The sequence below is a fragment of the Mytilus trossulus genome, chromosome 13, assembly GCF_036588685.1.
Source record: "Mytilus trossulus isolate FHL-02 chromosome 13, PNRI_Mtr1.1.1.hap1, whole genome shotgun sequence".
Lineage (NCBI taxonomy): Eukaryota > Metazoa > Mollusca > Bivalvia > Mytilida > Mytilidae > Mytilus > Mytilus trossulus.
Window position 1 is genome coordinate 36,282,639 of NC_086385.1, and position 103,120 is coordinate 36,385,758.

At 31.9% G+C, this 103,120-nt stretch overlaps 4 protein-coding genes and 1 long non-coding RNA gene across 6 annotated transcripts; 1 reads left to right on the forward strand and 4 right to left on the reverse strand.

Moving 5' to 3' along the window:
• Positions 1-9,278: 9,278 nt before the first annotated feature.
• LOC134694329 (uncharacterized) lies at positions 9,279-10,640 on the reverse strand. The gene has a single exon (XM_063555334.1). It carries the CDS (start codon positions 10,638-10,640, stop codon positions 9,279-9,281), a length of 1,362 nt encoding a protein of 453 aa, XP_063411404.1.
• Positions 10,641-34,635: 23,995 nt separating this feature from the next.
• On the reverse strand, positions 34,636-84,608 carry LOC134695451 (vacuolar protein-sorting-associated protein 25-like). Its single transcript, XM_063556704.1, has 6 exons — positions 84,495-84,608; positions 66,375-66,520; positions 65,751-65,804; positions 64,300-64,391; positions 36,804-36,879; positions 34,636-34,771 (listed from the first exon to the last, which is right to left on the reverse strand). Exons 1-6 carry the CDS (start codon positions 84,557-84,559, stop codon positions 34,659-34,661), a joined length of 546 nt encoding a protein of 181 aa, XP_063412774.1. The 5' UTR covers positions 84,560-84,608; the 3' UTR covers positions 34,636-34,658.
• On the reverse strand, positions 38,727-44,376 carry LOC134695452 (uncharacterized). Its single transcript, XR_010102768.1, has 4 exons — positions 44,210-44,376; positions 42,195-42,263; positions 39,773-39,842; positions 38,727-39,208 (listed from the first exon to the last, which is right to left on the reverse strand). It is a non-coding gene; the product is annotated as an uncharacterized LOC134695452 (long non-coding RNA).
• A 116-nt stretch (positions 84,609-84,724) lies between the features above and the next one.
• Positions 84,725-95,989, forward strand: LOC134694006 (NEDD8-conjugating enzyme UBE2F-like). Of its 2 annotated transcripts, none has more exons than XM_063554996.1 (7): positions 84,725-84,892; positions 87,888-88,002; positions 88,999-89,162; positions 90,295-90,397; positions 91,072-91,130; positions 94,087-94,149; positions 95,431-95,988. In XM_063554996.1, exons 2-7 carry the CDS (start codon positions 87,900-87,902, stop codon positions 95,482-95,484), a joined length of 546 nt encoding a protein of 181 aa, XP_063411066.1. In that variant the 5' UTR covers positions 84,725-84,892; positions 87,888-87,899; the 3' UTR covers positions 95,485-95,988. The 2 variants fall into 2 exon arrangements, with proteins under 2 accessions (XP_063411066.1, XP_063411067.1); XM_063554997.1 differs by having other exon boundaries at positions 84,732-84,811; positions 87,886-88,002; positions 95,431-95,989.
• A 4,714-nt stretch (positions 95,990-100,703) lies between these two features.
• Positions 100,704-102,422, reverse strand: LOC134694330 (uncharacterized). The gene has a single exon (XM_063555335.1). The coding sequence runs from the start codon at positions 102,420-102,422 to the stop codon at positions 100,704-100,706; it is 1,719 nt and encodes a 572-aa protein (XP_063411405.1).
• Positions 102,423-103,120: the final 698 nt, after the last annotated feature.

Below are 103,120 nucleotides of genomic sequence, written 5' to 3' on the forward strand. Positions count from 1 at the left end.
AGAAAAAGAATTGTGGGACTCGTATTATCTCTGTCATGTGTGTCTTCAGGTCATGTTGCAGCCTCCTTTGATGTGCAAAGCACATATGATACAGTAACTATAGTGTATAAAGGCCCCGTAGATAGCAAAAAGGAAACAATTTAAAATTAACATTTGAATTAAATATTTCATGTATCTGATCGTCCTTGTAACAACTACATTGTAACAGTCTCATTTTAGTATAAACATTGTAACAGTTAAGACAGTTTGCAACCAAAAACAATCAACATATACTAAGCTTTTGACTTCAAACAGACACAGTAATTATATATAAGAAGGTAGATATTTTAATAGATATAGGAAGATGTGGTTTAAACATGTTTGCAAGCACTCAACTCCTCTTACTTGGGACAGTGGTGGAACTGTACAACAACAAAAAGTACTTTAAAATTGTAGTAACAAGGGCTTGTATTATCAGAACTGCAAAAAAAAAAATCAACAAAGGACATAGACAAGTATCAACCAGAGTACTAATACATATGAAAACTAGAGGCTCTAAAGAGCCTGTGTCGCTCACCTTGGTCTATGTGAATATTAAACAAAGGAAGCAAATGGATTCATGACAAAATTGTGTTTTGGTGATGGTGATATGTTTGTTCATCTTACTTTACTGAACATTCTTGCTGCTTACAATTATCTCTATCTATAATGAACTTGGCCCAGTAGTTTCTTTGGAAAATGTTACCGGTAGTAAAAAGGAGTAGGTCCGGTAAGGACTCATTTTGGCCTCAAATTTCAGTTTCATCTGACGAAACATTTTGACCACTTTTTAAAATATTAGTGTCTATTTCACTTGATTCAATTAGTTTATGTGAAAGATTTTTACTGATTTAGTCCTTAAAATCTCTCAAATATGCCAAAAAACGTCACTTTTCAGATGTTTTTTGTCAAAAACGAAAGTGTCCACATCCGTATTCATCCACAACCTTTATATATGTTATGTATGATCATAAAATACAACTTACATTTCAATATTATGGATGAACACGAATGCGGCCACTTTCGTTTTACACGGAAACCGTCTAAAATTTAACTAAAATGATAGAATTTTGAAGATTTCAGTAATTTAGCATGACTTAATGGTGCTACAACCCGATATATGTGCATTATATTGTCAAAAACAGCCCATATTTATGTAGCAGAAGTATTCAACTGTCCAATAAATAACTAAAAGTTTACATTTTAACAATTTTGTAAAACTGTTATATTTTGGGGCCAAAAAGAGGTCTTACCGGCATGACCGGACCTACTCCTTTACAAATTTTATGAAAATTGTTTAATATTGACTATAAAGGACAATAACTGCTTAGGGGGTAAACTGACCATTTTGGTCATGTTGACTTATTTGTAAATCTTACTTTGCTGAACATTATTGCTGTTTACAGTATATCTCTATCTATAATAATATTCAAGATAATAACCAAAAACAGCAAAATTTCACTAAAATTACGAATTCAGCAACAGCAACCCAACAACTGGTTCTCTGATTCATCTGAAAATTTCAGGGCAGATAGATCTTGACCTGATAAACAATTTTACCCATGTCAGATTTGCTCTAAATGCTTTGGTTTTTGAGTTATAAGCCAAAAGATGCATTCTCCCCTATGTTCTATTTTTAGCCATGGCGGCCATCTTGGTTTGGTTTGGCGGGTCACCCCACACATTTTTAGCTCACCGGACCCGAAGGGCCAAGTGAGCTTTTTCACTTGGCGTCCATCGTCCAGCGTTAACTTTTACAAAAATCTTCTCTTCTGAAACTACTGGGCCAAATTTAACCAAACTTGGCCACAATCATCATTTGGGTATGTAGTTTAAAAAATGTGTGGCTTGACCCGCCAAACTAACCAAGATGGCCACCATGGCTAAAAATAGAACATAGGGGTAAAATGCAGTTTTTGGCTTATAACTCAAAAACCAAAGCATTTAGAGCAAATCTGACATGGGGTAAAATTGTTAATCAGGTCAAGATCTATCTGCCCTGAAATTTTCAGATGAATCGGACAACCCATTGTTGGGTTGCTGCCCCTAAATTGGTAATTTTAAGGAAATTTTACTGTTTTGGGTTATTATCTTGAATATTATTATAGATAGAGATAAACTGTAAACAGCAATAATGTTCAGCAAAGTAAGATTTACAAATAAGTCAAACATGACCAAAATGGTCAGTTGACCCCTTTAGGAGTTATTGCCCTTTATAGTCAATTTCTAACCATTTTTCGTAAATCTTAGTTATCTTTTACAAAAATCTTCTCCTCTGAAACTACTGGGCCAAATTAAACCAAACTCGGCTACAATCATCATTGGGGTATCTTGTTTAAAAAATGTGTGGCGTGAATTGGCCAACCAATCAAGATGGCCGCCATGGCTAAAAATAAAAATAGGGGTAAAACGCAGTTTTTGGCTTATAACTCAAAAATCAAAGCATTTAGAGCAAATCTGACCAGGGGTTAAATTGTTTATCAGAACTAGATCTATCTTCCCTGTTTCAGATCAAACCGACAACCCATTGGGTTGCTGCCTCTGAATTTGTAATTTTAGCAAAAAATTTGCTGTTTTTGGTTATTATCTTGAATATTATTATAGATAGAGATAAACTGTAATCAGCAATAATGTTTGGCAAAGTAAGATTTACAAATAAGTCAACATGACCAAAATGGTCAGTTGACCCCTTTAGGAGTTATTGCCCTTTTTAGTCAATTTTTAACCATTTTTCGTAAATTTTAAATATCTTTTACAAAAATCTTCTCCTCTGAAACTACTGGGCCAAATTAAACCAAACTTGGCCACAATCATCATTGGGGTATGTAGTTTAAAAAATGTGTGGCTTGACCCGCCAAACCAACCAAGATGGCCACCATGGCTAAAAATAGAACATAGGGGTAAAATGCATCTTTTGGCTTATAACTCAAAAACCAAAGCATTTAGAGCAAATCTGACAACGGGTAAAATTGTTTATCAGGTCAAGATCTATCTGCCCTGACATTTTCAGATAAATCGGACAAATCGTTGTTGGGTTGCTGTTCCTGAATTGGTAATTTTAAGGAAATTTTGCTGTTTTTGGTTATTATCTTGAATATTATTATAGATAGAGATAAACTGTAAACAGCATTAATGTTCAGCAAAGTAAGATTTACAAATAAGTAAAAAGGATATGTGATATAATTGCCAATGAGACAACTATCTATCAAATTTCAAATGAAGTGGATGTGAAATATTATAGACAACATGTATCGCCTTCCACTTTTTATCTCACCTGGCCTAAAAGTCGCCGTCTTCGTCCGTTGTCGTTAACTTTTACAAAAATCTTCTCCTGAAACTACTGGGCCAAATTACACCAAACTTGGCTACAATCATTATTTGGGTATCTAGTTTAAAACAAGTTTGGCGTGACCGGGCCAACCAACCAAGATGGCCGCCATGGCTAAAAATAGAACATAGGGGTAAAATGCATTTTTTGGCTTATAACTCAAAAATTAAAGCATTTAGAGCAAATCTGACATGAAGTAGAATTGTTTATCAGATCAAGATCTATCTGCCCTGAAATTTTTAGATGAATAGGACAACCCGTTGATGGGTTGCTGCCCCTGAATTGGTAATTTTAGCAAAAAATTTGCTGTTTTTGGTTATTATCTTGAATATTATTATAGATAGGGATAAACTGTAAACAGCAAAAATGTTCAGCAAAGTAAGATTTACAAATAAGTCAAAATGACCAAAATGGGCAGTTGATCCCTTTAGGAGTTATTACCCTTTATAGTCAATTTCTAACCATTTCTAACCATTTTTCGTAAATCTTAGTTATCTTTTACAAAAATCTTCTCCTCTGAAACTACTGGGCCAAATTAAACCAAACTTGGCTACAATCATCATTGGGGTATCTTGTTTAAAAAATGTGTGGCGTGAATTGGCCAACCAATCAAGATGGCCGCCATGGCTAAAAATAAAAATAGGGGTAAAACGCAGTTTTTGGCTTATAACTCAAAAATCAAAGTATTTAGAGCAAATCTGACCAGGGATTAAATTGTTTATCAGAACTAGATCTATCTGCCCTGAAATTTTCAGATCAAATTGACAACCCGTTGGGTTGCTGCCTCTGAATTGGTAATTTTAGCAAAAATTTTGCTGTTTATGGTTATAATCTTGAATATTATTATAGATAGAGATACTGTAATCAGCAATAATGTTTGGCAAAGTAAGATTTACAAATAAGTCAACATGACCAAAATGGTCAGTTGACCCCTAAGGAGTTATTGCCCTTTATAATCAATTTTCAACTATTTTTCTCTATTCTTAGTAATCTTTTACAAAAATCTTCTCCTCTGAAACAACAGGGCCAAATTAATCCAATCTTGACCACAATCATCTCTGGGGTATCTAGTTTAAAAAATGTGTGGCGTGACCCGCCCAACCAATCAAGATGGCCGCCATGGCTTAGAATAGAACATAGGGGTAAAAGGCAGTTTTTGGCTTATAACTAAAAAAACAGCATTTAGAGCAAATCTGACACGAACTTAAATTGTTAATCAGGTCAAAATCTATCTGCCCTGAATCCAGGTGAATCCAACAATCCATTGTTGGGTTGCTGCCCCTAGATTGGTCATTTTAGGGAAATTTTGCTGTTTTTGGTTATTATCTTAAATATTATTATAGATAGAGGTAATCTGTAAACAGCAATAATGTTCAGTAAAAAATAAGACCTAAAAAAGTCAACATGACCAAAATGGTCAACTGACCCCCAAAGGAGTTATTGTCCTTAATAGTCAATTTTTAACAATTTTTATTCAAATTTGTAAATTTTTACTAACATTTTCTACTGAAACTACTGGACCAAGTTCATTATAGATAGACATAGTTGTAAGCAGCAACAATGTTCAGTAAAGTAAGCTGTACAAACACATCACCATCACCAAAACACAATTTTGTCATGAATCCATGTGCGTCCTTTGTTTGATATTCACATAGACCAATGTGAGCGACACAGGCTCTAGTTTAGATTATTTATCAGCTCATTGGTTTTGCCACTAAGTCACAATTGAACAACTTTCTATATAGATGTAGGACTCTTAAAGTGCAATGGTACGCTTAATTGAGATGATGTCAGACGCTAAAGTGCGATGGTATATGACACGCTAAAGTACGATGATGTAACGGGAATGAGGTTCAGGAAAGGATTTTCGTTTTTTGCTGTGTTCATATTAGTTTTTCGTCTTTTGTGTTGTTTATAAATTCTCTTATAAATTGTTTTACAATAGTAATTTTGTGGTCTTACATGTATATAGCTTGCTATGTAATGTAAGCCAAGGCTCCGAGTTGAAGGTCACAATGTTATTAGGTACATACATGAACAACATTTGGTCTTTGGTGGATATTTGTTTCGTTGACAATTACACCACATATTCTGTTTTTTGTTTCTTTATTGTTTTGTAAATAAATCAATCTGTTATTTGTCTCGTTTGAATTGTTTTATACTGGTCGGTTTGATACCCTTTGGTCGTTATAGAATATTCTCAATCATAGTATGTTATATTACACATCTGGTCGTTATGTTACTGTCTCGTTGACGAGTATCCAACTGTTTCACAGAAATGATGGAACCATATTTAAAAAAAATGTTTTACAAAATAATTCAATTAGAAAGTTAAAAAGTAGCTCTTATTTGAAAATGAAAATGAGACAAGATTAAAAACATATTCTAAATTAAATTTGGACAAATTACGTACTTTGACACTTGGTGTATTTTGACGTTTTTGCTCTTTTTTTTTTTTTTTTTTTTTTTTTACAGTTTACACATTTCCATTACTTTATATATCGTCAGTTTCTCAGTATATGAGATTTTTTTTTTTACAGTTTAAACATTTCCATTACTTTATATATCGTCAGTTTCTCTGTTTATGAGATTTTTTTTGTCCAGTATACTAATAAAATCACTTGTCCCCGCCTACACAGCGAGATCAAAGGTTTGCATTCCTGTATCTGTTGAGGATATTTTGGGGAAATAACTCCTCTGCATACACACTCTTCTAGCACCGACCAAACATTTTCGGGATTTTAATCATTTGTTTCTATTTTCTATTAAAAAAAATCCTTCATCTGCACAAAAATTCTCGTTAACCGGCATATCTATTTTTATTTGTAGTGAAACGTCTTGTAACGTCATATCATTATGATATCTAACATTAAACGTCCATATTTTCGCGAACAAATGCACTTTAGCGTATCAAACCATCGTACTTTAGCGTAGGCCATCGCACTTTATAGTGTCCATCGCGTTTTAGCATCCCCATCGCACTTTAGAGTCCTACTTTTATATTGATTGGTTGCTTATATTTTTAGATCAATACAGGCATCATAAACATGTAGATCACAGCTTATATAGATTTTGTCATTTCTGTCTGTTCATGGGAGTTGGCAAAACTTGTTGTATACATATGCCTTATGCTACAAAATATCTGTGTGTCAAATGTCCATTGTCCAGACCTCATTTTCATGGTTAAAAAGTAAAATCACAAAAATACTGAACTCCGAGGAAAGTTTAAAACGGAAAGTCCCTTATCAAATGGCAAAATCAAATCATAAAACACATCAAACGAATGGACAACAACTGTCATATTCCTAACTTAGTACAGGCATATGCAAATGTAGAAAATGGTGGATTGAACCTGGTTTTATAGCGCTAAACCTCTCACTTGTACGACAGTCGCATCAAATTCCATTATATTTACAATGATGCGTGAAGAAAATAGACATACTAGGTAAAATTGTCAAAATAGGCAGATCCTAAGCCAACGTGTTTGGAATGATTGTACATAGTAGATAGATGTCACTCTGATAGGTTACTGTGACCTTAACCTCATTTCATGTTTCATTGGTCAATTGTTAAGTTTATGAAGTGGTAAAGGTTATAAGGCTTCTTCGATTGGTCCATCTCTATCATAAGCTGTATGTTGGGCTGTATTTCAACTGAACTTGGTGTATGATTGTAAGGTTAACATGTTAATGAAAATCTTGGAGTTTTCATCTGAACTTGACACTATTTGATTGATCAGTGTTTAAATTTCGTTGGTCAATTTTGAGTATTTGTGTTTTGGACTGGTTTTCAAATAGTACACAACAGGTCAACTATATTTGGTGTGTGAAATGTTGGTAAGGTGTACATGTCTGTGACAGGAATCATTTATTCTTGACTTAATTTCATGGATCAGTCTTCAAAGTTGTGTGATAAGGTTTGTTTCTCAGATACTATAAGCAGTAGCTATGTCTACTAAATTTGGTGTATCATTAAAGAAAGTTGATAAGGTGTACATATTGTGAATATCCGTTTCACCAATGATAACGTATTTGTTCCAATTGTCGTAGCTACAAACCAGTTCCATTTTACCTGAATGTGACCCACTGAACTAGAATTATTACCGGCTTTGTACTACATGAGCAACTTGACGGGTGCCACACGTGGAATAGGATCTGCCTTTTTTTAGCTTTTGTTTGGCTACGTGTTGCTCAGTCTTAGGTATTTTATGTTGTGTTTTGTCTGTTTGTGTCGATTTCTGTTTTAGCCATACCTTTGACATTTTATTTTCGTATTCTAAATGTCCCTTTGGTATCCTTCGCCTCTCTTATGGTGTCTGAGATAACTAAGATATGTATAGGTGTATGGGAATATATAGAAAACCTTTAAATTTGGGTTTTATTCAGTGTTGAAATTTAATGGTGTATAAATGCATTGCAAATAAAGCAAACTGAGATGCTTAAATACAAATTGGGTCCTCACTTACACATTTTATAAAATCCTGGTAATGTCAAGGCAGACTTTTACGCAAATTTCAAGAGACAATTGATATTCAGTGAATTAGTGTTTTTCCGAACTTGTCCCTCCCATCAATATGTCAAGATAGTTTTGTTTATATAAAACTAAATTTTGCCCCTTTGATTGGATGAAGCCAAGAACTAGTATTCTGTTTGGTCCAATATGTGAAGTAAATCCCGAACCTGTGTATGTACTACTCACCAATGAAGTACAACAGCCCAAAATTCACATTAATTTGTTTTTTTCCAGTCCATATGATGCAATTAGATATTCCATTACCTAACTACTACAAATGTTCTGCTTAGGACACATTTTATGGTATACCAAAAACTGGTACCTGCGAACAAAGCATATAACCGGCCAATTTTGAATTAATTTAATTCATGAAAAGGTAGTATGGTCAGTGTCCGTGTACCTTTGACATGCATCATCACCCATGAATTTATATAACAAATGATATACGACTTTCGAACAGCGGTATACTACTGTTGCCTTTATTTATTTATAACCGTGTCTTGTACATTAACCTATTTAATGTGCTCACAGCTGTGCTTTTCATGCAGTGAATGAGATGTTATCTATATATTTAGCTTGTATTTAAACTTGCAATTCACTGAGATAAGATCGATCTTGTGCGATTTTGGATGATCGTCAATTTCCTTTAGATTTTATATCTCAAACTTTTCATAGTTTTTGACTTGATTAAACTTTTTGTGTAGAGCTATATAAACAAAGTCACAACAGTAGTTGATGTCGTACACATATACATAGCCATCATATTCGTTATGGTATCTAGTTTATTAAGTATGCCATTGTTCTACTGAATTGTAAAAGGTTGCAACTCTCCTGGCAAAATGTATAATAGAATCAGGATGCAACCTCTTCGGGAAAAGTCGACCTAATAGTATTTTTGACTGTTCTATTTACTCCCTCAAATTTCTCCCAGAAATTCACTTTATCACCCTTCTTCAATTTGAACATGTTGAATAAGTAAGTATATACAATATACTATTCCACTTGCCAGAAAGAAATTCACTTATAGCTTTTGAAATATATGTACACATACAAAGTCATGTAGTTCTATAGAACAAATTTAACCAATCTTTTACTTAGCTGTCATAATAACTAATTACAAAAAATAATACATTGATTAGTCATTGAGTGTTTAAAAAACACAAATGAAAAATAAAATGCATGAAAGCGTAACCCCATAAACAACAGCAAAGTTAGCATACGGATATCTCGTATTCTGATGTTATCGTCGCTGACAATATACATCTGAAATGATTAAATATACATTCGTGACTTGTATTTTCCCCCCATTGACATGATTAACAATACAAAAGCAATGAAAATTGTGCTTTAACAATAATGACATTTAAATAACAAAAGAATGATTTCTGAAATTGTTAAATTTTAAAATTGTTAAAAATGATTACGAAACCCCGTAAACATAGGCAGATTCTTGATAATTTGCCACTAACAAAACGTTATCTTTTTTATCAAAGTAAATTGCACGGGGATCTAATATTCCATGGCTAGAATCTAAAAGCTGCTTAGCATTCATCCCATCTGGCGATATCAGCACTATATTGTTTGATGCAGAACCGGCAACATAGATATTGGAATCAGAATCGAAGGTGATACCGCATGGTTTTCTTAGGGTAGAGGCTTTGTATGTCCAGAGTAATTCACCCTTGAAGTTAAAACATGTAATGGCATCAGAATTGAAACCTGAATGAACGATAAGATTTTGACAGGATGCAATATAAGAATTACTTCCGTCAACCCCAGAAAGACTAATAACGTTGGTTACGCTTCCTTGTGACGTACTAAGGATTTTAACTCCGTTAAAATGCGTACAAACTATGTATGATCCATTTTGGAAACTAACACCATAAAAAAACCAATTACGCTGATTGACAGTCTTGACTATGCTACCACTGTTGATATCGAGAAGAAATAGGCCTTTCACCCATCCACCACTTGATAAAAGAACTGTATGTTCATCCACAACCGCCAGACTAAATGCACGAGACGATTTGATAGATATCCTAGACTCAAAGCCTCCATTGTTATCATATTTTAATATGCCGTTGTTATAATCGGATAATAATATTTTACCAGTCGGTAAAATTACACAACCAGTGATTTGACAACGTGTACTTATACTGTGCACTTGTTTAACCTGAATATCTTTTATTGGTTTTATTATTTGACGTGGAGAAATCAGTTGTGCTGATTTATCACCAACCCAGGAAAAGGATATTTCAGTTTCGGCGTTTTTCACCTCTACCTTTCCAAGATTCTTAGTATTCTCGATAAGGGCTTTGAGTTGATTATCAAATATACATTCTATAGTGATGTTGTTTAAACTGCCACTACAATGTAATGATTTGATGTGCTTCTCTTCAGACGAGGTAGATTCTTTTAGTTCTCTTATTCCCATGAAAATCTGTAGGCTGGATGCGCTTTCTTTGATAAGTGCAACATCGCTTTGAAGTTGAATGATTTTGCTTCTTCGTTCTTCCAGGTCTTTAATAACAACCTCCATTTGTTTATGACTTTCCTGTTCTACTTCCGACAATTGTTGAAGTAATGTTTTTTCCAAATGGTCCAGCAAGTCGTTCATTTCTTGTCTTTTCTTGTTTACCTCTTTTAATAAAATTTCTTTCTGTTGTCGTATTTCGGTAAGATTTCTTTTTCTGTCTTTTATAGCGGTGTGAATGTTTTCACCAATATATTGAAGTATTTGATCAATATCATCTAACGGTGATGATTTGTGGAATGTAGACATTGATAGAAGATCGTCAATAAGTGTTATCTCTTTGCAGTCCCTGTGACTTGATATCAAGCATTGTTTGCAACAGAGATTGTCGTGGGTTTTGCAATAAAATTCAAGAATGTTTTCATGATCCTCACATTTAATGCTGATATTCTTTATAAATGAAGGCATTTTTTTGTATTCAATAATTGATGTCGTCTCATGTGTGTTTGATAATTTTGCTACCTTATGATGATTCTGACAACCCACACAAAGAAAATCCTCACATTTGGGACAAAATGCATCTGCTGGCTTTGAAATGTCCAAGCGTTGACAAATGTCACAAAATTCAGCCGATTTGTTTGCCATGTTAAAATTATAAGACTTGTTATTCCGAAATCATAACTTATGTCTGATTGTTGTTAAATATTCCATATTGACGATCTAATCTTCAATGCTGTAAAGAAAACTTAGCAGTTATATTAAACATTTATATACACCTCAATTAAAGTCAATTAATGGTTAAGAATAAATAAAAAAATTAAAAGAGAAACGACAGAAATTCTCCAAACCATACTCACAATACAAAGGGCAACACTTCATCACCCATACTACACTCACTTGACCAAAAAAACAAAAACAAATAACGAGCAATGCATGGGGGAATACATTTTTTAACTGGGTTCAGGAACACAAAATATTGGAATAAACTAGTTTTATGTTGACAAGAAACTCCCTCTTAGCGTATCTGGAACAGGTTTAAAACTAAAACACTAAAATGACAAAACCTTTACAGTGCAACAACCAATGTCATCACCATTTATTTGAAAAAGGAGTAAATAAATCAAAAGCACGGAAGAGTTGGTTTTCTATCTTTATCCGTATCCTTTATCCTTAATTTAAACGGTACATTTATTTTTAACTGTACCTAATGCATGTTCAGTGATCGATGCTGGAGGCGATAACATTTTAAAGTGCAAAACATAATGAAAAGTTTGAAGAGCTGACAAAACACAAAAGGAAAAACGTATAGCCAAACCCCAAAGGGGAATCATATTTATGCATACAAAAGTAAAATAACAAAAGAGATTTTACGTCAAAATGCGTTCAACATTTTATAATAGGAAATTAAAGTAAAACATTATACGTATATTCATATAAGTATGAGATCTAATTACTGTCTGTCTGAACAGTAATAAACTGAAAAAGAAATACAAATTTATTGTTCAGTGTTTTAAGAGCTGTCCAGATCAAAAATACCGTTTGATATCAAAATTGATTAATTCGTACAAGAACAGTGTATCAACAGCCAGGTCCAGCGATTTAAAAAATAATATGTAAAGGTTTAAGATAACGTTGTCACCGTTTCTGAGGTATGCAATCAGAATATTTTTAAATATATGAGATGATTCAATTTGTTAGAAAAATTACTCTATTTTGAAGCAGCCATTTTGTTTTGATCTTTAGTTACAATCTAATCATCATCAACTGTAAATCATAAAATAACTCAAACAAATAAGTCAACTAATATGCACGTGTACAGCATGTGACCAGCTGCTTATATGAGCAGTCTGATAAAATGCACATGTGAAACAATACAATCTCATATGAGCCAGTGAGGGTTTTAACATGCACATTAGTTTCTTATGTGCATTTTTCTCTCTCATAAAATGCTTACCTAATTTGCATGTAAAACAACTCGTGTTCTATCATGTTAGGTTTTTGCAAGCACGTTAAATGTGCAACATGCTAGCACCCGGTATGGGTTTATAAACATTGTTTTGTTCCACTTACCTTATCTAGATATTAAGTTAAGTTTTAAAATATGTTTCCTACAATTATCAATATACCATTTGCCTTCTATTGATAATTTGCAGCCAATGACCAAAATAGAAAATTTAGTTGAATTTTTATATTTATTGCTTCAGTCTGTCATTTGACTTTATTCACCTCACAATATATCATGAAATGTATTGTCTAACTGTTGTATACGCGAACTCGATAGAACATGCTTGACGAAAATAATCTTACCTTCATCTTTTTCCTGTTTCGTTCAAATGACCATATAAATCATAAATATTCAATATAAATGTATTTTCCAACCATACCTTATATATACTAGTATACACCTGTTTTATACATATTACATGTATTATGTGCAAAGTAAATTTTGTGGTGTAAACAAGGCCATTTTAAAAAATCTTTATTCTTTTTTTTTTTTTTTTTAATAAAATAATGTCTTTATTGCACTTTTCTTTGCTGTTGTAACAAATTACTCGACCTACAGCAGTTGGCCGAGTATCCCTGTGAATTAGTCACTGGATAACCAGGGAATTTATTCAGTGAATTCATATATAAGATCATAGCTTGTTAGTTCATGGTTATTACATACATTTTACAAACTATATTGTTTCATGATTACGGAAAGTGTACAGTTTTGTCCGGTTTTGTTTCAAAAGATTAAAACTTTATGATCGTTGACCTTAACCTTATTGATGAAAACCGTTGAAGCTGGTTGATCAATTGTCCGGATTAATTTATATGTTTTATTGATACACACGAACAACTTCAACTTTAGTTAAAAATTACATGTGGTAAGTGTCGACATTGTAGTTGGAAATTCATTTGATTAAGTGATAAAGTGTGTGTAAAAGTATTTTGAGACAAAATTCTGTACATTTTCACAAAGCATGCTGTTTTGGTTTATCACCACGTGCTCAGATCATATATTGTCAACTTTTGCTACACAAATTCTATACATGAAAAAAAATATTATATCTAGCTATTCATGATCATATGTATCTTTTTACATCATTTAAAAATTTGCTGTTTTTAGCATTAATATATATGTTAATTTCGTATGTTTTTAAAAATTCATTTCTGAAAACTGCATAAGCGTCTATGTCTTTTTGTTTATAATTTGACATATGAGTGCTTTTATGAATTGAATATAATAAGACAGTTAGGAAGAGATTTATATCATTATACATAGGATCATGTATTTTATAGCCAAGTACTAAAGTTTTAAAATTAAAAATATGTGACCCAATTTTGATTTTGCTTACAAGTACATATATTTTCTTCCAAAATTCATGAAAGAATTGACATTTGAGAAAAAAGTGTTCGTAATCTTCAGTCACGTTACACAAGTCACACATACTTGTTTCTTGTATGTGCCATTGTAGTAATAATTGTTTACATGGTAGGATGAAATGGAGTAATTTCCATCTTAACATTTTATATTTGTTATTAATTAAATAGGTAAAAGTAAATTGAAGCACATTATTTATTGGAGTGATTGATTCTAGATGAAAGATATTTTTCCATTTGGAGAACCCTAGTGGTCTCTCCTCATTTTTGTTATTTAAATAGTTATATATATCTTTGGATGACATATTTTCAATTAGTTCTGGTTTTTTTTTAACAGTCAAGGACAAGTTTAATTTTGTTTTTACAGAAGTTTTCAAAGATTTGTCAGATTTTAATGTACTAACCCATTCTTTTGGAATGCAATTTTTCAATTTTAAAAGTTCTGAAATCCAATTGGTTTTTGAGGTTAGTTTCTCCAATATAAGTTTTTGTGATATGTGCCCTTTTTGGTCAATTATATCATTAATGAAAATAATACCATCTTTTATCCAATTTGCATAAACTAAACATTTTCCTTTAAGTTTTATATTTTTATCTTATATTAATCTTTATTCAAGGTTAATTTGTGGCTATTTTTAGCAAAAGGTTCACAAAATATTGATTGTTTAGATATTTTGACGAGTTATGTGTTTGATAGGTTTACTATTATACATAACATTTAAACGAAAATAGTCTAGCTACTGTACGTTTATAATAGAAAATTGTTATATACTTTCTTAAAAAAAAGGTCAACTTACCAGATATTAATAATTACTATTACCGACAGTGTAAATATTACAAACGATGGCGATATTGATAAGTCATATGATCACTTTAAAATTAATAATCGTAATCCATCAGGAAAAGGAAGTGTCAAACTTCGGAAAAATATATCATTACATATACAGTACACGACATGACTTAATATATGACACGATATAAACAAAAAATCACAAAATAAAAATAACCTTAATAAGTCCTCATCTGAGATTTTTTAAGATTCTGAAATCTTATCAATGCCCTACAAAAGATTGATGGTAAGTGTGTGGCAGGATGTACGTGTAGCGTTAGAAATACTGTTATGATAAAATGAAAGGGAAATGGCTCCTTGTGATGTATCTGTTATTAAAATTCTGAAGAAAAGCATGCATTTTCAGACAATGACCTCACATTTCCGTTCACAGGCTTTATCAGACGAGAGGCCTAGAAATATTGCAATTTTGTCTTGAGAATGGATTGACCTTCCTGTAGATTCAAGACATGGAGAATTACGTGACTTTAAATACTGATCCGAGTAGGAGAGGGACATATGGAAAAGCGATTTTAACGCAGCCTTTATCTGTCATAAGTAAATTTGATGCTTTTACATTTCGGTGAAGGATGAAATATTCATGCAAATACCTCAGTGCGTTTAATAACTGAATTATAATACATTTGACCTGAACCTCTGTGAACGGGACAGACATAATGTCCATTCAAGAAGCAAGATCTTGTTCACAGTATTCCATTACTACAAAAATACTTTCAAGACTCCTTCCTACGACAACTTCAGACATTTCAACAATATTTGTATGTCGAAGATTAAGCAAAATGTTAATTTCTCTAAGACCGCTGATTGGAATCCCATTATTCTCTTTCTCCATTCTTATCATTTTTAATTCAACGATATAATTTGTTCGTCTATCTCTGGCTCTATAAACTATATATATCGTTGAATTAAAAATTCGTGCGAACCAGAGTTTATGCCATCGTTTCCTCATCATAGGTTGAAACGTAAAGAACAGACAAGAGGAAAATAATTTTGTAAGGAAGATTAGGTCATGGATCGAAATGTTGTAAAGTAAAAGCTAAAATTGCAATCAATTTAGAATGTTGAAATAGATTGTGAATGAGACAAAAGTCAATTGCAACAAAGAATGAAAGAAGTGTGTTCAACAGTTGGAGTAGAGTTTTAATATGATGTTAAAAGAGGGTAACATTTTAAAAAAGGCAAATAAAATGTACTTTTATTGTAATAAAATACTTTTTTTGCATTCATAGGAAACACAAAATTTCTGAACTAAAAATGAGAAATTTATGATCATTGTTATATATCATGTTGTACAAAATGTATATAAAATTTAAAAAAAAATGAACAATGATTACAGGATGCATATTTCTTTATCATGTTTGTCGTCATGCCATATTGCAGCCTTATTTCACCTGTTTGACCTATAGGATATTGTTACGTAACTATAAAAGCCTCTGCATAACAAGAACATGTAGAAGGGACATAAATAAGAATTAACAAATAAAATAAACACTTTCAAAATTTCGGGCATCTGATCTTCCTTGTAACAGTTTATTTAAGTACAAAACATTATTTGTAATTACACATGTAACAGTTATGATAAAAAGCAACCAGTGTAAATCAACATAATGATATTCAGATTTTTGTTTTGAACAGACACATTGAAAATTTTGCTGGTTATTAATTATTTTCAAACACTTTAGTATCCCCTTAATTTGAATAGGGTAAAAAAGTACAAACTAACACTATCAAAATACAGTAACAAGGGCATGTATCATCAATATTCAGAAAAACAACTGACAAAATGACAAAGGACACAAAGTTTCAACCAGAGTACTAATTAATAAAAAAAAAAATAACATAAGAGGTATAATTGCCACTGGGAAATATATCACATGAAGTGGATGTGAACATTTATAGGCAACTGTATGGCCTTCAACATTTTTTTATCATTTATTAGTACATTGTTTTTGTCACTAACTTAGTCAATTGAACAACTTTCTTTATTTATAAATTGATTTGCCGCTTTTGGTTTTTTAGATCAATACATTGTCGGGTTGTTGTCCCATTGACACATTCCCCACTCCCTTTCTCAATTTTATCATACCCATATAGATCACCACTCATATGGGTTTTTTCCGTTTCTACCTGTCAATACATATGGTAGTTGGCAACACTTGTTAATGTCCCCTGTGTCTACACTTTCAAGTATACATACCATCTCGTTTACGTCATTGCATGAGGTATTTATGTCGCAGAAGTGTGATATAGGGATTCTGCCTTTTGCCATCAGCATCTATATTGTGGGCATCATCATATTTCAGGTTCAGTTTGAAGTTTTTAGTGAAATCTTTTACATTTTCAGACATTTACCTTAAAAAATTAAATAAAACTTTTTTTTATGACAGTACAGAATTCAGAGCAAAATTTGGGAAATATTTTTTAATAAGCCATCGTTAACTTCTTGTTGAAAAACATATTTTGTCTCCACTGCAACGAAATTAAATTTGAAGAAAAATAGATAAAGGAATACTTCATGTACTCAGTGTATTCATATCCCTTATGTTACAAAATTTCTGTGTGTCAAATGTTCATTTAGGTTCTGATAAACGTTTCATGGTTAAGCCGAATTCTTAAGAATGATTGTACATTGTAACTGTCAGCTTGACATGTTTCCTCTGACCTCAACCTCATTTAATGTTTCATGTTTAATTGGTCAATTGTTAAGTTTATAAAAAAAATGGTGAAAGGTCAAGGCTTCATCGTTAGGTCCGTTTCATAAAAAAGCTTTAGGTCAACCAAATTTGGTGTATGATTGTAAGGTTAACGTCAATCTGGCAGATTTCATCTGACCTTGACACTTTTTCATGGATCAGTGTTAAAGTTTCGTTGGTAAATTGTAAGTGCTAGTGGTTTGGACTGTTTTTCAAATAATACACAACAGGTGGTATCTGAAATTTTGGTAAAGTGTACATGTCTGTCTGACAGGAATCATTTGATTTGTTCTTAACCCAAATCATGGATAAGTGTTTAAAGTTGTGTGATGGGGCTTGTTTCTCAGATACTATAGATAAAGGTAACAGTAGTATACCGCTGTTTAAAACTCATAAATCCATCACACCAGTTGTAATTTGGACCCCTAAATCCCACATAGTTACGCAAGAAGCTGCAAATATCAATTTTAAATTAAAAAAAAAATGGTTTGATCCAGTCGTTGAGCGAACACTGAACCTCGTACACTCGGTGCGTGCATGTACCATTTTACCACCGACGACATAGAAAAACATACTACAAACAAGAATGTGTCCCCAGTACACAGATGCCCCACTCGAACTGTCATTTTCTATGTTCAGTGGACCGTGAAATTGGGGTCAGAACTCTAATTTGGCATTAAAATTAGAAAGATCATATCATAAGGAGCATGTATACTAAGTTTCAGGTTGATGGGCTTCAACTTTATAAAAAACTACCTCAACCAAAAAATTTAACCTGAAGCAGGGCAAACATACGGACGAACGGACAAACAGACGCACGGACGCACCTACTAGAAAACATAATGCCCCTCTTCTATCGTAGGTGGAGCATAAAAACACAACCAACGAACAACATGAAGAAATTTTCTACATTTTAATGAAAGAAAATATACTTTCGTCAAATTGAAAAACTGAACCCACTAAATGTATTTTCAATTCAAATGAGTTTATTTTCAATGCAAATTATTTTATTTTCAATTCAAAAAGTTCATTTTCAATTTTCAAACTTCTTGGTGATAATTCTTTCTCATTTGTCTCCCTCAATCATCGCCTGGTTCTGCTGTCATCACCTACAATTATAATAGTGTATAGACGTAATCTACATTCATACTCGGTACTCGAATCAGAATTTCACTGTATGCCTTTTAAGACTATATATCGGGTTTGTAATAACATGAGCAACACGAGTAATACCACGTGTGGAGCACCTGAGATCAACCCATTTTTTTTATGGAGTTCGTGTTGCTTAGTCTTTTGTTTTCTATGTTGCGTTTTGTTTACTGTTGCTTGTCTGCTTGTCTTTTTTTCTTTTTTGACCATGGTGTTTATTTTTAATCTATGAGTTTGACTTTCCCTCTGTTATTTTTCTCTCCTATTTAAGCATTAGTTATTTGAACACTTCACGTTTCATATCTATTTTCTAATGTCATCAATGATATTTGACTTTAGATACTTTCAGATGAAGATGATCATTCTTTTTAATGGTTTTTGTTGTTGTTGGTCTTGTACTTAATTGATACTAATTGTTGGTCAACAAGGGTCTATAAACTCCAAGACAATATAAAGAAAAACATGCACATTTTCAGTTTTGACAAAGAGCTGATAGAGGTGTACACATGTATAGTCCAATACGTAATGAATTCTTATAATATAGTTATATCTGACAAATGAATTCAAACGTTGCAAAGAAAGATTTCTACAATCGACTGTTTTAGAATCATATTCGAAACAGTGTGGTCCTGGCCATTGATTGACAACCTAAATTATCCCATTGACTGGGACAGATTAGATGAACGTTTGTCGGTAACGACTATTGCTCACTTCTTACTTATTATAGAATTTAAACTGTGGGGTCACCAAAGGTTCTTAACGCTTTTAATGATAAAATAATTCGAAAAATTATTCAGGAATAACCTTTATGTTTTGATTTATATTATTGATATAAATCAACACATCGAATTATTCCGAATTAGTTTTTCAAATTGCTTTATTTAGGTGTTGAGAACCTTTGGTGACCCCACAGATTCAGTGTCTTTAACAAGTACACAGTGAGCAGTGAGTGTTACCGACAAACGTTCATCTAATCTGTCCCAGTCAATGGGATAATCTAGGTTGTCAATCAATGGCCAGGACCACACTGTTTCGAATATGATTATATATGGCTGATTGAACACAAGAAACACGTTCAGTTTTTATTTGTCAAGTTCATTCAGCTATAAAAGTTTTATTTTAACATAAACTCATCGTAGATACCAGGACTAAATTTTGTACATACGCCAGACGCGCGTTTCGTGCACAGAAGACAAGACTCATCAGTGACGCTCGAATTCAAAAAGTTACTAGAGGCTCTAAAGAGCCTGTGTCGCTCACCTTGGTTTTTGTGAATATTAAACAAAGGACGCAGATGGATTCATGACAAAATTGTGTTTTGGTGATGGTGATGTGTTTGTTCATCTTACTTTACTGAACATTCTAGCTGCTTACAATTATCTCTATCTATAATTAACTTGGCCCAGTAGTTTCAGAGAAGATTTTTGTAAAAGATAACTAAGATTTACAAAAAAATGGTAAAAATTGACTATAAAGGGAAATAACTCCTAAAGGAGTCAACTGACCATTTCGGTCATGTTCACTTATTTGTAGATCTTACTTTGATGAATATTATTGCTGTTTACAGTTTATCTCTATCTATAATAATATTCAAGATAATAACCAAAAACAGCAAAATTTCCTTGAAATTTTGCCAATTCAGGGGCAGCAACCCAACAACGGATTGTCCGATTCATCTGAAAAATTCAGGGCAGATAGATGTTGACCTGATGAATAATTTTACTCTGTCAGATTTGCTCTAAATGCTTTGGTTTTTGAGTTATAAGCCAAAAACTGCATTATACCCTTATGTTCTATTTTTAGTTGTGGCGGCCATCTTGGTTGGTTGGCCGGGTCACGCCACACATTTTTTTAAACTAGAAACCCTAATGATAGTTATGACCAAGTTTGGTTTAATTTGGCCCAGTTGTTTCAGAGGAGAAGATTTTTGTAAAAGATTACTAAGATTTACGAAAAATGGTTAAAAATTGACTATAAAGGGAAATAACTCATAAAGGGGTCATTTGATCATTCCGCTCATGTTAACTTATTTGTAAATCTTACTTTGCTGAACATTATTGCTGTTTACAGTTTATCTCTATCTATAACAAGAGGCTCTCAAGAGCCTGAATCGCTCACCTTTTTATTTTTGGTTAAATCTCTCATCAATGATTATTTTGGCTTTTCAATTTATTTAAATGTTCTTTGAATCGTCCTATTTTCTTCAAAAGCAAAAAAAAAAAATCGTTTTCTCCTATGTTCTATTTAAGCCATAGGAGCTATGTTTCTTGACATACAAAGAAATAAAATATAAAATTTATACTAGATACTCTGAAACTCATTTAGCCTAAGTTTGGCTGAATTTGATACAGCAGTTTCAAAGGAAAAGATTTTTTAAAGTAAGTCAACATGATGAACAAATAGTGAAAAAAGTCTTTAAAGGGCAATAACTCCTTAAGGGGTCAGTTGACAATTTTGGTCATATTGACTTATTTGTAGATCTTACTTTGCTTAACATTTTTGCTATAAACAGTTTATCTGTATCTATAATTATATTCAAGATAATAACCAAAAGCTGCAAAATTTCTTTAAAATCATCAATTCAGGGGCATTATACCTGAAAAACCAGTAACCCAATTCGGCTGAAAATTTCAGGACAGGTAGACCTTGACCTAATAAATACTTTAACTTCTTGTCTTATTTGCTCTAAATGCTGGAGTTTTTGAGATATAAGCGAAAAACTGCATTTTCCCCTGTGTTCTATTTTTAGCCATGACAGCCATGTTTTTTGACGAAATAAAAACATGAAAAAATAAAGCACAAACTTTATTTTATACACCCTACTGATCATTCAGTTGAAGTTTGGTTGAATTTGGTTGAGTAGTTTTAGAGGAGAAGATTTTTTAAAGTTAGCAAATATGATGAACAAATTGTGAAAAATTGTCATTAAAGGACAATAACCCCTTAAGGGGTGAATTGACAATTTTGGTCATATTAACATTTTTGTAGATCTTACTTTGCTGATCATTTTTGCTGATTACAGTTTATCTTTATCTATAATAAAATTCAAGATAATGACCAAAAACTGCAAAATTTCCTTAAAATTACCAATTAAGTGGCAGCAACCCAACAATGGTTTGTTTGATTCATCTGAAAATTTCAGGGCTGATAGATCTTAACTTAATGAACATTTTTACCACATGTCAGATTTGCTCTAAATGCTTTCGTTTTTGAGATATAAGCCAAAAACTGCATTTGACCCCTATGTTCTATTTTAAGTAACGGCGGCCATGTTTTTTGACCGGTCAAAAATCGAAGCGCACACTTTGTGCAGGATAATCTAAGGAACAATCATGCTAAGTTTCATTCAAATCCATTCAGTAGTTTCAGAGGAGAAGATGTTTGAAAAATTGTTAACGACGACAGACGACGACGACGACGACGGACGCCAAGTGATGAGAAAAGCTCACATGACCTTTTAGGCTAGGCGAGCTAATAATATTCAAGATAATAACCAAAATACCCCCATGTCAGATTTGCTCTAAATGCTTTGGTTTTTGAGTTATAAGCCAAAAACTGCATTTTACCCCTATGTTCTATTTTTAGCCGTGGCAGCCATCTTGGTTGGGTGGCGGGGTCACACCACACAATGTTTAAACAAGATACCCCAATGATGATTATGGCCAAGTTTGGCTTAATTTGACCCCACAGTTTCAGAGGAGAAGATTTTTGTAAAAGTTAACGACGACGGACGACGCCGGACACCGGACGCCAAGTGATGAGAAAGCTCACTTGGCCCTTCGGGCCAGGTGAGCTAAAAAGGGCCAAAGAAAGTACGAAGTTTGAAGAGAAGTACGGACCAAAATTCCTAAAAGTTAAGCCAAATCAGCTAAGGTATTTTATGCCTGATTTAGAAAAGCCTTAGAATTTCAAAAAGTCAAAATTTTGTAAACATATGCATATGACAAAATCCAAACCAATGAATATATATGATGTTACACCTAATTTGATCTCTGGTCGAAACTTGTCTGATGGCATGGCAAATACCACAGCTTTTCTTTTTTATATTATGTTATTAAGAATGTATTAACATACCCACACTCAGCGGTCCTGTTAACGTTGCCGACAAAAAAATCAGCTCTACACGTTCCACACACATAGTTACTGTATAAAAATATAGAAAAATTAGAACGACAGCTGTTACCAATATTCAAATTTATTAAAAAGATTATTCAACTACAGTCTAATCAATGTAAAAAGAATCTAAGAGATGAACATGAACACCAAAAGAAGCAAGGCCGGTTGTTGCTTTTCTTACAAATTCCAACATTGATTCAGTAAATGAAACATTTGTAAAAAAATAATATTTACAACTATTTAAACTGAATAAAATGTTTGAAAAGAGAGAAAGCTGGACTTTATATATCAACATCAGTGCCTGTTTTCAATAATTTTTCAATATTTATATAGATGTAGTAGAAGGATACATTTAAATTTTGTTTTCTATCTGAGATCGTGAGTAAGTTAACACAGATCTCAATTTATCTGAAATTGTACATTTTCCCTTTAATGTAACTGCCTTATATTTTTAAGATCATGAACAGGACTTGACATGCGAAAATGTTAACCAAAGGTGTGTTGTATCAGTGCTTCAAAGTCAGACTAATTAGCAGTTTCAGAATCTTATGCATTCTGGGTACTATTTTCAAAAGCGTACACCAAAACGGTGTGATTGGTTAAAAACGATCTAAACAATTGAAATTCAACCAATGACGGGACGTTACTTTCATTTTGATGTACGAACAATAAGATTACCCTTAGACCTTTAGATTCAGAAAAGGCGAATTGGAATAGATACAATCCATGTCAATACATTTGCAAAATATAAAACAATACTAGTTAATGTGTGCAATTATTATTTTAAATCCCCATCCCCACAATCATATATTTGAAAACAACTTACTAGCACTTTGCTGCAGGGTACTTTACACACTTCTTTTCTTGGCATGGCAGAGGATACTCGCATGGGTATATTGGATTTTCAGCAGTGCAAACGTGTTCTATGTCGCCTAGAATATAAAAGCGTTTGAAAAGATCTACCTTAACCACAAAAAGAAAATAAATGCATATCCACAAGTCTTTATCATTATAAACATAAAATAATGATTTGTATTGAAATGATCGATCATATGACGACGAAGTGTCGATAAACAAAATCAGTAAGTAGCATAGGCGGATTCAGGGGGTGGCCCCCTTTCGTGGGAAAAAAATTGGTTGATTATATAGGGAATCATTGACGAATGACTGGAGTCCCCCCCTCCTTAGGAAAAGTTTTGGATCCGCCACTGAGTAATCAAAAGCAACTTGAGAGGATTTTGTCAGGAGCTTCTGTCATTTGATAGTCTTTTTTGTTTTTAATCTTAGTTCATGTATATGATTTTAGTGTAACGTCCATTTTCATTGGACTAGTACATAGTTTTATTTAGGGGCCAGCTAATTTCCTCTCGGTGTGGGATTTTCTCTCTGCGTAAAGACCCATTAATGGCAATCGGCTGTTGTGTGCTCTTATGTCGGATTGTTGTCTCTTTAGCATATTCCCTATTTCATTTCTCAATTGTATGTATGATCTATACCCCCTAAACATAGACAATTATTGTACATTTTACTCCAACCGCTTGTTTCGCCATTGCATGTGACAATGTTCCTTCTACTATTGAAGTTTTGAATGTCTGGTTTGTAACTTACGCTCTACGTATAAAATAAAATTTGGCTTTTAGTCAAAGGGGTGATTAATGGTTTGATGTGTTAGACTTCTCGATCATACTCTTGATCTACAGAGGACGTCTATATAGAAGCTATTTAAATACATGGTGTGCTTAATAAAATAGAATAATAGATACTGAACTGTCGTAAACTTACATAAAAACGTTTCTATTTTCTTTCCGTCTACTTCAAAATAGCACGTACAGTTTTCATTTACAGCATGGGCTCTGAAAACAAAATACGTTTATTGATTACTAATAAATAAAACAAATATACATAGTTGAAATTGAAAGGGCCTCGATGGGAACGTGGTCAAACGATTTTATTTTCAGAAATCATTAGCCTACCAATACTAAGGCCGTGCGGTAAACCAATGTCGAAGTGTCAACGGAAATTTGATTAACGTTAAAAAACAAAAAATAATAATAAGGGTATGTGGTATGGTTGTCAATGACACAATGTTCACCAAATTTCAAATGAAGAAGATGCAAGCAACAGTATACGCCATCCAACAACGAGAAAGAGAAGGAGCCAGACCGTATTGTAAGAAATGCAACTGAAATCCTTGATATGAGCAATTCTGTTAATAAGATTCTTCTTGGAAAATATTGGCAAGCACCCCTTATTCCGTAAACAAAGCAATCTAGCGATAATTCTTCAACAGAAAATAACATTCCGGAATGCTTTTTCGATTCGGAACTAATATGATATAAAACAGTTCTTCCATTCGGAACTAATCTGATATAAAAACAGTTCTTCCATTCGCAACAAGCTTACGTATGATATAAAACATCAGCAGGTTTACCTATATTTTACCGTTTCATTGTCGAAGGTCAGTGCATTGTTCTATCTGGACTCTCCAGATGCCCCACCATTATAGAAGGGTGGATTACAAACCAGGAATTTATCTATCGTTAAATATACATACAAATTGTTTATTTCTCTTGTATTTGTTGTGCTCAACGACTTCACGTGTCAAACTCAAAAAAAAAATATCAAACATGAATAAAATTTGAATATTGATGAATATGAAAAAGAGAGACGAACGATCCAAAAACGCATTTACAATTATAAGTCGAAAATTAATTGACATGACTAAAAATCAAACAACTGTATACAAAAAACCAAATAGATAACTAAATATTGAGCAATAAAAATTCTACCTAGAATCGGGTGTTATCTCATGTGATTTTGAATGGCAAGCAAAATTATATTTGATCAATATGTTTTAAGAACAGTACTTGTTTAAACTACAACACGACGTTTGCTTTGCTAATTCCATATACGTTAAACTAAACTACCTAGAATTGTATAGAAAATTCCAAGAACCTCAGTGGAAAAGAATCCCCGAAAACTATCATACCGTATTTCATATATGTTTGAAGTCTTTCGAAAAAAAAAAGACTTATCAATTTTCCACAATTCTTTCTCCAGTATGTTATTGCAAATACAATCTGAGTTATAAAAGGTGAACATGGTGAATAGTCAATACCCAATCAATAATACACTTCTTGTTGGAGTTAAAGCTAAGCCATGGTTATACTTTAACATACAAATATAAGACTTAACGAAGACTTGCAAATATAAATCATGATATAGATAAAAGAATGACTATTCTTAGAACAATGAATCCAAAATTTAGAATACTAAAAAAATTATTCAACGAATGATAGCAATTCATAGTATGTCATACTTACTTGGGTACAGCCTTCGGAAAATTTTTACAATTTTCTGTTACACATATTTCTGAAGAAAAAAAGGATAATCAATACACTTATGGCCAAACAATATGCATGGACGTACTTCGATATAGTAATTGGGAGACATTTGAAATGATTGCACAAATACGTACAAACTAAATGTTATAATCGGCTATTTTCTTTAGATCATCTCTAAAAAATTTCAACAATGATACACACAAAATTATTAACGTTGTTGCACTGCTGGTTTTACTCAAAATTGATAAAGATTTTAGTCCTTGTTTTGAAAATTGTGAACTAATAACTTGACATTATAAAAATGGATATTAAATGCTAGACAAATTATTTATTGAAATGAAATTGTGGATACATGTTCTCAACTTTACAAAATACATATTAAAAACTAAAACATATTGGAAGATTTCTTTAATCACTATTCTAGTGTATATATACAAAACACTAAATTCATCTAAAGATACCAGGCTGATACTTTTGAACACCAGTTGTACGATTCTTTTACGAAAGAACTCAACATTGATGATCGAATCAATAAGGTTAAAAAGCCAAAATGCCGTACCAAGTCTAAAGAGCGTTGGGAACAATACATTCTGAAAGGCATGCTAAATTGAGCTGATGTAATATATTTATGAGGTATGATATCAAAGTATTTCAAAATTAAAGTCTAAACCACTTACCGTCTGGGCAATCTGAAAGAAAGCAATATAAGACTATTCTATAGTAGTCATTAATATATTAAGTTTCAAAGATATTTACAAATACAATGAACAGAAATGATAGATACTAGTAGACATAAAAGATAAAATCTAAAGAAACAATTTTTTTATTGTCGTCATAGAGATATTTTAAAAGATATAACATTATTTCCAAAAGTCAAATGCTTGTATTCTTATGCTGGTAAAGGTAAAGTGTAAAATGTAGGATAATTTGCTTAATACATTTCAAAACATGTCAACATACTTTCCAACTCACAGAGTGTAAGAATCATCTACATACAATAAGCTAACCCCTCAGGGGTCGTTCTACAGGTTACGTGTTCTCTTCGCGGCGACACGTCATAGATTCAACGAAGACATCACGCTGCATAAGAGATTAAGAGCAAACACGTGTGTAAATCCTAGTAGGTTGTCATGTTTACTTGCTGATATTTCACTTGTGTACGAGCAAGTCTAACTCTCGGCTCAGCATGTCGGTCAAGTACAAATCGTGATTAACATTCATATCGCATCAATATGCGTTTTGATTTGTTGATTGAAATTTTGATGTTATAAGTAGAAACTATGTTTAAAGCAAAATTATAATACAATATACTTACCAATTGCATGGACCACGCTAAAAAAGCAAACCAAACCGATAACTATTCTCAACATTTCGTCAGTTAAGTGAAATGTCGTGTGTTTGCATGAAATATCTATAAATTGGTTTGCTTATGTTTATGTAACAGCTTTGTCTTTTTGATAGCCCACGTATTGATAGATATCAAAAGTTAATTTTGGTTTTATTTTAACCATTATCATTAAAACATGAAGAAAATCACATTTTAAACGCCTATTAGAATAGTTTTAACATTATATTTTCTATCAAAGAAAACGGATGAAAGTAATTTTGATTTGATTTGAAATCAGATATTAGCACATGATATATATTTTTACCGTTTACGTTTGATATGTTTTTTCTTTAAAAATATGTTTAGGAATTACTCATTTCATAATGATTCATATTTAACTTTTTTGATTCTACATATTGTATTTGGTTGCTCAATCATAAATTCCGGTTTACGTGATTTTAACAACGGCCAACTACTGTCAACTTAATTTGGATATACTTTCTGTTTACTCTTAACCAGTGTTTATATAATTATAAGTTATACTATGTTACAAGGTCCCATGTAATCCCGCAATTAGATTGGATATGCTAGCCATTTTATTTCAGTAAATATACCTTATGACAAAATGGAAGACCAGAATGCAAATTTATGTTAAATTTCAAGACAATGAAGTGTATGCGTTATTTGAGCTTCAATGTGATTTGGGTTCAAAATCCATGTGAAAGTTCTTATTAATCAAAATCATAATGTCCCATACAACAAATCTCAACTGTCAACGGTTGTTGAATATCTGTGTGACTGATAGTAGTGATAATATCCTCAAGTCTTAATAACACCGCTACCCTGAAGGATGTGATCCCTGATGAACTCGCTAACAGCAGTAACGACCAAGTGGTAGTTAAATACTCATTACCTGGTATATGTGAACAACCGTTATTTTTAAAATAGCTATGATCAGGTACATTTTTCACAAGTTTCAGTTGAGACTGAAAATTTGGGAAATTTAAAATATTGCAGCAAAACATGAAACAGCCCTGAAAAAAACTATACTGGTATTTCGCCCCATTTCTGTTTTGTTCTAACACTCAAGTATCAGCTAGGGTGTTGCAAGAGAAAAAATGAGATAAGACCTCAACAGCCATCAACGTCGTATATTAACTTTCCAAAGTGTTGCAAAAATTTTATAAAAAAAAATAAAAAAAATACAGGAAGTGGCAACACGGGCGATGTTAAAATTGCTTACACACTAAAAAAATCATCATTATCAAAAAATTGAAAACAACACGTTTAATAATTTCCTGCGTCAAAAGCGCTTTTCTGGATCTACCTTCTTCAGGAACGCTCAAAGCCAAACATTTGAAATCCGAAGATGTATATGTAACGAAAATCGTTGAAGATTTATATGTAAAAAATACCTAAAATAAATAGCCATTTCATCTATAGCCAACTTTGCCTGAGGGAGTTGAAACCTTAGTTTCATAACGATTTTAGTAAAGTTTGTTAAATCATGTCTTATCACGCTGCAGACCAAATATAAGATCAATTCTTCTGATACAATCAAAGGAAACTTCGACGAAAAGTTTCATTTAACTATGAAGGTTGAAAAGAAATCAAACATAGCTAACAGAACGCACATGATCATTATAAAGCAGTAGACTTAATTCATCCCCTTACATACAAGCCAAGACAAATTTGAAAATAATGTCCTTGTGGTGAAACTTCAAAATTTCAGCAAACAGAAATTGCTGCATGGCAGATGCATAATTTTTACACACTATACAAAGCTGCAACGCATAATTATCAAGCTGCAGACTATATTTATAAATACAAAATCAGTCCCTCCAATAGAAGCATATAATACGTTGACAACTTTTTGTTTCGGACGGATGGACGGTCGGACTGACGAAGTTTAGAGTTACTAAACCTGTTCTTGCCTTCAGCGACGAAGTTAAATAATATGCTTTGATTTCTACAAGCACAGAACTTGCTTCAGGCTACTCTTGTTTTATAGGTCCTTTTTAATGTTTTCTTTTAAGAATCATATCTCCTCGAAGAGTCAATCCACTGGTTTCACAAAGTGGCCTTTGACAATTGGCAGTTTCTATCTATTTTTGTTTTGGAGAAAGAAGAAAAACAAACATTTAAGAAGAATGCATTTACAGGCAGTAATTTTTTTAAAATGGAATACATTCTTTCGTAAGACAAAACTGTTGTCTGGGTCTAGATAAAGAATCAGCTTATAATTTTAAGGAAAATAGGAGGAAGTTAGCTAAGGACATTCGTATCATTTGTATTCTTTCGGCTTTCCCTTTGTATTTTTTGTTTTCGAGATGAAAGACAATTACGTTCTAGTAATGCATTTTACCACTTTGTTCTTGTTTTACCATAGGAAACATGTTTTTGACTGACCGGAACGCCGTTTCAGAATCTAATGCATATTTGGTAATATTTTCAAAAGTGTACACCAAAACGACCTGATTATTTAAAAATGTAATAAACAATGGAAATTTAACCAATGACGTGGCGTTATTTTCATCTTGGGATACGAACAATAGAATTACCCATGATTCTTTAGATTCTGAAAGGGCCAATTACAAAACAATCTATATGCATACTTAATTCCCTGAGTATCATTCAGACACGTTTGTATTTTTAGTACTTTTAGAGGAAAAGACTTTTAAAACAAATAAGACAGCCGACTGAAAGACACTACGCGAATAGAAAAAAAATGCGCCAGAAGAGCTTTTATAAATTCAGGGGGGACAAAAAAAAAAAGAGAGACAATGATTTTACTTCAGGTCAGTTTTAGATTTATCAGCTCTTCGTCAATGTTTGTAGGCTATATATAGACTTTCAATTATGTTGACCTCGAGTATTAGGTATGTATGTGCGCAATGTATAAGTATGGTAGAAAACAAATGCCAAAAGAAAACCATCATGTGTACTTGAATGTACAATGTAACAGATAGATCCTACAATCAAACAGAATATTTAAAGAAATTTTGCCTTGCACACATTTAAAAACCTTTCTTGTGATCTGATGTTTCCATTATAACTTCCTAACATTATTCCAGTCGAAGAATGCAGGGTATTTGATTATCTCTTATACTATGTAGTGCTTTAAAAAATTAACAATATAATAAAAAAAAAAACAAAGGATGTGATTATGTTTCTTTGTAATATATTGGTTATGTTGAAGTTTTCTGAGCTTTATAAACGTTTAATCTCTGCTTTGTCTTTATTGTCATCATATTTGACTTTTAGTTATTTTTCCATAAAAAAGTACCAATTCTCATTTTTTGAATTAAAATGATATTTTTTATATTAATACATACATACATGATTAATCCAAATAATGCTGTAATTTCTAGTTTTTGGTTAATTTACACTGTATTTATATTATTCACAATGTTACATCTGCATTACAAGTTATTTACAAACCTAATTATAACTAGTCAAGTTAGATATCTTATTCTCTTGTGTCCTTATAGCAGATTTGTAGGAACTATCTTAAGGGTTCAGTTACGTGCTATTTCGTACTATTTTAAATGTACACGATTTTGTTGAAATATTTTTCTCACTAAATTAATGAATATTCAACCTCGTAAAGTTTCCCTCTTGAAATATTTTAGAAAAGGAAGAGGAAAAAACTCCGTACATCCTATAAATAATTTGCCTGATGTCGACATAGCAAGAGAAAATGGATTATGAATTCCAATGTCTTTCAAACTGTAGTATAAAATGTAATCTCCATCGTGATTCAAAATATGGATAAGATGGTTAGCCCAATCTGTAACCAGAATGTTATCTGCTGGAGTAGCAAGTATTCCCATGGGCGTAAAAGGTTTGTATTTGGTATTGACATATTGATGACCTGTATAAATGCTTTTGGATTCTCCTTCCTGATCAATTACAACCACTCTCCCTTTACCATCACTATTCATCTGATCCACTACAAAGATATTTCCGTTTCTAGTACTTATAACCTGATAAGGAAGTGTGAATAAAGGTTTATTGTTTCTGTTTTTCTCATGTTTATTGATAAGTTTTCCAGCTTGGTCCAATACAATGAGACTACTAGAACTTCTTCTTGTGGCCGAAAATCTTGATATGGCTGATATTATAACTTCCCGATCCCTTGTGATATGAACATTCCTTGATATCATTGGAGCAACATTAAACGCAGAGTCTGTTATTTGGTTTGTTCTTTCATTGGTTGATTTTAATATATTTGCCCATGTTGACACAAGAACGTTGTTAGATGTCTACTAATCCAAAAATCTCCATACTAAAATCTGATTATACCTTGACATTGTCATTTTCAAGTTTAATGTGTTGCAACACTTCATTCACGCTGTCCGCTATCCACATGCTGCCATCAAGACTTCTAATAATATATTGTATATTTCTTAAGTCTGTGGTCCATTGATTTGTAACTTTAAATCTAATTTGGGAATGGTTTTCTCTAAATCTTCTCTTTCCTTCCAGGGATCCAAAATTAAGCACTGTAAATTCAGCAGGAACAAAGTTTGGAAAAGATTGAACAGTCATGGTGTCTTGCAATTAATCTTCATTTAAAGAGGAATGCAGATTATCAAAATCTCCGAGGAACTTCTTAAAATCTCTAGATGTGATAATTGTTTCCAACATTTCGTTCTTCTCATGCAACATGTCAATGTTTTTATCGGTTCTTGTTTCTTCTTCCTGTTTCCAGATTTCATAGTGCTGAGAAGCATCTTGAACAAGATTATCAGCATAATATTCCACTTCCTTGAGTAATTGTTTCTTATGATTTAAAATGTTCTGCTTTATCTCAACAAGTTGTGGATTTTCGGTTTCTTCGGGAGTTATCATCTTCCATTTGCTAGAGTTTAATTTGCTTAAATTCTTTTGAATTGTTTTCTGTCCTTCTTTTATAAACCAAGTTCATCTTCATCCACAAAAGTGTGTCAAAAGAAGCACAAAAAGCATCTATCAAAAACTACATTCATTGCTTACTTGTATATGTATTTTAAATCAACCCATAAAAAATTGAAATATTTGAAGCCCGGTGACCGAATGGCAAGGTTCTCATCAACTGTAGTGTAGAGTCGCGTGTTTGACGTCAGAGTGTAAACGTCACACAGGAAGAAATATAAAATAGTTTTGTCATTCAAAGAGCACACTCACAATTTTGATCAACCAGAATTACTTTACTAATGTCGCTGTGTGGTAGTAAAAGACATGCAGTTACACACTTGAAACTTTTTGACATAATATATCTTGTAAAGAAAGTGTTGATCTCTATTTGACAGGGATAAACCGGATTCAGCCATTTTAAAAGGGGGTTCAAAACCCAAAACCAAGCATAAAGGAGGAGCCACCTGTACGCGGGTTGATAAAAAAAATCAATTCCATTATAAACTCTTGATACCGAGATATTAGTGGCATTTTTTTTTATTTTGATAGTAAAATGCGAATGTTGAAATTTAATGGCAATTTTAATATGCAAACTATGAAAAGCAATCGAAGTCCATGAACCATAAGTGAATCTGTATGGCGAAAGATGCTAAGTAAATGAGAAAAAAACCAATGCATATAAAACTGCATACCAAATATCATTGACTTATAAGTGGTTACCTGAAAACTAACCTCTACACCAACTGAAACTAGTAAATCATGCAAAAGTTTTTTTTTAAATCAATGAACCATGGTGGTAGGACCGAGCTCTATTATCTCAATGGAAATGAGACTTGCAAATGAATATACAACTGCATACCAAATACCATTGACTTAACATTTGTGGTTTATCTTTAACTAATATAACCACAAACTTTGTAACATGTGAACAATGCAAACAATTCAAAGTCAATAGACTATGACTGAGGGAGAGGAGCGAAATAATTTCCATGGAAATAAGATGTGCCAATGGTAATACAACTGCATATCAAATACTATTGTAACGTAACTAGTAACCAATAATAAATTGGTAATGCCACCTCCACTAGAAACAGAATAAATGTAGGTCCTGCTTTTTTTTTTTACTTCGCTGAAGAGCAACAAAAACAAGCATAGTATTCAATTTTTACAAATTTTCCTGATGGGTACAGCCGGTTTTGTGTGAAAGAACAATTTTTCAAAGTATATTTGCTGGTTTTTTTTTGGTGTAGAATTTATGAAATAAATAATTGCTTTCTATTTCTTGTGACATTTACTTCTGATGAACTTATTAGCCTTTCTTTCTTCATTTCTATAAAATGTATGCTTGTATTTTTCAAGCTACTATAGAGTGGTGAAAAAATAGATTACCAGCAAGATACCTTGTTATGTAGGGACAGAGACATATAACACATTATTACACATTTGATTATTTTATATATTATATCAACTAAAATTGGCCAAATTAATGCTTTTTGACAGAGGTAATATAATTTTGGCATAATGATAATACAACTATACAATGATTTTTTCGCCCTTACACTCCAAAACTTAGAACTGGTGCATATAAAACAATATCAATTTTAAAAATCTTTCGATACAACTATTACACGATGTTTCTTCTCGCACAAAAAATACCACTGGTCCATGAATTTGTTGAAATAAATTCATTGAGGAAATTGTGTTGATGGCAGATCCTTGATATTTTCCATTAAACGTCAAAGATTAGTTTCATGTAAATATAGGATTAAAAATGGTGATAAGTTAAAATGAGATGTTTATGACTAAAAAGTACTGGTTTTTGAAAGATGTTTTCCTGGTAAGCCTTTGATGGAGTTTTAATGCAAATTGGCTAGAAGATGCATTGAAACAGCAAAATTTACTTTAAGTAGAACATGTAGTCAATATATAGATTGGCTTTTGCTTGCCAATCATCTATGTTCATGACACGAAAGTATAAGGTTGAATAGTGGGAGCAATGGTATGTTGAAAATAACCAGAGAGTTTGCCTAACCATGCTTACAAAAGGAAACTTGAAGATCCCTTAGTTGTTGCAAGGTTTCTTTAATATGTTTAGAGTTTAGTCCCAAAGGGAATCATCAACTCAAAAGTCAGTACTTACTGACTGACATGATTTATAACAAACTGTCTAAAATTTCATGTTAATAAATTTTGAAATTGTAAAGAAAATAAGGTTATAAATCCTTCTTGCAAAGTTGACCTTAGATGGATTCTTCAATTTTTTTTCAGTACTTTTTGTTTTAGAACTCTTCAACGTTTTTCTATCCTAATACATTCTTGGATTTCCAAAATTCTGCTTTGAGACTTCCTGATAAAGACAAATCCAGATAAGCGCTTCAGACCCAGTAAATTTAAAAAATGTTGTTTGTATTATTTTTTTGGCACTCTCTCATAAACATACAGAAAATATTTATATATGATATTTTAATAGTACGACAATATATGATATTTTAATAGTACTACAATATATGATATTTTAATAGTACGACAATTACTATACAAATAATATAAAAATGACTACATGTATATCACAGATTGCACTAGTTAAAAGAACTTGACACCTTCACTATCGTCAAACATCATTATTTCGGCTTTTCTTTGCGCCTCTAAAGTCTTTATAGCTCGTAATAATAACCACTTTTCAAGACCATGAAATTCTGAAACAAAAATATATAATTGAAAAATCATGTTAGTTCTTTAACAAATAATGAACTGAATGGTTTTTTTTTCTGACAATGAAATAAAGTTATAATACATTTTGTAGTTTAACAACATGAAGGAAGACACTTTGAAATTTAATTTACAGAAGCACAATAAGCTTAGTGGCAATATTTGTGGATTGAATTGTTGTTGAAAATAAATGGACAATGAGTGCATGGTACATATATGATGGCCTCACTTGCATATACAGTAATACTTTCCTTATCCGACACACTTGGGGGACCAGAAAAAAATGTTCCAATTAAGCAGGGTGTTGGAATACTCAGGTTTTCTGCAAGGATAGACCTATTTTAGAAGCATGAAAATGTGCCCGTTAAAACAGGATGTTGGTGTCAGATTAGGTAGGTTACATTGTAACTTTATAAAGAGCCCATAAAATGACCAGTGTACAACCATTAAAACAGGAAAATCAACGGTCTAATCTACATAAAAAAACAAGAAACACTTATGAACCACATCAACAAATGACAACCACTGAACATCAGGTTCCTGACTTAGGACAGGTGCAAACAAATGCTGCCTGTTTAAACGTTTTAAGAAGAACCAACCTTCACCGTAACCAGAAACAATAGTGTAACATCACAACATAACAGACAAGCTATAAAATATCAATTAAAATGGATTAATTCAATCAAAAAATACAAACAAGTGAACATACAGTAAATGAATAAATTTGATCTATGACACAATGTAAATAGAAAATCACTAAAATAAGGGGTGAGATGTTAAATGATACCACAAAGACAGCCATAACCTCAGACAACATGCTGCCAAATAAAATAATGTACACATGTTAATGAATAAAAAATTGTTTAAGGTATACAGTAATGGAATACAGAATATTTTTTTATAAAATATAAAAAATTGTTCTTCATAGAACAGAAGTGAAAGTGTTAAGTCATACCTAACATTTAGCAAAGCTAATATAGATATTAAAGTATCTGCTATGGCTGTGGTATAACAATAATTAAAAATGTCAGATAATGTTTGTCTATCTACTAACATGACTATTAAAAGTTTTATCAAAAAATGAAAAATTGCTAAAGGAGTTGACGGATGATTTTCACTGTGTAGTTTAATTTGAAGATATGCCAGTTATTTTATATATATATAAACAAGTCTAAATTGAAAACTAAGTTCAAACCTATGAATGCGTTGGATAAAAACCGCAATTTTTATACCTGTGCATGTAAAACATATATAAACACAACTCCTCTAAACATACAATGTTAGAACTGTTAATTTGCTTTCGCAAATTTTTTGTTCTTCCCTCGCCGGGATTCAAACCCATGCTTCTGTGATATTGTGAAACCAAATCGCCTGCACTGCAGCTGTCCCGCTAGACCACACAAGCACCTGGGCTCTACAATAATAAAGCTTTCAGTGGCCGTGTGTTACCTTTCCTCGTCAGTTTTAATATATATATATATGTGTACTTCTCTGACAATCATAGTTTTCAAGATCATAGCCCAATAAAAATTGAGAAGATTTTGTCTAACTGATCAATTTTGCTATATAAAGTTGTTACCTAAATACATTATCTGACATTTTTAATTATTGTTATACCACAGCCATAGCAGATATTTTAATATCTATATTAGCTTTGATAATCATAGTATTTAAGAAAATAGCCCCCAAAATATTGTTATTTAATTAATAAAGCAAAAACTCCTACATTTATCAAATGAGTTGTCATCCTTCCCTCTCAAAAGTATTTTCACATAATTATAAGCAAGCTTCAGCAGGGGTATTAATGTCCTCAGACACATTCTACTTTTATTTGAATAATTAACAGAAACAAATATAGCAATGTTAAGCATGTTAAGTGTTCTTTTGAACTATTTATGATTTTACTGATTGACAATTAATTGTGAATTCTATACATAATTTACATACTTACTAAGTGATAAATTTGGTCAAGATTAAATGGAGAGAGGGGAACTAACTTAATCATTATGTATTACTAACCTGTTCCTTCTGATTCCTCTCCATTCGTTAACTCATAAAAAGTACATACAGTATTAGTCATGGACTTTGATATTATCTGAAAGACAATATAGAATAGATTTATTTTTAGATCACTATTTATCATACATTTTTTAATTGGCATTGACAATATCAACATTCATAAGTTCATTTTATAATATAACTTTTTTTATCTGGTTTTTGTCTGTTTCATATTTTTTTTCTTTCTATTTTGACAAATTTTCTATATTTGGTAAATTGATTGTTACATCTTGTTACTGATATAGTCATTAACAGTTCCAGTAATATTTATATAGGTGATTTGAATCATGTGTGTTTATCATAAACGCATTCTATTTGAAAAAGAGAATTTCTATTTTATTCTCTTTTTTTGTGGTTTCAAATTCGGTTGACGATGTGAATTGAAATAAACACTTGTTGTCCACAAATCTTTAAGATAATGGAAATGCGCTTACTTGATGTTATCAAATTTGAGGAAAGCTTCCCACTCAATGAAGAAAAATAATCTTTTTGAATTGAAAAACGTACCAGTGGGGAAAATCCCCACATACACATATAAAACCAATAACATAAGAATGGGGAAATATCCCCACATTCACATATACAACCAAAAACATCAGAATGCGGAAACCCCCACGATAAAATAATTAATAAGAAAATACAAGCTATGATATTACTGACCATCAAATGGGGAAATTTCCCCATAATCTCATTATGTTCAAATCATAGAAATATTGTTGACTATCAATTGGGGAAATTTCCCCATAATCTCATCATGTTCATGTTAGATATTGTTGACTACAAATTGGGGAAATTTCCCCATAATCTCATAAGATTCAAATTTACGGGAAATCAAATAATTGTTTGTACTAAAACTGTCATCCCAAGTCGTGAAATTTAGACAGCGTCAAGACATTTGACTTCTTATGAAACAAATGTGTACCAATGAGACAACTCTCCATCCAGGTCCCAATTTGTAAACAAAACAACATTATGGGTATAAAAAAGGTCTTCAACACGGAGCCTTGGCTCCTACCGAACAACAAGCTATAAAGGGCCCAAAATGACTAGCGCAAAACCATTAATCTATATCAAAAACGAGAAACGAGAACCACATCAACAAACGACATCTACTGAACATCAGATTCCTGACAAAATGTTTGAATATTTTGTTGTTATCCGTATAAAGAAGGCAGATTTGAATACAGAATGCTTTTAAACACGAGGAGCTTACGTTAAATCGTCATCATTAGGAACAAACCTCCTTCAAAGAGAAACAAATGATACCAGAAGAAAATTCAAACTCATAAATAGTCGTGGTTTAAAAAGATGACCAACAGACAAACAATAGTACACAAAACACAACATAGAAAACCAAAGACTAAGCAACAAGAACCCACAAAAACACAAAGGATTGTTATATTATTCTTACGAAACCACAAAAACCACAAAACGCACACAAACAAGGAATTTAAATCTATGGTTGTTTAATCAGCAGACACTACCGACCGCACTACTAAAAAATCAATTCCAATCAATTTGTTATACTAAATATCGATATTATCAAATATCAAATAGTTTTCCTGAAGCTGTTGATGTTCAGAAAATATCTATCCTGTATGTAAACGGTGATGATGTTTTAGTGAATTTATAAAAGTAATTCTGTTGATGATGGAACTCAATAACTTGCACGAAAAATAAAATGTTTGTAAGTACATCATCATAAATTTTAATATGCTAAGATTGTGTTTACTAATGACTATAAAGAGTGCTCTATGACACATTGTTACATGTTTTAATATTGCAACTATATTGAACAGCTTTATGTGCATAATATTGAAACACACTTGGCGATTTATAACTTGTTCTATGCACATCTATCTATTGATTTTTTGTATACTTTTTCATCTATTTATTTTCGTCATTGGTGTTGTCTCATTGATGGTGTGATAATTACTTCTTATTCTACATACAGTTTGTCATATTAAATTACAAGCACATTCAGACCAAACAAGCTTATTCTGTGAATGTTTGTTTTTTTATCATTAAGATATCATGATAATGTCCTAATATAAATTAAACAATATATATAACCTTGTTCATTCTTGTTTACATGTATAGATATATAGGATCATTTGACTGATGTGAAATGTCTTTTGTTCAAGGACAAGGAAATACAGCTTCCTTGTGTTGTTGATATTGTTTATTATATCCTGTTTTGAGAACATTATCAGATGACTTGTGAGTTTCTTGTAAGTTCATATATATATGAAAGTGTTTTGTTCAACAAAACACCTTCAGCTGAATCCATCTCGATGTCTTTTTTCGTAGATTCTGTAGACTTAACACTCTTACTATGTTGTCGTCTGCAAATACGACTTTGTAACCTGTAAAATAGAGACTATCCAATCAAAGGGACAGAAAACCAAACACATATTAAGCATATTAAAATAAATCAAATATATCTACATCTTTCTTTTCATACGATGTTTCCATTGACTTTATCGAAATATTGATTCCTTAGTGAGTCTTTTTACTTCGAATGCTATGTACATTGTTTCTGTTGATTAGACATGTGATGCTCTGTGTTCTCTCCAGATACGCCAATTTTCTCAGCCAATAAATGCGAACGGTCATTTTAAAATTAGACCGCTATTCGTTTTCCTGTTTGAATTGTTTTACACAGTCTAGTAATAGTTATAGCTTGCTGCTCAGTGACAGCCAAAGCTCCGTGTTGAAGGCCGTACCTTGACCTATAATGGTTTACTTTTATAAATTGTTACATGGATGGATACTTGTCTCATTGGCACACATACCACATCTTCCTATGTCTATGATATAACCTAGGGTGCACATTGTGGCCTTTAACAACAAACATACTACCTGACTATCAATCAATTCATTAATTATCGTTCTTTTGTAATCTCTCTTTGATTTATATCATGGTTTACCTGATTTAGTTTTTTTCTAGGACTGTTACATTATACCAGTTCTTTTCCGGTTTCCACAAGCTCCGAAATCCTGAGAAAAAAATTAAAACAATGTATTCATATTAAGAATTTCACCTCTGTGTGAATGCTGCTTTTAATTTTACTGAAATATTATGTTTGAAATATAGGTATACAAAGATGTGGTATGATTTCTAGTGACACTATCACATTGACGTAGATTGATTTGGATGTAAGCAGCTATATTTTACTGTACAATATTCAACAATAAACATATGCCGTAGTGTAAGCTTAAACTAGAAGCTCACCTTGGTCTGTGTTAATATTAAAGATTGTACACAGATGGATTCATGACAAAATTGTGTTTTGGTGATGGTGATGGGTTTGTAGATCTTACTTTACTAAACATTTTTGCTGCTTACAATTATCTCTATCTATAACAGTAGTTTCTGTGGAAAATGTTAGTGGAAATCTACAAATTTTGTGAAAATTGTTTAAAACTGACTTTGAAGGGCAATAACTCCTTAGGGGTCAATTGACTTTTTTGGTCATGTTGACTTATTTTTAGTTCTTACTTTGCTGTACATTATTGCTGTTTACAGTTTATCTCTATCTATAATAATATTCAAGATAATAACAAAAAAACAGCAAAATTTCCTCAAAATTACCAATTCAGGGGCAGCAACCTAACAACCGATAATCAAATTCATCTGAAAATTCCAGGGCAGATAGATCTTGACCTGATCAACATTTAACTTCCTGTCAGATTTGCTCTTAATGGTTTGGTTTTGAGTTATAAGCCAAAAACTGCATTTTACCCCGATGTTCTATTTTTAGCCATGGCGGCCATCTTGGTTGGTTGGCCGAGTTACTGAACACAATTTTACTAGATACCCCAATGACGATTGTGGCCAAGTTTTAATTAATTTGGCCCAGTAGTTTCAGAGGAGAAGATTTTTCTAAAAGATTACCAAGATTTACGAAAAATGTTTAAAAAATGACTATAAAGGGCAATAACTCCTAAAGTGGTCAACTGACCAATTTGGTCATGTTGACTTATGTGTAAATCTTACTTTGCTGAACATTATTGCTGTTTACAGTTTATCTCTATCTATAATAATATTCAAGATATTAACCAAAAACAGCAAAATGTCCTTAAAATTACCAATTCAGGGGCAGCAACCTAACAATGGAATGTCGGATTCATCTGAAAATGTCAGGGCAGATAGATCTTGACCTGATTAACAATTTAACCCAATGTCAGATTTGCTCTAAATGATTTGGCTTTTGAGTTATAAGCCAAAAGCTGCATTTTACCCCTATGTTCTATTTTTAGCTATGGCGGCCTTCTTGGTTGGTTGGCTGGGTCACCGGACGCAATTTTTAAACTAAATACCCCAATGATGATTGTGGCCAAGTTTGATTTTATTTGGCCAAGTAGTTTCAGAGGAGAAGATTTTTGTAAAAGTTAACGACGACGGACGACGGACGGTTTATGTTCAATGGACCGTGAAATTGTGGTCGAAACTTTAATTTGGAATTAAAATTAGAAAGATTATGTCATAGGGAACATGTGTACTAAGTTTCAAGTTGATGTAACTTTAACTTCTTCAAAAACTACCTTGACCAAACACTTTAACCTGAACTTCGCACTATCATTTTTTATGTTCAGTGGACCATGAAATTGGGGCCAAAACTATAATTTGGCATTAATATTAGAAAGATCATATCATGGGGAACATGTGTACTAAGTGTCAAGTTGATTGGACTTCAACTTCTTCAAAAACTACCTTGACCAAAAACATTAACCTGAAGCGAATGGCCGCACGGACGAATGAACGAACGGACGAACGGAGGCACAGACCAGAAAACATAATGCCCCTCTTCTATTGTAGGTGGAGTATAAAAATTTAAACGTGAATATCAACGACCGATAAATAGAAATGAAATCATAGATCACAAACAGCAGCCAAAACGACCACTAAATTACTGATTTCGGACAGACATATAACATGAACAAATGTGGCCCAATTTAACGTGAAGTAAAACGCAAACAATTATTTCAATTAAGTGTGAAATCGTTCCAGCAATGTCACATGGCTGGAAATAACTTTAGATTATTTTTGAAGTTCACAAAAAATGCAAATGTATCGTGATGTTCAGGGGTTTACATCCCCTCCCCACCTTTTCTGCGAACTTGATCCCGACCGGTTTTCGAAAAAAGCTGAATTGTTACACAACGTGCAAATCTGAACTTAAAAATAATATAAATATATGTTTTCTTTTGGGTGCTCGTTGATATTTAGCGAGGAAGACAGAAATATAACGGTTGATAGCTTAAAACTACATTGCATACACATATTATAGATTTCACTGATTCACTTTGCCAAAGGCATTACTATCAAATCAAATAGTATGAACATACCTCCAAGTTCTTGATCATGACATCTTTTTCTGCCATAGTTTTCTCATTCCGTTTACATTCTTCAGATTTCTAAATTAAAAAAAAAGTCATCCCATATATCAATATAAAATTAGAGATGTGGAATGATTGTCAATGATACGACTCTCCACAAGAGACCAAAATGACACAGAAATTAACATCTATAGGTCACCGTAGGGCCTTCAAGTTCGTAATAGAGGTAACGGTTCTAAGATATTTTGTTTAATGCAATATAATAATAAGATATTGATTACGATGAGTATCATCATTCAATTTTCGAAAAATTATGGCACTAGGAAAAAGATATCGTCTTGCAATTGATAGATTTTGGTATTGTTTTCTGTTTTTCTGTTATTGGATAATTTATTAAACATTTTATGTTATTAACAGTTTAAACATCAAGCAATTTTAAAAACTATAAAGACGTGAATTGGTGATCAAACAGTGTACCTCTTTTCATAAGGCATGCATCGGCTTTCTGTCACGATTAAACATGATTAAAAATACTTTGGCCGTGAACACTAGACTCTTATTTAATTATTTTGTTTCTGGCACTAAGGGTATCACATGCAACACTTTAACCCTTACATTTACATATAAGTTCATATATAGCTTTAAGTGTCAACATAGACTGGTTTATATATTTTTTAGGGAACTAATTAATGGTTACTTCTTTCTCTATGGTCTCAATAAATAGATAGTGCTGTAGCGATTCGGCTTGGTAATTTTTTTGTTTTTCTAATAAGATGATCTCGGAAGCCTGAGGAAATAAAATGTAGGGAAAAATTTTGTATTTTCACATTAAGCATGTTTAATCTAATTCATCTCTTTAAATTTGTAAAAGGGCGAGGTCATACAAACAAGAAATATGTCCCAAAAAGATATTATTTATAGTGAGCTTCATGGACAACCGTATTCTATGTTATACTTAGTAGTTCAGTTATTTGTCTATTTCTTTAAGCGTATAGGAAGAGTCAATTCAAGTCATATGTTGTCAAATAAATATTCATTTATCATGTTTATGTCAGGATGGACAATGATGGAATGAACCTCTCTATGAAATCCTTGATTACTTTTAGTTTCAATCTTAACCTGACAATATATGCTTTTAATATAGAATAATACCGCGGCGTCACACATCAGCGTATAGCTCCGATGTACGTGTTAAAATCATGTACGCTGCCATCACGCTAGTAACTTTGGATGCATTCAACCTGTCAATCATATCTGTAACGTGTGCACAACGAGCTATAAGCGTGCATTTAGCTCACGAGAAGGCTCAGTGCAATAATAAAATCCTGAACCTAGAGTTTGGCTTACTATATTTGAATTATAGTGCGGTTTTGGCTGCATCTTTTAAATGTCGCCGGAAAAATAGAAAATATTTTTATGCTCAAGGAAGCGGAAGCCAATTTTCCCCGTAAAACACGTTTTTTCTGTACATATACATATGTATTCAGTTTTGAGGGTTTTTCTAGAATTTGTATCCATTGTGATTTTTACTCTTAATCGAAGATTTCATTCTTATTCATTTATGAAGCATTGGAATGTGACAGTTCTGTACAAGTAATTTAATATTATTTCATTGCAACATAATTTATGCTTGCTCAATATCAGTTTATCTTTATTTATAATTGTTTTAAAATTATTCTTATTTTTGTTTATCCTGATAAATCTAAAATGATGTAACTGTTATTTCATTTAACTAAAAATGTAAATTAGTAATAATTTTGATTGTTTTTTGTTGACAATGCACATTTCCGTAGTACTTTTTTTTTCATAAAGAAAATATTTAAATTCATTCTTTTCAAATGACCGGCAAAATAACGTATTTAATGTTTTGCTGGAGCCAACTTAAAACCCCGTATATATATGCTATTGTGTCGGCTTTATTTCGACATTTTAACCAAGGCTGATAAAATAGCATATTTTATTATTTTGCCGACGCCTGAAAATTAGTCAATCATGCCTTAAAAAACAATTATAAAAACAATTACCTCGATCTTCTTATACTGCAAGGAGCTTTTAGCATATTCAAAATCTTCAATCCCTTGGATATTCAGTTTGCCATTATCAATTTTCCAATTCACCATTGTTGTAACGGAGGTATATGTCGAAAACGAGCAGTTTGTTTGTTAGATGATTGATTCCAATATGATATAAAGATAAATATATATATACTAATGTGGTTGATGCACGTGACAGATGGACAAACATGTCAAATATCATTCTTGATCATTCACACGGTTTTCCCCCACAGGTGGTATTAACAAGATCCGATGCATGTTTCAAGATCATTTGTGTAATCATGGAAGTATGTCAATATAATACTTCCATGGTGTAATCATACACTGATAAATGTATCCGTGTCATCGATATAAAATAAACATTTAAGAAACAAACACTGTTTTGTTTTATAAGTTTCTTAGTAGGATTGGATAAATGCTATGTTAGTAACTCAGAAATTACAGTATTTAGACTACATCTAAAGTGCTTGTTGTCACTAGTACTATTAAAATTCTTAAGGTCTCATCATTATATATTTTGATAGATGCATGTACTAGTATAAGAAAAACATTAAAACGCTTTGACTGTCTTGCATTTTCCGATATTTCATTTTGAACATTGCTACCTGCTTTAAAATAACAAATTTCAATTAAAATCAATATTGCACCATTTAACTTTTAAATGCATTTTTTAAATATTTGGGTAAACAAATGGTTTGCCCAGCAGTTTTTTTCTATCAAAAGATGCCATTTTATCCGGGCACTAAGTATACCACAATCAAAAATGAGCAGCCACAACAACAAATCATCTGTTTCTATCACAGTTTCATACTTTTGTCAGTTCTTTACGGATGCTTACTTTGCTGTTTCGTAAACTACATTACATCTTTTAACAGACGTTCTCAAATAGCATTTTTTTTTAAACAAAAATTAAAATGTAAAATGTAAAGCTATAAACTACATTCTAGGAGCAAACTTACACGATTTGATCGTGGAGGTCAATTAAAGTGTGCACAAGTGATATTAAATGTGTAACTTCAAACAATCTTTTTGAACATGCAGTTTGTCAGTTCCAAAACGACCGATTCCAAAACGTATAATTTTATGGTTGTATGCATGTAATTAGCAAACACCTTTTACGTATTTCATTTAGAATCTGTTAACATCTGTATTCAATTAAAGCATTTAATTCTGGGGAAGAGGATGGACCAGACCCCTTTATTGAATCATAAACATATAGACTTTTAATCTGATCCACTCAAACGTTAACTAGTTTGTGTCTCTCTAAAAACTTAGACCTCAACGCATTTTACCGCTGTCACGCATTAGCATCACGTAGGGCATACGATACAGTTTTGAACCTGTATTTACAAGTTGATGAACATTTGCATATAGGCTATTTTTTACCTGATTAAATCAAATATGCAACGAAAAATATACCTTCATGTGCTACTTTTTGAGAAAAATGAGGTCGAAATTTTGTATATTTGCTCAGAATTCAGATTTGTGACCGTATTTTCATTTCGAGGAAATACGTAACTTTTGTGTTTTAAAGGATAAAGACAAATTGTTTTTCGTTAAGTAATCGGTAATTTCTGTATTTTATAAGTATCATTAAAATTATGCAATTTTTATTCAGAAATAACTCATATATATCAAATGTTCATGAATAGGGAAAAAAACGTAATTTTTTGCTGGATGTTTATCAAAATTCCAAAAATTACGCTATTTACAGTTTTATAAAATTTTAGTCACATAATCTCCTTGCCAAAAAAAAAACAAATTGCCGTTTTTAAAAATAGGGCTCTATAATGCACTCGTTTTCAAATCACATTAGTTTGAATGACAAAAATCAGTCCAAAAATGCATCTTTTCCCGATATGTCATAGTTTGACGTCGCGAAAATAACATTTTACGTTAGCAACGTCATTACCTCCACTGTAATTGTATCCGTACAGAGAAATTTGACCAAGAGTGCATTATTTTAACACATAGCATGGATGCAAACGGCTAAACGCGCACATGTTTTGATCATTTGTTTTCTTATATATAAGCTTAACATAAGCTTTGACAAACTATACACTTGCTAAAAATGCGTCTACAGTTTGTCCTTCATCGTTTGTTAGTACAAATGCTACATTTGTTTTAAACTTCAGCCTCATTAAACGATGTATTTGTACAGCTTTTGTAATAAGTCTGTTTATCAACACCATGTGCATGCATTACTGAAAGTTCAAACAGGGTCAGTAAACGCTAATTAAACGCTGTACTTGTTTCTATACTGTTGTAGCGTTTAGCAAACGATAACAAACGACACACAACGTTTAAAAAAATTTGGTTAGAAAGAAAAATTTTATGCAGCAAACACATTTTCATCTAGCTCTAGCGTTGGTCAAGCGTATATCTGTTCGCTACACACACGTATTAAGTACGTTACAAGGGCGTTGGAAAACGCTATATATATATATAAGTTTGAAACAAGTTTAGGGAACGTTGTTTACGCGACAAGATCGTTTGACCTATACTTTGACTTTTACTTGGGCGAATGCAGGGCCTGTTTGTAACATATATATACGCCTGTCGTAGTTTCAGCGCTCCATGAACGTACTATATAAAACGCACCTGTGGCGTATTCAAAAAGTATTCTGACATTCGTATTTAAAACGTACTCTAATATTCAACGAAACTTGCTCTGACATTTATAGGGCCATATGTCCGTGAATTTACAAGACCATATGGATACAGAAGTAGTACAAAAACCCATATATAATAACATGTCCGAGACACGCCGGCGGCATGGTACGACTGAGACACGTCTCATATACATTCAAATGACTTTTTGCTATATGTAGCTATAGTTGCATCTACGTTAGAGACACGACAGACATAAACCATCATACGTTACTAGAACGCCAAAACGCTTATGTACGATTCTAGTACGTCCTAAATACGAATAAAGCTCGTTGTGCACACGAAACAGATGTGATTGAAAAGTTGAATGTGTCCAACATTTTTAGCGTATGGTCAGTGTACATGTTTTTTTTTACCACGCCCAGCGTACGTCGTTGCTATATGCTGATGTGTGACGCCACTATAACTTCATTTATTAAAGTTGTGCACATACAAAATTTGGAAACTTTACTGTGTGACATCTTTAAGATATTTAACCAGTGCAACATTGAAAAGTTGCATATGCAAGTTTCCGTGTTTGTTTTGTTATGCAGTGTACAGCTGTCTCGTTCAGATCAAAATAGCTTTTATGGTCTCACCCGACGGAGGGGGCATTATATAAATAACACATAGCTGAGAGGGTGATAGAGCAGATTGGTACTCCGAGAAAACATTGTCAACCGCGGCGAAGCCAAGGTTGACAATGCCTTTTCGAGGGGTTCCAATCTGCTCTATCACCCTCTCAGCTATGTGTTATTTAATTTATTATACTGAATGTCCTATATATCATTATTGGCTTTTACAGATTAGTTTTATTTTAAAAGTATTTTCTATGACGTCACGTTCATAACAACGTTACGGGCATTAGAAAAAAACAACAAAAGTCAAGCAAGATGTTTTATTTTATTTATTTTAACAGTCGATAATAAAATCTGAGCCAAAACGAAGAACTTAAGCATTGTATTTAATTCCTTGGTGTAAATTCTATTCATTGTTCTTTGAATTATCGATTTCTGATTGGTCTAGACGAGAGGGTAACATTAAAAAAAATTGTCACCCGCTCAGCCATGTGATAGAGTAAATTGACACCCTCGTCTTAGCCAATCAAAATATGGCATTTTAACGTGAAGTATAATAATAAGTTTTATCCTCGTCTCTATATACGTATATGTACGTTTGTCCGTACGTCCCAAAATATGTTTCCATTCTCTTACTTTAGTTTGCCCTCAACACAATGCGTATTACCTGAAAACATAGACTAAGTTTGAATTTTGAAACATTAAAATACAGAAAGTAATTGGGGCCCCGCCGATTAATTGTCGAACGCCATATAGTGTTCAATATATCCGTCCGTCTGTCCATTTGTCCGTCCGTCCGCCAGTAACAAATTGAGACCACTCTATATCTAAAGAACCGTTATGATTTCAAACTTTAAACTTGACATGTATATAAACAAACAACAGAGGGTGTGTCATAATTTATGTACAACTTCTTACATGTACGTCAAGGGTCAATGTCAAAAACTGTTCAGTTGACAACCCCATGTCCTATGGTAAAGATACGAATTTTCACCACACGTTATTGACAGCGTGGCCCACAGCGGTGCATGGCTCCCATCTCAATGATATCTTGTTTTGTAAGTATTTATGATACACAACATGCAGTGCTTTGATTTCATGTTAGCTCATTTTTTAAGTTGACCCATAATTGCTTCAATTCACCTTATATCTGTTCTAATAGTATAGTTGTTCCTTAGTCAATCATATCAGTATTTTATACCATAAAGTTGCGTATATATATAGGCATAGGCGGATCAATGGATGGAGCCCTTCTGTGGAATACATTGTGTTGGTTATATAGGGAATCACTAATGCATGACTGGAGCGGGCATTCTAAGGTCAGTCAGTTGACCCACTCCTTAAAAAAAGTTCTGGGTCCGCTACTGTTAGGCATATCAGTAATGTCATTGTAACCAAAATATAATATTCTCTCTTCTCCATATCAATCAAGTTTGTTTAGTCAAAACGATATCTAGAAATAAAAACATTATCTGTCACTGTATCTTCTGTGCTTCAGAGAAACTGGTCATCTTGCTATAATGTGTCACGCTGTACATAATGCAAGCGCTGGAGATGTGAGGTCAACTGCTGTAGATTTAAAGTCTATCGCTGTAGATTTAAAGTCTATCGCTGTAGATTTAAAGTCTATCGCTGTACATTTAAAGTCTATCGCTGCAGATTTAAAATCATGCGTTGATTTTACATCTCCGGCGCTTGATTTTGCATCTCCATCACTTGACTTTAAATCTCTGATTCATTGCATTGCACAAGGTTCTGTTTTTCTTTGACTGTTAACGACGTTTGTACATTAACTCCAATGGATGTTGGATGTGTACTGGATGATAATTTAGTCCAAGGTGCCTTATTTTACATTAGTTACTATCTGCTTTGAAGAAGCTGTCGGTAAATGCGAGTACTTTTAGATCTGTACTTACGTTTCTTTTAGTTGTTGGGATGTACAAGTATAAACCAAGCCACGTCGGACGTTTTTTTTTGAAATACGACATATTGTTTATAGAATCCTCAGTAAACCCATGCGACCTTTATATTGTAAATATAAGAGAATACTGATATAATTTTTTTTGGAATATGACACTTAATGTAAAATAAATTCATGATACATTAGCCATAATTATTTGTCTTTTGTTGAAGACGGTGTTTTCTAAATCTGTATTACTTTATGTTGCAGTCATTATAGCAAAGTATATTCCTTAAATCTTTTTGTATTTCTATTTGCAAACTGAAAATTTTTCAGGTAGCTCATTTTTTTTATATAGGAAATATGAGAAATGTGAAGGGAACTAAGTACTTTAGCAAGACATGGGTCACCGTACGGCCTTCAACAATGAGCAAAGCCCATATTGAATAGTCAGCTATAAAAGGCCTCGAAATGAAAATGTTAAACAATTCAAACGAGACAACTAACGGCCCAATTTATATATAAAAACAATGAAATGACTAAATTGTTTACACACAAATTAAAGTAAAGAAATTGAGTGAACTCTTTCACAATTCATTGTGAAAACAAGGCGCGAGATAGATCCAACTGGTTTGAAAGAGTTGAGTAATTTCAGAACTTAACCGGATGGAATAAATTACTATAGATATAAAATTTCTATTGGAAGTTTATCTTCTATTGTTCTTGTGATATGCAATAACTTGTGTTTATTAGAAATATAAATTGATCTCATTTCATCATTTAACACATCTACAGGAAATAAAGCATCTGTTGACATGCTGACATCCGTGGTTTTGTCTGTAGTTCAGCTTTGAACTCTGCAATTGATTATATATACTAACAATTAAATGATTATGTTGTTAGATATATTAGAACTTTACGTCTGGACGACTACTGATAAAATCACCTAAATACACAGATTAAGATATGTATGTTCCGAAGGACATTAATAATACAAGCATATTAGCATTGATCATAATCTAACTAAAAATAATACAATAAATTACAAAATCATACTTTTATATTTGAGAAGAAAAATAAAATTAATGCATTCAAATTAAATCACTTCATATTTAAAACCATTGAAATTTGAATATTTATTTTCAATGCTTTTGTGATGATTAAAACCTTTTGAAAAACATTATTCACTGTATTTTTCCAAAGTAGGAAATTTAACCTTATACCTTGTAAAATAAAATAATCACACTTTAATTACTTGGATGGATATACAAATTAGTCAGTAATTGAATTTTGAAAAGGAATGACACTAGCAGAAGTTGATATTTATAAGAGGGACTGTCACAGTCAAACTCATAGTTCGAATTTAAACCGATAACGCCATGGCTAAAAAAGAAAACCACAAACAGACAAATAATATACCGATAACTAATTTAATTGGAAACAATGAAGTAGGTCTGTTAAGTGAGTTTCAACAAAAGAAAAATGTCTTTTAATTTTAACATTTATAAATAATAGCTGCACCACCTATCAATTAAACCTTGAAGTCCCCCCCCCAAAAAAAAAACCAAAATTATAAAAAAAATAGCCCAAGTCATAAAATTTCTGAAATTTTAATCTTAGATTCAGATATTGTTTTCATCATAACTTACGATCATATTAAACTAAGAATAGAAATATGGTCACTTTGGTTTTTTTTCGACCGACAGTAAAACTCTTATTAAAGTGGTTTGTCTATTTGACTGTGCCGGATGTATAAGTACACAGCCACGTCCGATAAGAATCTGTATTTAAGGACCGACATATAGTGCTTGTATTGTAATTTTTTCTCGTCCTGATCATGCCTGCTCTCTTGTCGGATTATTGTCTGTTTGGCACATTCCCGAATTCCATTCTCAATTTTAATATTTGCCACTGAACGTTATGAAACCAACAATCAATCAGTCCGTATTTAAAGTTTATGGAAGTCTTAAAACGTTAATCTCAAAATGTATCATAATGTTAATTAAAATTGAGGATGGAAATGGGGAATGTGTCAAAGAGACAACAACCCGACCAAATAAAAAACAACAGCAGAAGGTCACCAACAGGTCTTCAATGTAGCGAGAAATTTCTGCACCCAGAGGCGTCCTTCAGCTGGCCCCTAAACAAATATATACTAGCTAGTCCAGTGATAATGAACGCCATTAATTAAGACATATTAAGTCCCTTTAGAAGTATAACTAGTTTATGAAAAAAAGAAATATTTCCAAACATGTTCTCTGAATATTGTCTTGTGATCGTAAAATGACGGTTTGACAAATTTATCGATGTCCAACTTTTTTACAATAGACTGCACTTAAATATTACTGACATCTACGACGGAATGAATGAATGTCAAATCTCTGTTCCGCGACAAAATGAAGCAGGCTTTACATAATTGTAGAAAAAATGTTTTTACAGTTGTATACATTGTACCTATGTTTCCATTGTGTTCAAGTTGATATACCAGTAGCATGAACATTTTATATACTATTTTACGTGACATGGGGCCTCAGCCACTCCGTAACAGGATACCGTATATGAAGCAACCAATGTTCATCAGTTTGACCAAAGTTTAAAAAATAAATCTGTCTTTTATGTTCGATTTATCTTGTTGACAATGGTTGATATTGACCTGGATTTTGGTTTCAAGAGTATATTATTTAATATATTAAGTGGCACGATTGACCGTGAATGTGGTGTTTAACCGTACCAATGAAAGGAGATAGATCCGATGTTAACGTCATTGAGACAAAAACCCAACGACACAACAAGACATTTGAATGATTATCAGCACGTCTGTGAAAAACTAAGTGGATAAAGATTCATCAGCACATTTCATGTGTTTATTTGTGGATATATAAACTTTAATATTTCTTTTGAAAAACTTGTGAGTTAAAGGAGATCATGGTGATATGAGATATTTGTGAGTTAAACAACGACAAAGGGTATCTAGAAAATACAGCGCTATCCAAACAGAGTGCCAAGCTATAAAATACCAATCATAGTCCAAATGAAGTAGATGTATGCAGCCATAAGGCCTTTGTATAAAAGTGACACCTTAAATCCACGTATTCCAACATCAGTCCGAATCCCGATAGCAATCAATCTTATTCGGAAGACTCCGCGTATACATACTATAAGTATTTTATTGTAATTATATTTAAAAATATTGATCACATGATGCTAGTATTACTAGACTTGCAATTGCTTCAAATCAATCCGACATTAATTTAATGTTTCGACGATTTTTGTATAATATGCTACTGATAAATGTATAACATTTATGAAAGGGTTTAAGCATTATAGGCCCGTCATCATCACGGATTTACCTATATCAATTTATTTTGATTTTTGTCGTTGTCAATAGATCTGCAATATTTCTATGCTTTTTATAAGCTATTATTGCATTGGTTTGCGTGAAAATATTTCGTTGCAAACTGCATCCTGTTTTAGTAGATCCCAATGTTAACTAATGCATTGTTTTAATTTATGAATTCATGGATTAAATTTCGTTGCCAATACTAAAGGAATTTCCTTTGTGTTTGTTTGGCCTTTTTTCTGATTAAATCAGATTTATTATATGATCATGCCCCCTTTTTTTTAATACCTCCGCTTTAAAAAAAGGTGGGGTATACTGTTTTGCCTCTGTCTGTCCGTACGTCCGTCCGTCCGTCATTCAGTCCGTCCCATGAATATTTTTCGTCGCATTTTTCTCAGGAACTACAATACAAGGATTTCTGAAATTTGGTTTCAGGGTTTATCTAAGTCAGCTATACCGTGTGATGCGTTTTCAGATTGATCACTTGACAACTTCCTGTTTACCGAACACTTGTATGATTTTACACATGATAGCCAAGTTGAAAATTTTCGTCACACTTTTCTCAGGAACTACAATACAAGGATTTCTGAAATTTGGTTTCAAGATTTATATAAGTCAGCTATACCGTGTGATGCGTTTTCAGATTCATCACTCGACAACTTCCTGTTTACCGAACACTTTCATATTTTTACACTATTTATATTATCCACTTGCGGCGGGGGTATCATCAGTGAGCAGTAGCTCGCAGTTTCACTTGTCTATTTCAATCTCCGAAAACATAAACCTCTAACGAAAACATAAACCTCTAACGAAAACATAAACCGGACGCGCCATGGCAAGCTATATTTGTTCATCCACAATAACAAAAAAAAAGACACCAGGTATACCCATCAGTATACACAGAACTGAGTGTTTCTACAAATGTAAGTTGTGAATACAACAAAAACAACAAATGTAACATTCAGGACAAATTTTATAAAGACCAAAATTAACACAGTATGACGTAGGCATGTAAACCCTACATGATTATAAGTTTATTAACTTATGAGACACACCTATATAGATTTTGCGGCATTAAATTTCACAGTGTGGGAACGGAACTGTACGGTGTTTTAATGTTTTGGTCATTCGGGAGACTGTCAAGCGGGGCTCCGACATTCGAGAGCATTTTCAGCTACGGAGAAATTAAGTGTTTTATATAATTACTATCTCTGGGCTTACTTTTAATGCATATGAGAAAAGTATTGCATCTGTCAATAATATTCAAACATTCCAGGGGTCAGAAAATATTCTAGAGGCAAGAAAACAGGGAAAAAAATGGAATAAAAGTAAGAGCTCCGACCCAAATTATGCAATTGATTGTCTTCATTCAGCTGAAAATCTGACTTTATAAGGTTTTTTTAACAAAATTTTAAGTTGTGTAATAAGAATTATTATATATTTTTCCATCATATACAACTTCACCATGTTTACACTAGAAAATAGTTCTAAATCTTTGAAAACAGAAGTCACTAAATATTTTTCACTGTACGGTCGCTCGTTGGTAAACAACTTTCGACTGTATTATCACTTGGAGCAGTTCTGTAATGTCGCCTGGGAGCAGAGTAATGATTTTGGCTACAGTATTCATGAGAAACCTCGCTTTTAGTACAAATGTGTATAGAAAACGAAAATTTACAAATCAAATATCTTTAAATAAAAACTCAGATTATATTTGATAGCCAATAGGATATTTATAAATATATACATTGACCTGATAAACTTCTTTATATATCTATATTAATATCATCAGTTGTAGTGTTCCTATAAATTATTGAATTGACTCCAAAGTAAGTAGTAATCGAGACGTCCTTATCATTTACATTCACAGAATTGAGCACGGTCACACACGTAAGATCTATATTATTATTAACCAACTAGCTGACAAATACAAACACAAGATAAAAGAATGTACATTTTGGAATTTGTTTGTTTATTAATGGAGAAAACATAAAATAAACTTCGATTTATGTGTCTCTGATTTTGACTTTTACCGTTCAGTATTTATGGTTCATGAAAGATCATAAAATGGCGTTTCCATTCACTTTATTGCATTTACTCATGAACCATTCAATCTAAGCTTTTCAAATTTTAATATGCTGATACTGATGACAAAATGGAGGTCAAATTTGATATGGACGATTTTCACTTTCACCATTCACCAGTAATGGTTCTTTTGATATTGCCAGGACACAAATAATTGTTAATAAATCCGGTTTGCTGTCGTTGTGACAGCCTCTTGTTCATATAATATGATATGTAGACTTGTTCCAAAATTTATCAATAAAAAGTAAACAGACAACCCGTCGATATGAAAACAAACAAAAAAAAAAACTCCCTTATCAACTTTAAACATGGTGTTTAATTTTTATCCCAATAATGCGCTGGAGATTAAAAAAAAAATAATTCAAAAGGATATTCATAACTACACCAATTTTTACAATTAAGCCTTTGGTGATATATAGTCTAACCATTCTGAAAGTTCTATAACGATTGTTTCAGTGGAAAATTAAATAAATCAATTTTCTTGATGTTGGTTGATATTACTGACTGTACAATCACTCGCTCGCCGGCTGTATTCTCGCTCGGAGCCTTTCTGTACAATCACTCGGGCAAAATAATAAAATAGATTGCATATTTAGTTCATTGTTTTCTATTTCTTCACTCAATATTGATGCATTAAATATATAAATAAGAGTGACCATAAATTTTCTCCTCGTTTTCCAATTAAGTTTCAATCGAGTACACCATTCTAACGCACACGTAGTTTTTCTATACCAGAGACACATAAATCGAAAATCAGTATACAAGACAAAAACCAAAACGTAAAGCACACATCATAATGAATATCGATTAAGAATAATAAGCTCGTCACACAAAATTCAGTCAATAAAGTAATTATTTCAAGTATTCCAATATTTTCCATATAAAATGATGAATTTACTTTCAAGCTTTGGGAATTGATTTCAACTTTGGTCACAATATAAAAAAAGCGAGGATTTCCTCTGTTTTCTGTGACAGCTTATATACTAATATTATTAATATTACGGCTAGTCCGAGATTAGGTCCCAGCTTGTCTGGCAAAACAGCCGTTGGACGTCTGAGTAATCTCGGACTATATTACGGCCTGATTATGCACGAACTAATTGTCACTGGACAATAATTAAGTGTAGAATTAATCTTACGACAAAAAAGTTTAGTTGAATTGTTAAGGAATATACATGTAAGATGCATGTAATACTTAAGATTTTTAGTGAAAAGAGTTCGTACAGATTCAAAGATTTAAAGTCGAGCGCTGAAGATCAAAAGTCCACATCTTTTAAAACATTTCAGCTCAAGCGATCGGGATGTAACAAATCCAGTGGTCGACTTTTTATCCTGCAATTGGGTGTCCTACTATACAGATACAGCCCTACAGATATCGCTATGCTGTATCTGTATACTATACAGATATCGCTTCTAGGCTCCGCCCACTGCCGGACTGAGTATTGTTTGAACCTGTGTGACCTCAGAATGTGTTATCCACTTGCATTCCAATGGCGATGACAATTGTCGATTTCAAAACTTGAATGTGTATGATTGTGTTACAAAATCAGCCATGTCAATTCCAGCATGCATGTTTAGTGAAAGTCAAGTCTGAAGCGTAGGACAACTCGTACACTTCTGTTTCAAATTGGACAATGTTTTGTTTTTAATTTTTACTGTTGAAATTAGTTGTTATGTTAAAATAGATATTTATTCACCTTGAGCGATGTATTATTATTGACCATTCGAGATTCTTTTTTTGCGAATCCATCTTCAGCGTAATGTGTTATTTTGATATTACTACGCGGGCCTCAAGGGATTACAAATCGAAAATAAATGCTAAATATGTAAGTTTTTGTGTTTTTACAGGTCAGTCAATGGGCCCCCACTTATGAAAATTTCTGGATCCGCCACTGTAACCCTCCTCCTTTATTTCCAATATTCCCATTTTTTTGTTTTCTATCAATTTCAATATGAACATAGTATTACATTTAGTATGTTATGAACATTCAAGTAAGGAGCCTGTAATTCAGTGGTTGTTGTTGGTTTATGTGTGGCGAATGAGTATGCGGTATGGGCTTTGCTCGTTGTTGAAGGTCGTATGGTAACCTATAATTGTTAATATCTGTGTGCAAATGTCAAAATGGTTGGATTTATTGCATCTATAACTGGCATCAGTGGAAAATCCACATCAGAATAAATAGAGTTTAATTGGTTTGACAAATAACTGATGCATTTACGACTGTGGTTTAACCGCATCAAAAATAAATACGGCCATCTGATTAACTTCAGATACTTATGATATTATCAAGCAAGTGATCATTGAATCTGAATTTCTCACCCTTTTCATATATCATAGAGCATGTAAAAGTGACCTATTACAGCGGCTCATCTATACCACTAATTATATAGTAAGTGTCACCCCCTCGAGGAGAAAACAGCGCAAAGCCTCAGACGCAAAAGAATAGTACATATATAATGATTTTTTTTGCATAGGGAAATTTTATACAGTCTTGTTAAAAATTGTTTGTTATTTTTAACATCTCATTTGAAAAAAAGTAATTTCATGTTGTTTAATCGGCATATATTACATTCTTTGTTTGACCAAAATTTAATTGTTTCCGTTAATTTTGAATGAAACATGTGGCATGCTTAAATCCGAAAGAACTTCAAATCCTAACAGACAAGAAATAACGTAACATTTACAGACCTGAAAGTAAATACGCTGTTATGTAAATATCAGTTATCAGATATTAATGTCCAGGATCTCTGCATGGTTAAAGTCTAATTAGATGGAATTCCAACGTTAAAGATTATTTGTTAAATGTAACACGATATCCTTTCAAGTCTGTTCGTTTGAACTGTGAAGTAAATCAATGTGATAAATCGCACACCCTAGTAGGAAACATTGGAGCCAGAAAACGCGCGTTTTCTTTCTTAACATGAGAGTATTGTTCAATCAAAAGTGTTATTTTGAAATTTTTCATTTCAAATTATTCTTAATTATGATGGTTTGCGTAAAACTAGCAACAGCACCAAGCTAAGACAATCAATTCCAAGAAAATGACAATATGGATGGAGAAGAGGTAAGCATGTTTAACTTTAATTTGATCTTTCAAAGTTTATATTAAAGTAGTCGGGAATGACTTTTCCAATTAAAAAAAAGAAGTGGTTCATATTCTAATTCGCGGTCAGTTAAAAAAAGGAATATTATCAATGTCTACACGAATTGTTAAAATATTTTTTCCAAGACCAGTACCAATCTCAAGATTGGATGTAATTGACAGGTATTATTATCTAAGTTACATACAAATTGAGGTATACGAAGGTAGCCATTAATTTTGAAATTCTTTAATTGTGAGTTCATCGAGTTTGCACGGACATATTTCAATCAATATTGATAAAAGTTCAGTCATTATTAAAAACGATATCAATTTTATGAATTAAAGAGTTTATTAAAATGTGTTTCCTACATGCAGATTCTAATTTGATGTTTAAACTATCCAATGTGTTAGAAGATCTTAAAAGGATGTTGTGAGGTAAACTTGACTGACCGCATTATAGATTGAAGCTTAATGTCATATGTGTCGCATGATTTGTTTACTTATATAGATACTGTTTATTTACTTTTTATTTATTGAATATATATTTATGCCCCACCTACGATAGTAGAGGGGCATTATGTTTTCTGGTCTGTGGCTCCGTTCGTTCGCCCGTCCGTCCATTCGTTCTTTCGTTCGTTCGTTCTGTTCGTTCGTCCGCAGGTTAAAGTTTTTGGTCAAGGTAGTTTTTGATGAAGCTGTCCAATCAACTTGAAACTTAAAATTGAGAATGGAAATGGAGAATGTGTCAAAGAGACAACAACCCGACCGTAGAAAAAAACAACAGCAGAAGGTCACCAACAGGTCTTCAATGTAGCGAGAAATTCCCGCACATTAGTACAATTGTTGCTTATGATATGATCTTTCTAATTTTAAAGCCAAATTAGACTTTTGACCCCAATTTTACGGTCCACTGAACATAGAAAATGAAAGTGTGAGTTTCAGGTTAAAGTTTTGGGTCAAGGTTGTTTTTGATGAAGATGAAGTCTAATCCACTTGAAACTTAGTACACTTGATGCTTATGATTATGACCTTTTTAATTCTAAAGCCAAATTAAATTTTTGACCCAATTTCACGGTCCATGGAACATGGAAAATAATAGTGCCAGTGGGGCATCCGTGTACTTTGGACACATTCTTGTTTTTTTTATGTTTGAACTAACCGATAAGAACAACAGAAACATTGAAAAATCCTAAAATAGTTTCTGGTGTGTTATAGAACTCACAATTAATATATATCTTTAGGAAAATAGGTTTAGAATAAAGCTCAAATTGCCGCAATGATCTATATGATTATAATTCTTGATTATTGCTAATCGAATATGCATGTTTGGGTGTGTTACGTTTGTACGGAATTAGAAATTAACGGACATTACATTTTCGCGAGAGAAAAATAGAGTTGCGTGAGTTTTACAGATAAATCTAAAAAGAATGTAAATGCAACTCGTATTAGACCTTTTACTGAGCCGATGCTGATTAAAATCACAAAGATATTTTACCTTACAGAGTGTAAATGTCAAATATATACTATACATGCTATATAGATATAGAAAAATGTGGTGTGAGTGCCAATGAGACAACTCTCAATCCAAACAACAATTTAAAAATAAAATAAAGGTAAACCATAATAGGTCAATGTACGGTCTTCAAGACGAAGCCTCGGCTCACACAGAACAACAAGCTATAAAGGGCCCCAAAATGGTCTTTTGTGGATAGTTGTCTCATTGCCAATCATACCACATCTTCTTTTTTATATAGTGTAAAACCATTCAAACGGGAAAACCTACGTTGTCTATATAAAAAAAACGAGAAACGAGAAACACGTATAAATTACATAAACAAACGACAACTACTGTACATCAGATTCCTGACTTACACAGCAACTTTTGCATATGTACTTTTTCTTTACTTTGAATCTGTAGTACTGGAAATTTACTTTAATATTTTGTACTATTTCTTTACTTTAGAATTATTCTAATATTTAAGTACTTTTTTTCAGTACTTGAGTAGAATACAATGATATACAGACTTAGAGCGATAAAGAGTTACTCTCAGATCCGTTCTTAGTGTCTTTTTGTTGTCGGAATGTACAAGTACTCAGCCACTTTAACTCTGTGTTTTTGTTTAATGTTTTTCTACTTGTATCCATCTGATAAGTTAAGCCTGATTGTTATTATAGTTCGTTCCCTGTGTTGTACTGTTACACCACTGTCCACTGTCCCAAGTTAGAGAGCGGATCCCGCTAACATATTTAATTCAGTGTTTGGCGTTTGTTGATATATTTGTTATTCTCGACTCCTAGATAAAGAATTGAACGATGGACAGTTAGGGCGTGAATTTTTATTGTTACCTGATTTGAAGATATTACGAGACGTGATTCATAATCAAAGTTTATTGATTGGTTAGGACAATCCAAACCAAGTAAATGTCCTTCAATCCCGTAGAGTATCGGATTTGTCCTCTCTATTTTAGCAATTAGATTTTACACCGGTAACCTTTATCTATAAATAGTCGAATCTTCTGGATTAAACGATACTACTTCATAGCGTGTGACCTCTCGTGTGTTGTAAAATTTGTTGATCGATGCACGTGGCTATTCTAGTAAATAAACTAATCTACAAAGCGAGAGCACTTTCCATTTTCATCAGCTAAGAGTCGAATAGCCTTTTCGAAAGGCTAACGCTGGATCATTTTGTTGTTCATTTATTCTTTTTGCCTGGAGAAGTGTAAACCCTAGTTTCGTCATAATTTCTAAATTTAGTAATAAAACATTCAGAAATATACACTTCAAGTCAAATAAAACCTGATGCTTTTTGTTATCTATTAATCATGTTTTTCTTTGTCTAATATGTTCTCCTATTTATTTGTATTGTAGTCCTGTAATATTATGTTGTCATCTCAATGTTATATTTAACTATGTCATTAAAGTGCGAGGTTTGGCATGCCACAAAACCAGGTTCAACCCACCACTTTTATTCCCCTTTAAAAGTGTCCTGTACCAAGTCAGGAAGATGGCCATTGTTATATTATTGTTCGTTTATGTATGTGTTGCATTTTAACGTTGAGTCGTTTGTGTTTTCTCTTATTTTTGAGATATTGAGATAAGACGTGGCACGGTACTTGTCTATCCCAAATTCATTTGGTTTTCATGTTATATTTGGTATTCTCGTGGTGTTTTGTCTGATGCTTGGTCCGTTTCTGTGTGTGTTACGTTTCGGTGTTATGTCGTTGTTCTCCTCTTATGTGTAATGCGTTTCCCTCAGTTTTAGTTTTTTATCCCGATTTTGTGTTTTGTCCATGGATTTATGAGTTTTGAACAGCGGTATACTACTGATGCCTTTATTAATGGATAATTAATATTAACAAAAAAAAAATGATTTCTCGTATACAATAATAACTTTGACATTGATCTGTTTACACCTTATATACTAGTAGAACATTAGTATTTTTCTATGATCATAGATTCAGATAACACAGAAAAGAAAAAGAAAACAAAGTGAACAAGACAAAACCAGATCTGAATTGAAAAAGCAGAAGAAAGTCAAAAAAGGTACGCTATTGTACAGTTATTGTTACAGTGTCATTTGGAGGAGCAATGACGATTTTGTTCAATGCCGTTACCGATGGCAATCATTAACACTGTTTGTTATTACAAAAAAAAAATGGACATATTTTAGTTTGTTTGAATATTCAAAATATTCATAGGGGTTGGGGGGGGGGGCATATAGTATATTGCTTATAGAATTGTTTTAGTTGAACTGATTTCAAAGTATTTTTAATAAGTAAGTCAAACGCGTTGTCTTTGCCTGCTCATATTACTGTGAAAACTAAATATTTTTCTTCATTTCAAATCAAATATTTTTCATTTGAGCAAAACATCTTGACGTTTTATTAGCAAACTCAACATGGAATCGGCTACTTTATAATATTTATTTGTTTTTTCTTTGATCATCAACCAACAACATTTTTTTATTTTTAGGAAATACGAAGAACATGACAACTAGACGCACCATATATAGCTCATATGTATATGGCTATATATGTCAAAAGAAACAGATATTGTATTCTATAATACAGGAATTAAAAGAAATCATTTTCTTTTTTGAGTTGATTTGTTATATACATGAGTTATCATATTTGTTGTGGCTATTTTACCTACCAGTTGAACAACATATGGTTTCAACAGCAACAGTACAATTATGTTTTATTCAAAATAATGTGCAAGCTTTATTATGTAATTTTCAAGAATTTAAATTTTCTACCTGTGCTGTACTGACACTAAACAGTTTGTAGTTATGTTTTCTCTTGAAAAAACATTGATTTCTATCTCGTTTACTTTCCTTTAATTTGATGGATTCACGAATACGTGATAGCGTGATCACCCCGAGTGCGAGAGGTCCTAGGTTGGAACCCGGCTGGATGAAAACAGAGATTTTATAATTTGTATTTGTTGTTTCTCCGCTTAGCACGCAGCATGAAGGAGTTTGATTAAAGGATTGATTGGCTCGAAGTGATAATGCTATGTCCGTTTCTGTGGACTGTTATCTTATGAACAACATGACGGTTTTCACATGTGAAGCAGTATTTTCTTCCCTTTCCGAGATCACCCCCAGCTTTTGGTGGGATTCGTGTAGCTTGTAGGTTTTAATTTCTTTGACTTTTTTCTTCACTATTGTCTGTCTTTTCTTTTGTAGCCATGTTGTTAGTTAACTTTCGATTTATGAGTTTGAATGTCCCTCTGGTATCTTTTACTCCTCCTTTATGAATTAGCTTGTTAAAAATCCGACTCAGCGTGTGGTTCAAGTGAAAAGTAAAGGTATTTTTCATGTTACATTAACTTGTTCTTGTCCTGAATATGCATATTTATTTACCGCTGGACAGTGCGAAGCCAACATAATCACCAAGATTCATCTTTTATTTCGTATTTGATTGTTTCAAAGTCATTTAAAGACTTGTACATGTACATTAGTTTGTGTTAATTATGACCTTCAAATCTAAGGCCCGCTATCTAACTCTGCAAAATAATTTAAAGCAGTATTTTCACTATCTTGACTTGTTTGCAATAAAAAAAAAACTCAGTCGAAAAGTGCATTGAGAATCGCACTGCTTTTCCATGCTTCACCTGATAAATGTTCGTCATTTTTATATTCAAGATTGGCGTTTTTAGACGGAAAGTAAATCTTTGCAAAATGCTGTAGAAATGGATAAATACAGATAATGGGGACATTTCCCCATTCTATGTATATTGTTTATTTCTTCGACATAGAAAATGACTAATTACACAGCCTGTTTTACAGATTTTTTTCATGTAAGGAAATTTCCCCAATATTGTTTAGTGTTCACGTATGTGTTGTCTTCCTGTATGGATGTTTCCCACTACTTGTAATTTAATGGGGAAATTTCCCCATTTCGTATTCTTTTATCACCATATTGAAAGTCATATTTAATGTGGGGATATTTCCCCACTTTATTCATGCTGTTAATTACAATTAGTACTTGCACACACTTCTTAAACTTACAATTATATTTGAGGAAAAGTGGGGATATTTCCCCAGTCTAAAGGTCTTTTTATTTCGGGGATATTTCCCCATTTTCATTTTTTTTAATTCATTATGAGCATAGATGAGGAATAATTTCAATGTTTACATTTGAATGTATGTTATAGCAAGGAGTTTCATCATTCTTTGTTCCTGCATGAATATAAAGTTAACATCAGGTGTTATTCCGGATAAATGTTCACTAATTTTTAGCAACTGAATTGCCTTGCCTTCTTCAAATAAAGATGTTTTTTTACAATAAACGTTGACAATCTTTTTGTTTACTGAATTTGAAACCACACTAAAAAGAGAATAAAATAGATATTCTCTTTTTCAAATAGAACGCATTCATAGTAGATGGTGAATTCTGTATTTTTCAAAAGTTTGATGGTAATTGCCACTTGACATGATGAGCAACATGAGAAAGGGATGACAATAGTTTTAAGTGTAGCACTATAAAATTCAGGGTTGTTCAGAAACACATACCAGAAAGTACTTCATATTTAACACACAAAAAAAAATATGTAAAAATTTAGGTAATTTTGGTATTTTGCATCAATTGCATGCAATTAAAGGAGGGTACATTTTACAGAGACAGACTCCAGGTGCAGGATTTTCTGGCTGTGATGAACACCCATTAGGCTTTAGGCTGTTTTCTGCACATTGGTCAAGTTGTTGTCTATTTGACACTTTCCCCATTTCTCAACTTTATGACAAACAGATATTTTTTTCACAGAAACATGCATATATGACAAGATATTTTGTGAAATGAGTTGCTGACTGTTTAAGTTTTTACTATGAATTACTTTATCATTTTTACTTCTTATCTTTAAAGGGCAATAACTCATACTGCTGAGAAATCTCTCAATGATGAAAGTTTACTTCATCTTACCCAAGAATATATTAAATTTCCCCATTCCTCAGGAGTTCTCCACATCACCAAACATTGTTTCTTTGTCTTGGGATCTTTCCATTCTAAGTGCCCTATAATCATATACAATAACAGTTAAGTTATTTTCTAAAGAGCATTCAACATGTTATCCTGCAATCTACTAACTATTGTCATGATTGTACACATTATGTTATTTGATGTAAACAAATTTATTTTCTCTTTATTTGTACTTATACTCATATATGGTAATGTGAATATATCATTTTGAATGACAGTTCATTTTGGGGTTCTATGTGTGGTAATTGTATAAACTATGTTGATTTCTTTGAAAAATCAAAGATAACTAAAAACACAAACATGACAAACTTAGGTTAAACACAGTTTTTTTAAATTAATTATTGTGATACATAAAAATAGGACTAAACAGTCGATAGGACTTTATATTTATCTGTAGCTATAACTTATAAGGCTAAATAATGAATATCTGATAATATCTGTTTTTTTTCCAATATAAAATTTTTAAAAGAGTTTGCTATTTAGTTTTAGAACTACATTACTCTGTATGTCATGTATATATATAGTTAGTCTTCACCATGCTTATGCATTCCATTTTTTTTCTCCAAACGTATCAGGCAAACACATTTTTGGAGAAATACAATAAAATATGAAAATAAACTAAATAATCCGACTATGTAGTACACTGTACATTCATTTTTGAAATTCTACCATGTCTACCAAGACCCATAATTGTAAATTTTGGTGTCATTTGGTCTCTTGCATGTGGAGAGTTGTCTCATAGACAATCGTACCACATCTTCGTTTGAGTAAAAACATATTTTCGTATTTCCTGCTTTACCAATGTTTACTATCAGGACTATTTTAAAAATATATATATGTCTTTAGTTTCTTTTCTTCAACATGTCATCAGAGAATGATTAAGTCAGTATCTACAAGGAATAGCAGTAAAATGTTATCATTGACCTTAATTACTTGATCATGTTGATATCATATATACATTTATTTTATACTTAGTAGTAAATACAGATAAATTGTATATGTAATACAATCAATGGCAAGCGTGCTGTATCAGCCACCCATGGTGATATCGATATCAGCACGGTTGCAAAAGCTTTATCACACCTTTAATCTGTATGACGTCACTTCATCGATTGCAGTCACTGTTGCAAAGGCTTAATCAAAAAACCTACTCTGTAGGCCGTCATGTCAAACCTATAATCTGTATGACGTCATTTCAAACCTCCTTATCTGTATGACGTCATGTCACATAAAAAATATCTACTTGAGGTATATGTATATAATAAAGTGTATATGATATGGCTTTTTCAATATCACACACCGTATCAGAGCAGAGCTCTTGGGATTATATTGGTGTCTCAGGTTGATACGGATGCGATAGTGAAAACGCCATATGATATTCTCTATGTACTAACCTGTTCTACAAAGTTCATCTAACACAGTGTATAAACCATCTAATGAGAGTTTTCCTAAAAACTGTTAAGGTCAACAATATACATTTTACACCACCCAAAATGTTACTTGATCTGAGTTTTGTGGTAATAAGCAATTTGCATAAGTTTCATAACATTTGGTTTAGGCAACTCTAAGATGGAGAACAGAAACAAAAAAATTCAGCAATTTTTCCACTTGCAAAGGGGAATAACTCTAAAAAGTTAAAGTGACGCCACCCAAATTCAAACTTGATATTTTTTTGGTGGTAATAACACATTGTGTAAAATGTTCATAATCTATGGTTGAGCAAACTAATATGACTATAGTAAGAAAACCGAAACCAATTTATGGACATACAGACAGAAATAGTAACACTAATGCCTGCACTAGTACTGCTGAATTGTGGGCATGAAAAACATTATATTTACTAATTACCAGTATGAGTATACTAGGATGTTATATGACGCATGTATGAAATGTACTGGTAGCTATTTAGTAGTGAATCATTCAAACACTGGTATTTTTTTATTCACCCGTAAGTTTTTCATTAAGTCACCTTGAGTGTAATAGTTAATGTACAATTAATTGACACTATAAAAGGATACTATCTATCTCTTTATTATGACAGAGTTGGGAGTTGAGTATCTCTGTTACATCTATGCTGTAGGACTTTTTCTGTTTGTGGTAGTTGAGAATCAGTGAACACCAGGCTTCCAATTGTTTTTTTCTTGTATCAGAATTAGGCTGAATCCTGCAATGAAGAAAATAAATTTATAAAATATATAAGAGATTCATGTTTCTATATGAACCAATGATCTGTGTTGAAGTTCATATTTTGACCTATATTCCTTGATAATGGTTTACTTTAACAAATTGTGACTTGTGAGCTGTCTCATACCACATCTAATATCTTTTTGACCTACAATTTCTCCATTGCAGCACCTCTTTAATTTTTGTTAGACTTAGTTATATTCATTTTAACAAAAGTTAAAGAGGTTTCTAATGGTTTCTGGTGATGAACAGGATGTTTCAGATTTTCTAGTGATTTCTGGCATTTTTTTCTGGTGATTATAAGGAGGTTTCTCATGTATTTTGTGAAATCTGGTGATTATAAGGAGGTTTCTCATGTTTCTAGTGAACTCTGTTAATTAACATGATTAACTAGAGGTTTCTCAGGCCAAAAAAAAAAATATACACATATGTCTGTTTAAGGTTACATCATCAAAGTAAATAGGGTAGGTAGGTTGGTATTTCCATTTTATTATTTTTTTTCATTTTATTTTTGAGCCATGATTTTGAGTTGTGCGGTCCGTCCTGCCATGGTTCTAGTTGTCCATAGGCCTAGTTTACCCATATTTTTAATGATTGGATTGGTTGTCTACCGTTGAAAATTAATGGCGGCGAAGTTTTTATTTCATTACGCGAGTTGCACGTTTCCTTAAAACAGCTGTCATATTCATGATTGTGAACATTGGGATGTATCAGGCAATTGATTAAATTTATTGGCAACCCTTACTTTGCTTTTGACACAAGTTCTATTTATTTTTCACCTTACAACGGATAAAATGGCTTAGAGTTGGTGCTCAAATTAGGGTTGGTCGGGTAACCATAAACAGACATACATGTATATTTTCTTTTGGCCTCAAGTTTCTCATGGAAATTAATATTCATAATGACACTTTTCAACAATTAAGTGCACAGGTATTAAAAGAAAATCTTGATTGTAATCCCGTTTTCATGATTATCATCTGATCATAGAGAAAAATGTAATTATAAGTATTGAATACTTCTTTTATTATTTTATTATTATATATATATCTGTTCCGGACCATATGAGTATTTGGACCATACGCGTATGGTCATGACCATATGCGTATACTCATATGGTCCGACCATACGCGTATGGTCCGACCGTACGCGTATGGTCGGACCATATGAGTATTATACTCGTTTGGTTATTAACGGGCCGGACCATATGAGTATTTGGACCATATAGGTATTTTTTCAAATATACAATAGAAATAATACAATAAATTTTATCTTAAAAACAAATGTGTTTACAATAAAATGTATTACTTTTTCTGTACATGTCAAAAGCTACATAAACATTAAATATTGATGCCACAGTCAGTTGATCTTAGTTTTCATCACTAATTGTATTCGTGTATGCTTTTGTATACTTAAAATGAAATTCACATGGTACCATACATGTAGTTTTTCTGAGATTGCTTGTTTTGGCTGCGTGCAGTGATATCACCTCGGACAATTCCGATGTGTCTACGGTGTTTTTGAGAAACTCTAGATCTCCAATATCGTAAAATGAATTTCACAGATCAAATTAGATAAAGACAGTGGCTATTTCATGGCTCTTAAATGCTATTTTACCGTCTTATAATTAAGATTAAATAGAAGTATAGAAAAAAGAATAGAAAAAATAAAGAAACATACACTTTTTATATTTTACTTTTAAAATGTCTTAAAAAATATCATGATCTTTAAAAAATATCATGATCTGTGCCGGTGATGTCACCTACTTTAAACAATAAAATTCCTTGTACAATATGTTCATTTAATTTTGGCATCTTTTTATAATTGTACTTACAAATAGTAAGAAATATTAACTGTGCGAAACTGGTTTTTTTTAAATATTTTTTTTTTAATATACATAAAATGACATTTTAGTGACGTAACAATCAGAAGGGTCACACCTAATGAAGAGTTTAAAAGTACAGTCAGAGCTCTGACATAAACAAGTCAGAATAAAATGACTTCCATAGGTCAGATATAATTTGATGTAAGTGTTGTCTCCCTTCCTGCACTCAACAGAATATGACTTGTACAGGTCAGTTATGTCAGACTTTAATTTATCATAAAATGACTTCCACAGGTCAGCTTTTGCACAAAATATTGTGACTTAATATCGTCATATTCTAATTAGATTTATGTCCCTTTTTGATGCATTTTGACTTAGAGAGGTCATTTTTTGTTCTGACTTGAAGCAGTCATTACTACCACTTTGTTATCAATCTCCATAAAAATATAGTGATTACTTGTTTCCAATCAAAGAGTTTAAAAAGTGGGGCTCATCAAACCTTCTTCTTTCCAGAATCTTAACATAAAATATTTATCTCATTAAATTTAATCATTTCAAAATACAAACAAAAACCAGGGGAGAAAAAATGGATCATACAATTTTCTGTCAATATCAAAAGATTTACAAAATACAATATTGGATACATTTACTAGTACCATGACAATACCTTCAATCTTCCAAGGAAAAAATAAAGGATCTATTCTCATCCACCTTTAGCTAAATTTATCAAGAGCAAAACATTTATTATTTTAATATTTCATTGAGGTAAATACTGCTGTGCTAACTGACTCAAACAAGTCACACTATGTTCTGACTTAAAAAAGTCAGTCAAAACTAAACTTATTTCAACCAAGTCTAGTTCTGTCATATTGATTTAAAAATGTATTGGAAAGCCAGATATAGCACAGAGGAAATAAGGTCCCCTCAAGTCACAATGAGGACTATAAAAAAAATATTTGGTATATTCAATATTTAAATGCATTTTCTTTTAAACAAGTCAAATCATGTTTTGACTTTTAACAGTCAGTCCAAAACTAATTGTATTGCAATTTTTAGAGTGGGGCACTGACATATGATATGAAACGAAAGTATGGGAACGTCAGAATATAGGAAATGTATCTTAAGATCCCCTAAAATAAATAACCATTTGACTAAATTGTTTCTAAACATTTATCAAATAATAAATTCGCAGATTCAGAAGCAGGGCTTAAAGGAACTCATTAATATTGTACACCTATCATTGATTTGAAAATTTGTTCTGCAATCTGACTTTAACAGGTCAAATCATGTTCAGGCAAATTGACTTTAACAGGTCAAATGGGCATGTTCAGACAAATTGACTTAAACAGGTCAAATCATGTTCTTACTTAAAAAAATCAGTCAAAAGCTAAGTTTATGGAAATTTTGAATTTTTTAAGTCAGGCATTGCCATACATGTATGATATTAATGTTATGTATGGAAGAGTCAGATAAAAGACATGTATACTACGTGCAAGATCCTCTAAGATAAATGACCATTTGATTTAATTGTTTCTTAAAAAACTTATTAATAAATAAACTCACCAGTGGCAGATTCAGAAGGGGTGTAAGACTAAGAGGAAGATCACTTCGCTTTGATTTGAAATTTTGTTCTTTAAACTGACTTGAACAGGTCAAATCATGTTCTGACTTAAAAGAGTCCGTCAAAAACTAAATGGTTTGCAAAGTTCTGTAATAGTCGGGCATTATCATGATTGTGATGTAATAGTTAGAATGTATGGATACAAGTAGGAAAAAAAATCACAAATATTAAGTCACAATTGTAAGAACTATATAAAAGATAATTTGGTATATTTTTGATATCTTAATATTTCATTGAGGTAAATCCTGTAAGTGCAAACTGACTTGAACAAGTCACATTATGTTCTGACTTCAAGGAGTCAGTAAAATACAATACTTTAATTAAGTATTGCAACTTTAAGTCTGGGATTGTCATATGCATTTAAGAATGTATAAGAAACTCGGATAAAAGACACCCAATAATAAAGTCACAAAAATGAGGACTATAAAAAAGTGTATGGTATACTAGTATTTAAAATTCAAATATATTTTGTAAACAAATTTCTTCAAATTATCTTAAAAAAATTATTATATTTCTGTATTTTCATGACTATTTTCTGTTAAATTAATATTACATATTGATTTTAAAATGTATGGGAAACCAGATAAAAGACTGACGAAATAAGGTCCCCCAAAGTCACAATAATGAAGACTATAAAAAAATGTATTTGGTATATTTTATATTTAAATGTATTTTGTTAACAAATTATATCAAATTAATATCTTAAAAATTTATTCTATTTCTGCATTTTCATGAATTTTTTACATATAGAACTTATAGTTGTAAAAAAAATATTCTAAAAACCATTTGACTGAATTGTTTCTTAAAATCAAAGAGCAGAATGCTCTGAGGGATACGATTGCCATAGTTTTCATTGACACATGTATAGCAGTTCTGCCAAATTTTCATTAAACAAATGCATGAGATTTGGCCAAAATTCAAAAGATCAAAGAGGAAAGAAATAGATCCAAGAAAACTGTTGCAAAAAAAGCATGAACATGCGCGAGTCTCAAGCATTTTTGGCCGGTAACCCTGGTACAGCTGGATAGTATTATTCTCTAAACTAATTCAACTGCACATGCAAAATATAACAATCTGAATAGTCACTCAACTTAAAGAATAGCCAATCCCCGTTACAAGTGTATGAGCCATGTACTTATTGTGTTTTATCGAATTATAGTTATCCTGTACCATTGTAAACTCGTACCATTAAAAAAAAAAAAAAACTCGAACCATTGCTAACTCGTACCAACTAATTTAAATGCATTCAAATGGTGTTAAATGATGAATAATATACATGACATACGTTACTTTCACCCAATACCTCTTAAGTCTGTAAAATGTATATCATTTGAAAGTACAATGACCAATTTGTAGCTTATGTTCCTTGTATATTGGATAGAAAATACTGTGGCAGATGTAGATAATTAAGGTATATACAGTTTCACCCGAAAAAAAATTTTCATGAATAATAAAATCTTAGCAGTTAGTCAAAATGATTGCCAAAATTATTTTTACTGTCTATAAATAAATGTAACAATGAAATTTAACTGATTCCTGTTAAGGGGGTCCGCATTTTCCCCGCAAAAAAAGCACATGGCTTTCAACAATTGTAAACATAGCATTCAATTTGTGATCATGGATTACACCTTTAATTAACTTAAATTGGATATATACATGTTCAATTTTAATAAGGTACAGTTAAAGCAATGTTTTAACTTTCCTCTGGATTAAGTTCTACAGTGGCGGATCCAGAACTTTTCCTAAGGGGGAGCCCGCTGACTGACCTAAGAGGGGGCCCGCTCCAGTCATGCTTCAATGATTCCCTTTATTATCAACCAAATTTTTTCCACAAAATAAGGGGGGGGGCTGGATCCGCCTATGTTCTAGTTTGAAAGATCAGTTAAAACATTAATGCTTTAAAACATTCTTTATTTTTGTCTAAGTTTTCATTTAACTCCTGTGTAAAATTCAAGTAATTCAACTTTATTTCTATTCCTTGTATATTGGATAGAAAATACTGTGGCAGATGTAGATAATTAAGGTATATACAGTTTCACCCGAAAAAATTTTTTCATGAATAATAAAATCTTAGCAGTTAGTCAAAATGATTGCCAAAATTATTTTTACTGTCTATAAATAAATGTAACAATGAAATTTAACTGATTCCTGTTAAGGGGGTCCGCATTTTCCCCGCAAAAAAAGCACATGGCTTTCAACAATTGTAAACATAGCATTCAATTTGTGATCATGGATTACACCTTTAATTAACTTAAATTGGATATATACATGTTCAATTTTAATAAGGTACAGTTAAAGCAATGTTTTAACTTTCCTCTGGATTAAGTTCTACAGTGGCGGATCCAGAACTTTTCCTAAGGGGGAGCCCGCTGACTGACCTAAGAGGGGGCCCGCTCCAGTCATGCTTCAATGATTCCCTTTATTATCAACCAAATTTTTTCCACAAAATAAGGGGGGGGGGGGCTGGATCCGCCTATGTTCTAGTTTGAAAGATCAGTTAAAACATTAATGCTTTAAAACATTCTTTATTTTTGTCTAAGTTTTCATTTAACTCCTGTGTAAAATTCAAGTAATTCAACTTTATTTCTATTAAGTTTACAAACAGAAACCCATAAAACATCATATTTTTTATATATTTTTCTGAATGTTACGACTTCCCAGTAGTACAAGTTAACTTTTTTGGTTCCAATGCCGTGGTACGAGTTAACTTGCTTCCGTATCTTATCACCGTAATTCTAGGAGGAACCCTAAACTTGGACCCCTATCATATTGTGATCACTTATCGCTACACTGACCTTCGGTGCGAAGCTTTATATAGAACGGCGGACCAGTTTAGGAGGAACCCCATTTCTTACTCTTTAATTATTGAAGTTCCTTTGGGTCAGAGGGCATGACTCCTTTCCGTACACACTCCTCTGTTTACATTGAGATCGTTCTTAATATAATACGACGTTTACCGGCATTAACGAGTTAATTCTTCTTGACGAATACTTCGAAATATGAGACAACTCGAAACGATAATATGGATGATTCCATTTCTGCTGAAGGGGTGTTAAAGGTGATTTTTACGATGAAACATTTATTTTAATTTAAATTATGTATATGATTTAAAAGTATGCAACAACAATAGCCCTCCATATGCAGACAGACATAGAAAGAATCCCATGAGTTTCAAATTAATCAATGAAGCGGGGAATCACTCAATCTGATACCCCTTGAAATCAGGAAAACTACACGCATGTGGGGTCTCACTAATTAGCGACAAAAAGCGTCAAGAAGCGACAAGAAGAAAAATAATAAGTGACAAAAAGTAACAAGAAGCTATTTAGCGACAAGAATACATTTTGTTATCACATACATTAAAATATTTTTTAGGATTATATTGAAAGATGAAGAAATAAAAAAAAAATCGATGAAGAGATTGTAAGGAAATGTAAACGCTATAAAATGAAAATAAAAACAAAGATTTGTCACCTTCCTTTTGAAGGATTTAATAAAACAAAAACATGAAATATTATTTCCTCTCTAACTGTACAATTAATTTCCTGATAGGACCAACATTAGCTGTGGCTTCACTCTAAGGTAATACACAATTAAGAGCAACAAATGAGATTAACTAGGTGCGTGTCCTTTGTTTTATTGCAACAATAACATCCATTAACACCTTCATCAATTACACGCACCAGAATATAAAATTATTGTACCGAATAGTGAACACCTGTAGAAAACTCAAGATTGTCATCTTCAATCTATATGCATAAACATGATAAATATCGTTAAATGAGACAATACACTAAATAAAATGATGAAAAATATTCACATTTTAATTATGTTTTCCTCTTGTTTGATTTCAGTTCTTAATTTGTATTTCACAATTTGTGTATGAATTTTCTGGACAATTATGCACAAATAATGCATTTTGCAAGTTAATTATATATTGTACAAAAATGGTTTTAAAAACAAATAAAAAGACAAAATATACTTCCTGTGATACCTTATAAAATATCATGTAAATAAATGTAGCAACTGAATTAGATTTACAAGTTTCATTTTTCCCCCCTATCAAAATTAACTTTCCTGTCGTTGAAATTGTTTTCTTTTGCATATTTTTTTAATATTTATTTCGAATAAGTAATATAAATAAAAAAATGATTTCTTGTCGCTAAATAGTTTCTTGTTGCTAATATTATTCTTCTTGTCGCTTCTTGACGCTTTTTGTCTCTTCAATTCTTTTTGTCTCTAATTAGTGAGACCACACATGGACATTAATACATAAACAAACCGCGACTTGCGATTTGGAACAAGAACGTTTATTTAATGATATGATGAATGGTTCTCCATTTCTTTATGAGAGTACAGTATCAAATATCAGTTTCATAACGGTAAAATATAGAAATACTCCACTTCAGTTCTTGTGACAGAAATAGAATTATCGATCGGCTTTTAGAGAACTCTCGCAAGTTATCGAAAATTGGGAATTCCCTCTGACGTGTTTCTAAATTTATAAAATCACTAAATATAAATACTATTTAATTCTGATTTTCCGTATTGTTAAAAACACGCATATAAGTCAAGGAAAATATCACACATGAAGATTATGAGTAAAACATTACAGGAAAGTTGTTTATGTTCAATTGTTTTGGTTGTTTTTACCTTTTAAAGCAAGACAATCATAAGAATCTGAGATGTTGCCGAATGTTTAGAATAAAACGAATGACGTGAGGGAGTGTGTCATAGGGTCAATGGTAAAAGTCTACAGATTGCTTGACAGCAATCGTATCCCAAAAAATTATCAATTAATTAAAATCAACAGTAGCAGATTCAGATAAAGAAAAAAGGGGATGCTAAGATGAAGAAACCTAGTTTAATTGGATTTTCCCACCTGTAAACTGACTTTATCAGGTCAAATCATGTTCTGACTTCAAAGAGTCTGTCAAAACTAAACTAATTTCAACTTTTAAGGCCAGGATTTTCATATTGATTTAACCAGATGCTCCGCAGGGCGTAGCTTTATACGACCGCAGAGGTTGAACCCTGAACAGTTGGGGCAAGTATGGACACAACATTCAAGCTGGATTCAGCTCTAAATTTGGATTGTGATTAAATAGTTGACACAGCATAGGTTTCTGACACAGAATGAATGTGTTCTAATGAACTTAAAATTTTTGTTTTCTCTTAGAGCAATTCACTATGCTGTGGAATATTAATCCTCTCAAAAAAATGTTTGAAGAAATTTTCTTTTTATTTATGAAATTTCAAATGAGAAAAATTGAACCCAATTTTTTAATCACATCCCCCTTTCCCTTATTCCAAAACTAATCTCAATTAAAATATTCTAATGGAGTTTGCAACAATAACTACTCATTTAAATACATCATAAAATATTAAGATGTAAAAAAACTGCTTGTTATCACTGAATGGTAAAGATTATTTAAATTTATCAGTTGGTAGTAAAAAGTGAATATACATTGTATATTGTATATAACAAAGATTTAAGTTGATTCTGGACAAAGAAAGATAACTCCAATTAAAAAAAATCTTGCAATAAGATATTTCTTGCTTACTATTCTGGACAAAGAAAGATAACTCTAATTAAAAAAAAATTTTGCTATTTCACAATAATGTGAAATTAGATATTTCTTGCCATTGCACAATACTGTGCAATTGAAAAGACTTGCTATTGCACAATTCTTAATATAATAATTTCAGATCCTGATTTGGACCAACTTGAAAACTGGGCCCATAATCAAAAATCTAAGTACATGTTTAGATTCAGCATATCAAAGAGGCCCAAGAATTAAATTTTTGTTAAAATCAAACTTAGTTTCATTTTGGACCCTTTGGACCTTAATGTAGGCCAATTTGAAAACGGGACCAAAAATGAAGAATCTACATATACAGTTAGATTTGGCATATCAAAGAACCCCATTTATTCAATTTTTGATGAAATCAAATAAAGTTTAATTTTGGACCCAGATTTGGACCAACTTGAAAACTGGGCCAATAATCAAGAATCTAAGTACATTTTTAGATTCAACATATCAAAGAACCCAACCGATTCATTTTTTGTCAAAATCAAACTAAGTTTAATTTTGGACCCTTTGGACCTTAATGTAGACCAATTTGAAAACGGGACCAAAAATTAAGAATCTGCATACACAGTTAGATTCGGCATATTAAAGAACCCCTATTATTCAATTTTGATGAAATCAAACAAAGTTTAATTTTGGACCCTTTGGGCCCTTTTTTCCTTAACTGTTGGGACCAAAACTCCCAAAATCAATACCAACCTTCCTTTTATAGTCATAAACCTTGTGTTTAAATTTCATAGATTTCTATTTACTTATACTAACGCTATGGTGCGAAAACCAAGAAAAATGCTTATTTGGGTCCCTTTTTGGCCCCTAATTCCTATACTGTTGGGACCGAAACTCCCAAAATCAATACCAACCTTCCTTTTGTGGTCATAAACATTGTGTTTAAATTTCATTGATTTCTATTTACTCTAACTAAAGTTATTGTGCGAAAACCAAGAATAATGCTTATTTGGGCCCTTTTTTGGCCCCTAATTCCTAAACTGTTGAAACCAAAACTCCCAAAATCAATCCCAACCTTTCTTTTGTGGTCATAAACCTTGTGTCAAAATTTCATAGATTTCTATTCACTTAAACTAAAGTTATAGTGCGAAAACCAAGAAAATGCTTATTTGGGCCCTTTTTGGCCCCTAATTCCTAAAATATTGGGACCAAAACTCCCAAAATCAATACCAGCCTTCCTTTTATGGTCATAAACCTTGTGTTAAAATTTCATAGATTTCTATTCACTTTTACTAAAGTTAGAGTGCGAAAACTAAAAGTATTCGGACGACGACGACGACGACGACGACGACGACGCCAACGTGATAGCAATATACGACGAAAATTTTTTCAAAATTTGCGGTCGTATAAAAATGATGGAACATTTTTATTTGATATATATTCAATATTCAAATGCATTTTGATTTCTAAAGATTTTCATCAAATTATTTTTAAAAAAAATATTGTATTATTTCTGTATTTTCATGACTTTTTTCTGTTAAATTAAGATTTGGAACTTTTGGTTTTAAAAAAACATTATTTTAAAAACCATTTGACTGAATTGATTCTTAAAAAAAAATATGAATTAATTAACTCAACAGTAGCAGATTCAGATATGGAGGGGGCTTAAAGGAAGAAGACCTAGTTTTGATTGGACATTTTTTTTCCAGTCAACTGACTTTAACAGGTCAAATTATGTTCTGACTTCAAAGAGTCAGTCAAAAACTTCACTTTAGCTAATTAGTACAACGTTTTAGTCTGGCATTGTCATATGCATTTAAGAATGTATTGGAAAATCAGAATATATTAATTTTAAACGATTTGACTGAATTGTTTCTAATAAACCTATCAATTAATTAACCCAACAGTAGCAGATTCAGATAATGGGAAAAGGGGGGGGGGGGGGGGCTTAGAAGAAGAAGACATAGTTTTCATTGGATTTAATTTATCTCTGTAAACTGACTTTAACAGGTCAAATTCATGTTCTGACTTCAAAGAGTCAGTCAAAACTAAACTTATTTCAACTTTTAAGTCTAGGATTTTCATATTGATTTTAAAATGTATGGGAAACCAGATAAAAGACTGACGAAATAAGGTCCCCCAAAGTCACAATAATGAGGACTATAAAAAAATGTATTTGGTATATTTTATATTTAAATGTATTTTGTTAACAAATTATATCAAATTAATATCTTAAAAATTTATTCTATTTCTGCATTTTCATGAATTTTTTACATATAGAACTTATAGTTGTAAAAAAAATATTCTAAAAACCATTTGACTGAATTGTTTCTTAAAAAAAATTATCAATTAATTAAAATCAACAGTAGCAGATTCAGATAAAGAAAAAGGGGAATGCTAAGATGAAGAAACCTAGTTTAATTGGATTTTCCCACCTGTAAACTGACTTTATCAGGTCAAATCATGTTCTGACTTCAAAGAGTCTGTCAAAACTAAACTAATTTCAACTTTTAAGGCCAGGATTTTCATATTGATTTAAAAATGATGGAACATTTTTATTTGATATATTCAATATTCAAATGCATTTTGATTTCTAAAGATTTTCATCAAATTATTTTTAAAAAAAATATTGTATTATTTCTGTATTTTCATGACTTTTTTGTGTAAGATTTGGAACTTTTGGTTTAAAAAAAACATTATTTTAAAAACCATTTGACTGAATTGATTCTTAAAAAAAAATATGAATTAATTAACTCAACAGTAGCAGATTCAGATATGGAGGGGGCTTAAAGGAAGAAGACCTAGTTTTGATTGGACATTTTTTTTCCTGTCAACTGACTTTAACAGGTCAAATTATGTTCTGACTTCAAAGAGTCAGTCAGAAACTTCACTTTAGCTAATTAGTACAACGTATTAGTCTGGCATTGTCATATGCATTTAAGAATGTATTGGAAAATCAGAATATATTAATTTTAAACGATTTGACTGAATTGTTTCTAATAAACCTATCAATTAATTAACCCAACAGTAGCAGATTCAGATAATGGGAAAAGGGGGGGGGGGGGGGGGGGGGGGGGGGGGCTTAGAAGAAGAAGACATAGTTTTCATTGGATTTAATTTATCTCTGTAAACTGACTTTAACAGGTCAAATCCATGTTCTGACTTCAAAGAGTCAGTCAAAACTAAACTTATTTCAACTTTTAAGTCTAGGATTTTCATATTGATTTTAAAATGTATGGGAAACCAGATAAAAGACTGACGAAATAAGGTCCCCCAAAGTCACAATAATGAGGACTATAAAAAAATGTATTTGGTATATTTTATATTTAAATGTATTTTGTTAACAAATTATATCAAATTAATATCTTAAAAATTTATTCTATTTCTGCATTTTCATGAATTTTTTACATATAGAACTTATAGTTGTAAAAAAAATATTCTAAAAACCATTTGACTGAATTGTTTCTTAAAAAAAATTATCAATTAATTAAAATCAACAGTAGCAGATTCAGATAAAGAAAAAGGGGGATGCTAAGATGAAGAAACCTAGTTTAATTGGATTTTCCCACCTGTAAACTGACTTTATCAGGTCAAATCATGTTCTGACTTCAAAGAGTCTGTCAAAACTAAACTAATTTCAACTTTTAAGGCCAGGATTTTCGTATTGATTTAAAAATGATGGAACATTTTTATTTGATATATATTCAATATTCAAATGCATTTTGATTTCTAAAGATTTTCATCAAATTATTTTAAAAAAAAATATTGTATTATTTCTGTATTTTCATGACTTTTTTCTGTTAAATTAAGATTTGGAACTTTTGGTTTTAAAAAAACATTATTTTAAAAACCATTTGACTGAATTGATTCTTAAAAAAAAATATGAATTAATTAACTCAACAGTAGCAGATTCAGATATGGAGGGGGCTTAAAGGAAGAAGACCTAGTTTTGATGGGACATTTTTTTTCCTGTCAACTGACTTTAACAGGTCAAATTATGTTCTGACTTCAAAGAGTCAGTCAAAAACTTCACTTTAGCTAATTAGTACAACGTTTTAGTCTGGCATTGTCATATGCATTTAAGAATGTATTGGAAAATCAGAATATATTAATTTTAAACGATTTGACTGAATTGTTTCTAATAAACCTATCAATTAATTAACCCAACAGTAGCAGATTCAGATAATGGGAAAAAGGGGGGGGGGGGCTTAGAAGAAGAAGACATAGTTTTCATTGGATTTAATTTATCTCTGTAAACTGACTTTAAATGGTCAAATTCATGGTCTGACTTCAAAGAGTCAGTCAAAACTGAACTTATTTCAACTTTAAAGTCTAGGATTTTCATATTGATTTTAAAATGTATGGGAAACCAGATAAAAGACTGACGAAATAAGGTCCCCCAAAGTCACAATAATGAGGACTATAAAAAAATGTATTTGTATATTTTATATTCAAATGTATTTTGTTAACAAATTTCATCAAATTAATATCTTAAAAAATTATTTTATTTTTGTATTTTCATGACTTTTTTTCTGTTAACATATAAAACTTTTGATTGTAAAAACATTATCCCAAAAACCATTTGACTGAATTGTTTCTTAAAAAAAAAATATCAATTAATTAACTCAACAGTAGAAGATTCAGATAAGGAGAAAAAAGGGGGGCTAAGATGAAGAAACCTAGTTTGATCGGATTTTTTTCTTCTTCTGTAAACTGACTTAAATAGGTCAAATTATGTTCTGTTTTAAAAATATGTTGAGGAGAAATTACTTAGAAAATCAGACTAAGTTTGGTGACTTTGTTGTCCTTCAAGAAGCGGTACATATAATACATAATATTTTCACTGTTTTTTAAATACATGTAAAAGTTGAAAGATAACTATCTATTGGGTGTTTTTAAATAGACTTTTTAGCAACATTTATAACTTTGTAATTATGTTCAATTGTACACTTGTTATTTTTAATATATATTTTTTGGGAACAAAATCTTGTCAGGATTTCTTATGGTACTAGCATGGCAAGAGCATTCATATTCTAAAATACTCATAACATTAAAAACAAGTCAGTATCTTCAGATCATTCTGAGTCTTATTGAATTAAAGTCAGAATAGTTATCAAAAGTACCAGGATTGTCATTTAGTATGCCAGATGCGCGTTTCATTCGGACTTTTATAAGTCGGAACATACTGACTTCCAATGTTCTTCTCACTTCTGTAGAAACAAAGACTATCTATATTTTAAATAAAAGGTTAATGCTTTATGTGGCTATGCATCTGGGGTAAGAATTATAGATGCGTACGGTAACTTCATAGGAAAACATATATGCCATGTAATTAATAAGAAGTGATTCATGTGAGAGGAAAATAATACTGAATAGACAATTCTGTTTGCACAAACACTGATCAATATAATATGTAAAGGTGGTCTCTCAGCAAATAAAAATAATTGTAACAGGATGCTGTTAGGAGGTCTCTCAAACAAAGCTCCAATAATTTGTCATTCCCATGGTCGCCTGACATTGAGCAAGTTCAAGTAAAAATTGGTTTGGTCTAGTAAAGTGATATGCATACATGTAGGTAACATCTAGGGATTGACCCTGTATGTCATTCAAATCTTCTTGAAATGACGAACAGGAATATTATACGGTTAAGGGGTGGTGATCCAGACCATTTCAGAAAGGTGGATGGGGATGACCCCCATAGACTTTCCCTTTATTTTATTTAATTCGTTGTATTGTCCCATATAATAATATATAGGCTTAAGGGGTGGGGATCTCAACCGCTTACAAATTTACAAACATAAGGGAGTGGGGTGACCCCAAGGGACTTTATCTTTATTTCATTTGATTTGTCTTGTTGTCACTTACACTTATATATATGGTACAGTTGTGGGGGTCTTGACCATTTACATGTTTTCACACAGGAGGGGTGGTGTGACCCCCCCCCCCCCCCCAAGGGACTTCCCCTATATTTCATTGGGTTTGTTTTATTTTCCCATACAAGAATATATATGGTTTATGGGTGGGGATCTCGACCGTTTACAAAATATGAGAACATTCACAAATGGCAAGGGGGGGTTAAACCCAGAGACTAGCCCAGTATATTTCATTCAAATCAATTTGACATTATAAAAAGGAATATATATGGTTTAAAAGGGATCTTATCATTTTCAAGATGTAAGATTTTTCTCAAATGACAAGGGGTGGGGCGACCCATAGAGACTTGCCTGGTATACTTGCAGTGGCGGATTTACCGGGGGGGGGGGGGGGGGGGCATAGGGGGCACGTGCCCCCCCCCCCCCAGTTCAGGTCACCAAAAAAATTATTTCTAACATAATTTTATTGCTACTGAATCTTCTTATCTAGTGCGGATATGAATCACAGCTTGATTTGATTTCTTAAACTGGTCGTTAATTAATGCCAGCGTCCACATGCGTGATTTATGATAACTTATCGATGGGTGTGTAAATATTGACTCTTTTGTGTGTTTTTAATGTCTCTTTGGAAGCTTTAAATTATGGAAAATACATATACATGTTGATTGGAATAGTACGAATTTTTATTGGTTTATAATTATACAATACAGATTAAGATCGATTACCAGGTGAAACTCCTGATCTGTGTACCTTTAAAGAATAGGTACAATTATATGTTTAATGTTGGTATACATCTATATTTTAATAGTACTTAGTTTCTTTTCATTTCAAAATACAGTACATGTACTCACAATACCATTTTATTTAGAGTTTATGTTTTTTCTCTCTTCAAAACCGTCTTTTTGTGAATTTATTCAGCAATAAATCAAATGATTAATTATTTTTTAATACCATACACGTTTATTTTGTAAATGGAATGTCCTATTTCCCTCCCTCTTATTGTACATGGGAAATCGACAATTGCCCCCCCCCCCCTTTTCCACCGGCCTAGGAAAACCGTGATGATGAGTTGACATTTTCTTATTAAACTTTTGTAACTGAATCTGGGACTTAATCATTTCTTTAAATGCTCGAGCATATAGTTATATTTGTTTATTTTTCTTGTTTCAATTGCCATGTACATGTACGAGGCTAAAAAAAGGTTACCATTTGTAAAAATATGAAGGTGTTTTACAGAAATTAGAATATTTTACAAAAAAAGTAAGTCTGGAAGCAAGGTCAAACAAATATAGAAGTGATGGTAGAAAATATTGATTGATTGTATGTTGTTTGGCGTCCAGTGGCAAATATTTGATGCATGTTGAGGACAAATATAATAAAGATCTATTGGCAGAGAGAAAGTATGAAGTGAAATAAATAAAAACAATAAAAGATCTAGAAGTATAAAGATATAGAAACGATGATCTGATCTGATCCTTCTAAAAAAAATAACAACCAAAAAACAAAACACTCACACGCATATACCGTATATACATCTCTAAAAAATCTAAAATTTTGGTTTCATGGTGCCCCCCCAGACATCAAGGTTCTGGATCCGCCCCTGCTTGCCTGGTATATTTCATGATACTTTACAGAGAGAACAAATTGAGTTTAGGGGGCAGGATTCTCGACTGTTCACAAGTTAAATGACAGGGGTAGGGGTTATCCATTTGAGACTCACCCTACATTTCCTTTGATTTATTTTTAATATCATATTCCATAATCATTTATCTGAAAACCCGTTTTGTGAATCTTTTAATGTTCTCAAGTTAAAATCCTTTTTTTTTTTAAATAAAACTAAAAAAATATTTGGTTCTTTAGTTAAACCCTCCCTTCCTTTTTCCTTTATTTAAATTATTCCGATTTTCATTTCATTTTCATGAATATCAATATTCAAAAGATCGTTTTTCTCATTGGGAGACACGAAAAAACAAATATATTTAATAAGCCGCAAACTCGGAAAGGTTTAAAAGTCAATTCATGATTGAGTTTAAAAATAGAAAAATCACGTGACGATGTTCATCTTGAAGCAATAATTTCACTTTTAAAATTGCACTGACTGGTTATAATGTTAATACTGTTTAAGACAACACGAGTTGTCTCCCGAAAATAACAGTTCATTATCATAACAACATTTTCTGACCTGAACAAGTCAGAATTGTCAGACACCAGGTCATCTCAAAGGCCACGCGTCCGTATTTACAGGTCACGCGCCTTCATAAAACAGCAACAAAATCACTTGCAAAGACCTTCTTTACACGTAAAAAATATTAAAATGGCCATGAAAATACGGAGGTAATATGAATTACCATCTGAAAATGACCACATTGACCTAGATTTTCACTAAAAAAACGTAAATAATCACTATATTTTCAATAACTTCTCGTTCGAGAAACTCCCAAAACAACGACTCTCAAACACGTGATCTCTCGCAAAAAACCACGTGATCGTATGTGTCTTAGATCGGCGGCAAATTCAAAATAACTTCTGGTTTGACGGACTCGATGGAAAACTACGCAAAACAAAAATTGACCCGTACAGGTCAGAATTTCAAAACATTTTCTGACTTGAAGAAGTCAGTTATTTCTGACTTGTTTATGTCAGAGCTCTGACTGAAGTATACGTGTTGATTACCCCGACCATACGCGTACGGTCGGACCATATGAGTATATACCCATATGGTCATGACCATACGCGTATGGTCCAGATACTCATATGGTCCGGAACATATCCATATAGTGCCGTAAAAGTGTTGACCGTGTGTACATATTTAGAATGAAGCATGGAATGTTCTTTGGTCAACAGTTTTACACCCCAATGCATTTTCAATATTAAAGAAAAATTATCATGTGGGCTATCCAATTCTACCCTATTGCATACAGCTCAAGGATGTGTATTGTAAAAGAAGATCCTTGTGGAGCTTCTCACTCAAGATTCATTGTATGACAACATTGCCAGTTTGGGACATTCAATATAAAATATAATGGAGGCACACTCGAATCATTTAAAAGGGAAGCAACCTCAATGTACACGGGTTAAATTAGCTACAAGAATGTTATTACGTGAAGAAAGGTGGGAAATTGTACTGCCAGGGCCATTCCATTTTCAGTGAGTTCCTTATATCCATTAAAAAAATCAATTATATTTAATCAATAAAAGACAAGACACATTATCACACAAGGTTTTTGAACCTTTTTCTGTTTTTTAGCATTTATTAAAATGTATATCTTGATTTAAATTTCTATAAGTATGCAGAGTTTTATTTATCATTGATGTAAGCTTATTTTTCAGAGTGTAAACTTCCGGTTCATAGACCTTTCAGCAAAAAATCTGTTTACAACGAAGAAACTCATAGAACTGTTGAAATTTTACAAAATCGAGTCCTTACTGCTAAAAAAATTGAGAATTGTAAACTAAGGAATTAAGATATTTACATTAAGAGTTTGATAAAACTTAAAAGGTCAGTGTCAGTGAGTCAGCAGTGTACTGTGAGTTACATCATGTACACAGCTACACACAAATTCTACACAAACACAAATAATTAAACTAAGCCTAAGGATATACACAACAATTTGAGACATGTGTTTTCTTTTTATCCTACTCCTTATGTTATTGCTGTACAATTTCATTATTTCTCATACTTTCTGTTGGGGAAACTCATCTTTCTCATTTGATACAAATAGGTGGGAAGTTGTAACTTGTACACGCTTTTGCACAGGCACTAGACGTTCTGTCAATAGCATGAAAATATTGGCAATGGGAAGAAAATAGTGTCCATATATATAATATAGACACTATTTTCTTCCCATTGCCAATATTTTCATGCTATTGACAACGTCTAGTGCCTGTGGCTTTGGTAACATATTCACAAATCCTTAAAATAGCTACGAGATATTACCCAGCCAACCTTCCTGTTTCTTACTAGGAGACTCCCACACAAATGACAGTATTCCAGAAATCTCCCGCTTGGCGTTTCACTCTTGAGGGAGAATATATAAGTTCTCCTGCTTTTGGATATTTTTACCTGCGTTTGCGATGATCATTCGTCATGTGGGGTACACCATTCCTACTTCCACTAGCATGACTAGTACACGCTTTTGTAACAAATTCAAAAATCCTTCAAATATCTTCGAGATATGGTCTGCCAACCTTCCCTTTTTTAGCAAGAGACTCCCACTCAAATGACAATATTCTAGAAATCTCCCGCTTCACCTTCTACTCTTGAGCGTGAAAATAAGATCTCCTCTTATTTTACCCCGCGATTGTTACTCATTGAATTTTTTTGGGGCAATCATTTGAAAGTTGTTTTTATATTCAATTTGTAAATGTTGTAAGGAATCAAAATTCAGTTCAGCTATGTCATGTATGTCACCTCCAACAAGATTGAGGTCTTTGTTTGAACTAAGCGGCAGTGTAAAAAAGAAGAAATAGTTTACTGCAATTCGAATTGTCAAGGAAATTTGAATAAAACATTTTCCATTTTTACGACCAATAGATATCATGTATATAGGAAGATGTAGTATGAGTACCAATGAGACAAATTTCCATCCAAGTCACAATTTTTAAAAGTTAACCATTTTAGGTCAAAGTACAAAATGTACAGCATTTGTACAGTACTGTCTTCAACTAGTTCACTTGGCAAGGAATCTTTTTGCACATCATGTTCAATCAACTTTTCAATTTCTTGTGGTGATCTGTGATTTACCTCTTTGAAGGTTTATGAGGTTGACAGGTATGGTCTTTGATGCTTTGAAATCAACCATACTACATGTACTAACCTGCTAGCAGTACAAATGTTACATCAGCATACAGACAAGAACACAGGTCACTGGTATCAGGTTGCTATAGCCTCTTAATTTGATCCGATCCCATTATAATAAAATAAATAATTAGATATAGGAAGATGTGGTGAGAGTGCCAATGAGACAACTCTCCATCCATATAACAATTTAAAAAAAGGTAAACCATTATAGGTCAATGTAATTTCCATGATTACTCTTACATCAGAGAGTTTTGTGAAGCATTTTGAACTTTTATTAGCATGGGTAGGGAAAGCCATAAATGTTTATTTATTTTATCAGCACGAAAAAAAAATAATTTGACAATTAAAAAATATAGTATAAAATGAGATGGTACATGTACATATATATATATACTTTAACAATGTATTTTTGTATATATGCTTCTTGAATAACAAAATGAATAACCTTCATAAATAAAAGATAATGATTTCACAAATTACAAAGGCACCACAGGCCCGTAGCCAGGAATTTCCAAAGGGGGTTCGTTGGACTCACAAACTCGACTTTAACAGTCACAATTCGAACAGAACATTGACTTTAACAGTGGTTATTTGTTCCCGAACCCCCTGGCTACGGGTATAAACCAGTGTCCTTAATAAGAGTGTTTTGAATTGGATATATATAAAAAAAGAAAATGGGGTATGATCATGATGATTGCCAAAGGCAAAGAGACAAGTTTTCCCAAGAGACCAAATTTAAATGACACAGAAATTAACATGATTAACAACTATTGCTTTCAACAATCAGCAAAGCCCATATCGCATCCATAGTAAGCTTTGAACAATGTTGAAAGGCCCCAAACTGACAAATGTAAAACATTTCAAACAAGAAAACTAATGACCTTACCGTAAAGCGGATTATTTACACAGGGTGTAAATTTTTCGCTTATTTTTGCTGATTGAACAAAATTTCCAAAATAAATTCCGCCAATTTAAAAGTACATGCAAAGGTATTGATAAAAGTTTTGAATCTGCCAAAATAATAATAAAGAATATTATTAATTTAATTAAATGAAAATCACGAAATGTTACACCTGCGAAAATAAACAGCTATACATGCATACGATATTTAATTTATGTACATAAAATTGAATATAAACATGATAAAACAAATATGTAACAAAGCAGAAAACAAGATCCAGTGAAGGACAGACTCCCCCATACAGAATGTGTGTGTGTGTGTGTGTGTTTGGAGGTGGAAGGGGGGTGGTAAACATGTTAATGGGTGCCCAACCCTAACCCTAACCTTGGACAGTGGTGTTACAGTACAACATACATGTACTTGACATAAGAATAAACTATAAAAATCAGTAGAAAAAGGCTTAACTCATTAGATCGATACAAATAGAAATACTACATAAAGTGGACCAAGTCTTGTAATTAATTCCAACAACAAATAGACACTTAGAAAGTGAAAAACAGATTTCAGTTCATTATGATTGTTTTGATTATTGCATGTACATTCATTTTTTTTTTCATTTTTAAAACATGCTGTTTTTGCCAATTTTGTTATATGTACATTTGTACATTTATCCTCTAGATCTATTCATGTGATACACTCTTTTGTTTTATCAAGATGACTAACAGAATTGCAAGTAAATATCTGTACGGTATATATATATCAATTATTTATCAATTAAGTTTATAATTTCAGATACTAGAGAATATGATCACATTGTCAAAAAAATTAAAACAACAGAGTTCCACAGGAAAGAAAGAAAATGAAGAAAATAAAAGAATATCTATCAGAGACAAACTGTTAGTGAAAGGTAAAGGACATTGTTTTTATGACCATATTTTATTGCCTGTATATTTTGGTAAAATTTCATTAACAGTCATATATATATTATCAAAATTGATCATAGTTAAACAAATGACCACCAACCGTAACTATTAATGTATAGGTTTTCCTATTTTTGATTTTCATATCCTTTCTTTTAGGAAGTCAAAATACTCAACAAATAAAATTTTCACCACAATCCATTCAATCCTGTAGGTCAATTTCCATTGCTTTTTAAGTCCAAAAACAAAAATCCGGAGAAAGATAGTTTGATAGCATGATGAAGATAAGGAGTATTAGTGCAATTGAGAGCTTACATCAAGTACATGTATTTAAGCAATCATATGGTAGGACATCAATAATAAGAAAAATCCATACTTTGTAGATTTTGGCATATAACTCTGAAACCAAAGCATTTAGAGCAAATCTGATGAGGGGTTAAATTGTTTATCAAGCCTTTATTTATCTGCCTTGAAATTTTCAGATGAATTGGACAACCGGTTATTGGGTCGCCTTTAGGAGTTATTGCCCTTTATCATGTTTATAGTCAATTTTTAACAATTTTCATTAATTCAGTAAATTTTTGTAAATTTTTACAAAATATTTTCCACTGTATCTAAAGGGCCAAGTTTGGGCCAAGTTTATTATAGATAGAAAAAATTGTAAATTGGAAGAATGTTCAGTAAAGTAAGTTTTACAATACCACCATATATACTTAAAATCAAAATTTGTTTGCTTTTGAAATATAGACTTTGCATTGCAATTAAAATATGCAGACTAGGGTTGAGGGTGAAAAGGGAGGGGTCAATGCTTATTGTGCTTTATAATTAACTGATAATGCATTGAAATTTTACAAGTATGAATCCAAAAATCAAGGTTATTATGTATCCTTTGTATCTGTTAAATTGTGTATAAGTGATTTTATCTATACATGCTAGCTATTTTAAAAGTATTTAATATTCTGAAGTTTTCTTTTTATTTCCAGAGGTTCAAGAAATGGAGGAACATTTACCTAAGACATGTAAAGTAAACTTTGAAGATCCCAATACTCTTCATAAGTTTTCTTTAATAATCACACCTGAAGATGGATTCTGGCATGGAGGAAAATTTAAATTTACAATAAATATACCTGATGAATATAATATATTGGTAAGCTAAAATACATGTATGGTGAGGTACTGTGGATTCTTTTAAATTGTGGAAACCAATTTGTATGGATAGAGAACACATTGTATTTGTGGGAATATTTAAATTTGTGGTTTTGCTGTAGTCTGCATTCAAGTCTATAGAAAATGTTTACTTCATGTACCTATGTGGTTTATTTCAACCCACGAATTCAACAAAGATAGGTATATTGAGAATAATAATGAACCCACAGTAAGCATGAAATGATATTGTTTATGAAAGTTATTTGTATCAAATTATTTTGTATTGATATTCAAATTGTGACAAAAGCAAAGTGTTTAAAAAAAGAAAGAAACTGTTATACATGTACAGCAACCCAGATATTTGTTTAACAAGAATTGAAAATCAAGAGGTCTTATACAATAGAATCTGACAGTTCAAAACAAACTCGGTATGTATACAGAAAAAAACTCCAAATATGAAATATTATCATCAGGCCTCTGGGACAGAAACAAAATAAGTTATCCTTTTCTACATGGAGATCTATCCATCCTGATATCATCTCTAATCTTGACACAACCTGATACATTACACTTTGATCATCCAATGAGTAACAAGGAATTCATATAACATGTATAATCTGATATTTCTTGTACAGGAGCTCTGTCTGTGCTTTGGATAGTACAAAAACATTTGTACCTACCCAGAGGTAGACATACAACATTATTTCATTAAACAGTTTATTTAAAAAAACCTCAGTCCATAATAATTACGTTGCATGTGTGTTTCATTATGACACTTTCTTCTGATTAAGTAACAGCAATCTCTAGTCATTCTGAAATTGATCTTCATTTCAAAACAAAATGTAACATTCATGATGACACAAGCTTCCACAATAAAGTACACAGGTAGATAATAGACAAACTTGATACCAATAATGTTTTTATAGTCTTGCAAAAAAGAACTAATTTATGTGTATTGGAAGCTTCTTTTAGTAAGTATATAGGGTTTTTAAAGATTTGACCCTGTGCACATCTTCAGATAAATATATAGCACTTCATTCAAAATATATTTTCATGACTTTGGTCAACGCTTTTACACCCCAATTAATTTACAAAAGCATTCTATTCTTAAATAAAAAGGATTTATATTGCAGCCTCCTGTTGTGACATGCCAAACCAGAATATGGCATCCAAATATTGATGAGGAAGGAGAGGTCTGTCTTAGTTTATTACGCCAAAGTTCTTATGACAGTTTAGGTAAGGTTAAGGTTTATTACACCAAATATTAAAAAAAGACGATGCAGGGTATGATTGCTTGAGACAACTCTTGACAATGACACAGAAGTTAACAACTGTAGGTCACTGTACAGCCTTCAACAATGAGCATAGTCAAAACCACAAAGTCAGCTATTAAAGGACCCAAAATGACAAATAAAAAACAGTTCAAACATGCAGGCTCAAAAATGTGGTGGGGTTAAATATGTTTAGTGAGATCTAAACCTTCCCCCTATACCTCTAGCCACTGTATGAAGAAAAACAAGCACCCATCAATACATACAGAAAAACTCAGTTTTAAAAGAAGTCCAAGTCTGATGTCAATGACTGTCAGAATAGGTCACAAAAGAAACTAAGCAAAATGACTACGATACACAAATTAGCAAAGGACTACTATCAGTTATAGTTCATTCAATTCATAATAGTACTAACTGAAACACTGTTTAATTCATAATATTGAGGTTACACCTTCAATACTCTCTTTTATATTTTCATTGAAGACATAAGACAAATTGTATTTTTGGGAAATTTTGAAGACATTAATGACAGCTCTTGTATATATTTAACATAAATGTAACTAATTATACACTAAGTTTAATTGTACCATTGTTAAATGTATAATTTGATACAAATATTGCTTTTTATTTTGTTTTTAGGTTGGGCTCCTACAAGAAGATTAAAAGATGTGATATGGGGGTTAAATTCTTTGTTTGCTGTAAGTAAGCCTTACTGATTGTTTGATTGTTTGATAGGTTGAATGTTTCATAAAGAAATTACCACAATTGTCATTTTTGTTCAGGGAAGAAACTATATTGATCCAGAATAATAGTTTAATAACCTGACATACTCTAGGGGGCATATGTGTTTAATTTTTTGTGCAAGGTAGTTTTTGATGAAGTTGAAGTCCAATCAGCTTGAAACTTGATAAATATCTTTCCTATGATAAGATCTTTCTAATTTTAATGTCAAATTAGAGTCTTGACCCCATTTTCATGGTCCACTGAACACAAAAAATGATAGTGCGAGTAGGGCATTTGTGTACTATGATATGGACACACTCTTGTTACTCCTGAAAATTGTGCAAAATAAACATTGATAAATAGTGAAGTAGTTGGTTTGCAAAAACTTAATTAGGGAAGTTAGTTTATATTGTGTACAATAATGAAGTTTCACTTTAGAAATAGGATTTATCTCCCCTACATTACACAGAATATTATAGGAAAGTTTAAGGATGTACTTAGGTGAGGTGTTGGAATTCATGTCAAATTTTCGGATTCCTTGGTGTTTTTCCATACAAAACATGGTAAAATATTTTGTCCAATAACACCCATTTATTTTTTCACATAAGAATATATATAGCTCATGAAAGGTCATTTACCAAAATTTTAGAAGATTCCTAATTTTCTTTCTTTTGTTATGGGACCCAAAAACAGTAAGACTCCGGCCAATCGGATACCCAAATTGTCAACTAAAAATATCTGATTGTCCGATATATTCAATTAGCCGATGAACGTATATTCCTCCAATTTTTTTTTCAAAATTGACAGACACAACCCTCAGATACCAATAGCTATCATAGCTGCTTTATTAATGGAAATATGTAACTAATCTCGATGTTTTTTTCAGGTACAAGTTCGGATAATTCGGTTGATTGAGTAATAGATCGATCAGCTGATTATAATGTATTTTGTTTATCTGTCAGTTTATTATTGATTTTTTAATTATGTGTTGATTATCTGAATAAAATATGTACCTCTTTAGGCTCTTAATTAATGAGACTTGTTGTTTCATTTGTGTGTTAAAACAGGTAAAAGCTAAAAATAACTATGAATTCTCGGAAGTAGGCCACAGGTAAATCTATTAAAAGCTACTTCTAACTATAATCGAACTCAGATCTAATTTTTTACAGTTTTTTTATTTATGAAACACATTTCCAATTTCAAGTAATATAACTACTTTTATGATTATAAAATTGGACATCAAGATGAGTAAAATTAATTTGTTTTTCTATCTTATCCGTCGTGGTTCAAAATAAAAGGCTGAATATTATGTTAATTAGGAAAATGGCGTACGTGTGTACAAGTTACATAATTCTATTTCACCTGGGATATGCTATTGTCACACGATTCCTTATTTTTACACGGAACTTCTATATATATTTTAATAAATTGTTGAGAAAGAGGTACATTTCATTCATATTTAATAAACATTGATGAACATCACGCAGTTTATCATTTCTGTCGTGCCTTGTTTGTGAAGTAAAATTATGATAACGATCACATTTGGATAAACACACAACAAACACATCTTAGGCAAAATGTAATATCAGATTCATAAAATAAACAAGACAACAAGAAAAAATATGTTTTATTTGACTATAAAAGATCGTTTTTATTAATAAAATGAAACATTTCTGTACTGAAGTTTCGTAATGGCGCAACTTCCGGCTTAATTTCCTGTCAAGAAAAATATGAAATTATTTCAAAATATTAGATTGTACATGGTTTTCACACATTTTTCATGAATATTCCTATCCAATTAGCCGATATATTCTAATAACCGATATTTGATTATCCGATGTATTTTGACTGAAATGTATAGAGAATGGTTCGGTGTTTTGAAATAATATTACAATAGCCGATATATTCGTTTCACCAATATCCGATTAGGTGGAGTCTACTGTAATACCAATGCAAACATAAGATATAAGTCCAAGTCAACCTTTTCCCGCTATATTTTAAATCTTAATATCTCGAAAAGGAGGTCCATGACCTATTAATATTTTTAGCTGATTTTTATCCGTAAAGAATGCTCTACCAGCTTATAGCAGTATAGTATCTATTTCAAATTCTTGATTTGTTAATTTTTACCTAACCTCATCTAAGTACATTCTTAAATTTAAAAGCTGATTTCAAGTCATTTTAGAAGTAATTTCTCATTCTTTTCCTGTTAAAGTAAAATATTTAAAAAAAATTTTTTTTTATCTATTTTGTTGTTTCTTGTAAACTGAAACATCAAACTATATAGATATATAACAATAACCTTTCATGTCTTTCTTGTGATATTTTTTTGTAAATTCAAATACTTAGTGTTTGTCTTTTTCTCTGCAGTCCTTTTTTTCCAATCATTGTGAGAATTTTTCTAGATTCTATTGTTAAGTGGATTTTGAAAGGTTATGGTTGGTGGGTGGAAGTGAGTAGTAGAGTTTTAAGAAATTAAAGAATATCCTGTTATAATTTAATGATTTCTGAGATAGGGTAAAGTGTTATCCTGATGAAAATTACACACATACAACATGTACAATCTGTAACACATTTATTTCTGGGAAATAACATTAAAGGCATATTGAATATGAATGTTATAAATGCTTTTGCAGTAAACCATGTATGAAACAAATTATTGAATATATTTCTCAATTATTATATTTTATAAATGTAAAATCTAGGAATGAATGAATGCTTCTATTTACCATAATTTAGGAAGGTCCAGAGTATTTAAAGAATAGAAAAAATATATAACAATTTTTTTTTTATTAAAAACAAGATGATTTGGTATAATTGCCAATTCAATGAGACAACTATCAACTAGAGTTTAAATGAAGTGGAAATAAGCAGTTATTATATTTGTATTAATTGTTACAGCAGTTAATTATGATATTTGTATAATTTCAGGATTTATTAAATTTTGATGATCCATTAAATGTAGATGCAGCAGATCATTATAGCAGGAATAAGGTAAGATCTTTAAGCAGGAATAAGGTAAATAAAAAACACAGAAAAAAGACATTATTTTACAGAATGGCTTTAAATTATATATGTACTGCAAATTCAGGAAAAAGCCATTTCAGAATTATATTGAAAAGATATATTTTCAGATTTCAAAATACAATTTCATACTAATACTACTAATTGGATATGTACCCATTTGCACTGTTAACATTAATTAAAGCCATGTAATAATTTCTGTTTATTTGAAAATAAGTAAAAAATGGTATGATTTGATCATTTATAATCAATGAGACAATCATCCACAAGAGAACAAATGCTATAGATGCTAGCAAATATTGGTCAACCTTTGGCCATTCACTTGAGCAAAACTGAAACAAAAGAAAGCTTTTAAAAAAGCTGTACATGACAAAATGTTATACAATTTAAAGAAAAAAAAACAAAACCTGATTTATGTTAAAAGCAAAAAGGAAAAACAAATATGATATACAGCAACAAACTACAATAATACAACAATATATTACATCTTGGAGGAGCCAAATCAAATTTTTTAAATTATAGAATTATTACATACACCACATGCGGCTCTATATTTTTCCTTTTTAAAATGTACTACAAAAAAATCTAAATTGAAGTTTCAAACAGATAAACTATGTTTAATTTATCAGAAAAGACAAATAACACAAGCAATAATGCTAAGGAATTAGTCACAAAGGAAGAAGGACTTCTCTCAAAATACCTTGATTCATGTGGCACCCATTGTTTTGCTGGAGAAAATTAATTTCTGGTAATAAGCCATGTTAGCTGCTTTTAGTGGTTATAGTAGTGAAAATAGTACAGCGGTATTAAAGTTAAGACAATGGAAAATAGGGGCCTCGGTGGCAGAGTGGTCTGAGTAGTTCCTACAGTAATCACTAGCCAGTCAACAATGGGATTGTGAGTTTGAACCCATCTCCTGCGGGTGCACTGGACTCCAATCTTAATTAACTAGGATTGTCAGTTTTCCTATTGAAGGTCAGTGGTTTTCTCTGGGCACTCCGGCTCCACCAATAAAAACTTGCTGCCACAAAATAGCCTAAATGCGGTGCTTAAAAATGGTGTTAAAACACCTTATATAAAAAAATCAACAAGTTGACAATATTGATAGTCATGTGACTCAAATATTCCATGGTGCTGTGGTTTTGGGAAACAGTGCTTTGTGAAAATACAGGGTTGAACTTTGAGTCATGCTAGAAGTAGTAATGTATCAATGTTATTTTTAATTTCACTATGATTATTTTTATTTTTCAGGAATCATTCAAAACCAAAGTGAAGGAATACATAACTATGTATGCCACTAGATAGTGATTCATAAAACCTCCTGTTATTGCCATGTGTTCATTTATCAAGACTTCATTTTACATCATGCCCCTTTTTAAGAAAAGGGAGATAATTTGATATTCAGGTGATCTGATACCTTATAAAGGTGTGCTGAATATTTGAGAATGAGGCGAGCTGTAAGAAGAGAGAATGTTCTCTCATCAGTTGACATGGAATTTGTGATAATTTGTGAAAATGATTTGCCGTGAACCAGAACGTTAGAGGTTACTACATGTATGATAATGTATTTAGTTTGACTGCTTTATATTTACCATTTTATCCTGCCAGCTCAGTGATTATTGATTTTTTTTTTTATTTAAGTGCATAATTCATGAAATAAAGAATACAGTATTGAATAAGATAGTAGTGTACAAACTGTATAGAATATTTTTTTTGTGAAACTAAATTATTTATCGGAATAATGGAAATTAAGAAATTTTTATATTTCCCGTTTAACAGACAACACTTTGAAATTTCTATGGTCTCACTATAAATTTTAGAACACAGATTGTCCTGAGTAAAGTTGATGTTCAATAAAGTTCCCATTTTCTATAGGCTTTGCGTTGTTTTGGCAAATCAAAGAAATCAACTATTTACAAAAATACAATTATTTTCCTCAATCCACAAAAGTTGTTCCCACAAAAATAAATCAATCCACAGTATTATTAAATGTGATTTCAATTAAATGCAACACCAACATAAATAATTCTATCAAATTTTAAATAAAATTTTTGAATTGCATAACAATTTCATTTTTCAGTGATACAAAAATTGTTTAAAAAAGATTGTTAGTTTGGGAAAACTGTGTTTAAAAGATTACACTGGTCAGTTGTAAAATCTTCAAGTGTCGTGTCAGACTCCTAACATATTATTTGTTCATTTATTGAATATTTGAAAATGAATTATTTACTTTTTGAATTGAAATCTGGAAGTTTTGTTGGCTACTTAACTTTGTGATTATCTAAACTAATGAAAATATTCAAACAATTTTTAGGTAAGAGTTAAACTGCTTTCACAAAATGATAGTTCTGTTTATTTACTCAGGGTTATGTTAAGGTGGTATCAGTTTGTGTATTTGTACAATGAAATAAAAATTGTGCACACGAAAATGGTTAAATTATTTTTATTTGATTTTTTTTATATGATCATGTCTTTAACTGCTTTTTTTATGTAAATTTGTTTTTCTCCGGTTTAAGGCTACAATAACTGACTGTTCAGTCCTTCAGATTAAAAAAAAAACCCAAAAACAAATGTTAGGTTAACCTAGAGCTAAAATAAGAGAATATTTCTAGATTTTCATTACAAATTTTATGCCATGATATAAGTGTCAGTGCTAATATATCTAATCCTTGTCCATAAAAATGTGATTATAACAACTTGTTGTTGAAGCGTATTTATTTATCCAAATGTTATAGTATTGTAACATTAACATTTATACCCATCACCCTGTTTGTACAGAATTGATCAGTAACATTTTAAATTTCTTATCCTAAATTGAGTGTTTTGGGGACTTTTTTTTCATGTTTTATTTGTATTCCAGAACTCTTTGATACAAAATAAAAATTTTCGTTTTGCATTTTCTATATTTCCATTATAATCTTTATTTGACTCATGCATACCTTTGGTTTATATACAATGTATGCTGCATTTAAATTTAATGTTTCATCAAACTTAAATGTTTCTAATATAACACTGATAATTTACAATTTTAACCCTGAAACATGGTACTTCTATACATGTGATAAAAAGTCTGACAAACATACACATTTTAACTATAAAAGTAGTCCTTAGAATATATTTTTTTGGTAAAGCCCATTGTGTATGTGAGTGACATTTAAATGCTAAGTTCACTCTTTTTGTACAATTCTTCAATCCTTGGGTCAACATGATCTACCTATAGCTATTATGTATGATTGAACACTTTTGCTTTGTTTCACATTATTAAGGTCTTTTTGATAGACTGGAAAAAGTGATAATATATGATTTTGTAGTTTATGATTGTAATTTATTGCTGTACACAGGGTTCTTTTTTCTATCATGACCTCCTTTTATATTTGTTTTGATGATTTTCGTTCAATTTTGCATTGAAATCTATATCTCCTCAAAAATCGGTTGTAATACTGATGATTCACAGTTATAAATCATTTTGCAATGTGCTTCACATTTTTTTGTGTTTTAGAATATTTAACAATTCTGTGTAGATTATCCTTTGTTAATTAAAATATAATTGACTACATTTGTAATTATATTTGCATAATGTCTGTTAAGATAAAACATTACTGTACATTTAGAAATTTTTGCATGGATTTATTGTTGATTGTTGAACAATAGGAACAAATCTGAGATAAATTTGTCTAATTGCTGATAGTTGAATTATAAGCAGACAGAATGCAACAAATCCAAGAACATTTTGTCTGATTTTAGGAACTGTCCTTCATTTCACCATTCTGTCATTCTGCAAGTAACAAGATTTTGAGTCAATTTTTGGTAAGCAACTCTACAATGATGAGTTATTGATTGAGTTTACATTAAGTTCCAGTCTGTTGATTCATGTCGATATTTAGGACTTTGGACAGTGAAACAGACTTTTTATTAACATTGAGCTGATTTTTAGTATGTGCGTCTACTATAATGAGCTATAAATAGAGTTCACATTTGGTTGTGCTGCCCTGATTTTTGCCAAAATTTGCAAAATTTACATAATTTACACTCCTTAAAATGGCTTCAAGCTGTTTTTGCAAGTAGGGACATTCATGTAGTTTCAACGCATCTAGTTTCTATTTCTACTCACATCCTGTAGTAATTTTTGTAATATAAAAATATTGCAAAAATTTCTGAATTTACAGTATCTTAAATTCATAGAAAACTATACATGTCATAATTGCAAAATGTAATGAAATAAATGAATTTATAAAAAATGTTATATCCTTTATTCCTATTGCTTCCATTAAATATGGTTATTGTTTGTTTGTACATATGTTGATATTTGTTATTTTATTTAAATGGCAACCGAATGTGACTGTATTAGATGACCACACATTTGTTAGCTCATCAGATCCAATTGTCCAATGTGAGCTCATTGCAGCCATTGTTACCTTATCTTTGAGATGTAATTGCTAAGCCAATCAGAATGGTTGTTACATTATAAACATGAATCTACCAAACACTAAATGGTCACCATATCATTTGATTTGCTTAGACATTGATGAAACAGTTTGCCCATACATGTATATCTGAACATTCATTGCTTTTTTGAAGACACCAAAGCGACATTCAAAAAAAAATGTCGGAAAACAAAATGGCAATAAAATACTAAACACAAAGCAGTCTCATCGCTACTAAACACAGTGGATGAACTCCTGTGCCCCAGAAGTTTAAACAGACCATTTTCTTCTAGTGGCACCAATCTTGTGGTTCAAGGTGAGTACGAATTTGGTAATGACTCTAATTTTGGTATTGTCACAACTGAGGTAAAGCAGACAGGATCGTAGTAACAACAATTTTAAAATATTCATTAAAAAAATGCAAAAGATACCAATAGGTCATTAAAGATTCAGAAGTTGAAAAACAAAAATGGAAACAAATTGGCAAAAAAAAAAGTGAAACAGGACTAAGTTGCGAACTAAGTTACAAAGTAAACGAAATATAACATAGGAAATGAAGATTGAGCAATACAAATCCACCAAAAAAAGGGAAATAATTCAGATGTAAGCAAAGGTAATCAGTTTCTGCTCCACACCTCACACTATATTCATGCTCATATAAGTACAAGTCCAATATGGTTATAGCTAAATCGAGGTAAAAAAAAGAAGATTGAATTGTACTACAAAGCAGAATTCGAATTCAACAATTTGATAGTATGAAAAGTTAAATAAGATTGCAACTTATTGATAGTTTACTACTACAAACATATATTTTTGTTTGAAGAAGAGATGTCACCAAGATTTAAAAATCATTCATGTGTATGCGTACTCATTATAATCAGATGATGTGTTATGATTGACAAAAAACTACAATTACACAGTGGACTGCTGCTAGAAAAGTAAACATCTGAACATATTCAATATAAAGAAACCACACACAACAAGTGGGAGGTTTTAGCTAGCTTGTTCTTAGGAAACACTTGCTCCCAACAGGATACTAGTATGATGATTGTTGTTCACTCATTCAGTTGTTTGATTGAGCCAGTTTTTATGGACTTTCCCTTTTCAAAGGAGTAGGTCCGGTAAGGGCCGATTTTGGCCTCAAATTTCAGGGTCATCGAACGAAAGTTTTTTGACACTTTATAAACACTTAAGTGTCTATTTAAATTGATTCAATTAGTTTATGTAAAAGATTTTAACTGATTTTGTCATTAAAAACGTTCCGATTCAAGCTTAAATATGAAAAATTTGTCAAATATGCCAAAAAAACCCGTCACTTTTCAGATGGTTTTGTCATAAATGAAAGTGGCCGCATCCGCGTTCATCCTCAACCTTTATATATGTTATGTATTATCATCAAATACAACTTACATTCCAATATAATGAATGAACACGAATGCGGCCACTTTCATTTTACACGAAAACCGTTTAAAATTTGACTAAAATGCTCAAATTCTGAAGATTTCAGTATTTTAGCATGACTTAATGATACTAGTACCAGAAATAATTGCATTATATTGACAAAAACAGCCCATATTTATGTAGAAGAAGCATTCTTCTTCCCAGTAAATAGCTAAAAGATTACATTTTTATACTTTTGTTAAACTGCTATATTTTGGGGCCAAAAAGGGGTCTTACTGAACCTACTCCTTTACCTTGGAATTTGGTATTTTTGTTTTACCATTTTGAAGTATGCGTCTAAAGTGAAAAAAAAAAGAAGCATACATACTATCTTTAAGTTAATGATTGACTGGTTTGCATATTCTGCCCACGATTGCTTTAGTTTAGAACTAGTAAAGATATTAAAAAACAATAGAAAAAAATCGAGGTTTCATCTTTTAATATAATATTCCTTTAAAGTTGCATGTCTGTATAAATTATTAAAAGAAAAAAACAAAAGAATCCAAATACATTTTATTTCTTGTATTTTCAATACATGGCAGATACATCATGATACGTTAAATGTAATTTGACATTTTATAATTATTCCAAATTTGTGTGATAATACGCTTTGAAGATGTAATTGTTTAAAAATAGCAGAACAATTACAGGTTCAATAAATCAAACACGAAATAAAAAGGCCGCTTTGTTAGAGTTTGCTACTAGAAGTAAGTTTTTGGTTTTATCAAAATGAATAGCTCGAGGATTTAAAAGTCCGTCACTAGCTCCAATCAGCTGTTTAGCCTGCTTTCCGTCCGGTGATATCACTACGATATTGTTTGAATCAAAACCAGCAACATAAATGTTAGAATTAGAATCTAAGGTAATGCCGCATGGTTTTCTGAACAACGAATCAGAATATATCCATTGAACTTGACCATTGAAATCGTAACATACGACAGAATGATCATTTGAGTTGGAAAGAAAAATGAAATTTTCATTTGAGGTAACATAGGCATAGTCTACCAGTTGGGGTGAATTTGGTAGTAATCGGAAGTTCGTCACATTTTCATGCGATCTGTCAAATATTTGTATGCCCTTTACCTTAGTGCAAAACACAAATAAACCTTTGTGATAGCTTAAACCGTAACAGAAGTCATTTAGATCAAAAACTTGCTGCGTTTCTTTAGTATTTGTATCAATTAAGTAAATCGCATTTGGGTAATTTCCACCACTTGATACAGCTACTGTATTGGAATCGACCACTGCAAGGTCATATCCGATTTTAGACGGCGCAGTTTTGATATGCAACTTGGAATTGAATTGACCATCAACCTCATATATCAACAGAGTATTCTTGTGTGCTTGTAGAAATAACAGTTTTCCTGTTTCTGATATGCCACATCCAGTTAGGTCATTGCGATCTATTTCAATCTTACGTACTAGCTTGACGTTTATGTTTTCAATCGATTTGTCTCCAGGCATTTGTTTGAAAAATTGTGCTGATTTGTTACCTTTCCATGGAAAAGAAGCATATTTTTCATCTTTTTTAACTTCTATATCACCAAATGTCTTGATATCGTTGATTAATCTGTTTAGATTTTCATTTAAAGTACATACCATTGTTAAGTTGTCTAGACTCGCATTGTCAAATAAACTTTGGACGTTTAGTTCATTAGTAGAGACATTTTCCTCGAATTTCTTTGTTCCCATGAAGATTTGCAGATTGGATGCAAACTTTTTCATAGATTCGACATCATTTTTAATTTCGTCTACTTTCTTCTTTCTCTCATTCAGTTTCTCAATCACTTTTTCTATTACCAGACAGTATTCTTTCTCCGTTGCAGATAATTTTTCTGTTACTGCTTCTTCTAAATTGTTTAAGTATGTATTAATTTGTTGACGCTTTTCTTTTATTTGTTCTGCAATTACCCGCTTCTGTTCACGTAATTCTGTCAAATTTCGATTTCGGTCCTTAATAGCGAAACAAATATTATCATCCAGATCTTTTAAAACTTTTTCAACGTTATCTAAACCTGCTGACTGCTGTCTTGAAGATGGTGCTAGAAAATCATCAACGAAAATAGTGTCGTTACATTCCTTGTGACTTGATATCAAACAACGTTTGCAGCATAGAGAGTCATGAGATTTACAATAAACTTCAAGAAAACTGTCATGTTCCTCACAGTTTTGGCGCATTTGCTTGATGAAGGATGGTAATTTGTTATATTTGTCTACCGTGATTGTTTGATGCACTTTTAACGATTTCGATAACTTATGATAGTCTCTACATTCTGTACACAGAAACTCTTCACACTGTGGACAATATTCCTCCGCTGACTTATTTAGGTCTCTGTTTTGACAAACGTCGCAGAATAATGTAATTTCGTTGGTTGCCATTGTATTTATAGATTGTCTTCGTTGATGTTGGACAGAATTTCTTACGATTTGGACATTTCTTCATTGGAAAACAACATTAAAACCTACAGAAAAAATGTAATTGTAAAATTCTATGCTGATAAAAGAGCACAATTATCTGTTCCATGTCGATAAAATGAAGTTTGAATGGGCTGTACTCCATCAGTCCATAAACAGAAAATACATCGTTATAATGACAATACATCGTTATGGTGTCAATCCATGAAAATATTTTAAACAGACAAAAATATGGGTGCTACAAGGGCAAATTTTGATCCATTAAATTTCAAATACCTGTCACGTAACATTCGATTGAAATATTTAACGCAACATATATCTAAAATGAGCTTACACAGGGTGAATTTCGAGTGAAATTAATTATTGACATTTTCAATGATATTTTGAATTGAACATCAAACATAAGATATGTTTGAATACTTTTTTTTTAATTGAAAAAAAAATATAAATCATTTTTTAGTGATATTCAAGTAGATTTTACGTTAAAAAAGAATATAGAGGTTTAGTTAGCTATATTACTAGGTGTAATCAACCATTTCATACATAAGAAAATTACTGTACCAAGTCAGAAATATGAAAGTTGTTATCCATTTGCTTGATGGTTTGCGCTTTGATTTTGCCATTTGATGAGGAATTTTCCGTTTTGAATTCTTCTCGGAGTT

Excerpts from the sequence above, each read along its gene's own strand:
- LOC134694329 (XM_063555334.1), bottom strand. The coding sequence starts at position 10,640 with ATGTCTACATTCCACAAATCATCACCGTTAGATGATATTGATCAAATA.
- LOC134695451 (XM_063556704.1), bottom strand. The coding sequence starts at position 84,559 with ATGGATATAAGGAACTCACTGAAAATGGAATGGCCCTGGCAGTACAAT. Across the intron at positions 64,392-65,750 it reads AGATGAACTTTGTAGAACAG|GGCACTTAGAATGGAAAGAT; the intron begins GTTAGTACATAG and ends ATATGATTATAG. Across the intron at positions 34,772-36,803 it reads AGAGGAATCAGAAGGAACAG|AATTTCATGGTCTTGAAAAG; the intron begins GTTAGTAATACA and ends TTTTTGTTTCAG.
- LOC134694330 (XM_063555335.1), bottom strand. The coding sequence starts at position 102,422 with ATGGCAACCAACGAAATTACATTATTCTGCGACGTTTGTCAAAACAGA.
- LOC134694006 (XM_063554996.1), top strand. The coding sequence starts at position 87,900 with ATGATCACATTGTCAAAAAAATTAAAACAACAGAGTTCCACAGGAAAG. Across the intron at positions 89,163-90,294 it reads CTGATGAATATAATATATTG|CCTCCTGTTGTGACATGCCA; the intron begins GTAAGCTAAAAT and ends TTTATATTGCAG. Across the intron at positions 90,398-91,071 it reads AAGTTCTTATGACAGTTTAG|GTTGGGCTCCTACAAGAAGA; the intron begins GTAAGGTTAAGG and ends TTTTGTTTTTAG.